Source organism: Pecten maximus, chromosome 6 (assembly GCF_902652985.1).
Source record: "Pecten maximus chromosome 6, xPecMax1.1, whole genome shotgun sequence".
Classification (NCBI taxonomy): Eukaryota; Metazoa; Mollusca; class Bivalvia; order Pectinida; family Pectinidae; genus Pecten; species Pecten maximus.
This window is the reverse complement of record NC_047020.1, coordinates 14,240,819-14,384,997: the sequence shown is the minus strand read 5'-3', so window position 1 is coordinate 14,384,997 and position 144,179 is coordinate 14,240,819. Positions and strand designations below refer to the sequence as shown.

The following is a 144,179-nucleotide window of genomic DNA, read 5'->3' as shown; positions in this document are numbered from 1 at the left end:
GATAAATGTGATTTTAGTCACAGATTAGCTGAGGATTTATATGATGTTCTGGAGATATTGGATTTCATTGCTGCACTAGTGTTTTGGAATGTAAATTCTGATAAATTAAGTACAGAAACATTGATTTGAAAATTGGCGGCATTCGACGGTCCGAAACTTATGTCCTCCATATGTTTCGATTATGAGTCAAATTACGATAGTAATGTGTCCCTGTGATCGATATTGCGTATTGCTGATACAAGAATGTTGTGTGTTGTTTAATAGTGTTGGGACTGAGGCTTCATTTTCTGTGACCACTGAAATTATATCCAGTATCGTATTCGTGATACAGCTACATTACTTGTAGGTCTACTGCGCTACGTAGGTCACGAGCGCGGTGCTGACAGGAGTGTCAGTGTTCTGTCATATCCTGCTTTCTAAACCGTCTGCATTATACTGGCATTTTTTATTGGCACTTAAAGCGGATCTTCCACTGTTTATATACGTGTATGATAATGTTACACAATTAGCAAAACGAAAGTGGATTCAAGTCTGAGGCGGTACCAAACTAGATCGTCAATGTAAGCAGTTAACTGCATTCCCACACCGGAAAGAAAGTGATTCGTCTCTCAGAACAGAGGCGCGCGACCTAAACTCTTCATCCGGAAATGAAGTGATCTGAGTTTATTAGTTTCATTGAGGCGGAGCGAAGTGCAAATGTAAACATTAACTGTTCAATTTAAATCAATGACTTTATGCATTTTTTTAGTTTTTGAGTAGTAGACTATATATCATTTGTCGATAACACAGCACTAAAAATCCAGCATTCATACAGACCTGTTCTATTCGTTGTATAATGTTATATCAATACGTGGATATTTAGTGTTGTGGTTATTCACAGAAACCATCAAAATACCGAAACCGAGCACCAGTGACCATATTACACATCTGCTTCACTGTAAACGGAACAATGTTTTATTAGCGCTCCATAGGGTATTTTCGTTGGCAAATGCGGGCATACTACCGTATGCGCAGTCAAAATGATGTACAATTCATATATTTACATCAAACAAATTGTTTAAATACAGTACGAAGAAAATAAAATCCAGGAAGTGTTATGACGTTGGTAACTACGCCGGCCGTGGTTGCTAAGATAATATAATTCCAGCGAATCTACGTAAAGACACCAGTATTATTGACAAAATCAAAATAAACTCAACATTTTTGTTTAATACCTTTAACGTTTTTAATTAATTGATATATTCACAATCCACAATATCTGTGTCAGATTAACTATGGTTGTAAAGCACAGCGTGTATTGACACAGATTTAGTAGTGACGTGTCAAATGTTCTCTAGGGAACTGTACGCTTCAGCCATTTGTAGTTAGCTTACCTCGTGGAGAAGTTAAATATCCATCCATTTCCGCAATATGTCTAGTTGACGTTCCGGTAACGTCACAAATAGACGACGTAATAATTATGTTACCGATTCTCGCGCTTATAAATCCGCTTAACCTTTATTCATTGCGTACATGCTAATTTATTCTTAGTCAGAATTTACTAAAGAATGGAGAGATGTTTGTGTTAATGGGTTTATAGGGAATTTGTACTATAAAAACATTGGATATTATGATATAAAGGAGCATTAAAAAAATAGTATTCAAGTACAGTATAGTAACATTAAAGTAATTAATTAGTACATGAAAACATCAAATGACAACTAATCCTTAGATAATGTTCAAAGTTCCCGTGATGACTGCTGATCTTATAGTTATAGTGCAGTGTAGCCAGTGACGCTTTAGCTGTATGATATTATCTTCATTAAGTCTTCTTTTTTTAGCTAAAGGAGTATAAGTTTAAATTGTTGCGTGGCAGCAGTTCGTTGGTTAAAAAATTGGGATATGATTATTAAATAGCAATATATTCTTTAATTTTATTTTCAAGACAACCCATTTGATCGAACGACTACAGAGGATTGCGAGAAATCATTCTCATATGGTAAATATGGAACTTTCTTTAATCATCGATATTCTAATATTTTTTTCCACTTATATATTTTGTTTCCTAAAGTAAACATAACAGGTTGATTCCTTCCTCTAACGTTACATTACATTCAAAATTTCTTTTTTATTTGAAGTTAATCAGTCTTAACTTCATCTTTTACATCAGTATAAATGCTTAATTCTGGCTTGATTTCCTTTTATCTTGTGTGCCTTGTATACGATTTTTTGGAGAGAATAATTATGCATTCGGTATTGAAGTATATACTTATAGTACAGAAGTATATACGTACAGTTCAAATAGGATTTTGAGAGGAATATGCCAGTATAACGATGAAGCAACATAGAAGAGAGAAGAAATCACAAACTATTAATGACATGGTAAAATGTTGACACTTTCTTGGTTTTGCAGACGCCGATGAGGCAGGCTTGAATTTCCTGGTTGTATTTCCAAATTTTGGCGACGACCTTATACGTCTGACGATTGACGTAAAGGAGAATGGATATGCTCCAAATATGAACGACACCATACGTATCAGTCAATTAGATCATAGATGTTCGTCTATTGTCGCAGAAGAGAAAGACAGTCCCAGTCATACACACACGATAACTCTCCCAGAATGCAACGCCATCGACTCCACAGGGTTACACACTAAAGGGGTTAAGTTATATCTCTTAGAGCCAGTTCTGAATTCGGAGGCTGCAGTTGTTGTTAGCATTGCTGGACAATATTCTATGGCAAGCTACTCTGCACTTCCGTGTGATGTCCTTGGTACCAGTTACTATGCAGTGACGTATTGCAAAGATGGCGGCCATTGCGGATGTGCAGTAACATCCATTTATTTGAGAACAGTTGTTCGCATCAGACTCCCTGACCATCACGTGAGAGTCGATGTAGATGGACAGACGTACCATTCTCGCTCTGTGATAACGAAGCATTTGGGGTATGTCGGTCGAACATTCTTCTTTACATCAAAACAGGATCTGACGGGAACCTACATATCTGCCATAGCACCGGTTGCTGTTATATGTGGTGGTAAAACACAAACAGGTACATTCATAGAACAATTGCCACCTGTTAGTTCTTGGATCGGCAGGGTGGTGGCAGTACCGCAAAATATTTCCTCCATGCTGGTGCGTATCGTTTCCAAGGAAACCAATACCGTAGTCTGGGAGCATGGCGTCGATACGGAGAGACATGTTCTCCCTCTCCGTGGATCCTACATTGACATAACTCAGTCCAATAATTCCGTAAATTTCGTAAGTTTCTCAAAGGAGGCACTCGTTGTTGCCATACAGGATGATGGAATTAGGGACGGCTGGATGGTATTGCTGGTATCCACGAGCCAGTATGAAGAGAAGCATGATGTTAAGTGGCCAATAGGCTCCACAGAGACCACTCTGCACATTTTGGCCAATCGCCAGAGTATAGTACTTAGGGTTGCCTCTTTCTTAACAGGGGATTTGCTGATTGTTGAAGAAGGTACGAGCGCTAAAACCGAGTATGAATTTAAAACTAGGGCTATTGCCTGTACCGTGAGCATTATCTCTATCAATGAGAGAATATCAGCATTCCTGACTGGGAAAGGTGCGACGAATTCAAGTGGAAGCTATGCAATAGCCCTACATCGACCTATGGGTCCCGTGAAGGTTAGACAAAAGGTTTTATACTCATTAAATGTTCACATCCATCAAAAACATCATTTTCAAAATAAATAAATATATCGGAAGTATCGTTTCGATTTAAAGTTGATGTTAACAGCTTAGATACCTTAAATAGTATCTAGTTCAAGACATACCGAAGGGAATCTTCGTTGAAATCTTTGTTTACTTCTATGGCGTGTTCCTATTAGCACTAAATCCGTGACAGATATCGACTTATGATGGACAAACTAGCAACATCTGGTCTTATTATTCTTGTATTTTTTCAAGGGTTTATTTTGCCAGCGTTTTGTCGTTGGATTTACGGTTTCATTTGAATGTTGGTATTCTCTGATGTTTTCAGATGTGCACAGTCACGAAAAACAATGTCGATGATGAAATAGACAACGATTGCGATGGACGAATAGACGAAGAGAAGTGCATGAAAGAGTACTACCTAATGGGTAATATGTACTACTGTTATCCATATAACAATAGAAAAATAACGAATTACGGAGACAAAAGCTCTTGTTCTAGATTAACACATCATTGTAAATCAGTAACGTTCTACCGAAAAGGGGTTTAAATGGTTTAGTAGGGTTAATAGATAAGGAATCGTCATCACTTCGAGGGTAAGACGGGTAATATGAATCCTTTACTTATGCCTTTAGAAGACCATACATTCCGTAGGCCTTGCGTATGTTTAAAGTTAAACGAATTGTACCCCGAGGATGAGATTCTATATCTTGTCCGGGGTAGATAAACCATGAACAACAAACTCAGAGCAACATTTAAGCATCTGCATATTGTGACCTTACTGAAGAATACATTAAAAAATCTAGAGATTATCATATGACCATTTTGATATCGCACCCCTTACTAGCCCTCGAGTCCATCGGGCCTTTGCAACTCGGACTGATATCAAGACTCTCGGGCTGATAAGAGGTGTGATATCAAAATGGTCATATTATAAACGCTAATTTTTTCAATGTATTCTTATCATATTTAAAAAAAATACAAGAAAAAAAAGAACCTTAAATACATCATTTAATTTATTCATACAGTCGTCAACGTTGTTTATATTTACGCAGATGACAAGTTTCACACAAACTAATAAGTAAAGCAAAATCCGGAAACGGCATTGTTCAGAAACTTACATAAAGTTTTAGAATTTCAATATTTTCATGTACATTATTGATAGTCTATGCTGATATAGAAGATGAATAATTCAACAATTCGTTAATTTTCACATCAAAAGCGGTAAAAATAGGTCGAAATGGCAAAAAAAGGATTTGTACAGGGTGTGTGATATCACTGTTTAGGGTGTGTGATACCACTTCAAGGAGGTATGATATCAATTTGTGAGAATTGTAGACATATCACATATATAAAAAAGTGTTATCAGTAGTAAACATATACATAAGATTATAAATGTGAGGGGAAAACAAGAGATATACATTAAAACAAATCGCTTACAAGCGCAGACTACCATACAAATGACATAAAAACGGCGCGTTTGTATTTGTTGTTTCAAGACTTCGAAACCCTTATGTTATTTCAGACATTGGAATTCTTTTGTTGTTTCCGTCATCGAAATCCTTATATGAACACTTCCTTTCAGATACATCTCCGATAGCAGAAGGTAGATATATCCAGGACCACGATTCAGACGGAATGATTGACGAAGACTGTGCAACCGTATTGAGCTGTAAGTATCCTTTTTCGAATATTTTCAGCATTATTAATATTTGTACCTTTATAAAACAGGTTTTCTAATATTTTACCAACTATGTAAATGTGCTCGGTCATGTTTATTGAGATAAAATCAACACTGTTTTCCCTCAAAGTTATTGTATTATCTATTATATACTGCTTTCCAAAAGGGGGAAATTATGACTGAGTTCTGACTAAAAGTATTTATATGCATAGATACACTACTAACATCAACTGTGGAATCTACTACAATGATAACCGCATCCGATTTGATGACAAGCTCAGATATGATGGCGGCATCAGAATTGATGACCACTTCAGAATTGACGGCAATACCAGAGATGGTTACATCACAACTGTTAACCACACGAGAATCGATAACGATTACGTCAGAGTTGATGGCTGCATCAGACTTCATGTCATCCTCTGCTGTGCTGCAATCAAGTTTAACAAGTGCCTTTGTAGCTAGTACAACCACTACATTTGACAACACACTAGAAATCTCTTCTCTGCAACCAACACCCTCATCTGTACAGCAGCAAGCTTTCTCGGAAGTGAGCACCACCGAAATATCAGCTGTTGTCCCTTCCTCAAAAACTGGAGGGAAGTGTTTCTGCCCATGTGGAACAAAGTCTCGGAATGGCACTTTCATATTCGCGAATATGACACACAAAGAGATGCTATCTCTTGTAGCAGAAACAAAGAAGAAGCTGTCTGTAAACAAGACACTGCTGTCGTCATACATTCGCAAGAAGACATCAGCCCCGGACTATCGAACGTCTGCAAACACGATTGGAGTTTGTGGAACGGTGTTGATTGCAACCATGTTGGGTTGTATAATACTCCCGGACATGGCTTCTATTGTCAGCTACTTACGAACAATTGGCTCGAAAATGGCCAACTGAATTTTCTTTACCCGTTGCTTTATCTCCTGAGTTGATTTATTTAGCTTATTAGTGACATTAATATAGTTGTTAAATTAATTTGAGCTCGTTTAAACTACCATTTTGTGGGATTCCCCTCCTTACTGCTAAAGTGTTAAAGGAGTGATGATATTCTTTGATATCAGCTTTTGTGCAGATTCTTATTTTATTTCTGACTGTTGGCATTTGACATATTTGATAATTTGCATTCCATGCTATTGATATTTGGTATATTTTCTCAGGGATTTTTACTTTCAGCTTAGTTTTAATGTCTATAAAGGGTCTATTGGCCATCTTCGAAAGTGAATTATCTGCTTATATACCTCACTTAAATTACTAAGTTTTAGTTACCTTATGTGAGATTTTGATATGGTGCAGATTCTACCTCTGGTAAAACGTCGCCCCACAGTGACATTGTGGTCTTTTCTGTTAAGCCGTTTGGTTTGTCTTATATACACAAACTTCACGAGGACCAGTTTACTTCTGTTTCGAGTATCTTATAAAGATTAACGTTCATTTGTCTTTGCTGCGGACGCTATTAATAAACATGAAGGAAATAACAGATGCGCAGTTGTCAGAAAAATATAAACGCTTCGCTAAGATTACATTAAGATCACACTGTGTTTACGTTGTGGTATGATTTGGCCTGTTGTGTTTACGATGTGGTATGATTTTACCTGTTGTGTTTACGTTGTGGTATGATCTGTCTGTGGTGTTTAAGTTGTGATATGATTTGACTAGTGTGCAATGTTGTGGTATGATCTGTCTGTGGTGTTTAAGTTGTGATATGATTTGCCTAGTGTGCAATGTTGTGGTATGATCTGTCTATGGTGTTTAAGTTGTGATATGATTTGCCTAGTGTGCAATGTTGTGGTATGATCTGTCTATGGTGTTTAAGTTGTGATATGATTTGCCTAGTGTGCAATGTTGTGGTACATGTATGTTTTGCCCCAGTGTGTTTACATTGTGGCAAGTTTGTCCAAGTGTGTTTACGTGGTGGCAAGTTTGTCCCAGTGTGTTAACGTTGTGGTATGTTTTTGTCCCAGTGTGTTAACGTTGTGGTATATTTTGTCCCAGTGTTTTAACGTTGTGGTATATTTTGTCCAAGTGTGTTTACGTGGTGGCAAGTTTGTCCCAGTGTGTTAACGTTGTGGTATGTTTTTATCCCAGTGTGTTTACGTTGTGGCAAGTTGTCCCCGTGTGTTAACGTTGTGGTATGTTTTTGTCCCAGTGTGTTTACGTTGTGGTATGTTTTGTCCCAGTGTGTTTACGTTGTGGTATGTTTTTGTCCCAGTGTGTTAACGTTGTGGTACGACTTGTCTAGTGTGTTAACGTTATGGTATATTTTGTCCGAGTGTGTTTACGTTGTGGTATATTTTGTCCCAGTGTGTTTACGTTGTGGTATGTTTTGTCCATTGTGTTAACGTTGTGATATGTTTTGTCCCAGTGTGTTTACGTTGTGGTACGACTTGTCTAGTGTGTTTACGTTGTGATATGTTTTGTCCCAGTGTGTTTACGTTATGGTATATTTTGTCCGAGTGTGTTTAAGTTGTGGTATATTTTGTCCCAGTGTGTTTAAGTTGTGGTATGTTTTGTCCCAGTGTGTTTACGTTGTGGTATGTTTTGTCCCAGTGTGTTTACGTTGTGGTATATTTTGTCCCAGTGTGTTTACGTTGTGGTATGTTTTGTCCAGTGTGTTTACGTTGTGGTATATTTTGTCCCAGTGTGTTTACGTTGTAGTATATTTTGTCCCAGTGTGTTTACGTTGTTGTATGTTTTGTCCATTGTGTTAACGTTGTGGTACGACTTGTCTAGTGTGTATACGTAGTGGTATATTTTGTCCCAGTGTGTTTACGTTGTGGTATGTTTTGTCCCAGTGTGTTTACGTTGTGGTATGTTTTGTCCATTGTGTTAACGTTGTGGTATGTTTTGTCCCAGTGTGTTAACGTTATGGTATGTTTTGTCCCAGTGTGTTTAAGTTGTGGTATATTTTGACCCTATATGTTTACATCGTGGCAAGTTTGTCCCAGTGTGTTTACGTTGTAGTATATTTTGTCCCAGTGTGTTTACGTTGTTGTATGTTTTGTCCATTGTGTTAACGTTGTGGTACGACTTGTCTAGTGTGATTACGTTGTGGTATATTTTGTCCCAGTGTGTTTACGTTGTGGTATATATTGTCCCAATATGATTACGTTGTGGTATATTTTGTCCCAGTTTGTTTACGTTGTGGTATGTTTTGTCCATTGTGTTAACGTTGTGATATGTTTTGTCCCATTGTGTTAACGTTGTGGTATGTTTTGTCCCAGTGTGTTTACGTTGTGGTATATTTTTGTCCCAGTGTGTTTACGTTGTGGTATGTTTTTGTCCCAGTGTGTTTACGTTGTGGTATGTTTTGTCCCAGTGTGTTTACGTTGTGGTATATTTTGTCCCAGTTTGTTTACGTTGTGATATGTTTTGTCCATTGTGTTAACGTTGTGATATGTTTTGTCCCATTGTGTTAACGTTGTGGTACGACTTGTCTAGTGTGTTTACGTTGTGGTATATATTGTCCCAGTGTGTTTACGTTGTAATGTATGCTGTCTCAGAGTGTAGGCATTATGATATATACTGTCTCAGTGTTGACATTATGATGTATGCTGTCTCAGAGTGTAGGCATTATGATATATACTGTCTCAGTGTTGACATTATGATGTAGGCTGTCTCAGTGTGTTGGCATTATGATATATACTGTCTCAGTGTGTTCGCATTATGATATATACTGTCTCAGTGTTGGCATTATGATATATACTGTCTCAGTGTGTTGGCATTATGATATATACTGTCTCAGTGTTGGCATTATGATATATACTGTCTCAGTGTTGACAGTATGATGTATGCTGTCTCAGTGTGTTGGCATTATGATATATACTGTCTCAGTGTGTTGGCATTATGATATATACTGTCTCAGTGTTGGCATTATGATATATACTGTCTCAGTGTGTTGGCATTATGATATATACTGTCTCAGTGTTGGCATTATGATATATACTGTCTCAGTGTTGACAGTATGATGTATGCTGTCTCAGTGTGTTGGCATTATGATATATACTGTCTCAGTGTTGGCATTATGATATATACTGTCTCAGTGTTGACATTATGATATATGCTGTCTCATTGTGTTGGCATTATGATATATACTGTCTCAGTGTTGGCATTATGATATATACTGTCTCAGTGTTGACATTATGATGTATGCTGTCTCAGTGTGTTGACGTTGTATTGTATGCTGTCTTAATGTACTCTTTGTTGATGTTCGCCAGTGTATTGACGCTATCGTATGCGTTGAAATGTTATGATGATGTGGAGGTGTAAGTTCAGTGTGTTGACTCCATAGTGTATGTTTTCCAGCGTGTTGACTCCATAGTGTATGTTGTCCAGCGTGTTGACTCCATAGTGTATGTTGTCCAGCGTGTTGACTCCATAGTGTATGTTGTCCAGCGTGTTGACTCCATAGTGTATGTTGTCCAGCGTGTTGACTCCATAGTGTATGTTGTCCAGCGTGTTGACTCCATAGTGTATGTTGTCCAGCGTGTTGACTCCGTAGTGTTTGTTTTCCAGCGTGTTGACTCCATAGTGTATGTTGTCCAGCGTGTTGACTCCATAGTGTATGTTTCCCAGCGTGTTGACTCCATAGTGTATGTTGTCCAGCGTGTTGACTCCATAGTGTATGTTGTCCAGCGTGTTGACTCCATAGTGTATGTTGTCCAGCGTGTTGACTCCATAGTGTATGTTGTCCAGCGTGTTGACTCCATAGTGTATGTTTTCCAGCGTGTTGACTCCATAGTGTATGTTGTCCAGCGTGTTGACCCCATAGTGTATGTTGTCCAGCGTGTTGACTCCATAGTGTATGTTGTCCAGCGTGTTGACTCCATAGTGTATGTTTTCCAGCGTGTTGACTCCATAGTGTATGTTGTCCAGTGTGTTGACTCCATAGTGTATGTTGTCCAGCGTGTTGACTCCGTAGTGTTTGTTTTCCAGCGTGTTGACTCCATAGTGTATGTTGTCCAGCGTGTTGACTCCATAGTGTATGTTTCCCAGCGTGTTGACTCCATAGTGTATGTTGTCCAGCGTGTTGACTCCATAGTGTATGTTGTCCAGCGTGTTGACTCCATAGTGTATGTTGTCCAGCGTGTTGACTCCATAGTGTATGTTGTCCAGCGTGTTGACTCCATAGTGTATGTTTTCCAGCGTGTTGACTCCATAGTGTATGTTGTCCAGCGTGTTGACCCCATAGTGTATGTTGTCCAGCGTGTTGACTCCATAGTGTATGTTGTCCAGCGTGTTGACTCCATAGTGTATGTTGTCCAGCGTGTTGACTCCATAGTGTATGTTTTCCAGCGTGTTGACTCCATAGTGTATGTTGTCCAGTGTGTTGACTCCATAGTGTATGTTGTCCAGCGTGTTGACTCCGTAGTGTTTGTTTTCCAGCGTGTTGACTCCATAGTGTATGTTGTCCAGCGTGTTGACTCCATAGTGTATGTTTCCCAGCGTGTTGACTCCATAGTGTATGTTGTCCAGCGTGTTGACTCCATAGTGTATGTTGTCCAGCGTGTTGACTCCATAGTGTATGTTGTCCAGCGTGTTGACTCCATAGTGTATGTTCTCCAGTGTGTTGACTCCATAGTGTATGTTGTCCAGCGTGTTGACTCCATAGTGTATGTTTTCCAGCGTGTTGACTCCATAGTGTATGTTTTCCAGCGTGTTGACGCTGTGGTGTAGATTGCCCAGCGTGTTGACGCTGTGTTATCTCAGTGTGCCAACTTTATGTTGTTAATTATCTTAATGATGTCATTGTCGCAACAATTACTCGAAGGCATCAGCTCTTAGTAATGCATTTATATTTTGATGAAAGTGTTTTGTTGTTTTCATATCTAATCATGTTTCCAAATATGAATAGCATCAAACAATATTTTATTATTTCGAAGGGGGTAAAACCTCGACCATATGAAACGAGGGCAATCATTGATGTAACCTTACTGGTGAATAATTTAGCAGTAAACTGTCAGGAACGCGGTCTGATATATCAGGGGAATCCAGTAGTCTTAGGCTACTGAAATAGACATGAAGTAGACACTGTAGCGTCGTTCAAGCTTGAATAGACAACCAGATTTGATGCTAATAACTTCAGTCGGCAGGTGCCGGTGTATTCTTCACATTGTAAAACAGGCATGGTCCTCACACAAACTGATGACGTAGTTATCATGTACACAACAAGGGAGCACTCATTATACAGAATGGGGGTGACCATTATTTATGTTAAAGTTTATACGATAACTATCGTCACATCCCCCTCGTTTAGCACTTTAATTTAGTTCAGAGTTTCCCTTACTTACAGTCACTACAAACGCGGTTGTGCCATTTGACCTACACTGTCCTAACCGACTTATTAACACAACAACTAACTATAAACGTTTAACAAACTAACTACTAGGTGATTTGGAAAGTCCTTGGAACAATGTCTGAACAATATGACTAGATAAGTGTTCTGTATGATTCAGAGATTCACAAAAAGATTACGTAGAGTATCTTTAAATTAACAAACACACTACTGACTAGACATCTAGATAAACACGTGTATTTTGGCACTTCACTGTTGTTTTCGGTCGCGATTCAAGATGCACACGTAGTCATTCAGGTAATTCGGTCTGTTCACTTCACGATTGGACCTCCTGAGCGTGACCTCTGCATGTGGCTCCTCATGGTCAGTAGTGGGAGGTGCCTGGTCCTCGTTGACATTCGGTGTGTCTGGAACATCTCCTTCTGGTGTCGCATTTAACTGACCATCATCCTCTGTGAAAACTTCAGGAGTCTTATGGAGATGACGCCTGTTTCTCCGATAAGTCGAACCCTCTTCAGTTTGAACCTTGTATGATCGAATGTTGACTTTTCCCTTTACACGGGCTTTAGTCCATTCCTTCCCTGGTTCTGTCGGTTTCATTCTGACCGTTTCTCCAGGCATTAGTTCAGCTAACGCCTTAGTGCCGCGATTGTAGTAATGTTGTTCTTTTCCTTTTCTTTGGTTTATGTCTTTCCTTGTCTCCGACGTAGGAATTGTGCTTGGCTCCAATAATGGCGTTGTTAATGGAAGCAAAGTCCTAGTCCTTCTACCGTACAGTCTTTGCACTGGGGATGACTTCACTATCTCTCCTGGCGTGTTCCGCCAATCCAAAATAGCAAGATAAGGGTCCCGTCGATCCTTCCTTGATTTTTCCAGAATTCGCTTTACAGTTCTCACCGCATTTTCCACCTTACCATTGGACTGTGGATATCTTGGTGAACTAGTGATGTGTTGGAATTCATATTCTTTCGAAAAATCTGAGAATTGTTTTCCGTTGAATGGTGGACCATTGTCAGACATTACTATGCATGGTAACCCATACCGCGAGAAATGAGACTTTAACTTTCTGATGACCTCGTTGCCCTTCTTGTCATGGAGGCGGTCAATCTCAACAAAATCAGAATAGTAGTCCACAGTGAGAAGGTAATCTTTTCCAGCTGTATGGAACAAATCCACACCTACTTTCTCCCATGGCCGATTCGGGGTTTCGTGTGGTATCATGGGCTCTCGGCTATTTTCAGCTGAGTAAGTATTGCAAGTCTTGCATGCCTGAATATGTTTTTCAAAATCTGAATACAGGTTTGGCCAATATAACGACTCCTTCGCTCTTCGCAAGCATCCCTGAAGGCCGATATGACTGGAATGCGCCCTTTCTATCATGTTTTGGCGCTCCGAGAATGGAACTATGACACGGTCGTTCTTGAAGACCAACCCGTTCTGGATCGTTAGCTTCTCTCGAAATGGGAAGTATTTTTTTACTTCTAGAGAAAGTTGTTCCATGCTGTCCGGCCAGCCCCTGCGAATGACACACATTAGCTCTGCAAGATTGGTATCAGTTTTGGTGGCTCGTTGTAACCTACACAAAGTCTCGGGTGATACTGCCAGATGCTTTACACCATTTACCTGTTCCACTTCTATGTTGTGACTAATATTTCGCCTTTCTTCATCAGTTGACGGCAAAAATGCCCTGCTCAATGTATCAGCCATGTACATGTGTGTGCCTTTTTTGTAGATAATTGTATAGTCAAACCGCTGTAGATTGAGTAGCATCCGTTGTAATCGCTTTGGAGTGCTGAACAAGTTCTTCTTGTGGATAATCTCCAACGGTTTGTGATCAGACTCGACAATCACTTTGTTTCCATATGTGTACTGCTCAAACTTTGTCATTCCAAAAACCACAGCTAGCAGCTCCTTCTCGATCTGGGCGTAGTTGCACTCGGTAGCCGTAAGCGCTCTTGACGCATACCCCACTGGGTGTCCTTCTTGGAGGAGGCAGGCTCCTAGCCCGTACTCCGATGCATCACACTGTAATATTGTCTGTTTCTTTGGGTCAAAATACCTCAACACCGGAGTGTCGGATAGTGTTGCCTTTATCTCACTAAATGCTTGGCCATGTACAGCCTCATCCCAAACAAACTCAGAGTCCTTTTTCAAAAGGTCGCGTAAAGGAGAAGTCAGCTCAGACAGCCGTGGTGCGAATTTTTGCACAAAATTGATCATTCCCAGTAGACGTTGTATGCCTGCCTTGTCCTTGGGAGTGGGCATCTCAGTGATGGCCTTGACCTTCGCCGGATCCATTTCTAAACCTCTTTCTGAGATTACGTGGCCCAAGTATGTGACAGAACTTAGACAAAGCTTTAATTTTTCCTTGTTCAGTTTGATATTCTTCTCGCGGCATCTGTCGAACAAAGCATGGAGTTTCCGGTCATGATCTTGCCTTGCCTCTGCGTCAGTGTCACCGCATCCAAACACAACGATGTCATCATGTATTGCCTTGGTTCCCTCTAGACCCTCCAGTGCTTCATCCAGCCTACGTTGAAACTCTTCTGGCGCTGGGGAGATACCAAAAGGCATTCTTATCCACCGATAACGGCCCCATGGCGTGCCAAATGTCGTCAAATAACTGCTTTCCTCATCCAACTCAATATGCCAGAACCCGTCCTTGGCATCCACTACAGAGAACAGTCGTGCTTTGTTTAGCTCTGGAAGAATGTCCTCAATTGTCGGCATCGCATAATTATTCCTCTTGAGTGCTTTGTTTAGCGGTTTGGGATCAATACAGAGTCCCAAGTTCCCATTGTGCTTCTTAACCACCACAATCGATGAAATCCAGTCTGTTGGGGTGGTAACTGGTGTTATCACACCAAGGTTTGTTAGTCGCATCAGTTCGTCCTGGACCCTATCTTTCAATGACACTGGTATTCGTCTCACTGGTATTTTGGTAGGTGGCACAGTGGGGTCTACCTCGAGGTGGAGTTTGCCTGCTAACTTCCCAAGTCCTTCAAACATGGTGTTGTCGGTTGTTGATGCCTGTAGGACTTCCTCCTTCGGAGCCTCAGCTTTCGGATATAAGTTATGTTTATTCACAGTAATCAGATTCATGGCCTGTATCACACGTGCTCCTAGGATAGGCTTTACTGTTTGGTCGACAACTACAAATTCCACTGAATATTTTTTCCGGTTTTTCGGGTTACGGACCTGCACTCGTCTGACTCCAACTGGTGTCATCTCTGATTGATTGAACATCACTAGGGTCATGTCCGTCTCTGACAACTTTTCCAATTGAGGGTCATCAAACACTTGTAAATACTTTGATTTAGGCAACACATTGACGGTTGATCCACTGTCCAGCTGGCATTCTACCAACACCCCATTTATGTCAATGATAGTGTGAATCTTATTAGGCTGACCAACGTGTTTTATTGAGTTTACATCCTTCTTATGCACCGTAAATATAAACTCTTCATCTGAGCTTTCATTCACTTCCTCCAGCTGATATACCTTTGGTCTGTTCCTCCTATTCTGATTCCCATACCCTTGGCGAGGTTTTGACCTACATTTTTTTGCGAAGTGATTCAATTTCCCGCAAGCTGCACATACTTTTCCCCATGCTGGACATCGCTCCTCATCATGACGGAAACCACATGCATCACAGCTTATCATGGATTTCTGGGACTGTCTCTTGTGTGTTCCTGCACTGTTCCGTGTTTTTTCCTGTGACTGAGAGTGGTTGCTTTCTTTCTTTCCACATGCCTTAACTTCCTCACTAGTTATGTCTTTCATATGTTGAAATGATTTCTCAAAAGACCGACAGATGTCTATGCATTTTTTTAATGTCAGAGACTGATCTTGCAGCAGTTTCTTTCTTGTCGCGTTTTCTCGGACACCCATGACTATTCTATCCCTAATAAGACTCTCTTCTAATGTACCGTAATTGCATGTTTTTGCTAGTGACCTTAATGCCGCTACGTATGCGTCGATTGTCTCCCCTTGGTCCTGTGCTCTGTTGTTGAACAGATACCGCTCATATGTTTCATTTGTTTGCCCTATGCAAAATCTTTCAAATTTCTCTAGCACTTTGGTTATGTCAGTCTTATCACTGCTGTTGTCGAACGTAAGACCATCGTATATTTGTAACGTGTCGGGCCCTATGCACGTTAGTAACGTAGCTGTTCTCAGCTCCTTGGTTTTATTGATTAGACTGCTTGCAATTTCGTAATTGTCCCAAATTCGGCGGAATTTCTTCCAGTTCGAGCAAAGATTGCCTCGCAACTCCAATGCCGCTGGTACAGGGAGGTTTGAAGGTACTTGAACTACAATGGGCGCGCTATTGCCAGTGTTGGCCATGTTTACAGTTCGTTATTCTTACGAGATCTATATGTCCTTATTATACATTAATTCTAATAATGTCGCTTCGTGTGAACGTTCTAGTCCTACCAAACACTGCTGACACCATGTAGCGTCGTTCAAGCTTGAATAGACAACCAGATTTGATGCTAATAACTTCAGTCGGCAGGTGCCGGTGTATTCTTCACATTGTAAAACAGGCATGGTCCTCACACAAACTGATGACGTAGTTATCATGTACACAACAAGGGAGCACTCATTATACAGAATGGGGGTGACCATTATTTATGTTAAAGTTTATACGATAACTATCGTCACAGACACGACACTATCGATATCGTAGCTAAGCATTCACTTGGGTTGCCTGTTTACTCTATCACTTAAACGTATGCAAAGAATTTGATGGTGAGTGTCCCTGTGATACTGTCTTATACGACAATTTTTTATGTGTGTGTTTTAATATAAACATTAACGTTGTTTTTAGAATAAATTTACCTTGTGGTGTTCGCAATTAAAATCATTTCTTCTAAAAAAATTCTTAATTGTTCTTTAGCGTGAAACTATGATTGTACTACTGAACATATTTGCATATCGAAATTGAATTGTTGTCTTTTTTATATACACAAATCCATATATACTGTGTTACTTGTTAGATGTATATGTTTTGTCACAGGAATAGCACTGGAGTGCGTATGTTATATAAAACAAGCATATGCGAGTTAAATAATGACTCTGTAACTGCAGTAAAATAAAGAATGAAGTGTAGTGAGGGGCGATAACTCATTAGAGTTATCGTTCCTTACGGAACGTAATGATAGTACGAGCTAATTCGCGATTTTTGCCGGCTATTGTAGCGATTTGGGTGTGGAAAAAATGACACATACAATTTTGATGGGCTTTTGAACCATTGTAAAACTCGGCTCCATCTAGGTCTGGATGTAACTGGTATCCCTGTGGAAATTCGTATTGATGAGATATTTTGGGTCAAACATGCCAAAATCGTCATTTTGACTAAGAGGTTCTGTTAAAACCACCCTCAAAATTCGAAAAAAAAATCCAGAAACGTATACAATGCACATATACATAGATAAATGTTTCCTGAAGAAAATCGTCTGTTTAGGTTTTCGATATCTTTATCAGAACGGTCACAATATTGTATTAAAAATGGCCTATTTTTTCGACCCTCCCAGTATTTTTCCATTCGACAGGGGTATTTTGACAGCAGACGATCGCATGTTTTGATGACGTAACGCCCATCCTGAACTCGTCACGAAAGTTTGTTGTGGAAGCCGCATGTTGATTGAAGTTTACTGTCACTGCCAGTATATATTGCTATTTTCAATATCAGAGGCAATGCTCCAGGATATAGATGCTTTGTCACGATCATTGTATGTCGCTTTTCACAAACATGCATGCGAAAAATCAAACCAGCGTTCAGAATGTCAAGCAAATTCCCGAAGCCTCGTAGGCATAACGCTGACGCTACTGACGGTAAGTAAACTTGTTTGTTTACGTTGATATAAACAAACGACGGTAGATATGCACGAAGAATAGTTCCCGTTTATTTGCTATTTACTGAAGGGATAGGCCTACTTTGTCTCCAAATTTAATTGATTTGAATTAATATTTCGATAGTCTGTGTATTTGTATAGCCTCGCCAGTGATGCTTGTTTACGTCTAAAAATACCAACGGGAATCTCCAGATTGAGGTGACAAATTGAATATACACAGAGCCATATGCATGTTCTCTCAGACACTAGGTTATCTCGTGAACGAGCACACCTAAGACTACTACTTTGCAACTTCTCTGATATATGAATTACTTTGTGAAAAGAGAAATGAAATATAATTTTTGATTTTTACCGATCATATACTGACATAGACTTACTAGAGTCCCGCGGTGAAGGGATGCCTTACTCGGGCACGTCTGTCTTGCTACCTATACTGACAGTATATAATCGCACGAGAAAGACTAGCATTATCGATGAACATTATACAAATCACTAAAATCATATGTAGAACGCAGGCGACTTAAATATGACTAAGATTTCATTTAATTTGGAAAACTATTTAAATTAAACCATCTACACTGCAGACTGGAAACTTCCTGCATGGAATATTCAATAATGTCAGCCTGTGTGACATTTTACGATTTGATAGACCAGTTCAAACTATTCAAATTATTTGCTTCACGTTACATTATCAACAACTTTTTTTTTTGCAATTAATTCATTTTTGAAATTTTTAATGAAATAGTATCTAGTACAGGTCTATTATATTTAAATGTTTACAACTTGAAATTAAAGTCTGTAACATGCCCTTGATTGAGACTGTGCATTTGGACAGGTTAAATCATATCGTCTTTTGCATACATGTAAATAAACAAAATCAATATAGTAAATTTTAAAATTCTTTGTTTCAAATACCATACAACATATTTAAATCTTTCACTTACACACAACGAAGAGAAGTATAATGCAAGAAAGCTGTTCTTACAATTTGTTGCTAAGATATTGTCAATTATTATGATTGCATTAACTGAATAAGTTAAATTAAGTTAATTTTGGGTGGGAAAAGATGTTATGTACAGTAGCTTATTTTAATATCTTGACTGAAAGTTCATTTCAACTTATTAGAAAAGGCATTATAGAAAATTATTTGACAATATCAGTGTTACCAGAATTCAGCTCTCACAATTTTGCAAAATATTCTTCGAAATGTCACCTGTACACACGAAAATTAGTGGATTTTCAAATATCTTTGCCTCAAATACCATACCAACATATTTAAACCTTTCGCTCGCATACACTGAAGAAAACAATGTGCGAGAAAGCTGTTCTGACAAATTTATGCTAAAATATTGTCAATTATTATGTCAAATTATGTTAAATTAAGTTAATTTTGGTGTGAAAACATGTTATGTTATTTCTTTTGTAATATTTTGATTTAAAATTCATTTCAACTTATTATAAATGATATACATTTGTATTATAGAAAATTATTTGACAAAATCAGAGTAACCAGAATTCAACCATTACAATTTTACAAAATAGTCTTCGAAATGTCATCTGCACACAGGAAAACTATTGGATTTTCAAATATCTTTGCCTCAAATACCATACCTACATATTTAAACCTTTCGCTCACATACACCGAAGAAAACAATGTGCAAGAAAGCTGTTCTGACAAGTTTATGTTAAAATATTATGAATTATTATGTTACATTAAGTTAAACTCAGTTACTTTGGGCCTGAAAACATATAATATATATATATTTTTTTAAATATTTTGATTTAAAATTCATTTAAACTTAATACAAATGGTAACTACATGTACTTCATTGAACAACACATGAGAGGCCCAGAACTTTGGATTGGATTGATGCTAATTGAATCAACTTACTAATCATCTAATTTAATCAAGGGAAAATAAAGTGAATTAACTTGCTCAGTTGGTCATGATATTTATTTATTATAAATTATAATGTAGTGATTATTGATATTTCTCTTTCTATTCATGATCGATCAATAATTGATCATCGATTGTTTAGAAACTATGATGATCGATTGATCAAGAACTTTATTGTGATTCCAAACACTATAAGAAGTTGCAAACTGTTTAAATAAAACAAATGTAATAGACATTTCCTTATTTGCTTGATATGGACGACGGATGACACTGATCATGACTTTGAACTTCATGGAAATTCTCGAAATAGCATATTATTAAAATAGCTTGGGGAAAAAAACAAACAAATTTCCTTCTATCATACATACTAAAAATTTGGATTTTCCTCACGCAAGTATGAATTATTAACTTTAACTCCAAGATTGAAATTGGCGCGAGCTAATTCCTGTAAAATCATGAAGATTTACATCTGATTGAGTTAATCCTTATATTGTGAGGAAATTGATTTAATCCCTATATTGTGAGGAAATTGTTCCAAATTAAGATATTGTCCTGTTTTTGTGATTTTTATACCCCCGACCCGACGTACATTATAATGTTATCATGTTTGGCGGGGGGGGGGGGGGGGGGCGGGCACATATGGTGTCCCGACCATAACTCTCGACCCAGGCTCTCCATACTTGACACAAATATACATCTTGATGACTTAGAGTGTCGCATATAAATATCATGCCCCTTTTCCCCGTACTTGCAGAGTTATTCCCCTTTGCTGATTTTACTTGTCCTGACCATAACTCCAATACTACTTTACCCAGGCTCTCCATACTTGACACAAATATACATCTTGATGAGCCGGAGTGTCCCATACTAAAATCATGTCCCTTATCCCCGTATTTGCGGAGTTATTCCCCATTGATGATTTTACTTGTCCGGACCATAACTCCAATACTTCCTGACCCAGGCTCTCCATACTTGACACAAATATACATGTTGATGAGCCGGAGCACTACAACCTGTGAAACTACCCCCTTCCAAGTGTCAAATATTGTGCGGGCGTATGTTAAGGCCCTCCAATGGGCCCTTGTTTATTTTTATGTACATCATGGGAAATCAGTCACTTTCGTAACCTGATTTTCTCATTTTAATAAAATCGCTGCCATCAACTGAGCACTGCTTGGTTCAAATTTAGATATTGTCCGATTTTGATGAAATTTGATATGTAGGAACATCATTGAACACTTGTCGCTCTCGTAGCCTCACTTTCACATTTAAACAAAATGGTCACCAATTTCTGGCCTCTGATTGGTCGAAATGTATATAATGTTCAATTTCAATTAGATTTGCTATATGGGAACTGCAAATTTAACTTAATTGATGGGTTTTGTTGCCTTTACGAACAACAGTCTTTTTTCAGTCCCATTTCTAGCAATCAGGAGAGCTCTAGATAACAAGGTCAAATTGTAATTGTAATTCTAATTCACTGTAAAGTATTCACAAATTTATTTATAGCTAATATGCAGCCTTGCTTCACTGTAAACGTTTGATGTATGTTCAGGAGAAGGCCTCGATAAGTTTGAAAACTTGTGCCCAAATCCTATTTGTCACTATAATTATGAACCATTTAAATGTTTAAACCAACAAAAAAAAGTATTTTTATTGGTCGAAACTTAGATATTGAGCGATTTTGACAAATCATGCTCACACAGAGTTATCGCCCCTTACTACACTTCATTCCATCTGTGACATCCTTCAGGTGTCACCCTCTAGTTAATGAAATAAAACAATTCATGTCATAACAGATATTTATCTATATTTCAAAATAAAAACATTAACAACATACACAATGTCATTTTATTTCTCTCACAAACCAACTATACACACACCCTTAGTAATCGTCATATTACATCTAGCATAAATAATACCGCTTGTAATGAAAAGATACATTGTAGACATCGAACCAGCAATTGTTTATACCAATACTGAATTTCACTTCTTATTTATATTCTTTATCTTTTCTTTGTTTGAAATAGAACATTCAATATTTCTTGATTGCATTGTATTTACAGCTTAAGGCATGCAAATTCATTAAGAAAATGAGAAAAATATTGTCCTAAATCTGAAATTATGTTATTCATTTACGTTTTGGAATCGCTGGTTTATGAGATTTTGTCTTGTGATGAAGGAATGAAGATATATCCAGAAAACGCTATTTTGTGGTAACAATTTATATAGTTTAGAAAATTCAAGTGTTATTATTAGAAAAGGAAATGATTGTTATAGGTATCAATGTGAGTGCCGATATATTGATATGAACCTAAGAACTATCCCATTATACTATTGTATGCATAATAAATGTACTGTACCTATTACAAGTGTCGCTTTTCTCATTTTTCATTTCTTCTGTTGGCAAAATTAATTAGTTTTCCTCTTCTATTTATTTCTTAATAGAAAAAGGCATAGCTTATTAACAGTATTGGTAATTAGTCCTCATGTGACACATAATAGTCAAATCCTAAACCAATCAAATGAATAATTCAGTTTTCAAATTTCAGTACATATTTTAATTTCTCAAATGAACTCTGTAGTTGGTATGGTATTGGACTTTAAGATCTGCAGCTTGAAGACCTCCTTTTGTTGATAACTGAAATGACACTTCACAGGAATAGTGTTTACGAATACAACACGAAATGTCACGAATTATGAATGAGAAACGAAATCAGAAAACCGTATAGAAATAGCACATTTGTTATCATAAATAGTTGAATAAGGAAATGTCTGTGAACATTGTACGGCTTTTAGTACACGAATCGCAGTCGTGACGAAATGCTGTCCCTTTCTGTATATATATGTACCCAACCTCGAGGTCAAAAAGCAATTCAAGATGTGTTGGGTATTGCATTATGCAAAGTTAAAAATAAGCCAGAAGACGAATTAAAAAACAAACATGCATTTTTCATACACAGTACTTTGAAGTCTAATTCTAATCCAATTAACGCAAAATCAATACTTATTGCGTTGCAAAGCAATTTAATCAGGTATGCATGGATAATGAAATATCGCCAATGATGTCAGGCATATAGTGAATCCAGGATAGCCTGTCGCTGTACAGAATTGTCAGAAGTTTAGCTAATAAAGCAAAATGGAATGAAAACAGAACGAAAAAGGAGAATTTGATTAAAAAGAAAAACGTCATATAATATATATATATATATATATATATAAGGTTAGGTCTAATTGTAGAGACTGGCGACTAGCTGATGTACGTTTGACTTGGACTTATTTAGCTTAAACCACATGTTACTCATAACACAGACATTTATAGTTTTATATTGAATTATAGAAATAAAGTTCGAAACACTCGACTTACGCATAGCCATGCCTTGACTTCATCGGATGTTGACATATAACATTTCCTAGCTGGAGATTTCACACTCCAGAACTTTACCAGGCTTTTGATTTCACATAAGTTAAATTATTCTGATTTAGATGACAATAATTTTATCTAAATATAACATCACGAAAATTTAAATGAGTTCATCTTTATAGTTATATAGAACCTTATTTGATATCTACCCGGTACGCCTTCTGTCAATATGTGGTGATGGCTGTTCGTAAGTTGTACGTTTCGAACAGTGGATGACGGAATAGTTCCGTAACAGCTCGAACCACACCGAATAAGATTTGACAGCTTTGCTGATTGATAGTTGTGTATGTTTATTCTACGGAAATATCGATATGATGTTCGTTGATTAATTAATCGAAAAGATATAGACAAGAGAAAACTTAATATACAGCACTTGTATACATATTTCTGCTACATGACTTTCCCGTACCTTGGCTTTATTTTTGAAGACATATACTAGGCTATTTTATTATCATTATTAATCAATATCAAACTATAAATGTCTATGCTGGTACACATCTAACACAATATTTGATTTAAACAATAAGTCATTTAGCTGAGATTCCGTTAGACACTCAACAATACCAGAATAAAGAGTATCTATATAAGATCATGTACAAAAGTTCAAAATAATCATAATCAATATAGTTAGAAAGGTAATACTAGGAAGTGATACATGTATGCTTCTGAAATTTTGCATTTTGAATCATAAACAAATTCGTCAGTTACTTGGCCTTCATTGTGCTAGATATTTCATTGGTCTCATATTTTCTTCACCATATTTCATGTTTACTGTTATTTATGTTTGAAATATGGTTAGAGTTGTTACACATTTTCTTTACTAATTTTAAAGAAACATGGTATAAACTCACATGCGGTAAGAATTAATACTTTAGTGATAATATAAATTCCGTGTTTTTATGTTAAATCCGGATCTGTGATTATTTAAGTTTCTGGTTTGATTTTATTATGAATGTTCACGAGCCTTCTCTCAGAACTGCTGTGGACTGTGTAGAGCAGCGACGTCGGTTGTTATATCAGGTATGTGTAACACTCCGTCTGGAGCCCGCCATTCCCGGTACAGTCCAGAGGTTGGGGATAACAGATACTGCATTGACCGGTTAGTTGACCAACCAGTAACCGGCTCCAGAGGAGTCAATACCTGTACCACCTGTTTGTAATGAGATTTATAACATCATGACAAGTATGGATGTAATTGTACAATATTACAATACACCATTATAACTTTCTAACTTTAATCAATTTTTACAGGTTCAAATGTATTTATTTACAAGCTATATATATATAGCTAATATTATGTTTGGACACTTATATGTATATATCTAGTAGTTTGCCCATTTGACTGTACGAGTTATTTCCCTTTACGGGGTAATCTATGACGTCACTGAAACAGAGTTTCGGATTGGATTAGATAACCACCCATTAGTGTGAGGATATGCAAAATATTTCAGCAACATTTATTAAAAAAAAATGCATGAAACTCATCAAAACCCCGGACTAAATCCCAATTGTAGGATGAAAGGGATAATACTTTTCTTATAATCCTTGTGTATGATCTTATTAATTTTTTTTCGGCAATGACATTTGTTATCACTGTTCTATCAAATTCACACCTTAATCTCAATTGTCAAATGATATGAATTATGTTCTGTTTATAATCATTATGTGTGATCTTATCATACTTAATGATGTGTCAAATTTTCGTAATAATTTTAGTACATTATTTTGGTATGTGTTTCATCTTGTTGTAATCAATTCGTCACCATCTGGTGATGTTTTTCAAATCACATAACTCTGTTTTTTTTCTGTGTGTGGAGTGTACATGTATAAAATTATAATACTTAGAGTACGTACCGTTATCAAACACGTATTAAAATATACGTAATATGAATATTGAAATACGTGCGGTTATAAATGTGTGATTTGTGTTGTATTCATGACTCGCCATGTTTACTCGTGTGGATTTTGTACAGTCCACTGAGGAATACAGGGTTTGACGTACCTGTGTTTAGGTGGAACACAGTCCATGGTGACGAAGCTACCGCGTGTAGAGATCAGATAGGAGCTGCTGGACGTGTCACACTTGACCTGTCCGTACTGGTCACTTGTAGTGTTCTCCACAACAAAAACAGCACCATACCACCACAGTGCATACAAATTCAGCCCAGGAGATAGCTGTCCAAATAAATATTTACTACCTGGTAATCATTTTGATCATTCTTTTTCATTATAATCAGATCAATTGTCTTTTTATCAATCTAGCATAAAGCAATTGCAAATATCTCGAGCAATAACTAAGCCAATACTTGCATACTATAAACAATAGTAAGGATTATACATGTATTATATTGTCTATAAATATATACGTTGAATGGAGAGAGAATTCATGGGATATACTGTAAATCACTTATATTTCGCGAGTACTTAATTTCACGAACTCACCTAATTTGACTTATTCGCGAATACATAATTTTGCGAATTCCGATCTCATAATGACTTTAAATTCGCGAATGAAGTTAGATTGTCTAACAGATCGGCGATTTTCCCATGTTGGAAGCCATTTTGTTTATGAGAGTCATGTGACAGTACAAGAAAAGTCATTTGATTCAATCATGTGATATCGGTGTCTGGCCATACTGAATTGTATTTACCGTACCTGTATACATGCTAAATGGCTTACAAAGGCGGTGTCAGACATTGAACAAAACCCACGGCTCATTAAATTCACGTGGGGTGGCAATCCTTTTAAACAATAATTTCGAGGCCAAGGTACATAGAGAAAAGTGCGATTTACAGGGTAATGTTCTTGCTCTTGATATTGATATTGATGGGTCTAGGACAACTCTTATTTCCTTATATGGTCCAAAGCAGGATACCCCAGATTTTTACAATCAAGTAACTGAAATAGTGGATAGTTTTGGAAATGAGAACATTATCATATGTGGGGATTTTAACTTAGTTTTAAAACCATCATTAGATTATGATAATAATTATAGATTTGTAAATAATAGTACTGCGAGGGAAAAGGTATTGGAAATTATTGAAAATAATAATCTTATTGACATTTATAGGGAACACCACCCTGATACTAGGCGTTATACTTGGAGGCGTGCTAATCAATTAAAGCAGGCCAGACTAGATTTTTTTCTTGTCTCCGAATCTCTCGTCAAGTGTAAATATGTCATCAATAGAACCAGGTTATAGATCTGACCACTCTACCCCTCTATTAACTATAACTTTTAACAAATTTAAGAAAGGGAAAGGTATTTGGAAATTTAACAACTCTTTATTATATGAATCAGACTTTCTTGATTTAGTAAAAAAATGTATTGACAGTATTAAATTACAATATTGTCTACCTGTTTAAAACCATGATTCTCTAAATCTTATTCCTGATTGTGATATTCAATTCCTCTTAAATGATCAACTTTTTTTAGAAACTTTATTAATGGAAATAAGGGGCAAATCTATTTCATATTCTTCTTACAGGAAAAAGCAGTTAAATCTCAGAGAGGAAAATATTAAGAAATTCATAGCAATTACTGAGGCTGAAACATCCAGATCATGCACAATAAGATGAGAAAAGAAAAGAATTAGAGTCTATTCGTTTGAAAAAGGTTAGAGGTAGTATCATTAGATCTAGGGCAAAATGGATAGAGGAGGGAGAAAAACCTACTTCTTACTTTTTTAATCTTGAAAACAGAAATTATACTTCCAAAATTATTCCAAAAATTCAGACAGAACATAATCATTTTATAACGAAACAAGAAGACATTTTATCAGAGGTACAGTCATTTTATGAAGATTTATATAGATATATGGAAGTGGAAAATATAGATTTAGAAGCACATCTCCAAAATTGTAACATGTCAAGGTTAAGTAATCATGAATCTGACAGTCTAGAGGGTACATGTATTATAACATTTGATGAAGCTGGGAAACACTAAAAGAGATGAAAAGTAATAAAAGTCCAGGGTCTGATGGTTTCACATCTGAGTTTTTTTTAAAGTATTTTGGAAGTATTTAGGTCATTTTGTTGTTCGATCTTTAAATTATGGGTTTTCAGTCAGTCAATGTTCAGTAACACAAAGACATGGTATAATTACTTGTATTCCCAAGGGAGATAAACCTCGACATTTTTTTAAAAAATTGGAGACCCATCACACTTTTAAATATAACTTATAAAACAGCTTCTGGGGTAATCTCACATCGTATAAGAACAGTTTTGGGTAATATTATTAATGAGGATCAGACAGGGTTTTTATCAGGTAGATATATAGAGGAAAATATTCGTACAGTCTATGATGTAATGCAGTATGCAGAGGAACACAACATACCAGGAATGTTATTGATGGTAGATTTCTAAAAAGCTTTCGATTCGGTTTCATGGGCGTTCATAGATAAGGTTCTAGGCTATTTCAACTTTGGGAAAGATATAAGGAAATGGATAAATACTCTTCATAATAATGTAAGTGCATCTATCAATCAAAGTGGCAGCATATCAAAACATATTAAGATTCAACGTGGATGTCGACAAGGAGATCCAATCGCACCATACATTTTTATTCTCTGTGCCGAAGTTTTAGCAGCAAAAATTAAAAATAATAATCTCATAAAGGGAATTAATATTGAAAATTCTCCTATTCTAAATGTACAGTATGCAGATGATACAGGTCTGATATTGGATGGATCTAAAGAGTCGCTGAGAGAATCTATTTTTGAACTAACTACTTATGCTAAGATATCTGGTCTAAGAATTAATTCTAATAAATCTCAGGTGATATGGATAGGAAGTAGGAAATATAGTGAAGACACTTTTTTGCCTGAAGTAAATCTGCTGTGGGGACAACACAAGTTCACTTTCTTAGGGATAGAATTTTCTGTTGATCTGGATAAAATTTCTAAAATGAATTTTAACAAAAAATTGTAAAACTTAAATCTCTTATTAACTTATGGAAAAGAAGGAATTTGACACCATTAGGTAAAATTAATATTATTAAATCTCTGTTGATTTCACAACTTAACTATTTGTTCATTACTTTGCCAAACCCTCCAGAAAAGTTGATTGCCCAGTTAAATTCTCTGTTTTTTTATTTAAATTAATGGAATAGTAAATGCCATAAAATAAATAAAAAAGATGTTATTCAAGATTATATTGATGGGGGTTTAAAGATGATTGATGTTCATTCTTTTATTGACTCTCTGGAGTTAGGTTGGGTAAGAAGATTATTTCACTCATCTGGTAAGTGGAAATTAATTTTAAATACATATGTTGATTTTAGAAAACTATGTAACTGTGGAAAGGAACATATTGATTTGTGTAGATCCAATTGTAAAAACTTTTTTTGGAGGGATGTGTTTAAATCATCAAATAGACTTAATAATTCTGATTCTATTAGGCTTCCAAAACCAGACTCAATTTTAAAATCACCCATCTGGTATAATAATGATATCAAGGTAAACAACAAGTATGTTTTTTTTTATCAAAACTGGTTTGATGTGGGCATATTAACAATAAATGATTTAATTAAAGATTCAGATAATTTAGCTTTTCTTTCTTTTGGAGAGTTCAGACATAATTTTCGAACTATAAACACAAATTTTCTCCAATACCATGGACTAGTTTCAGCTATCAAACACTTTTTGAAAAAAAATGATTTCCTGATACAAAGACCTCAACAGCCTTTTATACCTTTTCTATTTGACATATTTTTTAAGAGTGAAAAGGTTTGATTTTTACAAATGCCTTATTGCGCCAATATCCATACCTACTGGAACAAGAAAATGGAACCAAGAATTCATTATTGATCAAAATAAATGGGCCAAAATATTCAAACTTCCTTTTATAGTTACCAAAAGTTCTAAATTACAATGGTTCCAAGTGAGAATTATACACCATATTTTGGTAACAAACACTTTTCTTTTTAAAATAAACTTAAGTCCTAGTATTTTATGTAACTTATGTTGTATGGAGCGTGAAACAATAGTGCATTGCTTATGGGAATGCCAAGAGGTTCAGTCACTATTACAGAGATTTGAAGCATTACTTGATGCACTTTTAATTCCATTTGCTTATAATAAAGAATCCTTCCTGTTTGGTATAGTATCACAGTACTGCAGTAATGTTGATAACGAAATTTTAATTCTTATGAAGCATTATATTTATAAAACTAGATGTCTCAGCAACTCTTTAAATCTCAATGCGCTTATTAATGTCATCAAAGATCATTTTTTGATTCAACAATATATAAATTACAGTAAAAGTGAGAAAATTAAAAGGCAATTTGAACTTAATTGGAAGAAATGGAAACCTGTCCTAGATCTATAGTCATCTGAAAAAGATTGTTCCTCTTTGCATATATAGCTTTATATCCCCAAAGACTGACATCGCCTGTTCTAGCTCCTTTCCAATACTTTTTATTTTTACCATTTAAAGAAATTTTCTCCCATGCTTCTGTCGTGTTTGTCTGTCTCTGTGTGTGTGTTCTCTGTGTGATTGTGTGTCCGAGTATGCGTCTGTCTGTGCGAGTGTCTGTCTTGTCTGTGTGATGGTGCGCCTGTCTGTGTCTATGCGTGTGTCTGTCTGTGTCTATGTGTTTGTGTCTGTCTGTCTGTGTGATGGTGCGTCTGTCTGTGTCTATGTGTGTGTCTTTCTGTCTGTCTTGTCTGTGTGCTGGTGCGTCTGTCTGCTTCTCTCTCACTCTGTATACATTTAGGTTAGGTTATGTATGTGTGTTAATATGTAAAGGATGTAAGTAGATGTGAGGCTTGTGGTTCAAGTTCTTTATGATTAACTCCACATCATATGATGATGAAAATAAACTTGATAATAAAATGTAAAGATGATGATGATACTCAATTGTTGTGATTGAATGATGAATGTAAGATGATGTTATTGATGATAATTACGATGAAAAGGATAATTTCTCTTAATAGGATGATGACAAGAATGATGTCTGTATAGATGTTAGCTTAAAGTGATGGTGATGAGGATGATGTTTTTTGTGTGATGATAAGGACGATAATGTTTTATTGTGATGAAAAAAATGATAATTATATTGATTTAAGTATGGATGATGATATCATGATAGATGATGATGATGATTAAGTGTGATTCTTTTGATGATGATGATGAATCGATGGTGATGAGGGTGATGATGATGATGAACCGATGATGATGATGAGGAGTAGGATGATGATGATAATGATGATGATGATGATGATGATGATGATGATGATGATGTTATTGAATCATGAGTAAGGATTATAGTTACTGTGGGTGTAAGTATGAGAATGTATGTGCATATATGTTTCAAATGTATTGTTTTTATGAAAAAAATCTTGAAAAAAATAAAAACTTAAAAATAAAAAAAAATGCCTGGAAGATGACGGGACTACAATATGTTGTGAGTTAACGTACATTGTAATTAACGTACGTGTATATACAGTGATACCGATGAACAGTTCTCTATTGCGAATGATTTATACTCCAAGGGATTATTTGCTCTGAATGTTTGAATTAAATAAATAATTTGTTTGATTTCAACTTTGTTATGGTAAATATCTTTTCGAGAATCAACCGATGTGAAGTGCTATGCATACATGTACATGTAACCTTACATAACTTACGACGTATTCCGGGTGACCATCCAGGATCCTCGGGACCGTACCTATTTTACTTAAATTAACTACATGTAAAATGTAGTCTAGAAGTTAATTTAGTCCGAGTTCAACCACAATATCAGTGTTCAGTGGGGTTTTTTTTGTGTGTGAAATTTTGGTGTTTTGTGATATAAAAACACACTCTGATATAAGTATATAAACTATCATTCTATCATTATTTTAACGGCGATGTTTGCTCACCAACTAAAGATTACGGTAGATTAAAAATGGACGCCACTTAGTATTCTTGTCATTCTTATACAAATATTCGCGACAGATTTGAATCCGCGTTTGACTCTCCTCGCGAATTAACGCGAAAATAAATCCCACGCGAAATATAAGTGATTTACAGTACAATATACGTACATGTAGATAGTATGCAGTTGCCTTTATACCAGCATAAAATTCCAAACTAAATCAGTACGAAAGTGATTCAACAAGCTAGTGTTTTCTTAATTTCCTGAGTAATTAAATATCGCTATTACTAATTTCAAATTCATTCATCGATATAAACTGATAAAAATAATTTCACAGATAATGATTGCGATAATTCGAGCTACATGTGTATACGCATTACTTGTTGAATTCGTGTGTTTGATATAATTATTATATTCCACAAAGAGGTGCTTATTTATCGTCTTCGGCATATCTGCTCGATAACGAGTTATCCCTCTCATACTAATAAAATATTTTAATCTTAAAAGGAAACTATGATTTTCTTGCATTTTAAACAAAATAGACCCGATATTGATTCAATAGATACACAAAAAGAAAAGCAAGAAAGTATGAATTCATGTAAAAGGTTAAAATTCCAGTTCTAAGACAATAGTTATGACATGTTGTTACACACCTCTTGTTTAGTTCCCTTATCAACAGCTAAAAGAATGATGACATCAGCCAGATTAAATTTGCACGTGGGACTGCTAGTGTCGAATTCTTCTGACTGGATTGTCCCAGAGCTGTGTATGGTCAGAACAAAGTCCTTGTTGAGAGCCTCAATCGTAGCCATGCGTAGGGAGGAAGACATTGGTACACCTATGAAAATACTTTGATATATTCATTACCTGCATAATGTACGTTACATTCATAAAACTAAAACAGGTTGAAGAAGACTACAGAAGATGATCAACACCATGGTCACATCAGGGACATGTTCCAGTAACCCTTTGTTTTGTAACCAACCCCCCCCCCCCCCCCCCCTTTTTTTTTTTTTTTTTTTTTTGTCGATCAATAATTTGTTCATATCGCCCTTTACATTGTAGCTTTAGTGAAAATAGTAATTTATTTCAAAACTTAATAACATCTTGACCTGTTTGCCAGTGTTTGAACGCTAGGCACGCCACAGTGTATGTTCCCGGTTCAAGTTCCACCTCACATCCAGTAAACGGTTTGGCTGCACGACGGCTGTTACATATAACTTTCGACAGCACTTTGTCTTTCGATTTAGTATTCGCCATGACGACGATCATCATATCGACAAATGGCTCCTTCGCTAGTCCTTCGCCGCTGTCAAACAAAATAGTAAATCTGCCTTTACAATACAAGACATGATGCAATTACGCATACAAATAGTGCCATTGAATATACAAATAAATGCCTCCGTCTTTACATATAATCGAATGTCCAAAATTTTATTTTTATTCAATTTGTTAGCCTGCAGTATTACGCATAACAGGTATTAACGATCTATTCTGCATACCGAACAGTCCTTTGAAATAAACAGAGGTCCATTTTTGTCTTGTTGTGAATGTTCAGAGTGATAAATTTCCAAGGCTGATCTGCATGAGGAGGGAACGATCCTTTGATGCGTAGCTCGTTCCATTTAGGTCGAGCTTTGCACACCTCGACACTATCAAAATATCTGTAACAAGCAAGCGGATTATCCTATAAAATAGGAAATGTTATAGTATTACTAGTATATAAAATAAGAACGATACATTTTATTAATCGCCATAAAATATCCAAAGTTTTCAAATACAAATGCAGCGAACGTAAAACTTAGTGATCCTTCTCCTACACATTTGCAGCATTTTCTATATTTTATATTATCATTTTTAACATAATAAAAGTAAGAAGCAAAACAAGCTTGTTCCGTCAGCTCAGTGACGGATACCATGTTTATCACTATGTGCAAGGTCACAGTGACCCTCTCCTTTTACACAAAAACTACTAGAAAATAAAATGAGAGCAGCTTGATAACGTGAAAGTCGGAAAAAAAACCCAATTTTCACCAACAATTATATCTAGTACACATATAGTATATCAATATATACCGCATAAAGTCTGGAAGGCACATCCAGAATATCCCCTTGTCATTTCCCTCCAGTTGTATGTCTTTCTTTGACCACTCACTGACTTGTGACCATTTAGAGGAGTTGTCAGACCAGCTGCCTTTCCAAGAAACTGTACCCCAAGGATTCCGAATTTTTACCAACCTAGATAGATAGATTAAGTTTGGTATGTAGATAATGCAACCGTGTTTGTATTTGATAATAAATTCTAAAAGCGGCAAATTGAAGAATATTAACTAGATGATATTTAATGTTTAATAGCTTGATACTAAGGACTATTTTTAATAGTGACAATTCATGGACGAAAGATTAAGCTCGTGTCTGTTCTGAAAATCAACTGCCTCAAGTTAAATAAACATGATGAGCAATTTCAACGTGTTGGAGAATCTCTATTTGTATATGTGAAAAATCAAATATTGGTGAAAAATATATTTACAACCTTTACTAAATACACTATTAAAATATAATTTTAGTAGTGATAAGGCCTGGAAAATATCCCCAAGATAGATGACTGATTACTCTTTCTAATAAGTTTATAATAATATAATTTTGCAAGATAAATAACTAAGTATCAATAAAAAGCAATACACTCCGATACAATCAAAGGGAGATAATTTTTCTTAGATTGCATGATAGCTCACCGATTTCCTGCTACATCCTGAATGTCTAACAGTGAGTAGGCGTGGTTAGGTATCAGTCCCATAGTGTCGTAGTGTTGTAGTTCGCTAGGTTTCATATTCCGTGTCCCACAAGATGTCCCCATTAAAAACCTTCATATCAATATTTTCATATTTAGGTATTGGCATGAAATAATAACGTTTAATACATTGAATTAATTATTTCAATTGTTTACTTTATTTTTCTCTATTCATTAAAACATACTATCTTTAGTCAGGAATAAGATATTTAAATCATACTGATTGCAACATGACATTGTCATTGCTACCACCCGCTGCCCGCAGTTTTGGCCGAGTTCTGTGGGGCGCAATTAACTGCTGAGATAAACAAAACATTTGCTACATCACATGCACTGTCATCACTTCGCTTCAACTTTGGGTTTTTTTGTGGGGTTTTTTGTGGGTTTTTTTGTATTTTTTGTTTTGTTTTGTTTTTTTTTTTTAACTTTTTATTTGACTATCTATTTATACTATCTGTACACCATATAAGATGTTTTCTAATTAATTACATAGTTTTATAAAGGCATAACTTTTGGTCCATGGTCAATGTTATCCTCGAGTTCTTGGATCTTGGGAAATTTTATTGGGTCTTCACTTTTAATTTGGTTAAGACACAATACATGTTAATGAATAAAATTGTATAGCTTAGTCGTTTTTCTTTCTCGGGAAAAATGAAATTAGCGTGTATCCCAAAACCAACTTATTGGATCCACAATTTCAAGTTCTATATAAAGCTTGTTTTTCGATCAAACTCTGAATATATATATGACGAAAGACCAATCAGAGAAGCCCAGAAACTCAAGATGTAGCTCGGATAGACTCGTTACATTAGATGACGAGCTGTTTCCCGGAACGTTTCGGCAGTTTACCAGAGTACCAGTATTTCTGCCTGAATCTAGGTGAAATCGTGGTGAAGAGGGAACCCGCCACCGAACATTTTTGTGTACATATTTCCATAACTTCAGAGCTCTATATCATGCAATTTTATTCTGATTTTGAAGTGCAGACTGATCTGTGGTATCGGCAAAGATTTAATTCATTGTAATAACACGAGTTTTGCATGCGCGCCGACGATTAGGCCTCAGTTTAATATTTACGCTAAACGTTTTGGATCATAGGTCTCGTGTCTCTGTAAAAATCTTCATTCAAGGCACCAGTTATTCTGATAAACATTTGACTGTAAGCTTGCATTGTCGGTTCACATGTTTGGCGCAGTGACAAACTGCGGGATGTCGACAAAAAATGACTAAATATAATATGACAAGAATGAGTAGGCCTAGCGGGTAAGCAATAAGGTTGAATATAAGTTTAGCACATTTAAATATAAAGTATTTGTGGACACGGCTATGATTTATCTATCAAAATGCTATGTAACATACAATCGTATGCTTAATTTAAAAACAATTACTCTACTTCGTAATTATATTCATCAGTGTATTTTTCAAAGAAAGTAGTTAAAAAGGGTATGTCGGTCACATTATTAACCCCTAAACGTAAGATGTATGTAACACCATGACAGCCATTAGTAACTATCAATGTCATTTCAGGTCACATAACTAAATATGTAAATACATTACATGTTTCATCCAATCGCCACATTTCAGTAGTCTTACTACATATGTATATAGTTTTAATCAATCGAATGCGAAAATTTGAAATGAAGATCTTTGCAATAAATATTCTTAAAATGAGTCAGCTATGTAATCAGGTATTCATGTTTTCATAACACAGAAGGTCTGTTTACTTATCTTTTTATCAATATAATGGAACAAAGGACTTCCGCTGCCGAATACCCAATGTGTTTGTACAATGCGTAAGGCAGGTTACGACATTTCGAGGTGTTCTGCTCCAGTCTTAAATAGACTGTTTGATTAGCTTAACAGGAAATAAAAAGAATCAATTATATTTAAAACATTTTTTTTAAATACATAAGAAATAGTACCATCAAAAACTAGAAATGATCCTGCTGCATTAGATTTATTCCATATATATATTCTAGTTATACATGTGCATATAAAATAAATACATATTGTTGTAATTTGGAGATAAGTTGAAAGGTTTATGAAACTCTCAGGGGCAGCTCGTCACAGCTGATTGTCAATCATGTCTGGCGAAGTCCTTCGTTATCTCCAATCCTGTTATAGTCTTTGTTTGTTTTTAGTGAAGTATGAAACCTTAAAAGAATATATCGATGGGTTACGCTCGTCACCTTAATAAGGTACATTGTATTACCAAATTTAGTCTGGTATGTTTAATAGCGATAACTTTGCAATTTAAGCATGCACATTAGGATATCATTACTATGTAAAACGCTATATCAATATTTGATGTGTAATTATATTAAACAACTTTAAACATATATGCCAAAATGAGTAATGATAAATATATCTAAGCTTGATGCAATCCTGTTCATTTGTCATACATTGTTTCAGACATCGGGACTATAACTAGAAGATATTTTTTTATTTACAAATAGAGCTAAATATGTGTATATTCTTATTAGCATGTATAGTTACTATATATGTTTTGATTAAGTTTAAAGAGTTTATTATTCCCTTCAAGAAATATTTGTACGAGGAGAACTGTATATGTTGGAATTATACATGTGCATATCAATATATGAACAAACAAAACAGTAATGCGCGCTATGCCGTTAAATGTACCATTGCATGTGAGAAACCCGGGTACCCTACAATGTGCTACCGTCACGCAGCCTTGAAGACGTTATGTTGTATTTGGTTACAGAAGATCAAAGCGCCTTTGTATTTATTTAAATCGTATTATGTAAGGATCGAATTATTATTTGAACACCATTTGAGTTCAACCCACTGACCGTGTTCAGCTCTGTCATTCTAAACTGCCAAGTGCTTGCTGTGTTATATAACGTGACAGACATAGCTACAGTCGAAGATAAATACATCAGTATGTTAGTCATACTTGTATCATTTTTCGTCATCCATTTATCTGTGGGACACGACCATGGAATTGGTAGTTCAACGACTAAAACGTCTTCAGCAAATTCTTCATCGCAGTGTATGCTTTCTACAAATGATCAGGAAATACTTAAAGCACTCCGTGTGATTTTGGATCAAGGGACGAATCTAATTGCTATACATCTGTCCTCGTCAAATATAACTGCTACTTGGAATGCGAGCGACGGTGACATATTTGATCCATCCTTATGGATGCGTATACGAAGCAAACAGGGACGAGGTCTGTTGTGGCTCAGGGAGGAATTCGCGATGCTATCTCTCACAACGCTTGCATACGGCGTGTCGAATCTGAAAGTCGAAATCGCAGAGTCTATTCCCGGATGCGTTGCCAACCAAACGATGTTCTCGAAACTCGCCGAGTCATTTGTATTCAACGATTTCAAAATGGCTAGACATATCGACTCTACATGGAATACAAAAGAGGAGCTGTGTAATAAACGTTTGCGTGACACCCCAAGCGGAGCTAGGATCTACTATGTTTGTTGTCAAAAGGACGAGAAAGGTACTGTCTCGTGTTCTGAGATGACTCGAGACTTCTGGACAACCATTCTTCTTACTTGTATTGTTGTGTTGAACTTCTTTGTAATCATGTATCTGCCTCTTGTTATTCCATCCCATTTATACCGAGCTTCGCGGGGGTTCATTCCTTATCAGCATACACTTGCCTCGGAGTTCAATTTACAGATAATGAAGACACAACATCCGCCAAGTAATGCGACAAATGTCCTTTCCAGTTCTGCACTGAGGGAATCGCCAAACCTTAGAGAATTAGTTGACTACATTGAGGAAGACAAAACATACGAACTTCCCATCAGAACAATACATTTTCTTGTACAGCGTGGTCGACTTATTCCTGAGAATTACGTGCCTGTGGGTATAGCCAAAACACTTTACGACACTATACTACGATGCAAAATCAGTAGAAGGACATCTCTTACCAAGTGTTGTAGAAGCAAGATATTTGGTTCTTTTTTGACGCACAAGTGCAACCTGACTTGGTACAAATGTCTTCAAATATGTATGGACCTTGTCATAATGGTGATGATTGTATGTCCCTGGATCATTCGTGTTGTCGTCTATATGTTGTTTGAACAGAAAAATCATACGTTATACCAGAAGGCTGCAATCAGTCGCGGGTTAACTTTAGGATTCCGTGGAAGTTTTACATTGATGTTAAACCCTCTTCATGTCGTCTTCCTTGTGTGTTACGGACTCATCGTCGTGGATATATTTCTGATAGGTATCCTGAAAGACACAGTTACCGACAATTTCGTTTTTGTTTTGAAGAAATGCTTCAGAGATATGCGCGACCGTTCGCCGATGCGAGCTGTAGGGTGGAGCGCAATGGTTTTGATGAAACCTTGCGAAAAATGTGGAATTTTTGCTTTGATTCTAGCTCCAGTTTACTGGATGATAACGGTGCCGTTTGTCATATGTACTTTACTGGTGTCCCTCTTCCCTACGATCAATCTAACAGTTCGATTCATTATTCACCTTGTCATAAATTTCCTTCCCCCAAAGAGGTCACAAGATGAACAACTACGGTCCACAGTTGCCACGCATTTCATTGACTTTTTTGAGATTGAATTCCTGACATCTAAAACTGTATTTGATATCCCAGGTCATCAGTCCTTGAGAAGGAGAAGTATCCAAATCAGCATCATCTTGGTGTGCCTAATCACAATGTACTCTACCATATTTCTTGTTACAGAATGCATCACATTCTTTGTAGAAGTTGTTGTCTATACCGTCATCGGTATCATCTTAAACTCTACACATACAATGCAGTACGTATCCCTCGTGTTCATGCTTTTCCTTTACGGGAAAGACTGTTTTGGAAGTGTATCTAAAAAGTATCTAGTATTTAACAAAAACATGCTTTCTACTGTTTTGGCAAAATCTGAAGATGAGGTCAAAAAGGTGTCATGGCAATCAGAAGATCAGCAAGAGAATACAGCATTCCAGTTAAAATCAGAGACAGCTAAGGTCCACGGTTCAATTTCACAGCCCATTTCTGATTCTAAATCTACGTACACCAACCGCCCAGTACTTGTAGTGAAGAATGACCGTTTGAAATGGAAAATAAAACGACTTATCTTGTTCTTGGACAAAAAAGACACACCATATATCACGCAGAAGTTTTTCTTTGAAACCTCAGAAATGCCTTGTTGTGGAAGTCCTGGTCCGTTGCTTAATAATCTGTTTAGTGCGATATCCGGTTTTCTCGTTATAATTGGTTTCCTGCTCTTTGTCCTGTTGGTGGTCATCGCTTTTGGGGATATGTACGAAGTCAACAACAGCAATCAGACTCTAGCCACCCTGGCTGGCGGATTCTTACCTTGGGTGTTTAGGAATGTATTGTTCAAAAGTGCAGCAGATCCCACCGTCGATACTAATAACATACATTTCCAGGGATGTCTCGGCAGTCTTATTGAGAGATATGTCCAGACTTGGCCTTTTGCAGACATAGAAGTAAAGACAAAAAACAAACAAAGTTCTGGAAGACAGGAAGTTATGGAAACTTTCGAATCAGGATCTACAGAAGCTGTTAAGGATGACGCTCCCTCTCCGGCGTCTCCTGATGACGATCATGTACTTCCAGTGCAACACGACATAGCGGGGTCTTGGCGGTCTCGTGCTCGGAAGGTTAATGATATACCAACTAAGGAACATGATCTTATCATTGACTTTTCAAAGCAAAAGAAACACAATTATTCCGTCTTAGAAATGCTGAAACGATAATGAGAATGGATAGTGAATAAGCAGTTTGTCGGATACAATTGTTTGATTTAGCTGTAACTGGCCAATGAATCTCATGTACATAACTATTATGTAGTGCTACATATGCTCAATTATGTGTCTGTGCTCATAGATACGTTTAAAACATTTTTTTAAGTTAGCTATGATTTCAATGTATCAGAAAATCCCTAAAAAACAACTGATTGAGAGCTGATTGAGAGTAGGAAGTTTGTGGTCAGTGCAACCAATTGACATTCCTGTTATTGCTATAAAGTTAAACGAACCCGGGCAAAGTTTGGACTTTAGAACTTGTCACAGGAAAAAAAGTCTTTGTATAAATCGAATTGCTATCTGAAAAACGTTGAAAGTTGAGATTTTCAATTCAATTATCCCCGAAATACGTATCCAGTAAACTTTCACCATTTACTTCTTCTATCAAAGCAAAATAAAAGTAAAGAACTAGTAATTTGGTCCTCTAATCCAATTTCAATATAATTTCCACCAGATTAGTTTTGTAAGTGTTATAATTTCACGCCTGGCTAGTTTTGTAAGTGTCCTGAGTTTACCCCTGATTAGTTTGTTAGTGTTACGACTTTACGCCTGATTAGTTTTATCAGTGCCATGATTCTAGGCCTGATTAGATTTAACAGTGTTATGATTTTTCGCATGACTAGTTGTGTCAGTGTTATGATTTTTCGCCTGATTAGTTTTTTCGGTATTATGACTTTACGCATGACAACTTTGTTTTATGTTATGATTTTACGCCTGACAAGTATTGTCATTGTTATGATTTTACGCCTAACTAGGTTTGTCATTGTTATGATTTTACGCCTAACTAGGTTTGTCAGTGTTATGATTTTACGCCTAACTAGGTTTGTCATTGTTATGATTTTACGCCTAACTAGTTTTGTCAGTGTTACAATTTTACGACGGAATATTTTTGTCAGTGTTATGATTTTACGCCTGATTTGTTTTGTCAGTGTTATGATTTTACGCCAAACTAGTTTTGTCAGTGCTATGGTTTTACGCTGATAAGTTTTGTCATTGTTTTGATTTTACGAAGGGTCAGTTTTGGCAGTGTCAAGGTTTTTAAGCCTGATTAGTTTTGTTAGTGCTATGATTATATGATTGTGTTAATCTTGTTATGTCTTGCTAGTTGCATGATCAATTTTTTGTATTGCTACAACGAAAACCTTTCCTTATTTTATAATGAAATATCTTTTGTCATTGACATCTCGAGATGTATGTTTTAATAGCTTCATGAATTTTGTACACTGAGCTTTTAAAACCACTCTGGCCTTTCCGTAATATTTTACGTGATTTTCCGAAGCATGTGTGCAAGACAGTGAGTATGTGTGCTATTCCTTTTTTGGTATTGTTAACATTTCATTAGAATTAAGAAAAATAGTAATTTACATTATTATAGCTCAATTCAAAGGGTTTTTCGGCGTGAAAGCGATATCTAAATGATCGATGTTGTTTACGTTTTTATATGTGTGTGACACTAGTAATATTATCAGATTAAGTTTTATTCATTCACTCAGAGTACAACTACGACGCATAGTGAATATGATACATTGAACTAATAATCAAATATACAGTTTGTATTACATAGTAACACAAATGACAAAGGAAAATAATTTTATTATATGTGCTCTGTTCGGGCCTCAAACTCACTATCTACGTCACCCAATCGCCTAGCCAGAAGTAGCCGTAGCTTATACCACTGTGCCACATCCATGTCCTTATTTCGGAAGGTTCAAATTTTAAACTAGGTCATCAATGCCAAATTGTTACCCCATCTTTGCTGTTAGATTACAAATGTTGATTTCTCGCATCAGATATTTTTTGGGGTATACCATTAACATTGTTAAGTAATTGATATTCAAGCTGAAATTTGATAAGTCATTAATAAATGACATTTACAACACATACTGGTCTCCATAATTATTCCTGTGTGTTTCTAACAGTAAATATAGCATCTGTCTCTTGGGCTCGGATTCTTGACATAGATGACATAAAACGTTTCAATGGCGCAGTAATGGTCGACCCGATAGCTTGACATGATCATATTATATATACAAGTATATATTATGCTTTAGTTTTATTTTTATCGCAACATTCCTTTTTATTATTGTTTTAGTAATAAATTATGTGGCAAGAAAATGCAGTCTTTAAATATATTTCACTCTATATTTCGAGTCTCTTGCAGGTCGTAATGAACACACACAAGGTAATTATTATAGATATAGATATTAATATATTTACTTAGACTGGCGAGCCTTGACGAGCTTTGTCCAAATTTTCTTCTCGTCTATCTCCACATCGTCATCTTCCTGTTCTGTTTAAGAAAAGAAACAACTTTAACATATGTTGACATCTTTTATATCAATAGTTAATACGATTTTTAGGACTTTGCTTTGGAGTCGAGAACAGAGGTCCAGTTTGATATTGTATAGCAAATGATTGCATATCGGATACCTTTATTAAGACATTAACCTCGAATGATCCTAAACCTGGCAGGTCCTTAAAAGATCCTGGCTGTAAATAGGACTGTAAACAAAATAAACCAAACCAAACCTCGAAAAGATTTTGGAAAATAATGAGAACCTACATTAAAACGGAACCTCAATTCTTATTATTTAGTCAATATAACGAAGACAAAATAAAATATAGATTTGTATGAAGACCACTGAAAAATTATGAGGAGACTGGGTAATGCCGTCCCGGAAAGATAAACATCTCTGTTTCATTGACGATATCAACCTTGCAATTCTGGGTTTGAATCCAGGTAAGTCATAATCTCAAAATGAGAATGAGGACCGTGACAACAGATATATTAATAACATCAAAAAATCACTTCTGTTATAAGAGTTTATACTATACCGATACTAAACGAAAAATAACTTCAAATTATCTATTAGAGATTTAGTTATACTTTACGTGATATAAATTACCTTGGAGTTGTATCCGTTCACATGGTTCGCCTGTTAGTAGAGCTAACGCTTCAATAGCCCGTCCGGACTCTAGTGCCTGGTAACAACCATGCAGCTTAGCGGCGGCTTTCTCAATCAGGGGCACCCATAGCTGTTTCCGCTTGGACTGTGTATAGAAAGTTTACTATATGTCAGGATGCCTTTTAATGTATGCTGTTCTTGCAGTGAATGTCATAAAAAGAATATCAGCTATTGTAGAATAAATAGAGAATGGTCTTGCAATAAAGGAACAACAGCCATTTCTTCTGCCAGTAGGTAGTTATCACCTATTAAAAGGGAAGTTATAAAACCATGCACTTATTTCTTATCAGTAAAATTTGCAAATTGGCGAATGTTTTAGATAAGTACAAAAACACGATTCTAGAGTCAGACCCTATTTTTGTAAATAAACACCCGAGGTACTAAAAACTGCACTCGGTAAATAAGCCATAGTACTATTCGTAAACGACTGGCTCATTTACTTGGTGGGCAGTTAGATTATTTGTGTAAACACATATTTATAATTCAAATGTTGTATGGTAGCTTGTTTTTAGTTTTTGATGAATATTCCCTAGATCAACATGGAATCGCATACACAGGTTGAAAATTAGTATTTATTAACAATATCAATAAATGTAATGAAATCAAATACATTATCTACGAAATCAATTAATGAATAAAATGAATTATATTCTCACGATGATATGATATATTTGTATGTAATTTTGTAGAAGATGTACTTCAAAAATGGATATTTATTTACAAAATTATAAATAGATGAAATAGAATAAGTTGTTTTATGTTTTATGTGTATATAAATGTCACAAACAATCAATCAGGATAAGCCTATCTTTATTTTAACCTACCTTGGAGTACAGTAGTCGGTTGTACTGATCACATGGGAAGAAGTCATCTATTAGTACGATTTTCCACCTCCCGTCCTTACACAGTCGGACATGGTAGGCCCTCTCCTTACAGAACTGTCGCGTCAGAATGATCTTCTCTAACAGTTCCTTTCTCTCTGCCAGTACAGCTAGAGCACTCAAAAACCTGAAATGTATATAGATCGAGTATAATGCGCTTCCCTATGTCTCAGGTTTGGCTTTCACAATATCTTATATATAGTATACATCCGAGTACACCAACCCAACCCATTATTATGTAATTATGTAATTTTAAACACACTAATTTACGGCATGTATTGATTTACGTTTTGTTCAATAAAGTCATATATACAGTATATACACCTCCGTATAATAATTCTTCAACAATTTATAGATTTCAAATTGACCGCAATGTCACCTAGGGAGGTTCTTTACTTAAAAGATTGTATTTCCGGCAGATAACATTTATCAGTGAAATTAGAACTACGCTTAAACTTGACCGTACTGCTGAATAAAATCGCTGTCGCTGGGGTACTTAATATGTTTCTCCTGTACACAGCCGGTCGCTACAAATAGTAGTCATTGTTAAGAACATAGCTACCCTTAAGGCCCTGTATTGTATCCAGCCGTAAAGACTGATCAACGCTCACTGGGGTTTTATGTATACAGGGTGATATAAGAGTGTCGTTATTTCATTTTATAACACACGTTTGTGGCTTAAACAGACAAAATGCTTCGTGATTATTAATAAATGAAATAGAAAACAAAATTACTTCATAGAACATAGTACATAGCCAATAGTAAAAAAAGGCCCCATGAATTCAACTGAAAAAATGGCATGACGTGACACGAAAAGTGAGATGGAATCAAGAAAAGAGTCAATAGATAAATGCAGTGGGGTCAATATAACAGTTGTATGGACAGGCTTTGATAGTACTCACACCATACCACTTAGTTACACTGATGTACACAATAAGGTAGGCAACTAGGAAGTAACGTTTAACAGGCTGTTTTAACATCTAAAATTGTGTTCTACAAATCCTATGTCGCAGTACACTTTGATTAGCTTGTGAATGGAGAGTAACCAACGGATTGTACAAAATTCATAAAAGCACCTTTTAATAAACTTAATTTAAAATGCATCACGCCGCTGTTTTGTCAGTGATGCCTAAGGACTAAACTAAACTGTTGGTACAGGTCTACAGCCCGAACGCTTTTGGTAAAGAATTTTTCAGTTGAATTAGATTATATCCCTCTACTTTGAAACTTACAATCAAAGACATCGTAGAGACAAAAAATTTAAACCTCAGTTTGTTTGTGATCATAATATTCTACAGAAAGGGGTCCACTTAAGTACCTAGATGGCGACTGAGGAAGCTACAATAGGTCGAAAGAAATTTCCAAATTTAAACTTACCAGCAGTTACCAAGGCGACCTTGGCCTATATCATCAGCCAATGGATTTGACCGATATACAACCCAGTCTTCGTTATCCTCTTTGCTTTCCTCTGTTCGCAAGTCATGGCACCGCAGCCATGTTGGATTGACGCTGGCGACACGTGGTCTGGAGTACAATGAGTTAACATTCGGAGGGAATTGTTCATCTACAAACATTGTTCCATTCTGTAATATACAATATCAAACCATTAATTATAAACGTTTGCATAAGCTGATACCCATAACATTACTGTAAAATAAATTACTAACAATGCTGTTCGACTTTATGTCTATCTCACTAAACCATAAAATGTTCTTGTCTAGCTATAAATATCGGACTTGATAATAATACCATGATTTCCAGTAAAAGAGGCTATATACATATTTGATCTACACTGATTTATATATTAAGTATAAAATTCGTAGTTTATATACCTCTCTACAAAAGTATGTGATGTTGACCCATTTTTTGTGTGCCTCCTTTTCTTCTTGTTTTTGTAAATCAGCTATTTTTAAACTGCGTCCACTTTTTAGCATGCGTCTTTTCATCAATTTTGAGGGCCTGTTTGCTTCTATCTTCGGTCGTTGTGTATCACACATCCGACATCGCTGTGCCAAATCGTCATTCAAGTACGTACACGACTTACATGGCCATCTTTTCTTCTTTCTATCCGCTTCTGGTTTATTGTCATTCAGTTTACTCGCTTCTTTGTCTTTTTGCATTGAGAACAAGGACTTTTCGTCTGTTTTTCTATCGGCCTTTTCTTTCTTCTTCTCATTTTTTTCCTTGATTTTTTCATCCTTTTTTCCTGCATTTGCCTTCCCTTTATCCTTTTCATTTACAGCAGTTCTTGTTTTAGGTGAGGGCTGCCTGTCTTCTAACTTATTTTCGAACATCCGTTTTATTCCCTCAATACCGGTCCCTTCTTTTCGCTTTGGTGATGGCGAAATATTACGAGGTTTCTCGTCTTTCACAACTCCTGCTTTCTGTCTTCCATCGATTCTGTCGAGTCGTTTTTTATCAAAATCTAAACCGATTTGTTCCTTTTCCGCTATATGTTTGTAAGGCGTTTTGACTACTAGATCAATGGTTCCGAGTTCCTTTTCTTTCGATCTTTTGTCCGGCTGTCTTGCCTCAAACTTTGTTTGTTTCCATTCACTTATATAAGTCCTTTGTGATACATCTGCGTGTTGTTTATCGCTTTCATTTTCGAATTCCTCCGTTATGTCATCCAGGTAAAAAGTACTTTGTCTTGTTCCTTCGTCTGTCTTCACTTCATCAGAAGACTTGCTGCTATCACCGACAAAGAACTGAAACAGTTTACTGTTTCGTATTACACCGCCTTTTGATTTTTTCTTTTCCCCCTTCTCATGGCGACTTTCAGCCTCCGGCATTTTCTCTGAAGAACCAGTGATAAAAGCGAAAAATCTACTTAAACGTGACTTTCTGTCATCTTCGTCTTTACCACGATGTTTACCTCTTAGTTTGACCTCCTCATTGTCAGTTATATTGTCCATCATACCCGGTCCGATAGTGTTACATTTCGCATTGTCATCAAACATACCATCTTCCTGAGCAGGTCTAGGTGTGCCCTTGTTGGTCAGGCCACTTCGCGCCGTGTTACAAATCTCACAGAATTGGTGAATTCCTTGATTAATGAATGTACATGAGGCACAGTGCCATGTTGTACGATCCAAACTCGCCCGTTTGATGCTTTTCTGAAGTCTCTCGTGGGCCACATTTCTGCGACCACACTTCTTGCAGAACCGCTCCTCAAAGTTATTTCCTTCGCCACATCTCTTACACGTCCAGCCTGGGTCGCTGAAGAACTGAATTCGACTCTGTATCCCAGCAGATATGTTCTTCGCCATGGCACTAGATCTAGAATACCGGAGACGTGTTCATACCTGGAAAAAGAGTTTAAAATAGTTAACAGGAATTCATAATAGAAAAATTATCTCCAAACGATATTTCGGTGCCTTGTATGCTTACTTGAATCTGGGTTGTCACTAAACGTAATATTTGAATAACAATTTTGGCGGAGGTATCTTTAAATTTCAATCGATTTCCCTTCATAGACGTAGCCGGAACCTTAATACTTGTTAATTAAAATGTAGTTATCCCAACCGAAACTACAAGGTAAATATTGGAACACACATACAATTTAAACGGGTGACAATATCGCACAAATGTAAAACGAAACCTGTGTAGCTTATTCGTAGATTGAGATCATGGTGTATTTACGTGTATAACTTTGAAATGTAAACATGCTTAACTCTTTATTCGCTCGAATGCACAACTGGTCTACATACACTGTGTATCGTGTCTGTCAAGGTAGCAGGTTGAAAATATTCATTACAATGTTTTAAAGTTTAAAGTGACCCTACCATTTCGGACGTGGTATATTTCATGAAGTTTAGGTCTCGACTTTTCTGAATTTAAGATATGGACTGCCTGGGGAAAAAGTAACGAAAACTTTTCATGACAAATGTATGTTCTTGTGTTTATTTCTATGGAATCATAATAGTATATTACTATATGTGTTCAATAAAGGTATATGAATCGAGTGAATGGTAGGTCACCAATATCAATACAATTGAAATGACAGTACGTCGTACATATACACACTGATAAGACGGTACATCGTAAATATAGACAATACTGAAGGGCAGTACGTCGTACATACAAAATACTGATGAGACAATACGTCGTACATACACAATACTGAAGGGCAGTACGTCGTACATACACAATACTGAAGGACAGTACAACATACATACACAATACTGAAGGACAGTACGTCGTACATACACAATACTGAAGGACGGTACGTCGTACTTACACAATACTGAAGGACGGTACGTCGTACATACACAATACTGAAGGACAGTACGTCGTACATACACAATACTGAAGGACAGTACGTCGTACATACACAATACTGAAGGACGGTACGTCGTACATACACAATACTGATGGGACAGTACGTCGTACATACACAATACTGAAGGACGGTACGTCGTACATACACATTACTGATGGGACAGTACGTCGTACATACACAGTACTGAAGGACATTACGTCGTACTTACACAATAATGATGGGTATCAAAGTGGAGTACAGATGATTGATATCATATAGATAGCGATTGATTTTTTTTAAGTGAAAAGTACCATGTAATAAGAGATGATTTTCTTGAGGACGATACTATTTAGCTAGTAATAATAACATAAAACTGGCAATCGTCCTCGTTTAAAACGTATACCACTATCTATTTTGGTATAGGAATTTTACACTGACAAAATATCCTTAGTAATTTACCTCTGGCTGTGATTAACGTAATATGTTAATGTGCCTTGAAATGTACTTTGTAATTGAGATGTTTATTTGGATTGTCATAGGCTACTTTATACACACTACTGATGGCCGACTTCCTGTCTGAATGTAGCATATACACACTACTGATGGCCGACTTCCTTAGGGCTACACGCTGTATAGTTGATCGATATATTAATATTTAAGACACCGTAGACATCTATAACCGGAACAAAACAAAAAAAATAACCAAATGATAATATTAATTGACATTTCACATCCGTGCTATTATATATTAAAGAATTCAAAATGGAATATAAATGATGAGACATCTGACCCGTCGTGGACTAAATGAATATTTGCAAATGTATGAAACTCCAGTTGCCAGCTTAGCTATTACTGCTTTTCTAGGCGTTGACAAAGCACGGAACATAGATTCACCATGGCACTATGTAACGTGTATCAAAAACATTTCCTCGACTTATCAGATCCCTATGGTACAGACAATAAATACAAGTTTATGAACGCACACACTTCTGTCAACTGATGCGTTTTCATAATTTGATGTCAGTTAAATTCAGATTGTCAAACTGTATACATCGACGGTAAGGATATGGAGGTATTATATAGATAACGAGATACTCACCTGTATAAGTATGAGCGGGTGCCTACACATGTGTGTACTTACACCTACCTGACGTACACACATACATGTTATCGGGAAACAGAAACACAGTTTGTTTATCTAAACGTGTGATACGTACATTGTCTAACTATACCGGAGAAATAGACAATATACGCCTACATTTAACCCCTCAGCGAATTTTCCTTGTAAATAACTTAAGAATACACCTACCTGTCCTTGTGTTAATGCTCAACTACCTATATGCTATTTATAGAAGTGTTTACATTCTCCACACACTGTCACCTTTGTATGACGACAGAGTAAGTACTTTCGGGAAACTCCAAACGGAAACAATATCCGGAATTTTGACCACAGAACATTCGCTATGGGTAAATTTTAAGTTCTAAGAGCACACCTAATATGTCGTGGTTTACTTAAGAAATAATTAACGATGATTCGTGTATTGTTGCAGGATATACAACGAGGACGAGGATATTTTGCAATTAAATTAATAACGAAGGCCGCAGGCCTGAGTTATTAATTAAAATTGCAAAATATCCGAGTCCGAGTTGTATATCCTGCAACAATACACGAGTCAAAGTTGATTATTTCTATTCTACCATGTACTGTTTAGCTCTGAGATCGACCTCTTTTTAATAGAAAAACAGCAAAGAAACCCCGAGAAAACCTTGTAATTTATTTCTTGAGTGTTGCATTATTTGTTGATGAAATATACAGGCAATACAGTACTACGATAAGAGCATCTATCATATGGCATTGATTTTGAAAATAAAAAAAAAAAGAATAAAAAAAAAGAAATAAAGGGGGGCCTCCGTAGGATTCGAACTCGCGTCTTGATAAAAATTTATTGAAAGACTAACCCATTAGCCCACTATAGTAACTTTTATAAAATTGTAACAGCCGTGACTCACGACCGTGTATTATTGGCACGAGCGTGGGTTATTGGAAAATAATACATGGTTTTAAACCAATCAAAACTGGCGTTACATAGCAAACATGGTAGAATATAAGATTAGGAAAATTACACAATAGCAGATACATGTATCTTGTAAACGGATTTCGCGATAATCGGTAGTTTATTTAGTTAAGTTTTATTTTATTGTATACATGTACTTACTAATATAATGGGTAACATGCGAGTCAATGCCTTTCTTATGGTCGTCGAACCTTTAAAATTCAATTCCTGTCTTGCTTGGCGTCATTGTCTTTGAGGTGATCCTACTATGTACATTCAGATGGAGGTCCATTCCACATTTATCCATATATCTCGTGTAGCAAGAAATATATCTCACAACTGATATATGCTTTTGTGTCAAACAAGCCAAAATTGTCTTTAGAGATTTGAAGATTGACCATGGTTTTAATTCTTTTTCATTCCATTTGTAAGAGGAAATGATTCTCGGAAAACGTTTGGAAATGTTGTGCCTCCATTATCCCATATAATATATTTGCTTCAAACTATCGGTTTAATATGTATTCACTTTATATAAATATTCAAGGAATCCATTTTCGTAATTGGACATATTGATATCATTCCACAAATTTTCATCACAGAAAATTTTAGAGCTACTTCTAGTACATTAACAAGGATCCTCAGATGTACGATATCAATGCCACAGATTAATGTGATCAAATCAGGAAAAAAAAACAAGACGATATCGCCGACTAAAAGTATTGATACTGACTCATAATCTACTGTATACCACAGGGTCAAAATACGAACGACATATCTACAGTGTAGCTTATCACCGACATCCTTGAAAAAGTACAAGGAGAAAAGAAGCCACGAGTTCCGGAATGGAAGGCGTCTTCTGATCAATCGCCGACACGTGCTATGACATTGTAGATAAAGTAATGATAAACGATGTGGAAAATTAGTTTTAGTAGTCGCTCTGTATGTCGGCATTCAAAGAGACGAACCTGAACTCGATACATTTCATGTTTTGGTGAAATCAAATCATATAGGAACAATGACGGCAAGTAAACCGGACATACATTTTTATCTGTTCATGGGATATATCTAATATTCGCTCTCAAAAGTTATGAATTTGGAGATAATTAGTATGAATACGTTCAGACTCAGTGTAGACCTACATACACTCACGGATACCACTCGCCTTCGGTCAAGGTTTTACCAACGTTCCTTCACGTAAAGATAATGCTAACCTAAAAAAATGTCTTAGTGAAGCAAATTATGTTACACTTTACTTTTATTCTTTAATATTACCCATGAAAAGATCAAAATGTAGCATACTTATTGTCAGCATAGATTTTCTACAAACTTGTGAGGATGTTAGTATTGTATGATTAACGAAAAGTAACAATAATGTATGACGGCCGTACCGATATGTTTTAGAGATAGTATACAGACTCACTCTATCACAGATCAAATCAGTATTATTATATGTACAATAGACACTGTGACACCGCTTGATATCACTCCTCGGTTAACTGTGTTTGTGTAGGGCATGTCATCAAAGTGTTTGGATATCAGCCTAGTCGGACTTCGTGTTTGCAATGAACAAATATTGTTCAAGGTCAAGGTTGAAAATCAGTATGGTCATTTGGGATTGGATCCAGGCGCAGTTGTGGGTTGGAAATTCTGACCCAAAGAAATACTTTGGAATCATCAGGCGAAACTTGAATCATTGTATATCACATACATCTTTCAAAAGGAAAATATATGAAGAAAAAAAGCTAAAGTCAATAAAAAAAAAAAACTGCTTGGAAATTGGTCCTTTCGTAACTTTTCATACATAGAAAAGGTTACAGTTATGAAATCTTTAGCTTTACCAGTTTTGATACAAGCATAAACTGTAGTTCCAGATCCATCTGAAAAGATTGACACAAAACTGGACCATGGGTGTGACATCAATTAGTAGTTCGTGTTAGTGTGCAGTACCCACCACCCAAGTCACAGCTTCTGTCAATCTCTATAAACTTGTTAATATATCTGTCGGTTAAACGTCAAGTCTAATATACTAGCTTATCAAATAACCATTAAGATGAACAAAAGAAGATTCTTATTCAGAACTGGAAAAGTTAAAACATGTATTGAGTTTGAAATACAATTCCTACAGTTTCTGATTATTAATAACTGGTACTGACAATATATTTACAATATACAGTTCTCATTTGGCTCTGGCAATACATTTACAATATACTCCTATGGCACTGACAATATATTTACTATATACCCCTATGACACTGACAATACATTTACAATACACTCCTATGACACTGACAATATATTAAAGAGGCTTACCCGCAGACGGACCGGTAAACGGCACATCTCCGATCACTAAATAAACTTCAGTACACGTTTCTATGTGACAAAATTAGAGGCTTTCCGACTTTATTTCTTGAAAAAAATTACAGAATATGTATTTAAAAGACGTTTTAAAACTCAACCTGAGAGGGAAATGTATGGAATATAACGGCAAATCTTCTTTGTAAATCGCCGCTGCCTTTGAAGTTATCACTGTGCGGCACTGTGCACGTGCTTGTTTCTTTGATGTGTCAATCAAATTAGACTTATTGCGGGTTGCGATTAAATAAATAATATTTAAAAATGAGGTTTTAATATCACTTTTCAGCGTTTTATAAGGAAAATAAAATGAAAAACTCAACAATTCCAACAATCTGTCATGTGTAAAAAATCTTTTTCTATTAGCCAATTTTTCTGATCTCTCTGCTGGCAAGCCTCTTTAACGATACACTCCTGTGGCACTGAAAATACATTTAACAATATGCAGATAAAGTGTAAATGTATAATGTGAATTATGTAATAGTGTATTCATGTACCGAATACTTTATACATATGTACTCTTCATCTTTGGAGGCAATACAGAGAATAATAATGATGATTAAGTGACTCCACGTTACACTTCATTATAAATTAATTATTACTTTTAATACCACGGTGTTCTTACACTCATTGTTACATGTGGCCCGCCTTCGTTATCCAAATCAAAATGAATAAACAGGACACCATAAATATCCTCCTCAAACCATTTTGACAAACTTGACTCCTTTGATCACACCCCTCAGTCGCCGTAGTTAGGTTATGGTCAAATTTTCATAGAATCTACCAACTTCTCATAAACATGCAATGCAATTTCAATCAGTGTTGCTATTCTAACCGAAAACAAATTAATAAATAGATGTTAAAGAAGACGATCTTCCGTTTAAGCTAATTTACCCCTGAACTCTTGTTGTTCATAATATCAAACTATCAATTTAGGGTTTCGATTTAAGGTGGAATTATTTCCAGTTAAATTGAAATCGGCATACCAAAAGTTATAATTTTCCAATATTTACTATTGTAAAACTCGCATCCTTTCCACTAGCAAAGGGGAAACCTCGGAGAAATGACATTCATCGTTTTGATTAAAACCTGTCTAATGTTTGTAGAACATTTCTTCCCCGCATATCTGGGTCTAAAGCTTGCTCAAATTTAAGTTAATCTGATCACTTTTGTCCTTGCTCCGAAACGTCCATTGAAGCACAGACCATATAATTCATAACTTTGGTGTAAATCTGTGCATGAGAATGTGATAATTGTGTACGGACGACGACGGACGGACATACAATCATGTTTAATGATTAAATGACTCTGTTTAAAGTAAATCATGGCTTGAATCTGTACTTTTTAAAATATGAAAACAGGTGTAGAAATTAAGCTAAAATGTACGGTATTTCAGACGGTATACCATTATACAGTGACCTGGTATCCAGCCTGGATATCGCGTATCCCGTCTCTGTTCATTGATCAGTACTTGTTTTCTGCCGAATCAAAACAATAAAATGGTTGTACATATATTATTCTACTTTGTTACATACAGTAGAACCCGCTTATTATTATATGCTATTTGCCACAGAAAAATATCATAATAATCGATATCTTATAAAAGTCATAAAGCTGTTGTAGATATGTTTAGTGTGTCATAACAGAAAGTAAGGTCTGCCCTGTAATAATATAATCACTAGCCATAAATTGGTGTGGAGATACGGGAAGATATTATTAACATTGATATAGTGATTAATAAAATAGTTTGTTAATCGTTTTGAATTTCAGTGTACAATGTATAGGCAAATTTTAAAAAAAAATTTTACTTTGCCATCGTAATGATCAGCTCTAGAATTCTACTTTAACTTTCAAATAACTGTGAACTGGCGTTATGCTACATAACGATACTGTAAGGTAACAGTCAATACGATGAAAAACAAATGATTTAAATTGTGATTTTAAATTGTCATGATTTACTTTATTTGGCACCAAAATGCTTTACTTTTTGTTACGCAAGCGTAATTATTTTGCCGTGTTTTGTCAAAGTATTTCGATCATGTGACGGTCTGTAAGGTCTATAGTCTTCTAGCATCATTGGAAAATTGTTTTGTATATTTTTTGCGATACGATGTTTCTTGCATGAATTCTGGACAATGACAAAGGTCACGATCTTCATATATATTATACCGTGGATGCATATCGATCATTTGTTAATAAGCAAGCACAACACATTTAAGTTTCATAAATCATTTGGCATATAGCTTTATATTACTTCATTACTAAATTAATGTTTAAATATTTAACTGTGTCTTTTGTTCATCCCCTTCTTATGTTATTTATGTCTCATTGTTTTGAGAAGTGTTATATCATGTGTATATATCGTACCTTGTTGTTATATGACACAGGACATGCGGGAGACAAAACGATAACACTATAGATTAGATTAACACGTACATGTACGTGCATCTCTACTAAGGTGACAGATAAAGGTCTGTGACATGTCTGTATATATAATACTGGAGGTCACAGATTACGAGATCGACATCGAATGTGCAGGGACATGAATTATCATATAGTGCAATGTTATGTGGCCTTATCTGAAATTATCTCCAATCACGAGATTCACATGACACAAACTGAACTGACCGCTGTCTTAATGGGTATTGACCGCAGTGCATCAGGGGTAAAGTTTCAACTAGTTCTTATTTTGGTATTTCAAAAAACTAAAATGAATATATTTTTTTTATATAAAGAAAAAAATAAAATTCATTACATGAAATAATCAAACTGAATACTTTCAGTTAATGTTATTCGCATCAAAGGTATATTATGTAAGAGTCGGGTTTGTACATCCCTTTATTTGGCCTCTCTCAATCTTATCTGGAGGCAGGGTATATGAGGCAGAGTTAGCACGCTCTCTGCTAAACTTCTGCAGACATGGCGAAGACATTAGCAATTCTAGTTTTATGTTTGGCATCCTGTTATGCCAAAGGTGTGTTTGAGTACAAGCAATCACCCATTGAGGATGAGACTGAGCTTGTTTTAGATCTTCTCTCAAAGCCAATCATTCCAGAGAGATTCAAATCTGTCGAGTTCTTGAAGAAATGGGTAAGTTTTTATCTTTTTTTTTTTTTTTCATTTCATTTTCATATTCTCTTTTTCTTTCCTTTTTTTTTTTAAATAATAGACATTAGAGATGCTACACCGATATACATTACTTATTACATCTATTGTACGTCTAACGGGTTTAATTAGTACACTCATGTATTGTCCAGAGGAGGTTAGCCAAACGTTTTCATGTGTTACAATTACCACATTTTAGTAGGTTTTATCATAATGCTGTCGCTTTGGCCTGTTATTCAAATGTCAGCAAATGTGAGATACATAGAGCACAAAGCTTTGTAAACACTTGGTTAGTAAATGGCGCGTTGTCTGAAATGCCACTAGCTACTAGCACTAGGTATCTCAGAGACCGTGTAAAGACTCTCTCCACAGCAACAGTGTTCGTTTTGGTGCTGAAAGAACTGACCTACCTGGTCATGTTTCCTCTGGCTTTCATAAAATGATTAATCTAGATTGTAATCTGCGAGTTTGGAGTGTTTAAGTTGGTATACATGTAGTATGTCTGTGACCGAACTGGTATAATGATCTTTGCCGTTGACATAACATACTTTGTGTTAACTTGAATTGTGTTGCGAGGTCCCGTGGTACGACAGGACAGTATTTCGGTTGAGGTCTGGTCTTTTATTTGTGGTAAATTGATATCAAGGTTCATCCTAAGAGCAAATCCTGTGATATTTTACAAGCCTAGAAATCACTACTCCGGTGCAATGGAATAGAAATGACTTCATCAATTGTTATTATGCGCCATGACTATTAACAGGTCTTGCTGTTTACATGTAGTTTGTTGAGCTGTTTGTTGATTTCGGTAAAACATGCGTAAAAATGCAAGTTTCGGGGGACCATAGGACATTTGTAAGTTCATGTTGGTCACGTTATTGCAAATCATAGCCATATCGTTATACTCACAAGTGTCTATAGTAGGTAGTAGTAATATTTGATTGACCGGTTCGACTTTATACATTGTAAAAGCATAAGCATTTATTCTTTTTTGACCTAGAAATACAAATCGCGCTTGTGAATAATTTCACACAAATGTGGCATATTGGGAGACATTTCAATTATAAAAAATGCCCACCATATTTAGAAGATTTTATCATAATGCAATCGCTTGGCCTCTTATTTATTCAAATGTCAGTAAATGAGAAATGTATAGAGTACAAGCTTAGATACTTAAACACTATGACGAACTCCGAAAATAGCAAGAAAATATACTTTAATCGTAGAGTTTGAGGTAAATGGAGATTTCTGAAAATAACGTCAAACTGCGCAATTTAACATTTTGCTTTTTGCAGTGTAGTTTGTGTTGTACCTATAGATATTTATTGCTGTGTAGTTTGTGTGGTACCTAGATATTTACTGGAGACTTCATGCTCTTGTACATGTATGTGGCTGTGGCCCACTGTTCGGCGGCGTTCAGGTCTTGTTTTGATGTAAGTGTGTCGTCCTAATTGCGTATGGTCATGCTGTCTTCCGCAAATAGTCTCAGTGTGGTTTGTTTCATATATACATGAATATCATTGATAAGAAAGAGGATAGGGACCAAATAGGTTCCCTGAGGGACTTCAGATGTTACTGGTATTTTTCTCCGATTGATTTCCCTCAACAGCTTGAACGCGAAGTTAAAGAGAGGTTTTGATCGATGTATGTGAGTTCCTCTTTTGTGTGGCATGATGATATCTCTGTCCGTGAGCGTCAAGACCTTGGGTTAGAAATTATGGTCTAGTGGCAATGTACCTGTACTGATTGAGTTTCGTGAAAATTGGTGCTGTAATATCTCTAATTTCTTTGAATATTTTGTCGTGTATATATAGTCAGGTCATGTTGCTTTGTGTGGGTTAATGATGTTTAGACGTTTTCTACACCTTCTTGTGTGATGTCTATGTCTGGTATTTCTTGGTGCGGTGAATGTCCCTTGTCAGGTATCGGGCGGTTTTGTTCCGTGGTAAAGGCTGGGTTCGTCAATAGGTATGTCTATAATATTTTTTTAAGTGTTTATGTGATTCTGATTTGATTGATATTTCCTTCTAAGGATGTACAATCCATTATGCATTTAGCAGGTCCCGTTGACCTTTTTCTCCTGCACCGGATTTGACCATTCAACATCAACATCGGTGGCCATAACTATCAACTATATATTCGTTATTCTATTTAATAGATGTATTTGACATGTTTTTTTTTGTCAGGGTATCAAATCCAGGTTAGGAGCATTCAAGTGGAGCGACTGTGGAGGAGCTGGAGTCAAACTTCAAAATGTGTCCTTGACTCCTGACCCCTTAAACTTCCCTGGCACATTCACGCTTGGGTTCAAAGGCACAATTACTACATCTGTAGTCGCCCCAATGAAGGTAATGGTAGAGCTTACGAAAAGATAACCCAACGACAATATATATACCAAGTATTAAATCGTTCCTATATGTTGATTTTGCGTTAAATGTATTCATTTTGATACGGAAATTAAAACTTTGCTATTCAATATAACACCAGTGAGATGTTTATACCATGCTTATGTAATCTAATATGCATATTTGGTGTCTGTTTCTAGGGTGAACTTTTGATTGAGAAAAAGGTTGGATCTACCTACGTCAAGCTCCCATGTATCGATAACTTCGGGTCGTGTACCTATGATGATGTTTGCGAAATGCTTCAGACTGTCACCTGTCCAGATCCTTTTGTAGCAGCAGGAATTGATTGCCAGTGTCCATTTAAAACAGTACGTATGTTGTCAATACAAAGCATGTCGTATTATGCTTATCAATAGAAAGAAGTGTATTCACTTTAGGGGGGGTTCTTGGTCAGGAAAAAAATTTGCTCGCGCCTACGGCGTTCGCATTATCACTAACCCCCCCCCCCCCCACCCCCCCCCCCCCCCCACCCCCCACCCCCCCACCCCCCACCCCCCACCCCACCCCCCTTTCGAAAATCCTGGTTCCGCGTCTGATCCCGAATGATTGTAATTTTTCCTATATTCATTTTCCGCCGGGGGCAACCCCCTATTATCAGGGCGCTGCCCTAGACCCGCCAAGGCCCCCAGACCGGCCTCAAGGCCCCGAAGGACCACAGAACCTCGCCAAAAAAAATCACCTTGCGCCTACGGCGCTCGCACTATCATTACTGTCATACTAACTGATGGAATGATATGCTTACGTCATCCCTAACAGTATCATATAAGTAGGTGTTATGGTAGGGGTAATACCTGACCTTCATTATATCGGACGTACCTAGTATTTACTTCCTTAATAACAGCTTAAAATATTTCTCGACAAGAGGCGAAACTCTGAGCTATCTTATTTTCAATTAGAGGTGCTGTCCTGCATATGTTTACGTTAATACATTCTCTTTTCAGGGTAACTACAATGTCCCAACGGCCTCATTCGAGGTGGACGCCGTAGCTTTTCCATCCGGGGATTACCACCTCCGGGGAGCTGCTTCCAATGCCGGCAAAGTCATGGCATGTCTGGACCTGTACATGACTGTCGCGTAGAAAATTGAATTATTCCTAACAAATCATCATTTTAATTATCAACTAGTGTCGACCTGTCATTTCATTCATTGTGTGTCTACCTCATTTGTATAAGCTGTTCTACTTTTTAATTTTTGTCAATGTCAGTTTCTTTTGTAGTTATTGTTGGAGAACCGGAAGACAAAAAATGAACGATGAGAGAATGCTTATTAAAGAATTTATAAACTACAACCATTATTTTTTGTCATTTAATAGGCTTCCATAAAACAACATGTATTTGGAATTGATTTTCATTAAAAATACGTGTCAATAAAAAATATATTTGATATTTGACTCAAAGTCCATAATAGAGTTGATCATTTGATGATATAACATGATTGACCATAACACTTTTCCGTAGTATTCATCAACCAAGATATCCTAAGACTCTGTATTGAGATATATGGTCTGCTAACATGAATATTGAAAACAAAGACCTTGAATGTCGCATTAGCTAGGACATACAATGCACTGTAGTACTCGTGTGAATGGAAATAGGAAAAATTGATTGATAACTTGTCAAAATTGTACTGTACCTGTAAAGATTGTAGCATGTATACTTTGGAATAGCGTCTTTGTTATTCAGTTCTGGTTTCCCAGTTACCACTGAGCTTACTCTGACGTGTTTTGACGGTTGACATTTCGGTTAATGATTCCTATAGAAAATGAACACGACAAATGAGGTTGAAAACACATTTGATTTGTTTCTCTTTTTTCTATCCGATAATGTCAAATGTTCCAAAGGAAATTTTCAAAAATAAAGACTTTATGCGAAAATCAACGCATCGCATGCACAGAAAGAGTTTTAGTTTGTAAACACAAGTAGGCCCAAGAAGCAAAGTATTTTTTGTATCAGAAAACGCTAAAACGGCGTTGGCTAATCCGATCAAAATGTGCTAAATAATCCTGATAGTTTTGAAATTTTGTCGCTATTGCATTTTTTTTTTTTTTAATAACAAGAGAAGTTTTCGAAATCGTTCGATGTTGTTCTTTGAGTTGGTAAGAAGTCATGCAGTTATTTTCTGAATTCAGAGAAAAATCACTCTAGCACTCTAGCCTTGAGCAGATAGCATGGTTATCGACCCAGTTCATCTGACTACACTTCTGATGTAAGCTAATGTAAAGAAAATGCCTGTTATATGCGAAGCGTTTCCTTAATTGGCCTTTAATGAGGCCTGTCCGTGAATGACCTGTAACGTATTCATCGGGCAGCATAAAATCCTTCTCTCTAATAATAAGCCATCGCCTATTAAGTTGGTAACTATCTGAAATGACTTCAATACTTTATGGTAATCATAGAGGAAATCATCAAAATGTATAAAACATTTATAAAAAAATCCAAATCTGGTAATATCCACACCACCGCCACCTCAGCAATATCCGGCGCCCGAGTGTAAAGAGCGTCTTCGATGCCACAAAAATACGGAAATGTCTCAAAATCCATACTTAACTAAAACCGATCAATCCAAAAAGACTTGACAATGTCAAAACATATACATTCATTTTGTAATATCGATAAACTGCGAGATTTATAGTAATTTTGATCCGTTATTTATCCTCGCAAATTATAACCAATCTGGTTTGGTTTAAACAGTATTTATTTGTTCAAAATGACAATAAGATAATACATCAACAGAGAATAACAGAGAATTCGGAAAGAAGTACTTACGTACTTTTATTTGACCGTCTTCTCTTTTGTAACAGGCATGATAATCAGAAAAGATGTCATGGTAAGCCACAGACATACATCCTGTATGTACATGGGTCAACATGACTCCAGGCCCGTAGGTTTTAAAATCAACAGAGAAAAGATAATACTGTCGTTCTAATAGTAAAATAGTAATATCAATAAGTAAAATGATAACCTTAACACATTAACAATAATGTAGTTGAATAGAAGAGAAAACATTGGAACGAGAAGGGTTAGAAGGTCGAGGGGGGGGGGGGGGGGGGGGGAGGAGTAGAGTACAGCACACACTCGTAAACCCTCGTAAAGTAGTGTCAGCTGTAGATATGGATTACAAGATATAGATTTTTATATGATAAATAGCCTCATACAGAATCAAAGCGTTTACTTTTACAATGAATGCTTGAACAGCATTAACAAGAAATATCTTTTAAAAAGGATAAAGGACAGTTTTAATGCTGGTGGTTATGATGTAAAACTGCTGGTGAAATAAATTAACGAACTAATTAATAAATGCGCAGTTTCAGTTATATCAGTTTTAATAAGTTTTGGTGATAATAAGACTGCACTCGAAATAGGAATAGGATTTTATTAATGTGTCATTTGAATAGATACATCCACTTATTCAGCGTGCATTCGTTTTTAAATGCATTTCTGCATTTTTGCATTTACCGCTACATTGACCAATCACATACTTCATCTGGACCAGTAACGCCACCTTTCGCGTCATATCCGGGGTCAAAAGAAAATTATACGGCTATGCCGAAAAATATTAACGTTTTCTGCCTCGGTACGCGACGAATCACCTTGGAGGAGGAGGTCTAAAGACAAGTTGTTGATAGGATTGATATATTGATGGCGTAGCAGGCTATACGTATTGTACTCTAGGAGATAGTGCTTTACGGTTTCTATTTGACCGCAAGTACAGAAAGGATTTTCAGTTAATTTTTTGCGAAATAGGTGATCTCGAAGAGTGCTACATTTCAAACGAAGCTCTGGCATGATAAATTTGATCCAATCGTTTTCAGTAAAATAGCACATGGGAATTTTCAATTTTCCAGAATGGAGATGAAGTTTCAGGAATGAAATGGAAGGGTTAACTTTTATTTTAGAAGGCAAATTATTCCACAAGTTAATAGTTAAGAGGAAAGAAAGTGTTATTATAAAACGTGGTTCTGGTCTGTAGGTTAGCAATAGTTAGAGATTGTATTATGATCATGCATATCATTGATTCGATTAGGTATAGCATTTCTGTCAAATAGCTGGGTGTCAGGCCATCAATGATTTTATGAAGCTGGATAATTTTTTGTTTGCGTCTTCTTTCCGACAACGACTCTAGAGCACACTGGGGTATTATCGGCCATTTAAGGGTAAATTCACTGCACCCGAGAGTTGCACTGTCACATACTGCTCAAACATCGATGATCCGATAGCCTCATTGAAGAGCCATATTTATTGACCAACTTGATGCACAGACGTTTTATGACCTTGAGATAACCTTCAGTGTTAATCAACAATATATGCTGGGTATTAACGACCACTTTCGGGTATTATCGACCGTAAGAAAACTTATTAAAGAATTGATAGTATGATTTTTTTTATTATCGACAATATTTTCATCCAAACTAGCTATAACACACTCCTCGTTCATATACAAATCTTCTTTTAAAATCATAATTGTAACTACAGCGATGTATAAGGTGTAGGGTGCCGAAAACAAACTATGGAAACAAATACAAAATGTAAGTTGTTTCAAGCTACATGTATATATGGGCCTTCCAAACAGAAGTCGCACCGGAACCTGTATGCCAGAATATCTGTATCGCGATTCAGGTTTATGAGAGTTGCATCGTTGCTGCACAGAATCTTAGAATCTACTACCATAAACTACAGAACTGATATTTATCATCAATCTGATACGTAACCAGGTGCTAATTATTTTCAATTGTTTTGTTGTTATATGTTACAGTGGGATTAAAGCTGATTCATTAGGGACTGTTCTGGTAGATATAAACGCAAAAAAAAAATATATAATCTAATAAATACATCCTTTTATTGTAAGTTTAAATCCATCAAATTACCATTTTAATTTTGAATATATTGGCTATTTTAGTTATATTCCACTGCATATCTTAATTCTGATTGATCAATTACAACAGAAAAAAATGAAATACGTGCCGGTGAGTGTATTCGAACATCTATTCAATTGTAAAACAAATTCGCAGAACTATCACTTTATCTTATCTTTTTTAACCATTACACTACCGTACAAATAGTTTACTAATGAGTCAATATATAACCTTTATAATATTAAATCATACGTGCGGAACTCCCCTTTATTTTTCGATGTAGCCAGCGGTCGATAATACCCTGCGATTATAATTTCGTCAGGGTATGATCGACCATCCCATTTTTTCTTGTAGCTGACATGACTATCCCATTTTTCATAAAAACCTTAAAAATAATCATTCATATACAGTTCATACAATAAAAGCTGTCAGACTATCTGCTTGTGCATATTGAAAAAAAAAAAAAAAAAACACTTTCATTTCCCTTTTCCAGTTAAAGTATCCCGTAACGTTACGTTATTTAGAAAGACCCGCGCTAGCCACTTTCAACAATGTCATCCATTAGGAATTTAAAGGCTCTCAGAAATCTAAGGAAAACCTCTAGTTATTCCGAAGGGAGTATTCTGAGTGATAGAAGCGATTGAATGAGAAGACAACGCTTCTTACGACTTTTATCAAGCTTTAATAAGACAAATGGTCGATAATACCCAGTGGTCGATAATACCCCAGTGTGCTATTCCAGTTTCCAGGTAAAGGGAAACATGACTAACAAGCTAGTTTAGTGGCACCACATATTATTCTAATAGCTTCAAGTTGAATAGACACTTATTTTTTTTACATATTCTACTGTGAGGTTGTCCCATACGACATCGGCGTATTCCAACAAGGGACGAATAAAAGACAAATACATCTGAGATAGCCAGAGACCTATATTCTATAGGTCTCTGAGATAGTCTAGTACCCAGATAGCATGACTACGTTGGGCCAACGTTGGCCCACAGATGTTGACTACGTAGGGCCAATGTTGGCAAACTACGTTGGCCCGATGTAATTTTGCTCATCGGCCCATCGTTGGCCCATCGTGTTGGCCCATCGTTGGACCAACATTGTATGTCAGATAGCCAATGTTGGCCCATCGTTGGACCAACATTGTATGTCAGATAGCCAACGTTGGCCCATCGTTTGGTTTCACCTTCATAGGCCCATCATTGGCCCAACGTAACAAACAGTAGATAAAGTGATGCTTATGTGTAATGCTGGCAACATAAAAATTAATCAGTTGTCATATTGGCAAGTGCTTTACAATTTATTTGTATATGATGACAATACAGTGATTAAATGTACATTATTCTCTTTTACAATCAACAGTTTTAAATACAGTATGTTATGTATCATTATAAAGAGTCAAAACTGATAAATGATTATCAGATATTAATTTTAGTTATCTGCCCCAGATCAGTCCTGTTCGGAATTGTCACTAAGCACAGCATTGATAGTTGCAGTAGCTGCCTGTTGTGCCCTTTTTTGTTCCTATCTCCTTTTCCTGCCACCATCGCGATCACAAGCAAATCTGAACCAATCTTTTGCAATTGCTGCAATTTCCGAATCTGTTGCTGTCGCACAAAGGCGGTTCTTCCTTACTGTAGCTGTTGGAATAAATAAACAACATATCAAATCTACACAGAATGTAAAAATCAAGCGGCACAGATGACCTGAATCGTTAACCTGGACATTTCTGCAGTTATGGCATTATGGCATTAAAGTAATTTACATTATTATATATACAAGTAGATTATATATATATATGACATTTGTCAAGTAGTAGGCCTAATAACGACAGTACAGACAAGTATTTTCGAGGCAATCTGCCCCTTTATCAAGAAACAATGGAATTACAAACGATCTGACATTGAACATGGAACAGCTACACAAATTGTGTAGATAAATATACTTAGTATTTATGTGTGTGTGTATACGTAATGAAAAATAAATTCTGAAAACTTTATGACCCCGATATCTAGCAAGCAAAAGTGTATGTACGGTAGTCGGGTCAACGTAGGACCAACGTTGGACCAACCTAGGTAATTCAGCACTGAAATGTACCAACAGGGGGCCAATGTTGGGCCAACGTAGTGTTCCCAACTTATCTTCACTTGCTGTCGAGTAAAACAAGTTGTTGTTGGGCCAACGTCGGGCCAACGTTGTATGACCAACGCCAACCATTGGCCAACCGTACAACCATATGCCAACGTTGGCCCAACGTAGTCATGCTATCTGGGTAGAGACACAATAGCCAATTTATCATATTGTTCCGTGGTCGGGTTATTTTCCTTGTGTGACTCAGAGACCTATATACTAGGGACTCGCAACAACCGCTTTTCTCGCAGAGTCACGACCTCACCTATTGTTCTCATAACCGGAGGTATATTTAGCACGAGATCAAGCGCTGCGGCTGCGCAATAGGTGGATATCGGAGTTGTTTATATTAGTGACATGTGCCGTACCAAGAGATGGCGACGACTGTCTGTGCACATGTGTCACCGCGTTTGGCCGAGATAACTTCACACTGGCGATAGTTATACCTATGCACTGTAATGTATATCGGCAGATGTGAACAACGATATTTAAGTAGTGTCTAACCGAAAAAAGCACCATTTTTCCGTTAAAGATTCATATAGAAACATATGGAAAATGTCGTCCGATTTTCTGCCATTAGACGATGATCTAAATTTAGATGTAATATACTGACGACGATTCTTATGATTTCGATAGTGATACTGACTTCAGTCAGTGCTTCCCTAATTATACCGGACTCTTTACAAGGGAAAATATAATCACCTGTGTTATTTTCTTTGTATCTAAATACACTTTATTAATGACAACTGTCCAAGTATTGAATTACAGATGCTTGATCTTTTCTTGCTAATGTATACCGACGACATGGCTTTATTTGTTAACTGCCCAGAAGATTTACAAATTATGTTGGATTCTTTATATGCATATACCATAAAATGGAATCTGGAGGTCAATGTTGATAAAACTAAAATCATGGTGTTTAGAAATTGTGGACAAATAAGAAATAATGAGCCATGGAAATATAATAATGAATAATAATGACAATATAGAAATTGTTGACAGTTTTAAATACTTGGGTATGCTGTTCAACTACAATGGGAAGTTTTACAAAACACAAAAACATTTTGCAGAACAAGGCAGAAAAGCTTTATTTTCTCTGACAACTTCTCTTAGAAATCATTGGTTGAATGTAGAAACTTAGTTCTATTTTTGATTCGTATGTAAATAGTATTTTACGTTATGCATCGGAAATATGGGGATTTCATAAAGTACCGGATGTCGAAAGCGTACATTAGAAATTCTGTAAAAAAAAAATACTTTAACTTAATAAGGTGCCTAAATCAACTTGCAATGACTTCGTTTACTGTGAATTGGGTAGATTACCATTAACTATTATGAGAAAATTAAGAGTGTTCAAATATTGGTGAAACAGTCGGATAATCTGGTATTGAAAACATGTCTTGATGAAATGGTAAATGAGAATGACATGTGGATATGTGACATTAAGAATGAATTAGCCGCTTTAGGTATTGAGTACATGTTTTATTCTAATTCACCAGTAGGCTATGCTTTTAAAAGCATTGAGCAGAGATTGACCGATGTTACAAAACAAAACATGGTAACAGATATCTAGTTCGTTGAAAGGTAGATTATACATGTATATCGATATCTGATAGATAGCCACTGTGTACAGTTTTAAACCTATAGAAACTAAATATAAATGTATGTGGAGCATCCTCACAAAAATTAAATATAGAAATAGGTAGACATAATAATATTACCCAAAGAAAAAGAACCTGTAACAATTGTGATTTGTGTGACATCGAGGATGAGTTTCATTTTATTTTGATATGTCCATTATATACAGGTCTGAGGGTAAAATGTATAAAACAATATTACCTCAAAAGACATTCTGTTTTTAAATTAATCCAACTATTATCTGTTAATAATGTTAGAGAGTTGTCAAATTTAGGTTAATATCTATACTTGGCTTGCAAAAGACAAAATTTATTAGTGTAGATAATTTTATATTGAACAGTTTTCATGTAACACTCTCCTGTACACATCTGTAGTTGTTTAATGTTATATATCTTATATACCTATAGGCCTTAGAGCTCATCTGCACCCACCACTAGACCAGTGATTCGTTGATTTATTTCACCAGCAGTTTTACAGTATAAAAACCACCATTAAAACTATGCCTTTTATCTTTTTTTGGAGATATTTCTTGTTTATTAGACAAATGCTATAGCAAAAGTCTTAAGTAAAATGAAAAAAAAAACACTGTCATGTTTGATGATTGATAATATTTTATTATTTAGTATTGAAAACTTTGATAGTGCTTAGGTCATGTACCAATGGTAGATCTTCTCTTCTTTGGCTTTCTGAAAAAAAAAATCAAGTTTAATAAGTATTGATACATTATGGTATAGAATAGGCAGAGAAGCTTCTATAAGATTTAAATTTGAAACATTCAAATCTCAAATACCCTGAAGTAAATTAATTTACCCCAAATGTTGATTAAACAGATTCGTAAATTCAAAATTAACCTAAAAACATATATATCTAAATATGAATGGACCCATTTAAGTTTAATTAGGGAATGAGGACACACCTGAGGGATATTTGTCTTCCAGAGTACAGGTAAATATTTATATTGTATACTGCACAGCATGCCTTTAGTGAACTCTAGTATTTTGGGGAGATGGACATGGCCAGCCTCAGGACAGGTGTTGACAATGAGACACACCTGTTGATTCATGTATATCTCAAAGGTAATCAAGGTGTGGTCAATGTCCCTATGGTTTGGATGGAGTGGGGGAGCCCAGGTGATCACCATGACAATATTTTTTTCTGTAGACCCAGAAGTACAGGTACATACAGGTATATACTCTACATATATGCCCCATGACCAGGTGTTAATGTTTTTATCAAAGGTGAGGTGTGATCAATGCCCCAAAGGTTGGGGGGGTGGGGGTGGGGTGGGGTGGGGGGTGGGGGGTGGGGGGTGGGGGTATATATATCGGTCATAATGGGGGGGGGGAATATATATAACCTTTTGATTTTATTAATTTCCCACACAATACAATAAAATATATACCGCAGTATTTAATGTTTTGCTATGTGCAAAAGATATCATAGCTATTATATTCCAACACACTCATTCCTCGATCAATCCCTGCAATTCTGTATCAAATATCTGTTTTGAAACACTAAATAATTTACAAAAAGTATAATATTTCATTTAATTTACATTAGACTGATTTATGCTTTTTTCAATTAGTTTCAATTAAAGCATTTCTTTCAATAATGGCTTTATTATTCATGAGATCAATGTTAACAGAAGTCATGATTATACTATATAAAATTCTACAGATTATAGCTATCAAATCACTAATCTAATTATAAATATGATATTAAAGACAATGAATTACACAACAAATTTGACTAAACGCGATACAGTAACTATCGAGCAACAATTATTTTAAAACCATTTTGAAATTGGTCAATAAATAAAAAAGGAGTTAAACTGAAACCATGTAGCACTGTCCTTAACACCAGCCATTCACAGTATAACCATAATTTGTTTTGTTTACTTATTTTCACTGGGCATTAACTAAATATTCACAATGAATTACACAACAAATTTGACTAAACGCGATAAAGTAACTATCGAGCAACAATTATTTGAAAACCATTTTGAAATTGGTCAATAAATAAAAAAGGAGTTCATTATATAAACTGAAACCATGTAGCACTGTCCTTAACACCAGCCATTCACAGTATAACCATAATTTGTTTTGTTTACTTATTTTCACTGGGCATTAACTAAATATTCACAATGAATTACACAACAAATTTGACTAAACGCGATAAAGTAACTATCGAGCAACAATTATTTGAAAACCATTTTGAAATTGGTCAATAAATAAAAAAGGAGTTCATTATATAAACTGAAACCATGTAGCACTGTCCTTAACACCAGCCATTCACAGTATAACCATAATTTGTTTTGTTTACTTATTTTCACTGGGCATTAACTAAATATTCACAATGAATTACACAACAAATTTGACTAAACGCGATAAAGTAACTATCGAGCAACAATTATTTGAAAACCATTTTGAAATTGGTCAATAAATAAAAAAGGAGTTCATTATATAAACTGAAACCATGTAGCACTGTCCTTAACACCAGCCATTCACAGTATAACCATTTGTTTTGTTTACTTATTTTCACTGGGCAATAACTAAATATTCACAATGAATTACACAACAAATTTGACTAAACGCGATACAGTAACTATCGAGCAACAATTATTTGAAAACCATTTTGAAATTGGTCAATAAATAAAAAAGGAGTTCATTATATAAACTGAAACCATGTAGCACTGTCCTTAACACCAGCCATTCACAGTATAACCATAATTTGTTTTGTTTACTTAGGGCAAATTTGTTGCAAATAAACTGGTTTAGGTTTGGGTTTATGGTTTAAACCTGGTTTTCAAAACGGTTTGTAAACTAAAACTGGTTTGCTCTTGAGAAACAAATGCGAAATTCTAGTTTTCAATATGGTGTCTTTGGGAGAAAAAGCTTCAGAGCAGTATTTGAAACGTTAATACCTCCTGAACGCACAAAAAATCCCCGAATCCCAAATTATGTTAAGACATACTTCCACAATTCAATGCAATGACAAACACAAGGGAACACTGTCATACCAATGGGAAAACAATTATTAATATTTATCATTTATATTTTATTTGTCCAGTCAAATGACACTACAAGCCATAGCTGGCAAGTTTGGAGTACGTAGCGCACTTCAAGAGCACATTCTGCATGTTGACAACATTCGCCATCTTGTTTTCAGAAACGAAACCTTCCAAATCACAACCGGTGGTGGTTTGAATGGTTTAATAAACTAGTTTAGGTTTATCAGAAACAAATGAATGAACCGGTTTCAGTTTAAATGTGGTTTGAAACTGGTTTACTCAACAAATGGAAAGTTTACAGAACCGGTTCGAAACTAAAACTGGTTTTAGGAGAACAAATTCGCCCTTATTTTCACTGGGCAATAACTAAATATTCACAATGAATTACACAACAAATTTGACTAAACGCGATACAGTAACTATCGAGCAACAATTATTTGAAAACCATTTTGAAATTGGTCAATAAATAAAAAAGGAGTTAATTATATAAACTGAAACCATGTAGGCCTAGCACTGTCCTTACACCAGCCATAAGCTAACCAGCGTGGTAATCGCCGTGAAAAGAACGGTCACATGTGCAGTCTTCCGAACATAAAGTACGACGGAATACATTTGAAACACAAGTTTACATAAAAATAATTGCACTTACGTTTGATTCCCGTGATTTGTTATCGGACAATAGTCTTCTATGAGCTGTCATAAAGCTGTCCGTGTTTCAGGCGTACCTTCAATATGGCGTCTAAACAGAAATTACCCGAACTTCCGCTCGGCGGTGACGTTTGGTAAGCCAAAGCGGTTGTTGCGAATCCCTAGTATATAGGTCTCTGTGTGACTGCATTATTAGATAGTGAAAAAAAAAGAAACACAATCAACCATGTTTTCAACCCATCTTTCGTGTTCATTTTCTAGATATATGAATTATCGTTGCCCGGTTGTGAAATTCATCGACGCCCAGGTGTAGTAACTGTGTATAAGCACCGATGACTACATAATACCACCAATTGGCTTTTTGAAGTGTAAGTTCTATCGATTTAAGTTGTGCATTTTCGAGATTTTTTAACACATTTCGTGAAGAGGTCGGCTTTGAAAAGGGCCGTTTTTAGAGGTACTGATCGTTTATTGTCGGAACAATGTGGTAGGGTAGGGTTTATCTAGATCCCAAGAAGATGGTTCTAATCACACTAGGTATCAGCCCAATATGGTCGGATAAAAAATAAAATCAGTGGCCTTTTTATTTTGGATATGAGGGACTTAAGATTTTTAATTGATCTGTCCTTGGTTAAACAAATGTAGGAGTATAGTATGTCCCTGCATGTACAAACTTGTACACATTTATCTTCCCGAAATGGCACGAATTATCACCTTTTATTTCAGTTAAAATCCATCGACCGTTTTTTCTATTATTTGATACGAATCTCTTATCATGATTCACAATTTGGTTGCAGACTCTAACTTTGAAATACTGCAATACATTTTGACAGATTATAATATTTTTTACAGCGGACTCCTCTGTACACTCCATGTAAAACATTTATTTCATACAGTTTTCAATGCCATTTCACATTCTTATCCCATATGCACGTTCTTTTTATCATTATATCATTATATCAACAAGTTTTTATCAGTATTTCATTTCAAGTTTCAAACTTTGAAATAGATTTTGAAGAACTGTTTATTGGATATAGGACAGTTTCCAATGCCAGTTGACTGTTTTATTTGTATTTCATTTCAGATTTCAAACTCTCTAATTTATATGATTATAATATACACGCATTTCAAAAGAATCATTTGTTAGATATGATTTTTTTTCTTCCTTTAATTTCTCTTAAAAGTCTGTTGTCTAATACCTTTATTTAATACATTAATGTATCATTTTCTATGTTGTACTACTTGTACTTATACTTCCTTGCTGTGTTAACAATCAATGTTTGAAATGAGAAAAAAAAAATAATATACTTACACGAAAGAAACATCTACATATGTGTACATGTATTTGTTTTAATTTACTTGTATACTTTATTTCTTACGACGTTGAAACAGAATCCCATTTTTTAGGCAAATATATCTTTTATAACCAAGAACATCAAAAACTTTATAATCATGACAAAACAGTGAATGCTGACTTTAAATTACTGTTATGATTCTAAATTTTATTTCTTAATGACAAAGGAGGAAGTTAAGAGGAACTCTTATTGCTGATTTAACCTGGTACGGTCCTGTTAATGTAAATATACTTTGCAATGGTGACACGAATATCGCCTCAACTGACAATGTAAAAATCGCCAAAGTTGTGCAAAACTTCTTGAGTAGGTCGGGAAGATTCGACTAATCATCACTTCCTATCCCCCACCCCCTTCTTTTCATACTATTTTCCTATAATAAAAAAAACTTAATCCAAAATGCTCCATTTATCCATATAATATAAAAATGTTTTTTCTTCTAATCGATCAAGTATATTTGAATTCATTCCAAACATTTATATGTCGTGATCTTTCCTGATGCAGTCATTAACTTTATATGTACCTATCTCCTCCTCCCTCCTGCCCCTCTCTCTCTCTCTCTCTCTCTCTCTCTCTCTCTCTCTCCATTATATTTTCGTTTCTTTATCGAATTTCTGAATATATGTATATGCCATCATGTGACTATGTTATTGTTAATTATTTTGTTATTATTATGGGAGAAGTCGTCTATAAGTTGGAAAAACTTGCTGACTAATCCCTTTGTCATTATTATATGTCAATAAAATATGTTTAAACTAAAAAGGAAGAAGTACAGCCGGTTTTAGCTAGCACAATATTTAACCTTTTAAAGAAGAGACAGGACAGGAAAAAGGGTAAGAAATGCCAAGACAACTGCCAAAAAAATGAAAGTTTAGGATACTCTAAAAGTAAAATTTGTTTTTTTTCAAAAGGTTTCATACAAAGTTTAAACACTCTAAAGGGAATATTGCAATAGAAAAAATATATACAAAATAAATTGATTGTAAGCTCTTATAAGATTTGTAATTATACTGTTAAAAGAAATAATGCTACATATTAAAAACAAAAATCACACTGTACATAGCATTATTATCAGGCAATCCTGTCAGAATTTTTCACATCAGAATAGTTTTACAGCAGTTTATTAAAAAATGTAATTATATAAATATCCAATTGAACAATTTATCAATAACTAAGTAACTAACAACAACAAAAATTAACTAAAAGTCTAAAACAGTTAGTATATATAACTCATGTAAAGGCATTCAATAAATAAATATCATAAAAAATAATACATTAATAAAGATGAATAGATCATGACTTTCAATAATTACTATGCAAATTAAAATGCATGAATTGGTTAAGATATTAAGTTATTATCAAACATTTAATAAATAAATATCATAAAAAATAATACCGGTACATGAATATAGATGAATCAATTATGAGTTACAACAATAACTATTATGCAAAGTACAATGCAGAAATTGGTTAAGATATTAAATCATCATCAAACATTGTGACATTATTCAGTACAAAATACACATAATATAAGTTTTATAATAAATTACATCTTCATCTATAATCAAATAAATAATGTTTTAATGCAAAGTGAGGAAATTATTCCAAATAGTATATTCTGATTTTATACTTGAAAAACTTTATCATAAACAATATCTTAGTGTTAAGAAATAAAATAAAATTATGGAGAGTCAAAAAAATAAAGTAAATGTGTTACATATAGCCAATATATTAGTTATACTCGTTATAAAATAAATAAATAATGGACTCTTTGTAGAACCGCGTCCTCATCGCAGTCTGGTAACATTCTTATTTTAACAATAGAGTTACTTCCCTTCCAATCTTTGGAGTACACTACTTCGTAAGATTTAATGGTAAAATTTAGTATTATGCACTCGTCCGATCGCAATGACATTTTGCATGGTGTTATATAAAGGTATAATCTGTATGTTACAGCAATAATAATAAAAAATATAAATCAACGGCTTCCTGGGCGTGTAAAAACCTCCCTGGACACTCATGTGCCAACCGCAGCCGTAATACAGGGCAACTTCATCGTAACATCGTAAGATTTAATGGTAAAATTTAGTATTATGCACTCGTCCGATCGAAGTTAAATTTTGCACGATGTTAGATAAAGGTATAATATGTATGTTTCAGAAAAAATAATCAGAAACTATTAATCGACGACTTCCTGGGCGTGAAAAATACGCCCTGGACACTCACGTGCTGACCGCAGCCGAAATACAGGGCAATTTCATCGTAACTTCGTAAGATTAATGGTAAAATTTAGTATTATGCACACGTCCGATCGAAGTGAAATTTTGCATGATGTTAGATAAAGGTTTAATCTGTATGTTTCAGAAAAAATAATCAAAAAATTTAAATCAACGACTTCCTGGGCGTGTAAAATACGCCCGGGACACCCGAGTGCACGCTGCACTGCAACTTCATCGGTGCATTTTAATAATATGCACTGGTCCGATCGAAGTGAGATTTTGCATGGTGGTAGATAATGGGACAATATGTACGTTACAGAAAAAAATTTCAAAAAATCTTCATTAACGAATTCCTGGGCGTGAAAAGTATCTCCCTGGACACTCATTACTCCCTGGTCACTCATTAGGTACACCCTCGCCGCCTGGTCGGTACGATTGAACCCAGCGATAAATTTGCTCGGTCACCGGTTGACGATTTAGCCTGAAAAGTCGGTCGTGATCATATTTTTAGTTTAAGGGGTGTAATCAAATTGAGAAAAGCGCCACCTATATTCAGTGTTTCGTCACATGACAATATTACACACTGCAGCTCGATGTCTTTCAAGATGAATGTGTTGTATTGTTTTGCGATTTGTGTGGTCCTTCCACTGATTGTAACGGAGACGTTGAAGTTTCACCCACGGTCTCACAGTAAAAGTAACTTAAAAATGACGGATGGAGAGTTGGCAATGCTTCTTGAGCAGTACCTGGTCGGGGTGAGTAATATATTGGTTTGATACTTGTCATTGTCGGTTTGTTTTCACAAATCACTAAGCCTGTTGTCCTTGCCCATATATAATTCATAAACGTGCAAGAATGAATGTTTGGCCAAGATTGTCAATTAACATAATTTAGCGAAAACTGGAACTGGAATTAGTCGAATCAGAGTCCCGCACCCCTCGGTAAGTGCACAGGGGCACGTTACAATAATAATGTATACAGTAGGCTACTGTACATGAGAATTGAAATGATTAAAAATGTATGTGGGTCAATATAACGTGCCCCTGTGGTAAGTGCCTTCGAGGTATACGTAGCAACAGACACCCGCCACAATAACCGATTGAGTTTACAGAAAAAGTAAAGTGGGATCGTCTAGAAAAGACAATCAACAAGTGCACCACATAACAGTTCCAGGCTATCTGTTTTTAGTAACACCTGCATTCAAAAGACATCGTTACAGTTACATGTAGCTGCGATAACGTAGCTCTGGACGACGGATGGCCAATTTCTGACAGATGGTCGTCGTCAGAGCTACCATTAATTCACTTCCATTGACAATAGTGTTGCAAAACAATGAACTTCGAAAATGCTACAAATAGCGTAACTGAGATTGTCTCCGTAATCCGCCATGATACTTTGCGCCCTTATGAATTTGCAGCATGATCACATATATCTTCAGAGAACTCTTGCAAGGTTGCGAATTCATATGGACGTATATGCTTCATCATATATGGATGAAATTGCTATGGTTAAAAAACATTATCAGATAGAGAAGCTATATATTTATTTTAACCAGTTTTTTTGTAAGGGTTGTGGAGAAAGTGCAATCTTACTTTGTGTAATTATTCAATTTCAGATATCTCCGAATCTGTTTAAATCTCGCTGGAAATCTCATTAGCGTCAATTTATTTTGATTTCCTTATAAGGAAATTGACCTTAACACTTTATCAAAGATGGCAGTATGTTTGAACTGACATCTCTGTGTGTCTTGCTCGTTTTGGAATTTACCATTTATTGTCAAAGAAATAAAATAATGTGCAGGTTTGTGGATTGAATATTGATAAAAGATACAGAAGAATCATCAATTTACATGTATTTTTATCCAAGAAAATTATAATCATTGCTAATTACTGCCCGATGTGAATCACATCAGGCCTTTGCTACACTATCGGTAATGGGAGGGACTTCATACTCTGCCAGAGTAAGCAGGGTATGAATATTCGTTCTACGTTACAGTTTAAAGGGTAACTCGCAACACCGCTCTCGTGTAATTAGGAATACCGGCCACATCCAGCTAATAAAAAGCAACACCTAGCTAGGCTAGCCTGAGTTTCCTCTGGCCCTGACACCATATATGTCTGGTGTATATATAGGGCCAGAGCGCACTACTATATGAAAACGTGGAATTCTCTGACACCGTTTGGTGTCAAAATTTTGGTCCAAACTTAATAAATTGGGCATGACATAACAGCTACCTTTCATATATGAATAAATTATTTACCCCAAAACACCAATTTTGTCCCAAATCAGTTTTCCATTAAAATTCCTTCCATATAGACCCTCGTTTTACAATTTTGACCCAATTTTGTTCATATGGGTATGGATTAAGGATGATGAACATTAATTACTGTATAGGCTTTTTTGCCAAGACAACCATGCAAAAAATGTATGGTTGCCTTAAGCTTGCATGGTAACAGGTTAATAATATTCATGATTTTTTTTTATCAAAAGTTACCTTGTCAAGCTGGTCTCTCTATATTTACATGTACATGTACATATATACAGGATTTTTTTGTCAAAAGTTTTACATATATGCATGCAAAATTATTTTTTTAATTTGTAAAAATTCAAAATACAGTACAGTGTCAGCATGAAATATTTACTGCATGCAGATACATGTAGTTAATAACTTAACAATAGAATATCATATAAGGGGGAGATAAATATGTTATTGTAGTTTAAGGTGTGACAATACTAATTGTAAACCATTTAGTGCTGGTTTAAGAAGTTTTATTATCTCCCCCTGATGTTATTGATTGCATTACTTACATCATAATGATTTTGCCAATATTTGAAAGTAATTGTTTGAAGATACATTTTGTAGCCAGTGCACGACTTGAAAACAACTTCAATTGCCATCTCGAGTTCTTCATGTTTACATATTTAAATGATACATTATGTTCTCATCAAGTTGATTTATATACAGTGTACATGTATATATAAATAATAATATATATATCCTGTGTTGAACATGTTTGTGGTAAATATTATACGGTAAGTTTAGACATACTAGGCTATATATATAAATATGTATGTTTCCAGTAATATCACCTTTAATATGATACATGTATTATACAAATGTATCTGATGGACATTTCATTGGATTGAAGATTTAAAACTTCAGGACATAAATCCATTCTTTAACTTAAGGAAGATATCATCTTTATCTTTATCATTATTTTATCTACAACTTGTAGGGCCACAAGGCTACAAACTTGAAGGACTTCGTGTTCAAGAGCTGTGGAGGAAACACTGACAGTATCTTCAATCTGACCATCTCTCCAGATCCCATTGTCTTCCCTGGAGTTCTTACCGTTGATGCACATATAAACCTGAAACAGGAGATATCAACTCCACTGATGGTAAGGAGTAACTGTCAAACAAAAAATATACAGAAATATCAATAGTTCGTCATATTTTTACTCGACAAGTGATTGTAATATTAGCTCCATATTAACAGTTTGTTTGTTTGTTTGCTTGGTTTATTGTCCATGAACAGCCAGGGTCATGTTGAGGCGGATTTTCCTTGGAAGTAGTTGGTGACTACCTCACTGAACATACGAGAGGCCTGTCAATCTAGAGCAAATACAGTAAAGTGTCTTGTCAAAGGACATGCGCATGTACTCCCAAGATCCAGCTAGACAGCACACAGACTGGCCCATTTCTCAGCTTCCCGAGAAACAGAACCTTATACGGTTAAGGAACATTCCACCACATACCTTGCATCTTTAACTGAGGTTATATTTGTGGCTAAAGGTCTACCTGACTTAGCTATCATGGCATCTCTCATATACAACAGACAACTAAAAATCTTAATTAAGTATAAGTACATGTATTTGGATACATGTATAGTATTTTAAGGTGTTCATGCAGTGCTAATCAGTAATGTATTACTACGTACAGTAGTCTTCTTAACACTTCAGGGATTCAATGTTGCAAATTGCTATGATAGTATCGGACAAGTTCAGGATGGAACTGAAATAATTACTTCACAAAAAAAAAAAAAAAAAAACACAAACAAAAAAACAAAATGTCTCATTCCGCTAAGTATTTGAAGGTAATTTCACGATACAATATTCATGTTTTGGTACTGTTTAAGATATCAGCTTAGATAAAAAATTAGATCAGAAAATGTGTTGAAATCATAGACAATGGCCTGCTTAAATGTATCATTGAGTATTTTACTTTTAGTTATTTTCTGCATGAATTGTTACACTTGCTGCCTGAATTGTACATCAATGTGATGGACAAAGGGAGGTTACTTACTTGTACACAAAATCATTGATGTGTTTTCATTCTAATAATGAAAAGTAACCCGTTTGAACTAATGTCACAGGTTGATAAAAAAGGCCCTTAACCCTAGAATACCGTTTTTACACTCGCAATTCCTTAAACAATTTACATTTTTGACTTGCTCTGTAACCCTTGAACCAATCAAGTCGGAAACGTAAATTGTTTACGGACACACAACAGAGAACCAATATTGTGAATTTTATGGTGCCAGGACTGAGGGGCCAAAAGAGGTAAAATTGACTGAAATTTTAAATCTTCTTCTCAAGACCCAAATAAAATAGAATCAAATACTCTTCAAAATGGAAGAGTCTTAAGGAGCTTTACCAAAATTGTGAATTTAATGACCCTAGGGTCTCACATCTGTCACTGGGGAGGGGTAAACTTACAATACATTTGTATATAGTTTATATAATATATATATATTATTCCTGGTAACTTTTGTCTGTGTTGTTAACAGACTTATAACATATTCAATGATGTGATCAACTCTGTCATTGTTTACATAACCAGTTCTGAACATGTCACTTGGAAACAATTTTGTGAGTGTTATAAATCATCATCCACTTGGACTGCTTACATAAAACACTTAGCAATGCATTGACTAGTGACCAATGTTCACGAAACATGAAGCATATATTTATCGCCTGACTCAGAATGCCCATTTACAAAGTGTGTTTTATGAAGGAAATGTAATTACTATTCAGCTGAATTGTGTTAACAATCGGTGTATAAATGCTAAATCTCCTGTCACAGGCGAATCGTCATACTTTCTGTTGATATGCGGATGAGATCGGAATATGTAACATCAAATGGGGAGTCACTTGTGGGACCACCAAATATATGTCCATTAAAGGCAAATTTTCAAAAAAAAATTTAAAGAAAATGTCTGAGAGTTATTATTTTCTGTGTTTAATCTTATAATTAATCAAATGTTTGTATTAAACAGGTTCTTAATAGACTGGTTTTACTTTTAGTACATTGTATGTGTAATATGAATATTTATCTCAATCATTCTGTAACAAACAATGAATTTTTGAGACATTACTTTTATCAAAAGTTAATTATCAAATACCAAATATCTAATCATGATTCAGATCAATTAATTTGTAAAACAATTAAATGAATGACATTAAAAATATTAGAACAAAAATATGTTTGAAATTATTATAGGAATAATGTTGCAGAGAAATTATCTTGATGTTGTTGATCAAGCTTTTTTTAATATGTTATGGACATTTTAAACACTATCAGTGTAAAAGTTAAACATTAGAAAAATATTGACATTTTTAGGTCATCTGACCTAAAGGATCAGGATGGTCTATATAACAATCATGCACTGTCCGATATGGGCCGTTAAACTTTTACTTTCGAAATGCAACTCCTCCTTAGCCCCACTTTTACTTTCATAAAACTCATCCTCCTTAACACCAAAGCAAATTGCTACCAAATTTGGTTTGAAACATCATTGGGGGAATTAAGGCAATCTATTTTGTATAAATGAGGCTAGTGTACACATGTCCCATGTGGCCCGAGTGGTGGGGCCCTAAAAGTGGAACTTTGCTGTAATTTTGCTTTTAAAAACCCTACTGGGAGAGCTGATCATATTTGATAAAGTATGGCTGATGTGACCCATATTGCCTGATTAATGGGGCCTGATTAATGGGGCCCGAAGAAACAGGCAACTTTGGTGTAATTTTGCTTTCTACAATATAATGATTCAATCGTCATAAAATGCAATGTTTGGAATATGTGTATTGATCGAAAGTTGCAAGATTAGAAATTACTGATGGTAAGTAAGATGGATTACTGATTGATATTGCTAGATATATATGTATATATAGAGTTATACATTGATTTGATGTGTGTATCTCAATGATGTCACTGATTTGGGATTATGTGGTCATGTCGGAGTGCTATATTTTATGTGCAAATATCACACAGGAATTTGTGCCAGTGCCCATGTGCAGGCCAGCAGATGTGATAATTAATAGATGCACCTAATTCATTTTTACTGGAATTTTTGCCACAGTAAATCTGTTCATTTTGTGTAATCACTCTACATTATTTCTCTACTTTTTAAGGCCCAACTGACAGTGCAAAGGAAAGTTGGGGGTATTTGGATAGAAGTGCCATGCATTACTAATATTGGATCCTGCACTTACGAAAAGTTGTGTGAGGATCTGGAGTCGGTAACTTGTCCAGCCAGTATTACAGAACTTTGCCATTGTCCAATCAAAGCAGTAAGTACTCATTTTCTTGCCTCATTAAGATTGACAACATGAGGTTTACTTACAATCTAATATTATATATAATTACTGCCATTAGTATTTGAAGTTTGTAGATGAAACCATAGCTACACACATCTGGATAAAAGGGTCACAATATGATGCATGTATCTTCAGAAAATATTGGAAATTAATATAAGATACAGTGATTAAATAGGAACTTGATGGTGTTTTTAGCCATCATCAGATGGTGGGCTATTCACGTCTTGCGTCCGTGGTCCATCAGTCTGTCCGTAAACAATTCTTGTTATCGCTATTTCCCATAAAGTACTGAAGGGATCTTTCTCATATTTCATATGTAGGTTCCCCTTGGTCCCTCGTATTGCATTTTGGGACCAATCAAAAAACAACATGGCCGACAGACAGCCATTATTGCTGAATCTCAAATTTCATATATAGGTTCTCCTTGTTTGAAAAGTACAGGAGAGATGTTTCTCAATTTACACAGATAAGTAAGAGGAAGGGAAAAATAGAGAGAACATCAATCTGACATGGAACCCATAATCCCTCTGGGATATCTTGTTACACTTGGCAACTTGAAGCTGTCAGGTGTTTTGGATTAAACAGGCATTTGTATTTTACAGTGAACGAATCATTGATCAAGGCGGATTTCTGTACTTTATGATATGATCAAGTGTGCTGAATTAATTAAGTTTCCTGAACGTTTACTTCTCCAAGTGGGGAGGTGTGTAGAGTGGGGCTAGCTACTGTCCTTGTGCTTACCATCAGTCTGCTATCATTAGTGACCTACCTATATTTATCACAGCCAACTTCATCAAAAACTTATCAAAAGTACATGAAATACATGTAAAGCCAAAGAATGAGACTTCCCCAAATTCTATGAGGACGCTTTCCAATTAACTTTTAATGTAAAATAGAAATAGAATAAGATTAGGAACAAGCACATCTATAATTATATATAAGCAATAATATTGTTTGTATCTGTGTTGTACATGAGTGTATGACGGGCCGCGGTGGTTGAGTGGTTAAGGTGTCCCGACACTTCATCACTTATGCTCTCCACCTCTGGGTTGCGAGTTCGAAAACTATGTGGGGCAGTTGCCAGGTACTGACTGTAGGCCGGTGTTTTTTAGCTCACCTGGACCGAAGGTCCGGTGAGCTTATGTCATGGCCCGTCGTCTGTCAACATTTGCTTCAAATTGCTACAAGTCAAAAAGTTCTCATTGGATTTTGACCAAATTTGGTCAGAAACATCCTTGAGGGAAAGAGATCAGATTTTGCATAAATGGTGACTCTGACCCCCAAGGTGCCGGAGAGGCAGGGCCCAATAGGGGAAATTGAGGCAATTCCTTTAAATCGCTACTAGTCATATAGTTATGAATGGATTTGATCCAAATCTGGTCAGAAACATCCTTGGGGAAAGGGGAACAGATTTTGCATAAATGGTGACTCTAACCCCCAAGGGGCCGGAGGGGCGGGGCCCAATAGGGGGAATAGATGTGATTCCTTTAAATCGCTACTAGTCATAAAGTTATGAATGGATGTAAACACAATTTAGTCGGGAACGTCCTTGGGGGAAGGGGAACAGATTTTGCATAAATGGTGCCTCTGACGCCACGAGGGGCCAAAGGGGCGGGGCCCAATAGGGGAAATAGAGGTAATTCCTTTAAATCACTACTAGTCATAAAGTTAAAAATGGATTTGAACCCAATTTGGTCAGAAACATCCTTGGGGGAATGTGAAGAGATTTTGCAGAAATGCTGACTCTGATCTCCAAGGGCCAAAGGGGCGGGGCCCAATAGGGGAAATAGAGGTAATGCCTTTAAATCGCTACTAGTCATAAAGTTATGAATGGAATTGAACCCAATTTGGTCAGAAACATCCTTCGGGAAAGCGAAACAGATATTTTGCATTAATGATGACTCTGATCCCCAAGGGGCCAAAGGGGCGGGGCCCAATAGGGGAAAAAGAGATAATTCATTTAAAGTGCTACTAGTCATAAATTTATTAATGCATGTTGTAAACTTAGAGAGTCTGGACTTCATTATTTCTTTAAAGCAGTTGGGATTCCCAGACTATAACCATATATATATAGCATTGTTTGAGGTTGACAAACAAAAGGAATTGAACATCAACATTATTTTGACATTTGGTCAAATCCAACCAGGTGAGCGATACAGGCCCCATGGGCATCTTGTTCTCCAGGTACTCTGGCTTTCCTCCACCTCCAAACCTGGCACGTCCTTAAATGACCCTGGTTGTTACGTAATAGGACGTTAAACAAAAACAAACCAAACCAAAAGTGTTGTTTATGTATGTCTGTTTTAACCCAAAAGATCATTGTCAATTTAAGGAATAATTTCTTTTTTTTTTATAATTTACCAGTGTGTCAAACTGCGTTTTTTTGACTGATTTTAAATGATGCATATTGAAATATCTGTAAAAACATGCAGTTTTAATACACACCAGTAAATGATAAAAAAAAAGAGAATAATTCCTTATATTTAATCTGTGCTTTTATTTACAATGTTATTCAAAAATTCCTACTCATGAAATTTGATGTTAACATACTTGTAAATGATGGTTTCTTTGGTAAGGTTATATAAAGGACTGGATCAGGTGAAACACCCCTGTTGTATTATACACATTCATGCCCCATTGCCCGTTTGATCAATCCTTGTTGTAGTCCGATGATCACTGCCATCATATAGATTATGGACTATAGCAGACTGATGGAAAGGCCAGCTTTACATTATATAATTATGTTCTGTGTTAATGATGAGTTGGGACACTTGAGCTTCATTGTACTGGAGTGTAACAGTTACTGTTGATTTTTGTAAAAGATAAACATATTTTTGGCCTGTTGTGAGCTTGTTTTGTGCTTGTGAGCTTATGTGTACACAATGCAAATTAATTATATATGGAAAAAGATATTTATAGTAATATATGAAATGTATATATACAATGTACTTGTTATATGACAGCTGACATTTGAGAATCAATTGTTGTCAATTCTGGCCATACGATGGTTGACAAGTTTGAACCATAGGAATTTTGTTTGTTGCAAAATACGAGAGATGTGTTTGTCTGTAAAAAAAGTTGATAACAAACTTGCTTTACTGATTCAGGTCATTAGCTACATCTTTCACTGTCAAAATGGTTGATTATATTTATTTTTTAGCCCACCATCATTCAAATCGCCCTGCGTCCGTGGTCCGTCGTCCGTCCGTCCCTCCGTCCGTAAACAATTCTTGTTATCGCTAATCCTCAGAAAGTACTGAAGGGATCTTTCTCAAATTTCATATGTAGGTTCCCCTTGGTGCCTAGTTATGCATATTGCATTTTGGGACCGATCGGAAAACAACATGGCCGACAGGCAGCCATCTTGGATTTTGACAATTGAAGTTTGTTATCGCTATTTCTGAGAAAGTACTGAAGGGATCTTTCTCAAATTTCATATGTAGGTTCCCCTTGGTGCCTAGTTATGCATATTGCATTTTGGGACCGATCGGAAAACAACATGGCCGACAGGCAGCCATCTTGGATTTTGACAATTGAAGTTTGTTATCTCTATTTCTGAGAAAGTACTGAAGGGATCTTCCTGAAATTTCATATCTAGGTTCCCCTTGGGGTCTAGTTATGCATATTGCATTATTGGACCGATCGGAAAACAACATGGCCGACAGGCAGCCATCTTGGATTTTGACTGTTGAAGTTTGTTATCGCTATTTCTGTAAAAGTACTGGAGGGATCTTTCTCAAATTTCATATGTAGGTTCCCCTTGGTGCCCAGTTATGCATATCGCATTTTGGGACCGATCGGAAAACAACATGGCCGACAGGCAGCCATCTTGGATTTTGACAATTGAAGTTTGTTATCTCTATTTCTGAGAAAGTACTGAAGGGATCTTCCTGAAATTTCATATCTAGGTTCCCCTTGGTGTCTAGTTATGCATATTGCATTTTGGGACCGATCGGAAAACAACATGGCCGACAGGCAGCCATCTTGGATTTTGACTGTTGAAGTTTGTTATCGCTATTCCTGAGAAAGAACTGGAGGGATCTTTCTCAAATTTCATATGAAGGTTCCCCTTGGTGCCTAGTTATGCATATTGCGATTTGAGAGTTACTAATCGGAAAACAACATGGCCGACAGGCAGCCATCTTGGATTTTGACAGTTGAAGTTTGTTATCGCTATTTCTGAGAAAGTACTGAAGGGATCTTTCTCAAATTTCATATGAAGGTTCCCCTTGGTGCCTTGTTATGCATATTGCATTTTGAGACCAATCGGATAACAACATGGCAGACAGGCAGCCATCTTTGATTTTGACAATTGAAGTTTGTTATCACTATTTCTGGGAAAGCACTGAAGGGATCTTTCTCAAATTTCATATGGAGGTTCCCCTTGGTGCCTAGTTATGCATATTGCATTTTGAGACCAATCTGAAAACAACATGGCCGACAGGCAGCCATCTTGGATTTTGACAATTGAAGTTTGTTATCGCTATTTCTGAGAAAGTACTGAAGGGATCTTTCTCAAATTTCATATGTAGGTTCCCCTTGGTGCCTTGTTATGCATATTGCGATTTGAGACTAATCGGAAAACAACATGGCCGACAGGCAGCCATCTTGGATTTTGACAATTGAAGTTTGTTATCACTATTTCTGAGAAAGTACTGAATGGATCTTTCTCAAATTCCATATGTAGGTTTCCCTTGGTGCCTAGTTATGCATATTGCATTTTGAGACCAATTGGATAACAACATGGCAGACAGGCAGCCATCTTGGATTTTGACAATTGAAGTTTGTTATCACTATTTCTGAGAAAGCACTGAAGGGATCTTTAAGGGAAAAGTAGAGAAAAGATCAATCTGACATGGAACCTATGAAGATCATTCAATGGTGGGCGCCAAGATCCCTCTGGGATCTCTTGTCTTGATTTAATGGAGAAAAACAGTTTTGATTAATTTTAAGTCCTGCTAAAATGTACTGCTTGCAATTGCATGCAAGACCAGTGATATATCTTGCAATATTTAATTTTTAATACTTGTAGAGATAGAAGGGTGCCAATTAGAAATTTAAGCTATATAATCAAGTCTCTGACCCCATGTCTCTTTACTTTAGGATATTACACACAAACTTTGTGATGGTGAAGTGCCCGTCCGTGATACTCCAGGGATCCCGGATCATGATTATATGTGCATGCACTCTCTTCACGTTGAGAGAGCTTAAGGACATGTGACCATAATCCCTGGAGTATTGAAGATGTAAAGTGTCATATGCTAAAATTGGTAACGTTTAATTTGCACATTTTCTATTCCATATTACTTAAAAATCAATAATATGTCTTGATTTTATAAAAATATTATTAGCTTTATTATTCAAATACCTTCATGTTTATATTCCTATTAGAAAACTTACTCTGTGCACCAGACATTTGAAGTGGATGCCACTGTTTTCCCTGTCGGAGACTATAATGTCACAGCCAAGGTGACCTTCGGACCCGACGGAAAATACTCCCAGTGTATTGATGCATTGTTCACAATTGTAAGTTCTTTGAGTATTAAGATTTAATGACTCGTCATTGATCATGATTTATTATTCATTAATTAATGTATATACTAGTAAAATGAAGTATACATCTTTTTTTTTCTACATCATTCAACATATTATATACTTTTTACAATGCAATTGATAAGAGTATTGGTTTATATACTACAGAATAATGTTTTAATGAGGAGAATCTGTGCTGACCTATGTTTATATGACTGAAGATATCATCACTGGTTAGTTAAAAAACTAATACATCAAGTAGAATACATGAACTTACACACAGACAAAAAGTGTGCAATCATTTTTCTGAAGTGGAGGTTTTTTAGGTTATCGTTCTTCTTCCATTGCTTTGCGTAAACTTTTCACAATTCAAACTTTGATCATAGTTTTTCTGAGCAATATCTTTTTTAAGCTTCTGAAGTTCCACCAGTGTGATTCAGCTCAAACTTGCTTGAATGATCCTGTGATGGTCCTGACAAAATGTTCATATTTTTTGGGTCGATCAGCAATCCAAGATGGCCACCATCTTAAAAAACACATTTTAAACATCTTCTACAGTTCAGCTAGTGTCATCGATTGAGCTGAAAATTAGTGAGGATGTTAAGGAAGTTAAAGTGTCGTTGATTTTAGGCATTGTAAAAACTTTGACATGGCAGTCACAATTGTGCAATCAAATATTAGTTTTCCTGAACCACATCTGTTGAAAACTTCTTAAGTTGCACATGTAGGATTCAGATTAAACTTGCCTCAAATGATCCCGAGATGGTCCTGACCAAGTGTTTTAGGTCACCTGAAACAAAGTCTTAGTTGACCTATTGCGATTGCCTTTTGTCCGGCATGTAGCATGCTGGGATGAAGGGCTACTAAGTTTGTTTAAATGGATTACCTTGACCTTCATTCAAGGTCACAGGGGTCAAATATGCTTAAATATTTTAACAACTTCTTCCTGACACAATTTTAATGTAACCAAGCAGCCTAGAGACCTGGTATTGGGTTTGTAGTATTCATTGGTAAAGGGCTATAACGATTGTTCAAATGAATGACCTTAACCTTCATTCAAGGTCAAAGGGGTCAAATATGTTAGAATATATCAAAACTCAGGTGACCGTTAAGGCCCATGGGTCTCTTGTGTATTTTTCAGATGGCTACCATCAAAAACACATTTTAGACTTCTCCAGTTCCACTTTTAATCAAATCATGGGAGCTAAAACGACTGATAGGCAGCCATATGCATCTTTGATTTTGGCAGTTGAAGTTTGTTATCACTATTTCTTAAATGGGAACATGGATATTTCTTAATCTTGATCTTCACTTCCTCGAGTTGTGCCAATTCCAATAAGTGTCTGATCAGGAAATTGCCAAAAGCATCTTGGATTTGGTCAGTGTTTGCTATTTCCTGAAAAGTACTAAGATGAAATTTCTGAGACTTCATAATAATTATAGATGTATGTTTCCTTTGGTTCCTAGTTGTGCCAATTCGGTTTGGATTCTAGATATGATCAAGAAAACAAAATGGTCAATAGGCTTCTATCTTGGATTTGTTATCACTATTACTTTTGTAGTTCTGGAAGGATCTTCTCAAAGTTCACATGTACATACCCCTTGGTTCGTATAGTTGTGTCCGTTTGATATTGAATCTGATCAGGAAATCAAAATAGCCTACACAGAGCCATTTAGGATTTTGCCAGTTGAAGTTAGCTATTTCTCAAAGTTCTTGGGATCTTTCTTAAGATCTGATACAAGGTTTCCCTTGTTAACAAATGATTTAGAGGAAAAGAGGAAAGAAGAAAAAAAGTAGAGAAAAGATCAGTCTTGCATAGATTCAATAAAGATAATTCAATGTGGAGTGCCAAAATCCCTCTTGGATCTTGTTTTTTTGCAAAAATTCAGAATTTTGATGAGTTTATAACTTAATTACTCAAAACTGACTTTTTTGAATACGTACCAAAATAGTGGAAGAGGTGGGACATATGATTACCTGTATTTCTTTTATGTTACAATTTTGTTTTCTTCTACAGGGATATTAAAATATGTATCAGAAAAGAGGGCTAAGAAGCAGATGAGCAAGAAAACTCAGTGGAGATGCCATTCACCTATAAATCGGCACAAACATGATGGACCTGAAATAGTCTGCATGACTTAAACATGATCATGAATTCCCAGTTATCCAAAACTACTGATGTTTCCATATATTCAAGTTTGAAGTTAGGTTTCGTCTCCAATTATTACTTCATGTTCTGTTGATTCAGCTGTTATATTACAAGACCAAAAAAACAATTACAATATATGTTACAATACTCCTCATCGTTTTAACAAAACTGTTCTTATCTCTACTGGACTGAATGTGATCAGAGAGGGGTTCCATTGGATGCAGATGAAGTATGCCAGTCTTCTCTTTATGGGATGAATGATGCAGAGGATAAAGAAACTTAATATATTATTGGATGAACAAAGATGGAAAGGTGTCTCTATCCTTTGATTTATACCAAATCATGTGATCATAAAAAGGAATACAATACTGAATTTAGATCTTGTTTACTTCCGTAGTAAGTATTTTTCTATTTAAAAGTTTACAGATAAAAAACCTTTACTGTAAATTTTGTTTTGTACATCATTGTATGAAGTGTTATTTATTACCAGTAAGTTGTTACTTTTTAATTCTGATGTTACAGGGTTTTTCATCAGTAAATGTTGGGAATACACCAACTTGAAGGTTATTTCCTATAAATGAAAATTGTGTAAACACTGCGAGAAAGTTGTTCCATTTTGAAAATCACTCCTTTTTCATTGTATTGTCGTGTTAATTTCCTCACTTGTGAAGTTGAATTAATAAGCAAATTCAATCCCATTCAATAAACATCATTCTTAAGATGATGCATACTATATGGATGTCACATGATCAGAGGCTTGTTCAAGTTGGATTTTTTCTGTTGGGAGTACTAATATCACATACACTGCTGCGATGTCACTTTATTTGTTGTCTCTTAAGTAACTTGTTGTCTTAAAATAAATGATGATTCATGTCATTTTCTTGTCGTTATCCGATATGAAATAATTAATGATGTTTACAGATTTTCCAGTTTTCCATCAAGTACGTGTCATAATTACAAAAAAACATGATAGTGTAAAAGTAAGGATCATGAATGATTAAATAAGAAAATATCCAAAAATAGAATGTGGCTCCTATAACAAGACTCATTATGATATATAATCTTACCAAGTTGTCTAATTAATATACATTCCAGCAGAGCTATACTTTTACTCTGTTAATATTAAATACTGATGTATATTAACATGTATGTACCTATATATACATGTAAGTTACTAGATATATAGTAATGTCCATGTGTGTTAATTACATCCATCCTTCAGTCAATTACTCTTTGCAAGCATTGCTTTATTGACGAACTTCATATGTAGCATGTATACTACATCTAGTTAATGCTCAAAAATATAGTGACCAGGCTTTCCCTTTGGTCTGAGAAGCTGATCTAGCGCAGACATATAACGACTGAGTGATTTCCTGGACACTTGAGTTACATCGGAGGAAGACACTGTATTGGGTATCAAAGGTTACGAAAACCACTTGTCACTTAACCTTCGATCACAAACCTGGTATTAAAACAAAAATGTGGTATTTCAGAGCATAGTTTATCTATGTCACTATCTCAGAATGATTTGGATCAGTACCATGCTATAGCCACATGTACATCATCTTACTGTATATAAGCTGTTACCATACAGATGACACATTGTATATGACCACATCTCCTGTAAGAAGGTGATACATGTACTTACATTGTAGTATAATTTGTACATGCTTATACTAGGTCTGACAGTGAAGTTGAGTATTTATGACCACATCTCCTGTAAGAATGTGATACATGTACTTACATTGTAGTATAATTTGTACATGCTTATACTAGGTCCGACAGTCAAGTTATGACCACATCTCCTATAAGAAGGTGGTACTTAATATAATTTGTACATGCTTATACATAATGAATACATCTAGGTCCGACAGTTGAGTATTTAAATGTTCCCGATCATTGTCTTTCCAGATTGTTTCATATAAAAATGTATGATTTTGGTTTTCCCTGCTGTGAGATTAATATTTAAATCTACTTTTTAAAATATAATTGAATGTTGTCTGTAATTTAGATGGTTCTTGCATTGCCTGTCTGTTTTTTCATAGCTATATTAAATTTGTGTTTAACAATCACTATGTTCAATTATTTCCGGATAGAGGCTTGCTGTGACATTTTTACCGACATATCTTATAAACCTAGCTTTTGATCATAACTGTGTATCAGTCTTACGACATATTTGATTTATCAGTCAAGTAAAGTATTTAATGTAGATTTACTTTTTCATCAGACATTATATGACACAAACTCACCTAATCACCTAATTTGGCCTTTAATATAATAATTAACTGCTCAAATCAAAGACATGTAAACATGTAATCAGATGTAAAATTTTTAAATAATTTCAGATGCCAAGTAATGAAAATGTTTCAGCATAGAATATTGGAACTTTAATAGGTTACCCTTTAAAACAGTTTTCCATCCTGATGTTGAAGGCCATGTCCAAATTTATTATCACTGTTTTAGTATCATAAAACCTGCTTATATGACCTGTAAGTTATTTAAAAAGACTATAATTATGACAAATTGAACTACATTTGTTTCAAATTTAGTGTTTTATTTCTTTGCGTGTTTCAGATGAATATATTTTGCTTTTGCTTTTGGTACATTTGATTTTAATCTTAAATGCATACTGTTACATACAAGGTATTTCATTACCAAATTAATGTCATAATTGATAAGTATGTATGTAAATAAGTGGACATTGTATAGTTGGACCAAATGTATTTCTCAAATACAATTCGTATGTATTCCAGGATGTACATATATACTGTATATACACAATACATATCTTTTCAGGAATTTTTCTAAAGATGAGACTAAGAGATCTGAAGTCTATATGCAAATACAAGATCTTTAAAATGTAGATCTGGCTACTTTTGAGGTACTTATTTAATATTGTTAATGAATCAAACATGTTTTTTGTGATGATTGCATCATGGGCATTTCATCTTTCTGATATGAAAGAATTATCTCGTGCCTTTTATCACTTTCAATAAAATATTTTAGTTTTAAAGTTGTTTCTTTCTTGTTCATGTTTGCACTTTGTACACAGTGCTTAGCACAATATTGTACTGGTCTCTTTATGGTATGTAATAGCAGTACTGACACCAACAATGTGCTGTGTCCAGTCACTTTCAAAATATATTTGTTTTGTAATTATGAATGACATCACTAGTACAAATTCTTGAGAGCAAATATGTTTAAATCATTCAACGACTATTCATTAACCAAACAACCAAAGGTCATGATATTGGGTCATTAGCATGCTGGAACAACCTTTACAGATTTTCAGGGGACCAGTGTAAAACTACAATCAGCTTCCCCTTAACTACTAGATTCGTTTAAATGATTAGCAAGAGGTGTCAGAGGACAATACAGCTTGCCGAGGCTGCTCGCCGGAAGGCAGTGGTGCGGCAACTTTTCCTCTTAACAACTTCTTAATAACCAAGATGCCCAGAGACCTGATATTGTGTATATTCAAGGTCACTTGGGGTCAAATATACTAAAATCTTTATACAATACTAAACAATAACCAAAATGCCCAGAGACCTGATTATTTGTATATGCTGAAATCTTTAAATGATTATCTGCATAACCAAGAGGTCAAGAGACCCAATATTGGGCCTGTAGCACACTGGGGTGAGGGGCTATCAAGTTTGTTCAAAAATTGACCTTGACCTACAATACATTCAAGGTTACAGGTGTAAAATATGTTAAAATCGTTCTAACAACCTTTTTCTCGATAACCAAGAAGTCCAGCGACCTGATATTGGGTCTTTCGCATGCTGGGTTGAAGGGCAACCAAGCTTGTTCAAATGAATGACCTTGGCCAGATAGTACTTACATGTATGAGATACTTGATCAGCAAATTGATCAGTAATACGATACAGTTTGTATTGATAACAATAACACACTATATACAGCTGTTAAACCATCAAATGACCTTTATTTTGTTAAATCTTAAATATTTAAACATTCAGAAATTGAACTTCCAGATCCTACTGGATCTGTACATCACACAATGATGGAGCTACGATTTGACCTTTTCCTTCAATTTTCAATGGAGCACCTTTCCAGGTAGCCACACCATCTTTATTTGTTCTCAAGTCTGGTTTCAATGCCTCCCACACCTTTTTCTTTGGGTTCAACATGGCATCTGGTTCACCTATTAACACACAAAACAGGTTTTGGGATATCATTACTTTCAACATACCAGTATGTGCTCAAAATACACCTTGACTTAAGACTAAAATCCAGGTAAAGGATCAATATACTTGGTTCAAAGAGAAGTTACTGTTAAAAGCAGGATGTGATATTTTTCTCCCAGTTTACTATCAGTATATGCACCTAAAGGTATAATTTGCAAAAATTGTGCATGCTTTCCCTACCTAGCATACTTGTTTGCCCTTAATCACTGACTGAAGACTTGTTGTATTGTTAGACGTTCTTTGATCAATTCAAAATGTGGCCTACCCAATGCAACTTATTGCCTGAACTAGAAATTACCTATGATGAACATGTCTTTGAAGTTGCAAGAAGATTTCTTTTATAAAATTTCCTTGGAGAAATTGCAGTTAAATATTTAACTTTTAAAATTCAAAATGACTCCTTGCAGCCATCTTGAACTAGCTCAAACTGTTGCATTACTAGGAACCATATCGAACATACTAAATTAAAATTATGTGTAAATGTCAATCTAAAAAACCTCTGCAATGCCAAACATCATGATCAATCACAGACATCTGAATCTGGTCAGTATTTAAAGATATATAAGTAGTCGGGGTAGGGGCGGATATTTAAAGATATACCAAGTAGTCAGGGTAGGGGGCCAATATTAGAGATATAGTCAGGGTAGGGGGCCAATATTAGAGATATAGTCAGGGTAGGGGGCCAATATTAGAGATATAGTCAGGGTAGGGGGCCAATATTAGAGATATAGTCAGGGTAGGGGGCCAATATTAAAGATATAGTCAGGGTAGGGGGCCAATATTAGAGATATAGTCAGGGTAGGGGCCAATATTAGAGATATAGTCAGGGTAGGGGGCCAATATTAGAGATATAGTCGGGGTAGGGGGCCAATATTAGAGATATAGTCGGGGTATGGGCAGATATTTTTTAGGTCATCTGACCCAAAGGGTCAGGATGACCTATAGTCATCGTGCTTCGTCCGTCGTCGTCCGCCGTGCGCCGTTCGTAAACTTTTTCTTTCAAAACTCTACTCCTCCTTAACCCTTGGGTGGATTACTTCCAAATTTGGTTTGAAGCATCATTGGGGGAGGGCAATCATATTTTATATAAATGAGGCTGGTCTGACCCCTGGGGCCAGAAGGGCGGGGCCCCAAAAAGGGAACTTAGGTGAATATTGCTATAAAATCCTACTCCTCCTTTACCCTTTGGTGGATTACAGCTAAATTTGGTGTGAAACATCATTGGGGGAGGGCGGTCATATTTTATATAAATGAAGTTGGTGTGACCCCTGGGGCCTGAGGGGCGGGGCCCCAAAAGGGGAACTTTGATGAAATTTTGCTATAAAATCCTACTCCTCCTTAACCCTTTAGTGGATTTCAACCAGATATGTTGTGAAACATCATTTGGGGAGGGCGGTCATATTTTATATAAATGAGGCTGGTGTGAGCACTAGGGCCTGAGGGGCGGGGCCCCAAAAGGGGAACTTTGATGAAATTTTGCTATAAAATCCTACTCCTCCTTAACCCTTTAGTGGATTTCAACCAGATATGTTGTGAAACATCATTTTGGGAGGGCGGTCATATTTTATATAAATGAAGTTGGTGTGACCCCTGGGGCCTGAGGGGCGGGGCCCCAAAAGTGGAACTTTGATGAAATTTTGCTATAAAATCCTACTCCTCCTTAACCCTTTAGTAGATTTCAACCAGATATGTTGTGAAACATCATTTGGGGAGGGCGGTCATATTTTATATAAATGAGGCTAGTGTGACCCCTGGGGCCTGAGGGGTGGGGCCCCAAATGGGGAACTTTGATGAAATTTTGCTATAAAATCCTACTCCTCCTTAACCCTTTAGTGGATTTCAACCAGATATGTTGTGAAACATCATTTGGGGAGGGCGGTCATATTTTATATAAATGAGGCTGGTGTGACCACTAGGGCCTGAGGGGCGGGGCCCCAAAAGGGGAACTTTGATGAAATTTTGCTATAAAATCCTACTCCTCCTTAACCCTTTAGTGGATTTCAACCAGATATGTTGTGAAACATCATTTTGGGAGGGCGGTCATATTTTATATAAATGAAGTTGGTGTGACCCCTGGGGCCTGAGGGGCAGGGCCCCAAAAGGGGAACTTTGATGAAATTTTGCTATAAAATCCTACTCCTCCTTAACCCTTTAGTGGATTTCAACCAGATATGTTGTGAAACATCATTTGGGGAGGGCGGTCATATTTTATATAAATGAGGCTAGTGTGACCCCTGGGGCCTGAGGGGTGGGGCCCCAAATGGGGAACTTTGATGAAATTTTGCTATAAAATCCTACTCCTCCTTAACCCTTTAGTAGATTTCAACCAGATATGTTGTGAAACATCATTGGGGGAGGGTGGTCATATTTTATATAAATGAGGCTGGTGTGAGCCCTGGGGCCAGAGTGACGGGCCCAAAAAAGGGAACTTGAAATTTTGCTATAAAATCCTACTCGTCCTTAACCCTGTGGTGGATTTCAACCAGATATTGTGTGAAACATCATTGGTGGAGGGTGGTCATATTTTATATAAATGAGGCTGGTGTGGCCCCTGGGGCCAGAGGGGCGGGGCCCCAAAAGGGGAACTTTGATGAAATTTTGCTATAAAATCCTATTCCTCCTAACACCCATAGTGAATTATTACCAAATTTGGTGTGAAACATCATTGGAGGAGGACAATCATATTTTATATAAATGAGGCTGGTTTGACCCCTAGGGCCAGAGGGGCGGGGACCCAAAAGGGGAACTTTGGTGAATTTTTGCTATAAATCTACTTCTCTCTAACCCTTGGGTGGATTAATACGAAATATGGTGTGAAACATCCTTTGGGAAGGGTGGTCATATTTTATATAAACGAGGCTAGTGTGACCCCTGGGGCCTGAGGGGCAGGGCCCCAAAATGGGAACTTTGGTGAATATTTGCTGTTAAATCCTAATCCTCCCTAACCTTTTGGTGCATTACAACCAAATTTGATGTGAAACATATTAGGTGACGGCAATCATATTTTTTAATGAGACAGGTTTGACCCCTGGGGAAAAAAAGATGGGGCAAAAGGAGTGCTTAGGTTAAACATTTCTTAAAAATGCAATTCCTCCTTAATGCCTTAATTGATTACAACCATATTTAGTATGAAACATCATTGGGGAAAGGCAATCCTAATTGATATAAATGAGTCTTGTCTGACCCATTGGGACAGAGGGGCATGCCCCAAAAATGGGAACTTGGCTAAAATTTTGCTTTATGATGCTGCTCTTCCTGGACAAGCTAAATGGATAAAAACCAAATTTGATCTAAAACATAACTGGCTGCGATAAATAATTTATGGTAATAATGCTGGATTGGGGTGTGTGTCCCTGCTGTAAGTGTAAGTGTTTGTCAGATGACCGTTAAGGCCCATGGGCCTCTTGTTCTAAGCATATACCTACCAGATACAGACTTCTGTGCATCAAGAAATATTTTCTATATAAATATTACTAACATCAGAAGGAGCCTCATACATCAACAGTACTATCAGCACGCATGTGTATATGGCCAGTAGGATGGTAGCATTTTAAAATCATGTCAGATACTGCATGTTCACATAGGAAATATTACATTTTAAGCTCACCGGCCCTTCGCTCACCTGGCCCGAAGGGCCGGTGATCATGAGCTTATGGCATGGTGCAGCATCCGTCGTCCGTCCGTCAACTTTTCCTTTAAATCGCTACTCAAAGTCCTAAACTGCTTTGTGGATTTTGACCAAATTTGGTCTGAAGCATCCTTGGGTGAAGGGGAACCAATTTTGTATAAACCGTGGGTCTGGCCCCCCAGGGGCCTTAGGGGCGAGGCCCAATAGGGGAAATATAGCAAATTCTTTAAAATCCTTCTTCTACTGTAGAAATGAAGGGATTTGATTTATATTTGGTCTGAAGCATCCTTGGGTGAAGGGGAACCAATTTTGTATAAACAATGGGTCTGGCCCTCCCAGGGGCCTTAGAGGTGGGGCCCAATAGGGGAAATATAGCAAATTCTTTAAAATCCTTCTTCTTCTGTAGAAATGAAGGGATTTGATTCATATTTGGTCTGAAGCATCCTTAGGTGAAGGAGAACCAATTTTGTATAAACGGTTGGTCTGGCCCCCAGGGGGCCGCGGTGGCTGAGTGGTTAAGGTGTCCCGACACTTTAACACTTGCCCTCCACCTCTGGGTTGCGAGTTCGAAACCTACGTGGGGCAGTTGCCAGGTACTGACCGTAGGTCGGTGGTTTTTCTCCGGGTACTCCGGCTTTCCTCCACCTCCAAAACCTGGCACGTCCTTAAATGACCCTGGCTGTTAATAGGACGTTAAACAAAAACAAACCAAAGGTCTGGCCCCCCAGTGGCCTTAGGGGTGGGGCCCAATAGGGGAAATACAGCAAATTCTTTAAAATCCTTCTTCTGTAGAAATGAAGGGATTTGATTCATATTTGGTCTGAAGCATCCTTGGGTGAAGGGGAACCAATTTTGTATAAACAATGGGTCTGGCCCTCCCAGGGGCCTGGGGGGTGGGGCCCAATAGGGGAAATAAAGCAAATTCTTTGAAATCCTTCTTCTTCCGTAGGAATAAAGGGATTTGATTTATATTTGGTCTGAAGCATCCTTGGGTGAAGGGGAACCAATTTTGTATAAACAGTGGGTCTGGCCTCCCAGGGGCCTGAGTGGCGGGGCCCAATAGGGGAGATATAGCAAATTCTTTGAAATCCTTCTTCTTCTGTAGGAATAAAGGGGTTTGTTCCATATTTGGTCTGAAATATCCTTGGGTGAAGGGGAACCAATTTTGTATAAACAGTGGGTCTGGCCTCCCAGGGGCCTGAGTGGCGGGGCCCAATAGGGGAAATAGGGTTAATCCTTTAAATCGCTACTAGTCATAAAGTTATGAATGAATTTGAACTAAATTTGGTCAGGAACATTCTTGGGAGAAGGGGAACAGAGTTTGTATACATTTTTACTCTGAACCCCCAAGGGCCTGAGGGGCTGGGCCAAATAGGGGAAATAGAGATTAGTCTTTAAATCGCTACTAGTCATAAAGTTTTTAATGGATTTTAACTAGATTTGGTCAGGAACATCCTTGGGGGGAGGGGAACAGAGTTTGTATAAATTTTTACTCTGAACCCCCAGGGGCCTGAGGGGCCGGGACAAAAAGGGGAAATAGGGTCAATCTTTTAAATCACTACTAGTCATAAAGTTATGAATGAATTAGAACCAAATTTGGTCAGGAACATCCTTGGGAGAAGGGGAACAGAGTTTGTATACATTTTTACTCTGAACCCCCAGGGGCCTGAGGGGCTGGGCCAAATAGGGGAAATAGAGATTAGTCTTTAAATCGCTACTAGTCATAAAGTTTTTAATGGATTTTAACTAGATTTGGTCAGGAACATCCTTGGGGGAAGGGGAACAGAGTTTGTATAAATTTTACTTTGAACCCCCAGGGGCCTGAGGGGTGGAGTCTAAGAGGGGAAATAAGGGTTAATCCTTTAAATTGCTACTAGTCGTAAAGTTATAAATGAATTTGAACCAAATTTGGTCAGGAACATCCTTGGGAGAAGGGGAACCGTGTTTGTATAAATTTTTACTCTGAACCCCCAGGGGCATTAGGGGCGGGCCCAATAGGGAAAATAGGGGTTTATCCTATGAATCACTATTTATCATAAAGTTATGTATGGATTTGAACCAAATTTGGTCTGGAATATCCTTGGGGGAAGAGGGGAAAGAAAGTTTATGTAAATATTGACTCTGACCCCCAAGGGGCCTGAAAGGTGGGGCCAAATAGGGGAAATAGAGATCTGTCTTTATATCGCTCCTAGTCATAAAGTTTTAAATGGATTTGAACCGAATTTGGTCAGAAACATCCTTGGTGAAAGGGGAACAGATTTTGCATAAATGGTTACTGTGACCCTCCATCCCATAATATCGCTGGACATTAAGGGATAAACACAATTCTGATGTAAAAATAGGCCCAAGGGTCTTTCCCCACCCTAAGGGACTTAGTTTCTTCAAACACAATTAGGTTGTAAAAATAATCCATAGGGTCTTTCAGTCCCATAGAGAGTATGTGTATTAACAAATTGAACATGAACATTATTTTGACATTTGGTCAAATCCAACCAGGTTAGCGATACAGGCCCCATGGGCCTCTTGTTTAGATTGATAAACTATTTTGCTATAAATATTTCAAAATAAATAGAAAGATAGTAGATCGTTTTAGGCAGCAGTGTTTATTTTGATGATTGCCTGTATCATGATCTGCTGTTCAGAGTCATCTGACCACAGTAATATTTCGGATTAGGTAACACGCTTACAAGTTGGAGAGGTAGAAAACTATCACTACACCCCCCTAATTAACATGAATGAAGGAATTGGTCTATTGGTGGAATTATAATTGAAAATTAGAATAGTGTTCGCTTCCTTTAAAGCTACATGCAGTACATTGTACATGTAATATGCTTTTTCATCAAAAGCGATTACGCCAGCTATGTGTGATCTAACAAGAGGCCCAAAGGGCCTTAACGGTCACCTGAGATTTGAAATATTTCGGCCAACTAAATTGACCCTTTTTGGCCCCACCCATCAGTCCTAATGGGGTCAGTCTATGAAGAGTATTTGATTCTAACATATAGTAGATAAGAAGATTTTTGAAATTTCAGTCAATTTGACCCTTTTTGGCCCCGCCCACCAGCCCCTGGGGGTCAATTAGGGCCAACATGTACATAACATCAAACTGTAATCCCATGCTGATAATTTGAACCAAGTTAGAATGAATTCCAATACAAATCCAACAAATAATAGTCAAAAATGTGATTTCCCTATATAAACTATAGTAAAGTTTACCCCCTACCCAGGGGCAAACGTGAGACCCCAGGGTCATGAAATTCACAATTTTGGTAAAGCACCTGAAGAGCCTTCCATCTATGAATTAGTATTTGATTCTACCATATCTGAGAGTAGGGAAGAAGATTTTTGAAATTTCAGTCAATTTGACCCTTTTTGGCCCCCCCACCAGCCCCTGGGGGTCAACTAGGGCCAACATGTACATACCATCAAACTGTCATCCCATGCTGATAATTTGAACCAAGTTAGAATGAATTCCAATACAAATCCAACAAATAATAGTCAAAAATGTGATTTCCCTATATAAACTATAGTAAAGTTTACCCCCTACCCAGGGGCAAACGTGAGACCCCAGGGTCATGAAATTCACAATTTTGGTAAAGCACCTGAAGAGCCTTCCATCTATGAAGAGTATTTGATTCTACCATATCTGAGAGTAGGGAAGAAGATTTTTGAAATTTCAGTCAATTTGACCCTTTTTGGCCCCCCCACCAGCCCCTGGGGGTCAACTAGGGCCAACATGTACATACCATCAAACTGTCATCCCATGCTGATAATTTGAACCAAGTTAGAATGAATTCCAATACAAATCCAACAAATAATAGTCAAAAATGTGATTTCCCTATATAAACTATAGTAAAGTTTACCCCCTACCCAGGGGCAAACGTGAGACCCCAGGGTCATGAAATTCACAATTTTGGTAAAGCACCTGAAGAGCCTTCCATCTATGAAGAGTATTTGATTCTAACATATCTGAGAATAGAGAAGAAGATTTTTGAAATTTCAGTCAATTTGACCCTTTTTGGCCCCGTCCACCAGCCCCTGGGGGTCAACCAGGGCCAACATGTACATAACATCAAACTGTCATCCCATGCTGATAATTTGAACCAAGTTAGAATGAATTCCAATACAAATCCAACAAATAATAGTCAAAAATGTGATTTCCCTATATAAACTATAGTAAAGTTTACCCCCTCCCCAGGGGCAAACATGAGACCCCAGGGTCATGAAATTCACAATTTTGGTAAAGCACCTTAAGACCCTTCCATCTATGAAGAGTATTTGATTCTACCATATCTGAGAGTAGAGAAGATTTTTGAAATTTCAGTCAATTTGACCCTTTTTGGCCCGCCCACCAGCCCCTGGGGGTCAACCAGGGCCAACATGTACATACCATCAAACTGTCATCCCATGCTGATAATTTGAACCAAGTTAGAATGAATTCCAATACAAATCCAACAAATAATAGTCAAAAATGTGATTTCCCTATATAAACTATAGTAAAGTTTACCCCCTCCCCAGGGTCAAACGTGAGACTCCAGGGTCATGAAATTCACAATTTTGGTAAAGCACCTTAAGACCCTTCCATCTATGAAGAGTATTTGATTCTACCATATCTGAGAGTAGAGAAGAAGATTTTTGAAATTTTAGTCAATTTGACCCTTTTTGGCCCCGCCCACCAGCCCCTGGGGGTCAATTAGGGCCAACATGTACATACCATCAAAGTGTCATCCCATGCTGATAATTTGAACCAAGTTAGAATGAATTCCAATACAAATCCAACAAATAATAGTCAAAAATGTGATTTCCCTATATAAACTATAGTAAAGTTTACCCCCTCCCCAGGGGCAAACGTGAGACCCCAGGGTCATGCAATTCACAATTTTGGTAAAGCACCACAAGACCCTTTCATCTATAAAGAGTATTTGATTCTACCATATCTGAGAGTAGAGAAGAAGATTTTTGAAGTTTTAGTCAATTTGACCCTTTTTGGCCCCACCCCTCAGGCCCCTGGGGGGTGGGGACCATATAATTCACAATTTTGGTTGACCTTCAGCCATAGAAACTTTCTGCCAAATTTCATTGAATTTTGTTAAGTGGTTTTGGAGAAGAAGTCGAAAATGTAAAAAGTTTACGGACGCACGACGGACGACGACGGACAAAAGGCGATTAGAATAGGTCACTTGAGACTTCGTCTCAGGTGACCTAAAAATCAATGTCTAATATGATAACATTTGCTAGAAATGCATAAGCATGTATTATATAGATATCTAGCCATTTACCTCCTTTTGTTTGTACAATCCATCACTTCTATATCAAATATATGTAAAAGATCACATACTAGGTTTTCCAATGCTCATTTTTTGACGAGCTGTAGCCCAAGATCCACCTACATAATTGTCAATCAATGTATACCCCAGCAGAAAGAGTAATACATATACTGTTGTGTTCGACTGATATACCAATACACATAAAGCTGATTGAATGACCTGACTACCTGTCAGACTGCTGATACCATCAATGGACTAGATATGATGTTCACCACTGTGATTTTCCAGAAGAACTTTTGAAAGTTACAAGAACTGTTTATAGGACTACCATCAACAAAAAAAACCCATATAAAAAGGGGAGGTAACTTACCTGAGTAACCTTCAGCCACAATCTTGTCCCCTATCTGTGCCCCCTGTGGTACGTTGAGGATCTCCACTTTCTCTGGAGTACTGGCACACATTATCATAGCCTGGGACAGCACACCCCTCATCTTGGCAGGTTTCAGGTTCAACATAAATACAGCCACTCGGCCCTGCATCTATTCAAAGTAAGTACAAAGATTGTGTTACAGAAGTAAATATTTGCATATTATATAAATTATAAAGTATTTTCTGTGTATGATATTAACTTTATAAAGTGTTTTTCCAGTAATAAAATACAAAATGTTATCTTCCAAAAATACTGCACATAAAATTCAAGTTCTCCCTGTGATAAAGAATTTCATTATATGACTGTGATTTTTCCTCTTTTCTGATTGGCCAATTCTAAACATTCTCACTTTGCTCAAATATATATATATATCAACCCGAATCTGCACTACAGGGCAATATAGCTATCCTACAACTGGAGTTCGTACCCAAATATAGAAAAAAGCTAGGGACTTTCCCACAATTTGTGACGTCAAATCCGTGCTACAGGTGATATAACAATCCAACAACTCCAGTTCGTACCCAAATATAGAAAAAAGCTAGGGACTTTCCCACAATTTGTGACGTCAAATCCGTGCTACAGGGTGATATAACAATCCAACAACTCCAGTTCGTACCCAAATATAGAAAAAAGCTAGGGACTTTCCCACAATTTGTGACGTCAAATCCGTGCTACAGGTGATATAACAATCCAACAACTCCAATTCGTACCCAAATATAGAAACAAGAGGCCCATGGGCCTTAACGGTCATCTGACAAACACTTACACTTACAGCAGGGACACACACCCCAATCCAGCATTATTACCATAAATTATTTATCGCAGCCAGTTATGTTTTAGATCAAATTTGGTTTTTATCCATTTAGCTTGTCCAGGAAGAGCAGCATCATAAAGCAAAATTTTAGCCAAGTTCCCATTTTTGGGGCATGCCCCTCTGTCCCAATGGGTCAGACAAGACTCATTTATATCAATTAGGATTGCCTTTCCCCAATGATGTTTCATACTAAATATGGTTGTAATCAATTCAGGCATTAAGGAGGAATTGCATTTTTAAGAAATGTTTAACCTAAGCGCTCCTTTTGCCCCATCTTTTTTTCCCCAGGGGTCAAACCTGTCTCATTAAAAAATATGATTGCCGTCACCTTATGTTTCACATCAAATTTGGTTGTAATCCACCAAAAGGTTAGGGAGGATTAGGATTTAACAGCAAATATTCACCAAAGTTCCCCTTTTGGGGCCCTGCCCCTCAGGCCCCATCGGTCACACTAGCCTCGTTTATATAAAATATGACCACCCTTCCCAAAGGATGTTTCACACCATATTTCGTATTAATCCACCCAAGGGTTAGAGAGAAGTAGGATCGATTTATAGCAAAAATTCACCAAAGTTCCCCTTTTGGGGCCCCGCCCCTCTGGCCCTAGGGGTCAAACCAGCCTCATTTATATAAAATATGACCACCCTCCTCCAATGATGTTTCACACCAAATTTGGTAATAATTCACTATGGGTGTTAGGAGGAGTAGGATTTTATAGCAAAATTTCATCAAAGTTCCCCTTTTGGGGCCCTGCCCCTCTGGCCCCAGGGGCCACACCAGCCTCATTTATATAAAATATGACCACCCTCCACCAATGATGTTTCACACAATATCTGGTTGAAATCCACCAAAGGGTTAAGGACGAGTAGGATTTTATAGCAAAATTTCATAAAAGTTCCCTTTTTTGGGCCAGTCACTCTGGCCCCAGGGCTCACACCAGCCTCATTTATAAAAAATATGACCACCCTCCCCCAATGATGTTTCACAACGTATCTGGTTGAAATCTACTAAAGGGTTAAGGAGGAGTAGGATTTTATAGCAAAATTTCATCAAAGTTCCCCTTTTGGGGCCCCACCCCTCAGGCCCCAGGGGTCACACTAGCCTCATTTATATAAAATATGACCGCCCTCCCCAAATGATGTTTCACAACATATCTGGTTGAAATCCACTAAAGGGTTAAGGAGGAGTAGGATTTTATAGCAAAATTTCATCAAAGTTCCCCATTTGGGGCCCCGCCCCTCAGGCCCTAGTGGTCACACCAGCCTCATTTATATAAAATATGACCGCCCTCCCCAAATGATGTTTCACAACATATCTGGTTGAAATCCACTAAAGGGTTAAGGAGGAGTAGGATTTTATAGCAAAATTTCATCAAAGTTCCCCTTTTGGGGCCCCGCCCCTCAGGCCCCAGGGGTCACACTAACTTCATTTATATAAAATATGACCGCCCTCCCCCAATGATGTTTCACACCAAATTTAGTTGTAATCCACCCAAGGGTAAAGGAGGAGTAGGATTTTATAGCAATATTCACCTAAGTTCCCTTTTTGGGGCCCCGCCCTTCTGGCCCCAGGGGTCAGACCAGCCTCATTTATATAAAATATGATTGCCCTCCCCCAATGATGCTTCAAACCAAATTTGGAAGTAATCCACCCAAGCGTTAAGGAGGAGTAGCGTTTTGAAAGAAAAAGTTTACGGACGGCGCACGGCGGACGGCGCACGGCGGACGACGACGGACGAAGCACGATGACTATAGGTCATCCTGACCCTTTGGGTCAGATGACCTAAAAAGCTAGGGACTTTCCCACAATTTGTGATGTCAAATCCGTGCTACAGGTGATATAACAATCCAACAACTCCAGTTCGTACCCAAATATAGAAAAAAGCTAGGGACTTTCCCACAATTTGTGACGTCAAATCCGTGCTACAGGGTGATATAACAATCCAACAACTAGGGACTTTCCCATAATCTGTGATGTCAAAAATGTATGCTTACATAATACATGTATGTATGTGCTCCCAGACAGCGTTTAGTAGACTGAATTTGTGAATGTTGTTAAATTGACATTTTTGTTGAATTTGAGGCAATAATGAATATCAAAGTTTAAATTCATTGCTGATTTTGTCCTTTTTATTGTCATTCTCCAGTCGATCACTATTATCTACACAATCCTATAACAGGTAATGAGAATCATTCTGTAATGTGAAAATGTTGCAGTTTTGTCGTAAAGCAGTTATCTACCTGTTTTCAGGTGAATACGATGATTTATCCACCCACGAATATGATATTTCCTTCGGCCTTCAGCCTCGGGAAATACCACTTTCTCGAGTTGATAAATCATTGTATTGAAAACAGGTAGATAATTGTAAAGCAGCAGTTGATCTTCATACATTTATGTATTTATATAGCTATCTGTGACAGATGCAAATACAAGGGCAGGTAATTCTTAAACATGCTCACAATAAGTGAAATAACGACTGTCGCAGATCATGCTCCTGCCCGAATTACTAAAACCTCCAGACTTACATGTTTGATCACTATGACAGATCATTTCTCCTGCCCAATACTAACCTCCTCCAAGGTGACAAATTTAACAAGTCCTGACACAACAGTCCGTGGTTGATCCTCTCCAACATCCACCTTTTCAATGTACAGTGAGTCTGCATCTGGATGTTTCTCTACCTCGACTATTTTTCCCACTCGGAGGTCCAGTCGGGAAATATCTAGCTTTTCTGGTTCAACAGGACCAGATGCAGCTGCCTTGCCTTTCTTTGGTTTGGCTTCTCCTAGAAATTGACAACAAATAGTTTCTTATGCATGGCTTCTCCAAAAAAATAACAATAGATAGTTCATTACACTTGGCCTCTCCTTGGAATTAATAATAAATATTTGCATGTGTTTGGCCAAGCTCTTCAAGGAATTAACAACAAATAGTTTCTCTAAACCTTTAATAAACAGGGAATCATTTAAATCCAGAATCACTATCTAAGAAAAGTCACAAGCTTTCAATGGAGTTTGATGAAAAAAATCTTACTTTATGTTCTTCACTTAACAAGTTTGGACTAACAGAATTAGTGTAAGTTATAAATAACCAGAGTTCACACTAACACTAACAAGAAAATTAGTGCTTTTAATGAAAAAAATATGTGTTCAAACTATCCACTGCTTCAAATAGACCAGAGGTTTACCATATTTGCTGTTGTTGGGAAGGTTCCCCCAGTACCGAAAATTATTGATTTGTCATGATCAATAATTGTGATAAACAGGCAGAAATATAATATAGGAAGAAAGCATTTTGAACCTAGGCTTTATTTATTCTGATAGAAGAACCTCTGCAGCCATATAACTCCCTTACCAGATTTGGCAGCCTCCTTGCCCTTTTTATTGGGTTTTTGCTGATCCTTGACATTTTCAGTTTTCTCTACCACTTCTGCTTTCTTCTCAACAACAGGTGTTGAGGATGTGACATTGGCTCTAGCCTTGTCCACACACTGGGCTATAACTGTCTGGGAAGGCAGGGCAACCTGTTTCACTGTCAAGAGAAATTTTTTTAATGGAAACGAGAAAACACCAAATCATGCCAGAAAAAAATTAGTGAAGTTATGTAATCAATTTGTCTCCCTTTGTATTGCGGTTTTATATAATTCTGTGTTTAAGATTTCATACAAATTTAAATCAATGTAACAATTGCTAGTCTAACCTCCATTTCTTATTTCTGAAAGAACGAGCTGGGTCTTCAACACATCAATCTCTGTTCTCAACTTCGTATTTTCCTTGCGCAGTCTTTCTTCCTCAGGTTTACTTTCAACAACAGCTGAAAGTACAATACATATATACAATGCAATGTATCTTTTTATACATTATTATTATAATGGTAAAACATGAAGGAATAAAAGAAGCAACACTAAGATATTGTGGTTGGACAACAAAATTGACAAATGATTTAGAAATATACTTGAAAATGAGAATGAAAGAAAAATTTTGAAAGGATGAAGGCATGTTTATACATAATGAGGTAAAAAATCACATTTATCTGTAAATGTCTTAATTTTATAAATATTTCATGATAGATTGGATGACATGACCTGTACCTATTTCCAAACTTCTAAGAATATATATTAGTATAAAGTAAGTGAATAAAGTCTGGTGAAATGTTATCATTTAGTTATTGCCAACAGATTAACTGTCAACTTGCTAAATGCTTTACCAAAACGACCTTTCATCCTATCATTCCTGTTGTACAACTGCCTTATATTACCAGCCTTATCCTTTAGAAGTTCTAAATATAAATGCTGTACTAAAACAATGAACATCAACCTATCATTCCTGTTGTGACTAACTTACCAGCCTTATCCTTTATAAGCTCTATGGTTGCCTTTAGTTCTGTGATGATCTTTTCAGCTTCATCAGCTCGTTGTGTTAGTCTCCTCAGTACCGAAGCAGATGCCATCCTGTTCAGTAACAATAAAAACCTAATTATAGGTTATGTTTTATAATAAGTACACATGGTAGTTAATTTGTATCACACACATCATTGGATGTGGCCTTGCGACATTCAGGGATATAGGTGGCTGTTAATTGAAATCATTTCATATATTTAAGCTGACTTTACAAAATTTGCAGTTTACTTATGACAAAATCTTTCCCAATTCACCAATTCCTTCCCCAAAGGAGACAAAAACATTTTAAAAGGCCCCATCCCAAACCAGTGAGAAAAGCCCTGATATTATTCAATATGTTTAATGGAATTAATTTTACAATGATATAGGTTTATTGGATCAAGGTTATGAATTCCATATGCATTATCATAGCCGTTTAATGACTATCAATATTTAGATTTAAAACCATATAGACAACAAAAAATCAATAAAATCTTAGATCTGTGAAGTTGACAATGTTCAAAAGCTAACCAGCAATCCAATAGATGTCTGGGAAAATCAGAATTCTAGTCTATTCCTTTTTCTTCTCTCATTAAGTTCCAACGAATCATTGCCATTCCTAAGGAAATACTCGGGTTTTGCCAATTCCACACACTTTTGTGTCTTTTTTTTTTGCAGAATCTCTAGATCTCTAGAGTTTCCGCAGTTCCATGCTTTCAGCGTTCCGCCATTTTGCATGGACTGTAAAATCCGCCGTTGCATTAATATTGTTGGACTAATTTTCAGAGAAACTTGGTCCGGCAGCCACAGTTATTATTTTTGGGAATTCCCAGTATACTTTCATAAATACACATTTTCTTTTAGTTTCTGATTCACGATAACCTGTTAGGTATGAATCAAGTCCAAAAACTGTAAAAAGCTCAAAATGTAAACATTGATATATGTTTCTTCGTGAGTATGTGGCTTTAATCAAATAGTGTAAAGCACTAGGTTGGTGACATGTATTTCACTCTGCCACATGTATGTAAAAGGAAAGTTTCCCAAACCTACAAAGAAGTTGCCATGTATGCCATATGTTTGAATATAGGGAGTAATTAACAATTCATAATCATTCAATTTATTCTCACCCCTGTCAACTGTCAATCTTATCGATTTGACAGAGTGAAATAATATTAATGGGGAGGTAACTCTGATCAGATCAAATGATTAAACTTGTGTGAATTAGACAAAAATGGGGAAAACTAACTGACTGTCTGCAAATGTTCACCTATTTGAAACAGCAAAATATCATGGATATTCCAAGATACAATATTTTTAATGTATATCTTTAATTGTAACGATGTCATTGATGTCTTATTAGATTAATCAGTTAAATTTGGATGGTCTCATCACAGACTGAAAATTGAATCTGGCAGATACAGTGGAATTGAGGGTGAAAAAAGAAAATGTGATCAATGTTCGTACATTATTATTGGTGACTAGATATATTTTTTAATCAAATGTCAAGGAGCGGAGCTTTTTCATAAGTAATGAAAATCAGCCAGCTTTCCCATCTTCTTGATAACTTTAATAAACAGTATATAATAAAATACCTTTCAAAGGTTATCTAGGTATTGGGGTATAGATCTACTACCCATTATGAAAGTCAGGGGAAATCAAGGACCGCAGTATCTTGAATTATTCTTTAAACATTTTACAGCTATTCTTTGCTAACCTCTGCCTTTGGTTATTTAACTGTGAAACTCATCAATTTTACACAAATTGGCAGACTTTTTAGGTTTTAGCTACTCCAAGAATTCGACAAATAACGAAAATGTAAATATCCGATAATAAACGTAAAAAATTACGATATGAACCTTCGAAGTCTTTATCTTATTATTATACTACCGTCAGTCTACCGTACTAGAACTAGAAGAAGAGTTTGCAAATTTGGTCACAAAATTCGTGTGACTGTCATTTTGATGGACTATCATTTTTAAATGAAACATCAATGAAATTTGTCTGAATTTACAATTACCTTGTAATACCAAAGAAACTCATAAAGCAATCAAGTTTCGGCCTATGTGGTCCACGTTGTTATGGACAGGAAATGAGAAAATCTTACTAAATTCTGAATCAATTCAGCAATATGGCAATAAATATCCGGACAATGAGATATTCTTACTTCATAAATATTAACATAAATTGCTACTTGTAGTGATGATTCACACTTCAATAAACATAACAATTACATTTAAAATATAACTGCAATATGCAATCTATAATGAGTCAAATTTGTTATTGTTGTTGTTGTTGTTGTTGTTTACGATGCCGGGTAAAATTATAGCAGGTACTTTATTTCACCTACACCCATTTTCATTCGGATTACCTTTAGACCATTCAAAACATTGATACAAAATCTAGAGAGAGCAAATCATGTGACTTGAAAGAATCATGTGGCAATGACCGCGATGTAAATAATAGAAAGTGTCAGTGAAAGGACATGGCGAGTATCAGGGTTGCTCGAGAGATTCAGGATACCTTCCTGACATGTGCAATATGTTTTCAAACGTTCAGCAAACCCAAGGCCTTACCATGCCTTCACACATTCTGTGAGGGTTGCCTACGTGATTATATTGTGAGTCGATATGAGAATACGGGACAGTTCCCATGTCCTGTATGCCGACAGGTAAGGCTATATGTCTGTAAACATTGTACGTGGAATAATGTTATTTGAACTTTGAAAACCAACTCAGGTAAAATAGAAGTATTACTTCTTTAAAATAATGTGTAGATAGATAAGATATTTTTAAAATTAAGATGCTTAGAACAACACATTGATTTATGAAGTAAAAGATCGATATCGGTGTACGTTTAATTTATTATTAGATCTTAAGTACAGTGTACTAGTGTGTGTTTAGTTTATTCTGTTTCAGGACTGAAAACAACGGTGTGTTGGTGTCGACTTATTATTTTTGAACATTTTTGTTCCTACAAGGCTTGCTTCTACATAGCTTGGGTATACTCTATGAAAGACCACAGTTAAAATGATCTGAAATTGATGCGAAATTAACAAATTTGCAGTTTACTCTTGAAAAGCTGCTTCCTAGATCGGTTATTTCCTTTCCAAATTAAGACAACTACCCCATCCCTAGCTATCGTAGAAAATCATTATCATCATATCGGAGACGTATATACCCTGTCTCTGATCATATGAATGTATTTAAATCAGAAAGATTTTCTCTTCTTTCGTATATATATAACCCCAAAAAAGAATTGACAACTATTCATCATGCGTAGATGTATGCTATAAAATAAAACTAACAATATAGCCCGGCGTCGTGCATGTAAAAAGATATGCGTGCTTCGCCGGTTATATTCACTTGGATGGGTCTCACCTAATGATAATGATTAGGTATAATTCACACTGGATACATAACTAGATATGTGCAGCTCACATACACTGTGACAGAAGTTGATGGTAGATCGACTGAAATTCCTCCAATTGTTCCTAATTTTATATTTGTTACCGAGTTAACACATATATTTCTGAATTCTTTGAACAGGAGAGTAGAAGCATTATGAATTGATATACATGTACATATCTAAGTTCCCTCGAGCACTGACGTATAAATTTAAATCCATTACCATAATAGATTTCGGCCTTGGGCGTTTAATATATCTCAATGATATAGCGCATTATCAAAAGTTGGTCAACGCCGCGTACGTGTAATGTATGATGATTTTTAACTGTACGTATACGTGTGTTAAGTAAAGAACCCTAACCATGTACAAGATGATCCTTGGGTATTGAAAATTAAGCATGTTTTCCATCACTATGTTTTCTGTTGTAAGAATTTTCTATCCAACATAGCCCGAATAATGTCCTATAATATAGCATCTCCCAACGTACAACCTCTGTTGTAGACAAAAGCCCGTTATATCGTGCTCAAATGCTCATTTATCATACACGTTATGTAACTTTATCACCTGAATTGCACCAGTCTAAACAAAACGAAAAGGTCAAATAATTTTAGAAAAAAAAAAAGAAAAAAAAACCAATAGACATTGGTCGGTTGTATGATCATCTATACAGATTGTACACTACACGCATGTGTACAGTGAACAGAACTATGACGAAAACAACGTCCCAAATAAGGCTTATATCTATTTTGAGTTTTGTGCTAGCAATTATTTAACCACATTAAAATTCCCTTACCGGTGAAACCCGGGGCGGCGGGAGGGATTGGGCAAAATAACTTTCCTTTCCGTCCGTCTTGTGCCTACGTAACACCGAGGTTTGTCAGCCCTCTAGCGGCTTCATTCCTTGAGGGATTTTGTTCAAACTCACACAAGTACATATGACCATACTATCTTGGACAATATTAACTTTCAGAGGTTTTTTTTGGTTAAGGTTATAGTGTAGGGTAATCGTTTTCATTGATTACACAGGGGGTAATTGATTACATACTCGAAGTGTACTTCTAAATCTACCGGTTAAGTACTAGTGTTCTCACCGCTGCCTATACTATTCTGGTGAGCACGAAAAAGAAATTTGCCGTTTAACGTGATCAAAACAAACAATATAGGTATGCAATGAAAATGTAGCGAAATAATCATAAAGTTAAAAAAAAAAACCGACTATATCATTTACGGCTGGTGTTAACCTTGTTGGGTAGCGCGAAAGTTTTGTTTGTTTGAGCGTTGCTTCTATTATGTCGTAAAATCACAAATGTCATGCTCCTCGTTCCTCGAGAGCATGATAGGTCAAAATATATATACTTAATTACAAAAATTAATTCAATTAATTAAAAAGAAAAAGAAAAATACAGTTCTACAGTGCCACACATTTGTTTCACTAAATACTTACAGAACAAACATGTTCTCAATGTGTTATGATCGGAAACAATGAAACGATATCAAGGAATGATATATTTACGCCAACCACATCAATTCCAACTGATACACGTCCAAGGTATTCTGGAATACATACTGGCTGGTACATTGTATCTATAGAAATATTAAGCGCTTTATCCAAGCGCTTTTCTTGTTTTCCATCTAAACGAAGATGCAATTTGGTTCTACACTATAAAGGATCTGATATAGTAGTGACATACCTTATTTAAGAGCTAGATACAATAACTTTTCGACACTTATATTACAGGTTATTTATACCCCTTACAATGGCGTGGTCGACTTCCCAGACAACCATTTCATCAAGAGTCTTCAAGACACGGTGGAGGATGGCGGTGAACTCAAACATTTTGCGGAATCTACCGAGGTCACAGAGGCGGACTTCCCAGCAGATACACCAAATTCCGTTAAAGAACCTCTCTTGGGTGGTACTAACCACCATATGTCTTATGGAAAGAAACGTCAGGCCGAATACATGAAAAGTTTCGGAGGTTTTGGAATGGAAGCGGAACAGTTTGTTCAGATCTCGGGATTGGCATTATCTACTCTCACTGACGACATACTTGTAGCAGATTGTAGTTTGAATAAGGTTCTTGTGTATTCCATAAACGGGGATTACCGTGGCGGGTTTGTATGTGACTGTTCTATACGGGACATATCAGTCACGCGATCTGGTTCCATACTCGCGTCAGTAAGTAGGGCGGGCTCTGCAATATTACGAGAGTATGGGTTTGACGGAAGGCTAATGGCATCCTACGGGTCGTACCACAAGTACGAGAACCCTTTCGGTGTAAAAGTGGCAAGAACAGGTAAAGTACTAATAACTAGTTTACAGTTCAATACACTCAACGTCTTTACAGATAGAAAACGGCCATCTATCAAATTCGGCTCACGAGGAAAAGGGCCAAACCATTTCCTGCTACCCTATTACGTAACGGTTAACGGCCGGGACGACATCATCGTATCAGACAGCGGGAATCATCGGATCAAAGTTCATAAAAATGACGGAACGATCATTTATTGTTTTGGGACACAAGGATCCAAAGATGGCGAACTTTTTTACCCAATGGGTGTTTGTACAGATATCAACGACAATATATATGTTGCTGATGCGAATAACTTCCGCGTTCAAATGTTCTCACGGGAGGGTCAGTACTTGGCGACCCCTGTCGCCAATACCTACAATTTAGGTGTTGATGTTAAGCCTATCAATGTGCTCTGTGTGAAAGACAAACTCTTCGTGAGTTTACGTGGTACGAAGTTTGCCGAGGTACATATATATCATTGGAATGCATCGGGATATAAAGCACCTGCCAAGAAAAAGAAGAAGTCGGTATTTGCATCTTGTTGTGGATGTCTTGATGATGACACGCCACCTTATCACGACAAATATGGCAGTAGTTGGGCATAGTCTATGTTTGTACCGGAGCACTTTCAGAGATTGGGCCTGCAATGTCATGGAAATGTTTACCACTGTGTATCTGTGGTATAATACTTGTATACATTCCTTCTATTTTGTTGTTATCTACTGATGGACATAAACATTGTTCATTATCAATGTTCACAAATAATTATTCTGACATTTTATAGACAAAGTGATTATTTAGTACAGTGTGATGAAACCATTTCAAATATATTTATGAAACTGTGATATCCGACAAAATTGCAGCTCACATGTTATTTTCGATTTCCAAAGAGAAATCCGAGTGATTTTTGTGTATGAAATAGACTTTATTCCAGTGGTCCAGCTGTTCACTAATTGGAATACTTCCGCGGGACTTTGTTCCAGTGGTCCAGCTCTTCACTCATTGGAACACTTCCTCGGGACTTGATGGGAACACTTCCCCGGGACGTTATGGGAACACTTCCCCGGAAGTTCTTCCATCCTTTACCGTCAGGTAGTTCCCTGATGTAACTTTAGTAGGTGGGACATTAAACTTGTAAACAAGTATGACATGTTTATCATTGCATCATTTCATCTTCAAATCAATGTAATGCTCAGGATATACCTGATTTCCAAACCCACAGAATAAGATTTGATGAAATACTTGATTATGTTCGTACTACCCTACAGGTGACAGAGTTGACTTGTCTTACTTACCTGCACCTGTGATCTCCTTGGTGTAATATAAAAGGAATCGGAAGGTAAAACGGACATGCTCTTGTTTGGGTGTATATTAGTAGCTCCCTAGCTGTGATAATTCAGGCCAAGATTTCTTCGACATCCCTTAAACTAAGGAAATGAACTTATTTTTTGTCGAAAAGAAAACATTAGAGAGTTCCATAACTAAGGAGTTTTCCTTAAATTCGATAATTTGCTCCAATCAAAAACAGGTAAAGGAATTTTCTTAAGTGAAGGAGCGTTAATGAAGCCAGGACTAGGTTGATGATCCGATCAAATGGTTCATTGCGACATTTGGTCTAGTCTTCAATGTCGATGGTCATGGAAAATTCTAACTAAAAGACAATTGCAACTTCCGATTGATTAACGGACATAGAATAGATGTATACATATATATGGCTTTACTCATTGTATCATCCGCGGGCTATCTGCCAGTGAGGATTGTCTGTCAATGTGGGCTATCTGATATTAATTTTAACAAAGATCCCGAAGGCTATACACCGGTGCGGGTAATACATCAGTGCGGGTAATACACCGGTGCGGGTAATACACCAGTGCGGGTAATACATCAGTGCGAGTAATACACCAGTGCGGGTAATACATCAGTGCGGGTAATACACCAGTGCGGGTAATACACCAGTGCGGGTAATACATCAGTGCGGGTAATACATCAGTACGGGTAATACACCAGTGCGGGTAATACATCAGTGCGGGTAATACACCAGTGCGGGTAATACATCAGTGCGGGTAATACACCAGTGCGGGTAATACATCAGTGCGGGTAATAAACCAGTGCAGATAATACACCGGTGCGGGTAATACATAGGAAATTAAAGTATTCTGATACCACTGAACATTTCAAAGGAGTAACAAATAGATATGTATATTTGTTTTGTTGTCATTTATCATCGCGATACTGTGCAATAATATGAAGATAGCCGATGTATTGGTCATTGGATTTTATTTCAAATGGGTGCGACACAATTTTTCAAACGACAATATACAATGTATATATTGATACACAAACACATATATGTGTTGCTGATCCAAAAGATATAGATTTACACTTATTGTATAAACAGTATGGACATACACGTATTGTATAAACAGTATGGACAATACACTTATTGTTTGAACAGTATGGACAATACACTTATTGTTTGAACAGTATGGACAATACACTTATTGTTTGAACAGTATGGACAGTGGGTTGGGAAATGGTCCCAAGGCCATGTGTTTTATTTATGCTTACCTTCTTGTGTCCTCTTATTCAGCGAATACATTCATTTCATGTTATAGATATGTATCCATTCATGTAAAATGATCTATTGTGAAGTCATCAAATTATGACAAGGTTAAATTCAGCGCCTGCTCTGTAATACCATACCCTCACTATGGATACCAGAAATTGTAGTCATATATCCTATGAAAGCACGGGGAACGAGTATTTATTGATATATTCCCAAAACAAATCTTGATAATGTGATTAGCGTTTCTAGCTTAGACATGTTTCCATTCCATATATTCAGTGTGTAAATTGAAGATCGAGGATCCTTGTGACCTGTTTGGTGTTCAAAGTGGAATGGTATGACCTAGGCGAAATTAACATATTCGATTAATTGAACCTATCGTCAAATAATTGAAGATAGGTTCAATTCAATTAAAGATAGGTTTAATTTAATTTGAGATAGTTTCAATTCAATTAGTGATAGATTCAATTCAATTAGAGATATATACAATTCAATTAAAGATAGGTTCAATTCAATTAGTGATAGATTCAATTCAATTAGAGATATATACAATTCAATTAAAGATAGGTTCAATTCAATTAGTGATAGATTCAATTCAATTAGAGATAGGTTTAAATAAGACTAATTGAACATATCTTCAATTGATTTGAACCTCTCTTCAATCACGAACAAATAGGGAAAATGGGCCGCTCCCCTTGTTCTTCCGGTAATTTCGCGCGCGGGGGTGGGGGGGGGGGGGGGGGCATCGTTATTCGTTATCTTCAATTAATTGAAGATAGGTTCAATAAATTGAATATATGTTAATTTGGCGTTCCATACTGGTTGGGCAGTTGATGTGTTCACGAATCACTCTGCCCATTTTCGCTGAAATGTTCAATGGGGTAAATCTTTCGTGTAAGGTGGCCAATCGAGAACTTGAAACATTGTTGCAAAAAAAAGGTCCTTGATCAAGTCATAGCCATGACCTTTTTAACTATTACCTCTTCAAAGGTACCAAGAGTCCGCATACTATGTTACGGTTAATTGACTGTTAAGACGACAGTTGTAATTATATTCTTTAGATTATACAAAGCATGGCAAATTGAAATACAAACGGAAATGTTTTCATTAATGTAAATGCCAGGAGTAAGGAATAACAACATTGATACAGCTTTGGGACCAATGCTGCATAAACTGCTGATTCGTTATATCTATACTGTTATAGAACAATAGGTTTTATATGACGATATACACTGTTATAACATACAATTGTATGTATGCTACATGGCTGTTTAAAAATGTTCCTGTTATATCGTACTCTGTACTTAATGTTAGGGATATAATATACAGCAGTTACTATGTTTTGATGTTACCAACATGTATTTATAGATTTCTATATTTTGTTTACATGAAATGTACATAGTATATATTTAAACTACCATCAGTCTCATATTTTGGAGATATAATTAATTATGCACAAACATACATGCATTGCATACTGCTGCGACCATTGTGGAAACAACTACATGAATAAAATGTTTTCGTCAATGATAATATTTATTTGTGGCCTTTAATTTTTGCACTGACGCTGAACATAAACGTCTCAGTGCATAAATATTACAATGAACTGTCAACAATGGGGTCATAATACTTTAATTAACGATTGTCCAATGGTGTAGTACACATTCCAGGGATATAGCTAATGTGGACGAACATCTTTGTGAGTATTTGTGTCGATATGTGTATCATGTTTTTGACCTTAGCACGCGCCGTATAACATGTATACAATTGAACGTTACTAATCAGTATATATAGATCGTGTAACAAAGATTCATTGTAAACAAAGTGACACTAAACTTCAGTATGACCCCATATCCAGCGGCAGTAGTCTATTGTTGATGACACGGAGGTCAAAGTCAGATATAACTTTATCATGGTGATACATGTATGTATCTATATCTTGTCATCTAGTGTTTATATCGCCCAAACTGATGTGTTTGATAACTCCCGTATTATTGAACAATTAGACAAACTTGTCTGGACCCCTGTTCGGAGAAACATTTCTTGGCCGTGCTAAAAGTGTCAGCCAATTTAATTTAAACATTAAAGCACATCCGGGTAGTGAAATGGAAAATTTATATTGTTTATTGCGGCAATAGCATACCATAATCATCAAAATGAATTTTCACTCGGGCTTACAGTTTTGAAACAAGTGAAACTTTCTATTAAAATGTTTATCTAAGTAACTCTATTATAGGCAGTTTTATATTTATTGAATTACCCGGTAATATATCAGACATATCGTGTCATCGGTGGTATCCAGATGCCTCCCAAAATATATTGCTTTATCGTGAAAATATCCTATTAGCTATATAAAAGCAGGCCCCTGGTCTTGGTCTTCCACGGTCATCAATGGGATAGTAAAACACTTTAAAACACCATACAACAGTTTAGTTGTTTTATCAGAAATCTGTGTGTCGGGGAACACCACATAGAAACTATTTGGTTCTAAACGAGCAGAATTTGTTTAATAGAAATGTCTAAGACTTACATTAAGAGTTTGAGACGGATACAATATTGCCCCTATTTTGACTTTTTAACTAAACATGAACATACTTGAATTCTTGGAATTGTCTCCCCTTATTAGTGAAATAAATTTCAAGATAAGAGAGAAAGTTTCCCGTATGGAGTTGTACGGAGACAGACAGGGATGGCTTTCGTGCTGTTTTACGATTTGTCTCCAACAGTGAAATCGCTACTTACATCAATTATCACACAAAAATCCCTTGCTTTGCACATTACAAATCTTGCATTTACAGTTGCAATCGTAAAAGCATGTCCTTTTCCTATTCTTATCCACGCATCTTCCATCATTAATCTTATAAGATGTTTAATTAATGACGATATTAAAAAATCTAATATTTTCTACACTGAGCGAAACAATATAGATGGTATGTATATACATTGTATAATGCTAGTGATAAATTAGCGCGATACTGACAGGCGAACATATCCCTGTAATTATCATCATACTAAATTGATAACACTTAACGATACCTTCAAATACTAAAATCCTAGCAATTGACAGAAATCGATGGCGATTTGGTACCTAAAGTGAAATCATAATAAGACAACACAATATCGAGTTTTACCTTCAAATGTAAATTTAATTTCAAATACTTTTATGTTCTTGACGTTTGATAGAATAACAGTATAGGAAAACTGGACATGTTTTGATATCTACCGAATAATGCGCATTTATTACCCCTTCAATGCATTTTCACCAAAGACGATTGTATGCTAACACGTAATTAACATATTTTGTCCATTTCCAGCATGTTGTATCCGTGTCCATCACAATCGATTCAGAATCATCGTCTTGGTAATGTTTGTTGTAATCGTGTTCTTGCGGTCATCGAGTAGAATAGTTCTAACCTTCCAGAGGGCCTGTGAATACAGTAGTCACGTTTAGTTAACATGTTTCTCTCTAACATTAACAAAAATTTGAATTAATTTACAATCGATAACAAAATTGTATTTCATAAAAAAAATAATAAAAGAGTATTTTAATGCTTTAGGTGTTTAAACAAAAACATTTGGGAAGACTCATAACACATTCAATAGAAAATAGAAATGACGTATGACGGAACAATGGAAATACACGTAGAGCATGCGTGACACTGATCACATCATTCAGCGGAACTTAAGGGACGTCTAGGAGTAAGGAACTCAAATACTCGCGAGGTCATATAACATTGAGAAGCTCCGGGAGGTAAGGATTTGGGGAAGAAACCACATGTTCATCATCCACGGGAACTATTATTGTATCCTCTTGAAAGCACAACATACAGCAATCTCAACCCTAGGTCATCCAACAGCAAACAAAAAGGGCCTTAATACACCGAGATAGCTCTCAAAACTATCGGTAACACCACCCATCAACCAATAAAACAATAGGAAGCTAACACAACCTATCACCCACTAAAACATTGGGAAGCTAACACCACCCATCAACCAATAAAACATTGGGAAGCTAACACCACCCATCAACCAATAAAACATTGGGAAGCTAACACAACCCACCCTCACTAAAACATTGGGAAGCTAACACAACCCACCCTCAATAAAACATTGAGAAGCTAAGACAACCCACCCTCACTAAAACATTGAGAAGCTAACACAACCCACCCTCACTAAAACATTGGGAAACGAACACAACCCACCCTCACTAAAACATTGGGAAGCTAACACAACCCACCCTCAATAAAACATTGGGAAGCTAACACAACCCACCCTCACTAAAACATTGGGAAGCTAACACAACCCATCCTCACTAAAACATTGGGAAGCTAACACAACCCACCCTCACTAAAACATTGGGAAGCTAACACAACCCACCCTCACTAAAACATTGGGAAGCTGACACAACCCACCCTCAATAAAACATTGGGAAGCTAACACAACCCACCCTCACTAAAACATTGGGAAGCTAACACAACCCACCCTCACTAAAACATTGGGAAGCTAACACAACCCACCCTCACTAAAACATTGGGAAGCTAACACCACCCACCAACCAATAAAACATTGGGAAGCTAACACAACCCACCCTCACTAAAACATTGGGAAGCTAACACAACCCACCCTCACTAAAACATTGGGAAGCTAACACCACCCATCAACCAATAAAACATTGGGAAGCTAACACCACCCATCAACCAATAAAAAAATGGGAAGCTAACACAACCCACCCTCACTAAAACATTGGGAAGCTAACACAACCCACCCTCACTAAAACATTGAGAAGCTAACACAACCCACCCTCACTAAAACATTGGGAAGCTAACACAACCCACCCTCACTAAAACATTGGGAAGCTAACACAACCCATCCTCACTAAAACATTGGGAAGCTAACACAACCCATCCTCACTAAAACATTGGGAAGCTAACACAACCCACCCTCACTAAAACATTGGGAAGCTAACACAACCCACCCTCACTAAAACATTGGGAAGCTAACACAACCCACCCTCACTAAAACATTGAGAAGCTAACACAACCCACCCTCACTAAAACATTGGGAAGCTAACACAACCCACCCTCAATAAAACATTGGGAAGCTAACACAACCCACCCTCAATAAAACATTGGGAAGCTAACACAACCCACCCTCAATAAAACAATGGGGAGCTAACACAACCCACCCTCACTAAAACATTGGGAAGCTAACACAACCCACCCTCACTAAAACATTGAGAAGCTAACACAACCCACCCTCACTAAAACAATGGGAAGCTAACACCACCCATCAACCAATAAAACATTGGGAAGCTAACACCACCCATCAACCAATAAAACATTGGGAAGCTAACACAACCCACCCTCACTAAAACATTGGGAAGCTAACACAACCCATCCTCACTAAAACATTGGGAAGCTAACACAACCCACCCTCACTAAAACATTGAGAAGCTTACACAACCCACCTTCACTAAAACATTGAGAAGCTAAGACAACCCACCCTCACTAAAACATTGGGAAGCTAACACAACCCATCACCCACCGAAACACTAAAGTACACCTACTATTACCCTGTGTTTACCAGGTAAAGTCGGTAACAGACCCGATAGTTCATTCAACTTTCTCTGTTTGGTGTAGCATACCTTGGTGCTTAACAACTCCAGTAGTCCACATCCATGTCTACAGTGTAGATTGTTTTTTCTCAGCATCACGAGGATTCTAAACTAAATTGCATTTTTTTTTAAATTAATGCAGTATCTGATGTAAAACGACTATGTTACAGAAAATGTCTTTACCGTCTAATGAATTGATATCGTTCTATCAGTAGATATTATATTGTTTTTTTATAGTATTCTGTGTAACTCATATATATTACACATGTAATTATAACCAATTAAAAAATACGGAAAACAATAATCAGATCACAAAATGAACATAGACATATGCTAATATAAGAAATAATACCCTTAAATAAATGATAGTATATAAGACAATTCCATGTAATGCATTATTATGCTGCTAATGCTTCAATGTCAAATCATAAAAATCGGTAAAACATGTAAACTTGATAACATTATTACAGTGCATCATTTAATTATATATTACAGACATCAAGTAATTGTCCACAGTGAATACCAACAATAATCATCATACCAACAATAATCATCATGATGAAGTTATGTTATTATTATCCGACCCTTCATCACGTCTCGCCCAATCATCCTCCGACCCCAACATCTGTTCCAGGGTCCTTGATCCACAGAGCCTTCCCTACTCCTCTACCCATTGCGTATCATTGGTTCCACCTTTATACTCCTTTTGTCGATAAAATGCTTACCTCCGAAAGAAACATAAATATATACTAACTGGGCGACCTCGGTGACTCCATGTTATTTTTTCAAAATGAGCAACCGAAAAATGTATCCAATTCTATTATTCTGATAACGAAATTAAATAATATTTACGAAAATTTTGACAAAGGAAGTAGGCATAGTAAAAATAACAATATACAGTATTTTATTCTAAAGACTGTTAAAAAGATTAATCGTAATACGAAATTAATGTAGAAAACGTAAGTTGTTGTATATAAACATATGTAACGTAAACACGAGACGTTCTGTTGTGTGTGTAAACCATTGAATGTCGTAACTACTGGCTATAGGGTTGTTTCCATGTCAACATTTCAGGAGGCCGTTACTTGTGAGGCATTCATGCCAGAAAATAATACCATCAATTCACCAAGACGACATATAACATTTAGACTTATTTTACATCATCAGTATTAAACAGGTTATATAATAATATGTAATTAAACATAACATAATCATGTATATCTAATAGTTCTATTCCACAGTGTATCATACTATTAGATCTTTGCACAAAGAACTGTGGTACGATTTATTTATTTACTTACCTTTAGGAATTCACATGGAATGAGTATATTTACTGGTCAATCAAATAAATAAATTATACTTATCTGTTTACGGGGGTCTTCGGATCCAGAGTGGTCATGTATTATTAGTGCGATACATATGTATTATGTATATGATTAGGGATTAGCAAGTAACATAATATACTGCATGCACATAGTATATAAACACATATATATTCGGTACATATCAATAGAGAAAAAACACAAACAATCTTAACATAATATTAAATCAATATTGCAATCACAGTAGTTATGAGCCAATGTGTAATATACTGAATACTTTTAATATTTCATTATTTTCATATCAATTTTCAACATTCATCAGTTTATCATCGTTATAAAACAAAATCAATAATTCAAAACAAAGTAAACTTTACCACAAAAGAATGGTTTGATACTCTTATATTAACACTTATTCAATGTACCTTTACGATAATGAGCGATGCCATATCGTTTTTGAAGACCTGGACCATATGTAGAAATGTCACTTCCGTTCTTCCCAAGTTTGATTATATTTCTGCAAATATCGCCAACAAAACGTTTGCAACTTTTTTGTTTAAGATAGTAAAATAAAAACGATGAAATAAAATAAAATAAAATAAAAACAAAAACAAAAGAAAAAACAAAAAACAAAAAACACCAAAAAACAAAAACAAAAAACTGAGCAGTCCTCTAATCATACTTTTTCGACAAAGATGTTTTTTTAAAACGATTTTCAAAACCAACATCATACAGTAAGAACAAGACGAAATGTGGTTGAAAAACATAATCTACACTAAAGTAAAGACAGTGACGTTTACGATTGGTCAGAAGTAGTGTTCTTATTTAATACGAATCACTGACCTAAACTGCGTCTTCTGACCATCGGGAACATAACCACTGTTTCGAAGTTTGTCGTGAGAATTTGTTTTTGTTTAGTTTTAGATCTTCAGTTCACAGTAATATCAAAGTTGCCGGCTATCTACGTGAAGATATTTCATAGATTCCATGTCATATTAAGATCGGCCCAATAAATAAATCTGATCCTGCTGAAACATTCGAAGAAAACAATATCAACATTATCAAAGACTTACGCTGAACCCCAATCGTTGCAATAAAAGTAATCATCCACAAGGACAAAGTCAAAACAGTGCGCTAGCCCTGTAGAATAGATAACAGTTCGTCCAGTGCCATCCCTCGCTATTTTCTCTACTACATCAGTCGAACCGTCACACCAGTACAACAAGTCCCCTTCAAATAAAAAAGGTTAACCAAACCTTATAAGGTTATACTCACTATTCACACGCAAAACTGTTTATAGCATTATTTGAATGAAAATTCAATTTCTTCTATAAAGTCATATTTTATTCCGAGTTCCTATTCTCCAATCTAAAGAAGGGATGATGACTAGGTGCCGAAGTCTAGTGAATATAGAAAGATTCTACTGTTACCTAGCAACTGTGCCGAACCAGGTTTATGCTGTAAACGTACATATTTCAGCGGTTATCTTATTTAAGCAATTTTCCCGCTGGAAGAATTTCTCCAAATTCTAATAGCGCTAGCTGTAGTTTATCTACAATGTTTTACTTGGCAAGCATTGTCGGTGTGCTAAGTCATTATACACATTGTACCGCTAATCCGTTTTAATTAGCTATAGTGCTAAAATTTAAGCACGTTTAAAGTAAGCTGTTAAAAGACCGACCAATTAACTAATAACTTGATAGAGAAAGATCTTCATCGAAAAGTAATAAGCCCCATGTCCAATGAAACCTCAGAAACGAGACAATTAGCCGTTCATTCAAATATCAATACATTGGAAATGTTACCATCTAATACGAGACTGTTTGGCCAGACAAGTCCGGAATCGACGACAACCTCTCGGTCAGAACCGTCATAGTTTGCTCGTTCGATTTTTGCGTTTGTTCCCCAATCTGTCCAGTAGATCTCACTGTTCACCAATATAAACAACAGAAGTCTTTACCGTTGGACCTTATATTATCGTGAATTTTCGTATTATTAAAACAATATTTGCCCAATTAAAAAACATCAATATAGAAATGGGAATTCCCATTTCCAATACCTTTATAAAACGTATATTATGTATAGTTATCTGGAGTACTTTTCGGGGTGTAAACACATTGAACCTAATAAAAACATCGGGTATCTGCAGAAAACAATGTAAGCATGATTATAACCTGGTATTTGAGTCGAAGATTATCTTCCGCGGTTCTTCTAACGATGAATTAAATAGTACAGTTCTTGTTAATGTGTCCATGTGAACCACACCTATTTCGTCATATCCGGTATCTGTATAGAACATAAGTCGGGAATCGCTGTCGACTGCGAATCCATCCATCACGGAAGCTGTAAAGTAAACGATGGGATACCATGGTAAAACCACTACGATGATGAAAATGAAATATCATTTGAAGTGCTATTTCTTGAAAATGTGTTTGAGAAACAAAAATGTACCATAAGGTGTACTTATCATAAATTGATGCATGTCACCCGTAACAGATTTTGACTTTGTCAATCCCTGTCATTTCAATATTAAACATAGATTAAACTGAAAAGTTACGGAAGCGTGAGTGGAGCGAATATCAGCGAGATTACCGTCTCCTGCTTGAAACACAATGGTTATCTCTCCTCCGTTGAGATGACATTTAGCAATCTGATTAAGTACTATGTCCGTCCAAAGAATGTCATGCTGAATGGGATCATAGTCGACGGCGATTACTAGTCCTAAACCACCAGACTGTATCACTGTTAAACTCTCGTGCGAACGATCCATTCGGGCAATAGATGAACCAAAGGACAGGAGGAAGAAATCGTCTGGAACTTGATCTAAAACAACATGGCATGGGTTACTAAGGCGATGTAACCGTCGAAAGCATCCATTAAAAAACTTGCCAATAAATTAATAAAATGGGAATATGAAATGGTATACATTGTTTTTGTTATTCAAATGATCGTTTGTCTTGAAATCAAGCGTTCTTATCTAAGATGTCAACAAAAAAGGCAATGCTACAATGACACAGTTATACACTATAGAAACCTCATAATATTGTTATCACAGAATGTCTGTAGATTGTTTATTACAGATATACAAATGATACAACTGATGTAAGTTTTTATTTATTATGAGCTAAAACCCTCCTCTTCTTCAGCTTCACTTCTAATGCTTTTTGCTGACTATTATTATTGACCTTTGAGATACTGTACTGGTTGTTTTTGCTATTTTCCTTTATTTTCACCTATAGCATTAATCATGACACGTTATCACGAAATAAAAACCTTATGCTTATGAAGAGCTGTATGGTAAGCGTGATAATTTCATTTCTCAATTGTTCAGTTTTAGATATTGATACCCCTGGTTAACCTACAAAATTTTAAAGAATTGCGGTTTCCTTATAATGTCTGCATTATCTGTCGGGTTTTATGCAAAAAGGATATTTATGTTCGCGAAAATTGTGAAATAGATTAATTTCAATTCGTGAACAATGCACTTACCCTTTGAACAGAACACCCCGGGCGCTCCACGAGTTGCGCATTCAGTGACATTATCGACCGCCATTATTGGACATTTCCGAAGGGACGGCTCACTTCCATTACAGTCAAATTGGTGAGACCATATGTCATCGGCATTAGCAGTTGTGACATTTTGAAGAGCAACAGCTCCGCTGCTGTAAATGAACAGAAAACACGTGAAGCATCGACGGGACAAACGTTTACCATGACATTTCCCGGATTTGACCCATGTTTGCATAGTGTGTCTGCTGATGACGCTTATCATTCTGATTTTTTTTCCATGGACGTGAGTATTGGTAATTTGTTAATGTTTTGTCCCTGTTTCTTTGGAGTTAGGATTATGTTTTTCTGATATGGCAGTCCTCTTCTTGTTCCTGTTTCAGACGTTGACGAACACATAAACGGAGTGGACACGACACATATAAACGGAATGGACACGACACATATAAACGGAATGGACACGACACATATAAACGGAATGGACACGACACATATAAACGGAATGGACACGACACATATAAACGGAATGGACACGACACATATAAACGAAGTGGACACGACACATATAAACGGAATGGACACGACACATATAAACGGAATGGACACGACACATATAAACGGAATGGACACGACACACACATAAACGGAATGGACACGACACACACATAAACGGAATGGACACGACACACACATAAACGGAATGGACACGACACACACACATAAACGGAATGGACATGACACACACATAAACGGAATGGACACGACACACACACATAAACGGAATGGACATGACACACACATAAACGGAATGGACACGACACATATAAACGGAATGGACACGACACATATAAACGGAATGGACACGACACACACATAAACGGAATGGACACGACACATATAAACGGAATGGACACGACACACACATAAACGGAATGGACACGACACACACATAAACGGAATGGACACGACACACACACATAAACGGAATGGACATGACACACACATAAACGGAATGGACACGACACATATAAACGGACTATACAACACACACACATAAACGGAATGGACACGACACACACATAAACGGAATGGACACGACACACATAAACGGACTATACAACACACACACATAAACGGAATGGACACGACACACACATAAACGGAATGGACACGACACACATCAATGGAATGGACACGACACATATAAACGGAATGGACACGACACATATAAACGGAATGGACACGACACACACATAAACGGAGCGGACACGACACATATAAACGGAATGGACACGACACATACAAACGGAATGGACACGACACACACATAAACGGAGTGGACACGACACATATAAACGGAATGGACACGACACACACATACACGGAATGGACACGACACACACATAAACGGAATGGACACGACACACACACATAAACGGAATGGACACGACACCTATAAACGGAATGGACACGACACATATAAACGGAATGGACACGACACATATAAACGGAATGGACACGACACATATAAACGGAATGGACACGACACATATAAACGGACTATACAACACACACACACATAAACGGAATGGACACGACGCATATAAACGGAATGGACACGACACATATAAACGGACTATACAACACACACACATAAACGGAATGGACACGATCGCATCAATGGAATGGACACGACACATATAAACGGAATGGACACGACACATATAAACGGAATGGACACGACACACATAAACGGAATGGACACGACACATATAAACGGAATGGACACGACACACACATAAACGGAGCGGACACGACACATATAAACGGAATGGACACGACACATACAAACGGAATGGACACGACACACACATAAACGGAGCGGACACGACACATATAAACGGAATGGACACGACACACACATACACGGAATGGACACGACACACACATAAACGGAATGGACACGACACACACACATAAACGGAATGGACACGACACCTATAAACGGAATGGACACGACACATATAAACGGAATGGACACGACACATATAAACGGAATGGACACGACACATATAAACGGAATGGACACGACACATATAAACGGACTATACAACACACAAACATAAACGGAATGGACACGACACATATAAACGGAATGGACACGACACATATAAACGGACTATACAACACACACACATAAACGGAATGGACACGATCGCATCAATGGAATGGACACGACACATATAAACGGAATGGACACGACACATATAAACGGAATGGACACGACACACATAAACGGAATGGACACGACACACACATAAACGGAATGGACACGACACACACATAAACGGAATGGACACGACACATATAAACGGAATGGACACGACACATATAAACGGAATGGACACGACACATATAAACGGAATGGACACGACACATATAAACGGAATGGACACGACACATATAAACGGAATGGACACGACATATATAAACGGAATGGACACAATACACATCAATCGAATGGACACGACACACACATAAACGGAATGGACACGACACATATAAACGGAATGGACACGACACATATAAACGGAATGGACACGACACATATAAACGGAATGGACACAATACACATCAATGTAATGGACACGACACACACATAAACGGAATGGACACGACACATATAAACGGAATGGACACGACACACATAAACGGAATGGACACGACACATATAAACGGACTATACAACACACACACAAAAAAGGAATGGACACGACACATATAAACGGAATGGACAAGACACACACATAAACGGAATGGACACGACACATATAAACGGAATGGACACGACACACATCAATGGAATGGACACGACACCTATAAACGGAATGGACACGACACATATAAACGGAATGGACACGACACATATAAACGGAATGGACACGACACATATAAACGGAATGGACACGACACATATAAACGGAATGGACACGACACATATAAACGGAATGGACAAGACACACACATAAATGGAATGGACACGACACACATCAATGGAATGGACACGACACACACATAAACGGAATGGACACGACACACACATAAACGGAGTGGACACGACACACATATAAACGGAGTGGACACGACACACATATAAACGGAGTGGACACGATACACACATAAACGGAATGGACACGACACACACATAAACGGAATGGACACGACAAACACATAAACGGAATGGACACGACACACACATAAACGAAATGGACATGACACCTATAAACGGAGTGGACACGACACACACATAAACGGATTGGACACGACACACACATAAACGGAGCGGACACGACACATTAAACGGAATGTACATGACACATATAAACGGAATGGACACGACACACACATAAACGGAATGGACACGACACACACATGAACAGAACGGACACGACACACACATAAACGGATTGGACACGACACACACATAAACGGAGCGGACACGACACATTAAACGGAATGTACATGACACATATAAACGGAATGGACACGACACACACATAAGCGGAATGGACACGACACACATATAAACGGAATGGACACGACACACACATAAACGGAGCGGACACGACACATATAAACGGAATGGACACGACACACACATAAACGAAATGGACACGACACACACATGAACAGAACGGACACGACACACACATAAACGGAGCGGACATGATGCACATACATCAACCGAGTGGACACGACGCACACATTCTAATGGTCACGAATCATCATCTAAAATGTTACCCTTAAGTATTTTCAAAGGACCACGAACAGTGTGTCCGAACATAAGTTCAAAGAGACTGAAACAAAGAGATCCTTGTTCTCTAACACCAAACAACAGCATATATATATGCCTTTGTCCCAATCATGTTTTCGAGATCTGATAAAAACGTTCTAAAGCACTCTGAGTGTTAAAATGATAAGCACTAGACTTTTACTATTTGATCTGAAGCTGGTATATGACTTGGTGGTAAATACCAGACATAAAATTTGACCGTTGGCCAGATTGAATAGACCAACCAATGTTAAAAAATTAACTTGACTTTGTTTTGAGTTTTGATATTTCTGAGTGGAATAGCTTCAGGGAAGTGTGTGGAAGCACACATATTAGTCAAAAGATACTCCTTCCCAGACTTAGTTTTGGGAAAAGGACCTACACAGTCTATAATGACCGTACTGAAACGTTCCACAAAAGCTGGAGTGGGTGCAAAGGTGCTACAGGCATTTTCTGATTGGGTTTCCCTAGGCTATCATCTGAAATGCCTGACAAGACCTACAAAACTCAGCCACGTCATGTTTCAACTTAGGCCAAAAGAAATTAGCTAATTTCCTGTTATATGTCTTTGTCACACCTGAATGCCCTGGCACATGTATTCATGAGATATACCAGTCTTCTTCAGGAGACACATCAGGAAGACGCTACTTACGCACAAATACGTCTGCCCTATGGAAGTAACACATCGGGACTTTCTCAGCCTCTTCCTAACTCAAAGCCCGATTACATAACAAAGAGAGTTAAGGATCGTTTTTCCTGTTCTGCTATAAGCTCCTCTGTAGACAAAGATGATGTACTCATCATATCCACAACAGAAGTACCCTTGCTAAGAACACCTCTATTTACGTCTCTCATTGAACGAGTGACAGCACTGGAAGGGAATATACCAGGAATGTCCTGTTCAATAGTCTCAACACTTATCCTGTCTTATCAGGAGTACTGGACACTAATGGATCTACTCTAATTTTCTCTCCAGGCAAGTCGTTACCTAAAATGAGCGACACGCCCTCTGTGGTAAGTTCCGGTCCAACACCAACAGTTACAGGCCCAGTGACTAAGTCCGATTTAAGATAAACACAATGGAGAGGCACATTAACAAAACCTAACTATACATCCTGAAGAAAAACACTAACACTTCTCAGACAAAGGCACTACGTCATCTAATAACCAGGAATGAGAAGCTCCAGTATCACGTAAAATCTTTACAGTTTTCAAGTTAGCATGCTCACCGACAAGTGAAACAAAACCTTCAGAAATGAAGGAAGAGTACTTCTCCAATACGCTTTCCGACTCTGAGCTCTTAACCTGTCCTCAATAGACAGTTTAGACTCTTCCACGATGTCACTACATTTTTGACTAAGCTTTGACTTACCTACCATAGAACTGGCTGTTTTGGGCTTTGCTCCTTACGATGGAGGAAATAACACTCAGACATCCTACTTTCTTGCAGTAATGAAAACAGACCCCGCACCCGCCCTTTGATCTGGTTTGAAATCAGACTTTGCCTTATCACATACTTCAGGTTATTATTAGAAGGGCCACTAAAGGTTGGGTTCCTATGTTGATTTAACTTACCAGTACCTGTGGTACTGCTTTTTCTCTTGAGAACTGGTTTTAATAAATGAACCTTTGTGGGTGAGAGTGTAATCATCAGTCATTAAAGCTGCTTCACTCAGTGATTCGACTTTTCTCTCATATAAATGAGTTTTGGTATTTCCATGGATACAACGTTTGAATTCTTCTATTAATAATAATTGTCTCAGCTTGCCAATATCATTGTCAATTTCCTTGGAATCACACCATCTATTGAAAAATTGTTCTTTCTCTAGAGAAAATTCTACATGAGTTTGTTCTTCTTTCTTCATTGAATTTCGAAATTTCTGGCGATACGCCTTCGGCGAGGGCTCATATGTTTTTTGAATAGTTTTCTTTACTACCTGATAGTCTGCGATTTCTTCCACTGACAATGAAGAATGGATATCTCTCACCTTATCTATCAAGACACTTTATAGTAACATTGTTTGTTTATCCGCTGGCCGTTTCATATTAGCAATTTTATGAAAATGCATAAAATATTTGTCAGCTTCTTTTTCCTCAGACTAACCGAACATTTCTACTGACAACAAAACCTCTGTTTTCATATTAAAAAAAAAGAAAGGGGGTTAAAAAATCTAAATAATCAAATTTCTAATTTCAGCTTTTATCTTTTGTTTTTTTTTTTTACAGAAAAACCTAAATGTTTTCCTGATAACAATAAATCACTCTTGTCAACTTTCATAAGAACATAGGAGAGGCGCTTCTACAAACTCCTCTACCTTTGTACTTGCAGCCATACTTATTTAGCTGTTGGTTTCAAAGTACAATATATGTATGAATAAATTTGAGTAAATTTGACAAACTTTATGTTAATATTTCAAATCTTTAAATCGTATCCCTGACGAGCCCCCAGTTTCTGTTTCGTAATAATAACAGAAAAAACGAAACCCAGCAGCTATGTTCAAAACACAATTTAATGATGTATACAAAACTAAGCAAGTTACGGAGATAATTTACAATTAAAATTAAATGGTGTACAAGGTGGTATGTTAAATCAACAGTGCTAATTACTTATCTTATAACAGCTGTCCTTGAGTAATCCTTCCTATCCGTTTCTCTAGAATTAAGAATGTTTATAAATCCCACATTTCAAAGTTCCAGGCAATTAATAATCCAACAGAATTCATATAGCTCTCCTTGACAATTGTAAATCAGTTTTGAATGACAATTTGTCTCTCATGGTATTTATACTACATTGTCAAATCTTTCAAGTACTATCTCCAAACATCTCTTTTCTAGAATTCTCTAACACACATCTTGTAAACAACCACTTGTTAATAAACACTTTTACACCAAATGACAAATCCCTCTTCTAGAAAAAATTATTAACATATAAGGTTGCAAGAGTTATATATTTCTGTAAGGGTTGTCTCCCTTTAACCACTGGTATATGTAACAGTATTTTGATGCATAGGTGCATGTTTTTTGTTTGTTTGTTTGTTTGTTTGTTTGTTTGTTTGTTTTTTATTACGCCATGTATTATTATCTGGTGTTTAAAAGATACGATTAAACATTCTAAAATGTTTCATATAGGGGGTCTCTATAAGTAAAACATTTACTTGATTTCCTTGCTTTATGTAAAATTCAAATGGTTATTTTATAATAAAACTATTATATAATATATTATTTTGATAGGTCAATACCCAGGACGAATGACATTCCCGTTCATGTGTACATTCCCTAAAATGGCACTTATCTCGACAATAGTACAATATTAGTATATAATTTCTTCACAGTAGTTTAGTTTACAACTGCATCTACTTTATCTTGCAATAGTAAACATAACAAAAATATTCAGGTTACACTTTTATATAAATTAATATAAATCTTCATTTCAGAATGTACTTTAACCTTGAAAATAACCTGACGACTATATATTGCAAAGCATCGTGGAATATTCCTTTAGAACTTCACCGGAGCGAATTAAACTTCCGTAAAGACCACCATTGGCTGTTACGTTGATACATAAAGCATTTTTGTGCGGTTTAATTGTCGTTTTTATATCAGTTGGATCACGCTTGTGTGATGTTCATTCGGCGTTAGTCCAAATAATGATACTGCGATTCCTTTACAAATGAAAATAACAATATGAAGCAATTTAAAACATGTGTTTCTCAAGTCATATATATATATATATGTGTGTATGTATAAACTCACACACACGGAGTCACTTCAGTTTGGTTTGTATTGTTTAACGTCCTATTAACAGCCAAGGTCATTTAAGGACGTGCCATGTTTTGGAAGTGGAGGAAAGCCGGGGTACCGGAGAAAAACCACCGGCCTACGTTCAGTACCTGGCAACTGCCCCACGTAGGTTTCGAACTCGCAACCCAGAGGTGGAGGGCTAGTGATAAAGTGTCGGGACACCTAAACCACTCGGCCACCGCGGCCCCCGAGTCCCTTCAGAGAACAACTAAACATGGCTAACTTAAAATATAGAACCCTTCAGCCCTTCAGCTGTTTATCAAATTCGAATGAAGCCATAATTAGTAATAAGTGTTTGAGATTTCAATGTGAATAATTCTCACTTCTAGGGGTCACATATAAGATAAGATAAGATATATTTTATTTAAGTGTCACACATTTTAAGAGGCCACGGGTAACTTATGTTTGCTTTGTTCCCATACATTGTATGTTTGGTTTGGTCCCATGGTGTATGTTTGGTTCGGTCCCACGTGTGTATGTTTGGTTTGGTCCCACGTGTGTATGTTTGGTTTGGTCCCACGTGTGTATGCTTGGTTTGGTCCCACGTGTGTATGTTTGGTTTGGTCCCACGTGTGTATGTTTGGTTTGGTCCCACGGTGTATGTTTGGTTTGGTCCCACGTGTGTATGCTTGGTTTGGTCCCACGTGTGTATGTTTGGTTTGGTCCCACGTGTGTATGTTTGGTTTGGTCCCACGGTGTATGTTTGGTTCGGTCCCACGGTGTATGTTTGGTTTGGTCCCACGTGTGTATGTTTGGTTTGGTCCCACGGTGTATGTTTAGTTTGGTCCCACGGTGTATGTTTGGTTTGGTCCCACGTGTGTATGTTTATTTTGGTCCCAGGGTGTATGTTTGGTTCGGTCCCACGGTGTATGTTTGGTTTGGTACCACGGTGTATGTTTGGTTTGGTCCCACAGTGTATGTTTGGTTTGGTCCCACGGTGTATGTTTGGTTTGGTCCCACGGTGTATGTTTATTTTGGTCCCACGGTGTATGTTTGGTTTGGTCCCACGGTGTATGTTTGGTTCGGTCCCACGGTGTATGTTTGGTTTGGTCCCACGGTGTATGTTTGGTTTGGTCCCACGGTGTATGTTTGGTTTGGTCCCACGGTGTATGTTTGGTTTGGTCCCACGGTGTATGTTTGGTTTGGTCCCACGGTGTATGTTTATTTTGGTCCCACGGTTTATGTTTGGTTCGGTTCCACGATGTATGTTTGGTTCGTCCCACGTTTATGTTTGGTTTGGTCCCACGGTGTATGTTTGGTTTGGTCCCACGGTGTATGTTTGGTTTGGTCCCACGTGTGTATGTTTGGTTTGGTCCCACGGTGTATGTTTATTTTGGTCCCACGGTGTATGTTTGGTTTGGTCCCACGGTGTATGTTTGGTTTGGTCCCACGTGTGTATGTTTTGTTTGGTCCCACGTGTATATGTTTGGTTTGGTCCCACGGTGTATGTTTGGTTCGGTCCCACGGTGTATGTTTGGTTTGGTCCCACGGTGTATGTTTGGTTTGGTCCCACGGTGTATGTTTATTTTGGTCCCACGGTTTATGTTTGGTTCGGTTCCACGATGTATGTTTGGTTTGGTCCCACGTGTGTATGTTTGGTTTGGTCCCACGGTGTATGTTTAGTTTGGTCCCACGGTGTATGTTTGGTTTGGTCCCACGTGTGTATGTTTATTTTGGTCCCAGGGTGTATGTTTGGTTCGGTCCCACGGTGTATGTTTGGTTTGGTACCACGGTGTATGTTTGGTTTGGTCCCACGGTGTATGTTTGGTTCGGTCCCACGGTGTATGTTTGGTTTGGTCCCACGGTGTATGTTTGGTTTGGTCCCACGGTGTATGTTTGGTTTGGTCCCACGGTGTATGTTTGGTTTGGTCCCACGGTGTATGTTTATTTTGGTCCCACGGTTTATGTTTGGTTCGGTTCCACGATGTATGTTTGGTTCGTCCCACGTTTATGTTTGGTTTGGTCCCACGGTGTATGTTTGGTTTGGTCCCACGGTGTATGTTTGGTTTGGTCCCACGTGTGTATGTTTGGTTTGGTCCCACGGTGTATGTTTATTTTGGTCCCACGGTGTATGTTTGGTTTGGTCCCACGGTGTATGTTTGGTTTGGTCCCACGTGTGTATGTTTTGTTTGGTCCCACGTGTATATGTTTGGTTTGGTCCCACGGTGTATGTTTGGTTCGGTCCCACGGTGTATGTTTGGTTTGGTCCCACGATGTATGTTTGGTTTGGTCCCACGGTGTATGTTTATTTTGGTCCCACGGTTTATGTTTGGTTCGGTTCCACGATGTATGTTTGGTTTGGTCCCACGTTTATGTTTGGTTTGGTCCCACGGTGTATGTTTGGTTTGGTCCCACGGTGTATGTTTGGTTTGGTCCCACGTGTGTATGTTTGGTTTGGTCCCACGGTGTATGTTTGGTTTGGTCCCACGGTGTATGTTTGGTTCGGTCCCACGGTGTATGTTTGGTTTGGTCCCACGGTGTATGTTTGGTTCGGTCCCACGGTGTATGTTTGGTTTGGTCCCACGGTGTATGTTTGGTTTGGTCCCACGTGTGTATGTTTGGTTTGGTCCCACGGTGTATGTTTATTTTGGTCCCACGTGTGTATGCTTGGTTTGGTCCCACGTGTGTATGTTTGGTTTGGTCCCACGTGTGTATGTTTGGTTTGGTCCCACGGTGTATGTTTGGTTTGGTCCCACGTGTGTATGCTTGGTTTGGTCCCACGTGTGTATGTTTGGTTTGGTCCCACGTGTGTATGTTTGGTTTGGTCCCACGGTGTATGTTTGGTTCGGTCCCACGGTGTATGTTTGGTTTGGTCCCACGTGTGTATGTTTGGTTTGGTCCCACGGTGTATGTTTAGTTTGGTCCCACGGTGTATGTTTGGTTCGGTCCCACGGTGTATGTTTGGTTCGGTCCCACGGTGTATGTTTGGTTTGGTCCCACGGTGTATGTTTATTTTGGTCCCACGGTGTATGTTTGGTTCGGTCCCACGATGTATGTTTGGTTCGGTCCCACGTGTATGTTTGGTTTGGTCCCACGGTGTATGTTTGGTTTGGTCCCACGGTGTATGTTTGGTTTGGTCCCACGGTGTATATTTTGTTTGGTCCCACGGTGTATGTTTATTTTGGTCCCAGGGTGTATGTTTGGTTCGGTCCCACGGTGTATGTTTGGTTTGGTCCCACGGTGTATGTTTGGTTTGGTCCCACAGTGTATGTTTGGTTTGGTCCCACGGTGTATGTTTGGTTTGGTCACACGGTGTATGTTTATTTTGGTCCCACGGTGTATGTTTGGTTTGGTCCCACGGTGTATGTTTGGTTTGGTCCCACGGTGTATGTTTGGTTTGGTCCCACAGTGTATGTTTGGTTTGGTCCCACGTGTGTATGTTTGGTTTGGTCCCACAGTGTATCTTTGGTTTGGTCCCACGTGTGTATGTTTGGTTTGGTCCCACGGTGTATGTTTATTTTGGTCCCACGGTGTATGTTTGGTTTGGTCCCACGGTGTATGTTTGGTTTGGTCCCACGGTGTATGTTTGGTTTGGTCCCACGGTGTATGTTTGGTTTGGTCCCACGGTGTATGTTTGGTTTGGTCCCACGGTGTATGTTTGGTTCGGTCCCACGGTGTATGTTTGGTTTGGTCCCACGGTGTATGTTTGGTTCGGTCCCACGGTGTATGTTTGGTTTGGTCCCACGTGTGTATGTTTGGTTTGGTCCCACGTGTGTATGTTTTGTTTGGTCCCACGTGTATATGTTTGGTTTGGTCCCACGGTGTATGTTTGGTTCGGTCCCACGGTGTATGTTTGGTTTGGTCCCACGGTGTATGTTTGGTTTGGTCCCACGGTGTATGTTTGGTTTGGTCCCACGGTGTATGTTTGGTTTGGTCCCACGGTGTATGTTTGGTTTGGTCCCACGTGTATATGATTGGTTTGGTCCCACGGTGTATGTTTATTTTGGTCCCACGGTTTATGTTTGGTTCGGTTCCACGATGTATGTTTGGTTCGTCCCACGTTTATGTTTGGTTTGGTCCCACGGTGTATGTTTGGTTTGGTCCCACGGTGTATGTTTGGTTTGGTCCCACGTGTGTATGTTTGGTTTGGTCCCACGGTGTATGTTTATTTTGGTCCCACGGTGTATGTTTGGTTTGGTCCCACGGTGTATGTTTGGTTTGGTCCCACGTGTGTATGTTTTGTTTGGTCCCACGTGTATATGTTTGGTTTGGTCCCACGGTGTATGTTTGGTTCGGTCCCACGGTGTATGTTTGGTTTGGTCCCACGGTGTATGTTTGGTTTGGTCCCACGGTGTATGTTTATTTTGGTCCCACGGTTTATGTTTGGTTCGGTTCCACGATGTATGTTTGGTTCGTCCCACGTTTATGTTTGGTTTGGTCCCACGGTGTATGTTTGGTTTGGTCCCACGGTGTATGTTTGGTTTGGTCCCACGTGTGTATGTTTGGTTTGGTCCCACGGTGTATGTTTGGTTTGGTCCCACGGTGTATGTTTGGTTCGGTCCCACGGTGTATGTTTGGTTTGGTCCCACGGTGTATGTTTGGTTCGGTCCCACGGTGTATGTTTGGTTTGGTCCCACGGTGTATGTTTGGTTTGGTCCCACGTGTGTATGTTTGGTTTGGTCCCACGGTGTATGTTTATTTTGGTCCCACGGTGTATGTTTGGTTTGGTCCCACGGTGTATGTTTGCTTTGGTCCCACGGTGTATGTTTGGTTTGGTCCCACGGTGTATGTTTGGTTTGGTCCCACGGTGTATGTTTGGTTTGGTCCCACGGTGTATGTTTGGTTTGGTCCCACGGTGTATGTTTATTTTGGTCCCACGGTGTATGTTTGGTTTGGTCCCACGGTGTATGTTTATTTTGGTCCCACGGTTTATGTTTGGTTTGGTCCCACGTGTGTATGTTTGGTTTGGTCCCACGGTTTATGTTTGGTTTGGTCCCACGGTGTATGTTTGGTTTGGTCCCACGGTGTATGTTTGGTTCGGTCCCACGGTGTATGTTTGGTTTGGTCCCACGGTGTATGTTTATTTTGGTCCCACGGTGTATGTTTGGTTTGGTCCCACGGTGTATGTTTATTGGTCCCACGGTTTATGTTTGGTTCGGTCCCACGATGTATGTTTGGTTCGGTCCCACGGTGTATGTTTGGTTTGGTCCCACGGTGTATGTTTGGTTCGGTCCCACGGTGTATGTTTGGTTTGGTCCCACGGTGTATGTTTGGTTTGGTCCCACGGTGTATGTTTATTTTGGTCCCACGGTGTATGTTTGATTTGGTCCCACGGTGTATGTTTGGTTTGGTCCCACGGTGTATGTTTGGTTTGGTCCCTCAGTGTACGTTTGGTTCGGTCCCACGGTGTATGTTTGGTTCGGTCCCACGGTGTATGTTTGGTTTGGTCCCACGTGTGTATGTTTGGTTTGGTCCCACGGTGTATGTTTGGTTTGGTCTCACGGTGTATGTTTGGTTTGGTCCCACGGTGTATGTTTGGCTTCTTCCCACGGTGTATGTTTGGTTTGGTCCCACGGTGTATGTTTGGTTTGGTCCCACGGTGTATGCTTATTTTCGTCCCACGGTGTATGTTTGGTTCGGTCCCACGGTGTATGTTTGGCTTGGTCCCACGGTGTATGTTTATTTTGGTCCCACGGTGTATGTTTGGTTCGGTCCTACGGTGTATGTTTGGTTTGGTCCTACGGTGTATGTTTGGTTTGGTCCCATGGTGTATGTTTGGTTTGGTCCCACGGTGTATGTTTGGTTTGGTCCCACGGTGTATGCTTATTTTCGTCCCACGGTGTATGTTGCTATTTTTGCCTGTACAGCAACTTTATACATTAGTTCACATAATCATCATGATTCCTTGCATATTTATTTTTTCCGTACATCAGATTTAGTATTAAGTGGGATCTCGTCCCTTTTACGCATTATCTAGGACCATTCTGTGCAAACAAACAGTATATAAGTGTAGCAAATATCAGTAATATACCGATGTATATTTTTTCAACACAATAGTGTACATTTACATCAAACTAATCTTTACATTATTTGTCATTATTTTACATTAGTAGAAGGACAATGAAATTTGCTTCTGCTTCCTCGAAGTTCATGTAAACTGTCCTTTGATATAGTCTTCATTTGATGGCAAAATATATATTTAACCTTAAAAAATCCTTGACAATTTCCCCAAAGTTCCGTGTCATATTACGATTTAAAACTCTTACCTTGTATAACCAAGCATTCTACACACCACGGCGGCATTCGCGTCATCCCAGCCATCTCCACAGAGTGTAAATGATTCCGTACCAAAGATCAGTTGAACACGTCCTTGGTTAGCCCCAGGCCCATACACAATCACATAATATTCAGGATCTGAAAAATACCAAAAATTAATATATGTTACCAGTGCTCGCAGCTCCTACGTAAGAAGGTTCATTGCATATTGTGAAAACTTCTTTTTTTAAATGAAATTATTAATTCATGTTGAAAATCATTTTACCTGTTGCAGAATTCAGATACAACTTTGAGAGAACTATCATCACCATCAAGAACATTTTCCTGTATGACCTCGCCCCTCTGTTGATCACACACAGGGAAGTACAAAATAACTAGTATGTCGTGTTCATAATCTGGAATAATCTACCTTGACGAAAAACTGCCTTGTTACACTGAACACTGAACTGTTTATGTTAATCCTGTTTACTCATTCGAATTATCCTTCCGCGTCGTAAAGATGCTTAACGGGTTACATTATACATGCTCTGTCTCATAATTGTGTCAGCGCTTAAAACCTAAACCTCTACTCTGTCTTACCCAATAGCACATAACATACAGCCATAATGTTGAAATATTGACTCATCATCAACATCACTTAAAAGATAGAAAGAACTTTCGAGTCAATCCACACCTTTTCAAGACACCAAACATGGTGACACAGATTTGACATATTTTTTCTATGCTGAGTACAGATCATGTTCGTTTTGTAAGGTGGAGTAAGGTATTACATTAAAATATTGGATGTAATTAGGCTGTGTGAAGTTAGCTCAACATACGACATACGACATACGACATTCAAAACTTCATATCTTGTGTTTTTACCAGCCAACGAGGTAACTTTTGAATGTTCAGCGGCTCAACATACGACAAACGACATTCAGATTTTGAATGTTCAGCCGCTGAACATACGACATACGACATTCAGATTTTGATTTTGAATGTTCAGCGGCTCGACATACGACATACGACATTCAAATTTTGAATGTTCAGCCGCTGAACATACGACATACGACATTCAAAACTTCATATCTTGTGTTTTTACCAGCCAACGAGGTAACTTTTCAATGTTCAGCGGCTGAACATACGACATACGGCATTCAGATTTTGATTTTGAATGTTCAGCGGCTCGACATACGACATTCCAATTTTGAATGTTCAGCCGCTGAACATACGACATACGACATTCAGATTTTGAATGTTCAGCCGCTGAACATACGACATACGACATTCAGATTTTGATTTTGAATGTTCAGCGGCTCGACATACGACATACGACATTCAAATTTTGAATGTTCAGCCGCTGAACATACGACATACGACATTCAGATTTTGATTTTGAATGTTCAGCGGCTCGACATACGACATTCAAATTTTGAATGTTCAGCCACTGAACATACGACATACGACATTCAGATTTTGAATGTTCAGCCGCTGAACATATGACATACGACATTCAAAACTTCATATCTTGTGTTTTTACCAGCCAACGAGGTAACTTTTGAATGTTCAGCGGCTCAACATTCAAAAGTTACCTCGATGGCTGGTAAAAACACAAGATATGAAGTTTTGAATGTCGTATGTTCAGCGGCTGAACATTCAAAAGTTACCTCGTTGGCATGTAAAAACACAAGATATGAAGTTTTGAATGTCGTATGTCGTATGTTCAGCGGCTGAACATTCAATATTTGAATGTCGTATGTTGTATGTCGTATGTTGAGCTAACTTCACACAGCCATTTAATTATATATCATGAAGGTTGCAGTCTAGATAAATTCAAAGGCAAGGCAAGGCTGTTTGATACTACGTCTACGTCTTTATAATTACATCTTGTGTTCCAGCCTCCAATTGGTGATTCGGATCACTTACCAATATGGCGCCATTTTGACCACTTATTTACTTACGTTACGTCAACGCTATTTGTTGCTCCAGATAAAACTTTATACATGAATAAATATTTATTTTCGCCAGTCATTCAAATGATGTTGATAAATGTTATGTCACTATCAGTCCATATGCTCATCATGTACATGTGATAAGTGTACGTCATTATCGTTTTCATCACAATTGTCTACTTCTCCGAGAATCTGATAATACTCCCATTACTCATTCTGATAAATCATAGTTACTTCCCTTCGTTTCACTCTGTCAGTATTGGCGTGACAGTCGATGGGGACCAATAATGCCATTACTACGAATGATCCGAACTGTTTAATACCAACAATTAACCAGGTGGTGGTGATAATAGAAATTCTGGAAACAATATTACAAGTATTGTTAACACTAGTCACATTTACCCAATAAAAAAACCTCGTAGAAACATGTCCTTTGCCTTTAATTATATTAAAAATATTACAGTCGGCTTGCATATCCTTTATCTTGATAAGTACATTGTAGATGCTGCTTGCTCATCCGAATTATTCTTCCGCGTTAAACTGGCGTGTCACTATGTAAGAGAGCCTATGACAGAGGTGTTGTAGACCCTGTCTGATCTCGATATGGATATGTATACATATACAATTTCTAGCTTGAAACTGCGTAGTTACAAGCAGCCTTACAATTTGCTTGTAGTAATATAAGAATAAAGCCAGTTCCGAGTACTTGTTTTTTAACTCAATTCAACAACACCACATTGTGAATAAGTTGCCTATACTATTAAAATTATATTTGAACAAAAAATATAGGTTCACATGGGAAAAATAACGAGTATGATAAGACTATATGTAGCAGAAGCGTATGTAGTTTTACTTAATCGACAACACCCCATATAGAAATCCGGATCTAACCTTAAATGACAGTTATAGGATGGTGACAACTGAGCCACTAGGCATATCATAGCAACAAGCATCGGATACGTCATGTCGCACAAAGGTTTCGAATAATGAAATCATGAATTCGTACTTAAAAATGTCTAATTGCCTTCATCAACTTGCATCGCTTTAGATCTTGTGTTTTTCTGTTTACGTTAGTTGTCGATACTGGTACATGCCCTATGCCTATAATTATATTACAAATATTAGAGTCAGCGTGTATATCCTGAATGTACGAATTATTCTTCCGCGTTAAACTGGCGTGTCACTATGTAAGAGAGCCTATACAGAGGTGTTGTAGACCCTGTCTGATCTCGATATGGATATGTAAACATAAATAATTTCTAGCGTGAAACTGCGTAGTTACAAGCAGTCTTACAATTCGCTTGTAGTAATATAAGAATAAAGCCAGTTCCGAGTACTTGTTTTGTAACTCAATTCAACAACACCACATTGTGAATAAGTTGCCTATACTATTAAATATGTATTTGAACAAAAAATATAGGTTCACATGGGAAAAATAACAAGTATGATAAGACCATGTGTAGCAGAAGCGTATGTAGTTTTACTTAATCGACAACACCCCATATAGAAATCCGGATCTGTGAATAAATTGCCTACAAAAACAACAACAACAAAAGATGTACAATATTGATGATTTATGCGTGAATATGACTTGTTCACTGTATCACGAGGATGAACCTGTAATATCACTTGTTTACAAAGATAGAGGAAGCACATTTGGCAACTTTCAAATTCTTATCCATAAAGGACTACATTGCCATGTTATGAATTAACAAAATCAATTTAACTTATCAAAGCCGATAATTTGGGTGCGAGAATTAAATTGTGTTTCGGTAGAGCAAGTCCTTTCCGCTTTCTCAATATTATAACTACAGGACATGACACTGGACCACTAGGCATTTCAAGATAAAGCGGCTATACTAGTTTTTAGCTCTCTGGACGGAGTCCAGGAGAGCTTACGCAGTCATTCTCATGTTTTTGCCGGAAGTAGAATTATTAAAATTTTGTGGACAGAGGATATCAGAAACAGTGGGACTGTCAGAATGGATTTCAAGACACATGATTGGGGTCGACACGAACTAGATTTGACAAGAAATTTGAGTTGTTAAATGTTTTCATTTTCGAGTAATCGTCAATTTACGGTGTCATTTTGGACATACTCGGTGTCACAGGGATATGCCGAACGTTATTCTGAGGAGTTATGAGGCAAAGTTCCTGTATCAACCCACTGTAATGTGTATATAGTAATGTGCTGCAACACACGTATCCCTGTGCCGCTGCAAAAAAATGCTGCTATGCGTGTTACGTTATACACATTATGTCGTCTGCTACAGTGTACAGAGTGTCTGGCGAGGTATACGTATACGTCCCTGGCAAACACTGATATGAAACATTACGTTTATATCAACTTAATTTCTTGAAGGCATGGGAATGGAGCCCTATCTCCAGAGCTATTACTTAGTAATGAAAAATGTCCTGTTACCCAGTGAATAGCTTTTAATCACTAATAACTGTTGACAAATGTGTTTTGGGTATAAAGTGTACCTTGTGTAAATATGGTAAATATCAGATAATTTAAATCAAATTTGGAGAGAGTATAGGTTTCTAATTGATTATAGTCATATGCATATATATTGATGATTTGTATTATGAAGTGATAATGTGCAAGCTGAAAGCATGTCGCATTGATACTATATCGATGACCAATTTGACCTGTGACCTTTGGTGACTTATAAATGTATATGATTTCTCTAGTCATAAACATCGGAAAACGGTGAAAATATTATGAGATGAAACAGGAAATAATTCTCTATAAGAGTACAAAATTTCATTGAAAACGATCAATACTCAAAGTCAGGAAAATTCATTGAAAAAGTTGAAAATACCAAGAATATATAGCAAAATTGAAAAAAAATTGAAAGACTAAAATTGGCACGTAACTGTATATACAAACAAGCTGGATTTCAAATCAACGTCCAGAGAGCTACGAGGCCCTTGGCCTCTTGTTTATAATGTGGAAAACATCAAGGAATGCAAGTATATGAAACATTTGCAAATATGTAATCAAAATGAGAGCAAAATAAGAATGATGATAAAACCATGTATTGCGTCTGTAGATGACTTTCTTTTTGGGGGAAGTCCAACGGGGGATCTTGTATGACTGTTAACCTCAAGAATTGAGTGATATACATATGTCTATAATTGATCAGTGATTGATGATTGATTTAAGGGAAATGGATTTCTTAATGCCTGTTGCCTAATTCTCAATGTAACAACGATCAGCACAATAAAATATTTTGAAGTTTACATTTATTAGTGAATGGTAATTGACATGTGGTTAGGCCCTATATTTCACAATACAAAAGCTGTCATTGATCAGTCATCTGTCAATAATGAACCACAATCAATTATCCATCTATTCATAAACAATAATTTATTAATCACAAATTAAAAGAAAAGCAACCAAATGAACATGTAAATCAGCAATAGTTTACGTTGCATTCAGCACGCCATCAACTATATTAGGGCTCTTGAATCCCCGACCCCTATTCTTCCCAAGGGGATTATAATAGCTGTCTAGTGGTTATCTTGTGTCACTGTATAATATATAGATCAACACGCTTTACCATTGAGTCTGGCTAA

General features: G+C 36.9%; 6 protein-coding genes across 12 annotated transcripts; 3 read left to right on the top strand and 3 right to left on the bottom strand.

The window, feature by feature from the left end:
* Nucleotides 1-21,177: 21,177 nt before the first annotated feature.
* LOC117329047 (calpain-15-like) lies at nt 21,178-48,744 on the bottom strand. 3 transcript variants are annotated; one of them, XM_033886742.1, is made up of 13 exons: nt 48,644-48,744; nt 44,906-46,378; nt 44,451-44,656; nt 43,017-43,200; nt 42,133-42,277; nt 41,444-41,516; nt 33,408-33,536; nt 32,749-32,910; nt 32,175-32,336; nt 31,785-31,981; nt 31,326-31,510; nt 24,816-24,988; nt 21,178-23,967 (listed from the first exon to the last, which is right to left on the bottom strand). In XM_033886742.1, exons 2-13 carry the CDS (start codon nt 46,340-46,342, stop codon nt 23,784-23,786), a joined length of 3,237 nt encoding a protein of 1,078 aa, XP_033742633.1. In that variant the 5' UTR covers nt 46,343-46,378; nt 48,644-48,744; the 3' UTR covers nt 21,178-23,783. The 3 variants fall into 3 exon arrangements, with proteins under 3 accessions (XP_033742633.1, XP_033742632.1, XP_033742634.1); XM_033886741.1 differs by lacking the exon at nt 48,644-48,744 and adding an exon at nt 48,434-48,610; XM_033886743.1 differs by lacking the exon at nt 48,644-48,744 and adding an exon at nt 48,434-48,613 and having other exon boundaries at nt 23,821-23,963.
* Nucleotides 48,745-54,599: 5,855 nt separating this feature from the next.
* Nucleotides 54,600-58,536, top strand: LOC117329046 (ganglioside GM2 activator-like). The gene is made up of 4 exons (XM_033886739.1): nt 54,600-54,830; nt 57,029-57,190; nt 57,388-57,555; nt 58,189-58,536. The coding sequence occupies exons 1-4, from the start codon at nt 54,660-54,662 to the stop codon at nt 58,324-58,326; spliced, it is 639 nt and encodes a 212-aa protein (XP_033742630.1). The 5' UTR covers nt 54,600-54,659; the 3' UTR covers nt 58,327-58,536.
* A 15,110-nt stretch (nt 58,537-73,646) lies between these two features.
* Nucleotides 73,647-89,541, top strand: LOC117329045 (ganglioside GM2 activator-like). Of its 2 annotated transcripts, XR_004533095.1 has the most exons (6): nt 73,647-73,858; nt 76,340-76,504; nt 79,517-79,675; nt 85,094-85,228; nt 87,253-89,111; nt 89,200-89,541. XR_004533095.1 is itself a non-coding variant. In XM_033886738.1 (5 exons), exons 1-5 carry the CDS (start codon nt 73,697-73,699, stop codon nt 87,259-87,261), a joined length of 630 nt encoding a protein of 209 aa, XP_033742629.1. In that variant the 5' UTR covers nt 73,654-73,696; the 3' UTR covers nt 87,262-89,541. The 2 variants fall into 2 exon arrangements, 1 of the variants encoding a protein (XP_033742629.1); XM_033886738.1 differs by having other exon boundaries at nt 73,654-73,858; nt 87,253-89,541.
* A 1,761-nt stretch (nt 89,542-91,302) lies between these two features.
* On the bottom strand, nt 91,303-108,224 carry LOC117329043 (aminoacyl tRNA synthase complex-interacting multifunctional protein 1-like). The gene is made up of 7 exons (XM_033886737.1): nt 108,127-108,224; nt 106,075-106,181; nt 105,431-105,544; nt 105,086-105,262; nt 104,302-104,516; nt 100,858-101,026; nt 91,303-91,549 (listed from the first exon to the last, which is right to left on the bottom strand). The coding sequence occupies exons 1-7, from the start codon at nt 108,147-108,149 to the stop codon at nt 91,383-91,385; spliced, it is 972 nt and encodes a 323-aa protein (XP_033742628.1). The 5' UTR covers nt 108,150-108,224; the 3' UTR covers nt 91,303-91,382.
* A 330-nt stretch (nt 108,225-108,554) lies between these two features.
* Nucleotides 108,555-113,516, top strand: LOC117329042 (tripartite motif-containing protein 2-like). The gene is made up of 2 exons (XM_033886736.1): nt 108,555-108,777; nt 111,253-113,516. Exons 1-2 carry the CDS (start codon nt 108,592-108,594, stop codon nt 112,411-112,413), a joined length of 1,347 nt encoding a protein of 448 aa, XP_033742627.1. The 5' UTR covers nt 108,555-108,591; the 3' UTR covers nt 112,414-113,516.
* Nucleotides 113,517-117,494: 3,978 nt separating this feature from the next.
* Nucleotides 117,495-139,171, bottom strand: LOC117329041 (low-density lipoprotein receptor-related protein 4-like). Of its 4 annotated transcripts, none has more exons than XM_033886735.1 (10): nt 138,929-139,171; nt 138,654-138,801; nt 124,797-124,966; nt 123,900-124,130; nt 123,482-123,650; nt 123,113-123,234; nt 122,381-122,537; nt 120,530-121,824; nt 120,019-120,099; nt 117,495-117,800 (listed from the first exon to the last, which is right to left on the bottom strand). In XM_033886735.1, the coding sequence occupies exons 1-8, from the start codon at nt 138,981-138,983 to the stop codon at nt 121,713-121,715; spliced, it is 1,164 nt and encodes a 387-aa protein (XP_033742626.1). In that variant the 5' UTR covers nt 138,984-139,171; the 3' UTR covers nt 117,495-117,800; nt 120,019-120,099; nt 120,530-121,712. The 4 variants fall into 4 exon arrangements, with proteins under 4 accessions (XP_033742626.1, XP_033742622.1, XP_033742624.1 ...); XM_033886731.1 differs by having other exon boundaries at nt 124,797-124,969; nt 138,929-139,163; XM_033886733.1 differs by having other exon boundaries at nt 120,019-120,094; nt 124,797-124,969; nt 138,929-139,163.
* Between the last annotated feature and the right edge of the window lie 5,008 nt (nt 139,172-144,179).

What these genes read in the sequence shown, in the direction of transcription:
- LOC117329047 (XM_033886742.1), bottom strand. Translation starts at nt 46,342, where the DNA reads ATGGCGAAGAACATATCTGCTGGGATACAGAGTCGAATTCAGTTCTTC. An exon ending in GTCAAGGCTCGCCAGTCTAA is followed by an intron (nt 33,537 to 41,443) that starts GTAAATATATTA and finishes ATTGATATGAAG; the next exon opens with GTTTTTAATGGGGACATCTT. An exon ending in GTTCAAACACTGGCAAACAG is followed by an intron (nt 31,511 to 31,784) that starts GTCAAGATGTTA and finishes GTATTTTCATAG; the next exon opens with GTGTACCAATGTCTTCCTCC.
- LOC117329046 (XM_033886739.1), top strand. Translation starts at nt 54,660, where the DNA reads ATGGCGAAGACATTAGCAATTCTAGTTTTATGTTTGGCATCCTGTTAT. An exon ending in CTGTAGTCGCCCCAATGAAG is followed by an intron (nt 57,191 to 57,387) that starts GTAATGGTAGAG and finishes GTCTGTTTCTAG; the next exon opens with GGTGAACTTTTGATTGAGAA. An exon ending in GCCAGTGTCCATTTAAAACA is followed by an intron (nt 57,556 to 58,188) that starts GTACGTATGTTG and finishes TTCTCTTTTCAG; the next exon opens with GGTAACTACAATGTCCCAAC.
- LOC117329045 (XM_033886738.1), top strand. Translation starts at nt 73,697, where the DNA reads ATGTCTTTCAAGATGAATGTGTTGTATTGTTTTGCGATTTGTGTGGTC. An exon ending in AGATATCAACTCCACTGATG is followed by an intron (nt 76,505 to 79,516) that starts GTAAGGAGTAAC and finishes CTACTTTTTAAG; the next exon opens with GCCCAACTGACAGTGCAAAG. An exon ending in GCCATTGTCCAATCAAAGCA is followed by an intron (nt 79,676 to 85,093) that starts GTAAGTACTCAT and finishes TATTCCTATTAG; the next exon opens with AAAACTTACTCTGTGCACCA.
- LOC117329043 (XM_033886737.1), bottom strand. Translation starts at nt 108,149, where the DNA reads ATGAGTTTCTTTGGTATTACAAG. An exon ending in GCTTATAAAGGATAAGGCTG is followed by an intron (nt 105,545 to 106,074) that starts GTAAGTTAGTCA and finishes TTGTACTTTCAG; the next exon opens with CTGTTGTTGAAAGTAAACCT. An exon ending in AATTTGTCACCTTGGAGGAG is followed by an intron (nt 101,027 to 104,301) that starts GTTAGTATTGGG and finishes TACTTTGAATAG; the next exon opens with ATGCAGGGCCGAGTGGCTGT.
- LOC117329042 (XM_033886736.1), top strand. Translation starts at nt 108,592, where the DNA reads ATGGCGAGTATCAGGGTTGCTCGAGAGATTCAGGATACCTTCCTGACA. An exon ending in CATGTCCTGTATGCCGACAG is followed by an intron (nt 108,778 to 111,252) that starts GTAAGGCTATAT and finishes CTTATATTACAG; the next exon opens with GTTATTTATACCCCTTACAA.
- LOC117329041 (XM_033886731.1), bottom strand. Translation starts at nt 138,983, where the DNA reads ATGTTCTTGATGGTGATGATAGTTCTCTCAAAGTTGTATCTGAATTCT. An exon ending in AGAATGCTTGGTTATACAAG is followed by an intron (nt 124,970 to 138,653) that starts GTAAGAGTTTTA and finishes GTTCATTTACAG; the next exon opens with CAGCGGAGCTGTTGCTCTTC. An exon ending in TGCAACGATTGGGGTTCAGC is followed by an intron (nt 121,825 to 122,380) that starts GTAAGTCTTTGA and finishes CGATATTTGCAG; the next exon opens with AAATATAATCAAACTTGGGA.